The sequence below is a fragment of the Phoca vitulina genome, unplaced genomic scaffold, assembly GCF_004348235.1.
Source record: "Phoca vitulina isolate PV1807 unplaced genomic scaffold, GSC_HSeal_1.0 scaffold41, whole genome shotgun sequence".
Classification (NCBI taxonomy): domain Eukaryota; kingdom Metazoa; phylum Chordata; class Mammalia; order Carnivora; family Phocidae; genus Phoca; species Phoca vitulina.
The window spans coordinates 12665615-12788051 of record NW_022589744.1 but is presented as its reverse complement, the minus strand read 5'-3'; the positions used below and the strand labels follow the sequence as shown (position 1 = coordinate 12788051).

At 50.3% G+C, this 122437-nt stretch overlaps 1 protein-coding gene, 1 long non-coding RNA gene and 1 other non-coding gene across 5 annotated transcripts; all 3 read right to left on the bottom strand.

Moving 5' to 3' along the window:
• Window positions 1–22608: 22608 nt before the first annotated feature.
• On the bottom strand, window positions 22609–79737 carry SEC14L1 (SEC14 like lipid binding 1). 3 transcript variants are annotated; one of them, XM_032429395.1, is made up of 18 exons: window positions 79554–79737; window positions 78358–78462; window positions 77472–77564; window positions 45452–45601; window positions 45202–45333; window positions 43083–43211; window positions 41780–42014; window positions 40421–40530; window positions 38592–38781; window positions 36793–36881; window positions 36063–36133; window positions 34941–35112; window positions 34489–34623; window positions 32728–32862; window positions 29842–30093; window positions 28547–28725; window positions 28174–28275; window positions 22609–22732 (listed from the first exon to the last, which is right to left on the bottom strand). In XM_032429395.1, exons 3-18 carry the CDS (start codon window positions 77532–77534, stop codon window positions 22624–22626), a joined length of 2253 nt encoding a protein of 750 aa, XP_032285286.1. In that variant the 5' UTR covers window positions 77535–77564; window positions 78358–78462; window positions 79554–79737; the 3' UTR covers window positions 22609–22623. The 3 variants fall into 3 exon arrangements, with proteins under 3 accessions (XP_032285286.1, XP_032285285.1, XP_032285288.1); XM_032429394.1 differs by lacking the exon at window positions 78358–78462; XM_032429397.1 differs by lacking the exons at window positions 22609–22732; window positions 78358–78462 and adding an exon at window positions 25749–26277 and having other exon boundaries at window positions 79554–79736.
• A 31770-nt stretch (window positions 79738–111507) lies between these two features.
• Window positions 111508–114109, bottom strand: LOC116647982. The gene is made up of 3 exons (XR_004302425.1): window positions 113892–114109; window positions 113649–113768; window positions 111508–111722 (listed from the first exon to the last, which is right to left on the bottom strand). It is a non-coding gene; the product is annotated as an uncharacterized LOC116647982 (long non-coding RNA).
• On the bottom strand, window positions 113426–113612 carry LOC116648170. Its single transcript, XR_004302455.1, has one exon.
• Window positions 114110–122437: the final 8328 nt, after the last annotated feature.

Genomic DNA, 122437 nt, shown 5'->3' with positions numbered 1-122437 from the left:
GCGACACGGCACCCGTGCTTTCGGCTCAGGGGCAGTGGGAATCCCCAGCAACGTGGAGAGGAAAGCCCGAGGCAAGCCCCCATTTGGAGCTCAGCCCTCTATTGGCCCAGGAGCACATCCCACCTCTGCGCCTCTGCTCGTGCCCCCCCTGGGCCCCTAGCACACCCTCTGGCCCTGGAGCCCCTCTGCCGCCGTGGGGCTATTCCCCCCGCCGGGAGGAGGTGCAGGGAGAAGCCAGATTCGTCTCTGTCCACTGGCCTCTCCCAGGGAGCTTTCAGAGCTCCCCACCAGGCCCGTTCCATCAGGAGGTCTGGCAGTGGAGCTTTCCAAAATGCTCCCTGGGCTCAAAGCACTGGTCTGCTGGAGGGAAACCTGAGGCCTGGGTGGACAGCCCAGGGCCGCTAGGCATCAGCCCGATGAGCTTCTGCACAATCCTAAATCTCTGTGCCTCAGTTTCCTCACCTGTCCCGTGGGGATAACAACGCCTGCCCTGGACTATTGTGGGGTTGGGGTAGAACAGTGGCGCTCCCCCATCCCCAGGTGGACGGTGAGTGAGTGAGGGCAGGAGTGGCCTTCCCTCCCTCAGGGCCGTGTGCAGGGGCGCTCCGTAAGCATCCGACAGCCGAGTGCTGGAACCAGAGCCCCACGCGGGACGCGCCGGGCTGGGAAAAGCCAAGTGTCTCCTCTTCTCATAAGAGCCATCGTGTTACAGTTCTCCAGAGTAAGTGAATCTTAATTTGCTTTCATTAAAAGCATAAATAAATATAGGGCCTGCCAGGGGCTGCGGCTGCAGGTGCCACGGGTCACAGAGTGGGGGTGGGGCGGGCACACTCCGGTGCTCTTGGCACACTCGGCTCAGCCCTCATGCTCTGCAGGTGTCCCTCGGCGAAGTTGCAGGACCAAACACAGAATGTCCAGTGAGATTTGAACTTCCAGGTGAGCAGCAAATAATTTTTGTAGTATGACTATGTCCCATGTAGTATTTAAGACATAAAGGTATACTTTTAAAAAATTATTGTTTATCTGAAATTAGCATGTAACGGAGCATCCTATATTTTTACTTGCTAAATCTGGAGACTCTGGCCTCAGCCCCCGGACCTAGGCTGGCAGTCCTGGAGAAGAGCTTTAACCATCCCCCAGTCGGGGTTTCCAGACACCAGGCTGGGGGCTGGGGCCGTGCCCCCAACACGTGTTCCAGTCAGAAGCAAAATGAGACCAGTGAGAACAATGCAAAGAGGTGGGTTTCTTGTTTTTGTTTTTGTTCACCCTTTTCTCTTTTGTGAAAGCCTAAGATATTCAAAGGACTGGTCTTTCTTCTGAAATTTTCCTTTCCTGTGTAAATGCTCCCCACCCCCATCCCCGCTCTCAGAGCTGTTCCCCGAATGTGGGGCCATGAGGCCTGGCTGTGCCCTCCCTGTTATGTCTCTTCCTAGCTGGGAACCTTGGAAAAAGCACTTAACCTCTCTGCTCTTTCACTTCCTTACGCATGGAATGGAGATCATGACCTCTCCAAGGCCACAGGCTTGCTCAGGATTGGACAGAGCCCACCCTGGTACATCCACATGCAGACGCTCGTCACGTGGCTCATTTAGGATGTGTGCACTTTGCCGTGTCATGCTGTAATTCAACAAAATAGTTTCTAAAAAAAATTCAGTTAGCAAAGAGGCTTCCAATAGAGAGAAGCTTACCCCATTTATCTTGCAAGGAGATATTATTACCTCCAACTTTGCAATGGGAACATGAATTTATTACCCATTGTCTGCACGCAGCTGCAGAGCCCGCCATTTTGGAGGGAAAAAGATGTGTAGCTGAGCTCACATTTGGGTCAGCTTGATGAGGTTGCATTTTTAAAAGTTAACCTTCAAACCCATTACATTCCGGGAAACTGAGAATTTACACTGGTTTTCTATTTTTAATGGATTTACAATAAAAGGAAATATTTAAAGCTTAAAAAAGTAGATGGCACTTTAAGTTCATTTTCCAAGTCATCTCATTTAGCAAAGGCAGATAAACTATAAAAAGAGAAATTTAAAAAACAGCCGGAAGAAAACCTAAGATCCATGGGGCGCCTGCGTGGCTCAGTCGGTCAAGTGTCTGCCTTCAGCTCAGGTCATGATCCCAGGGTCCTGGGATCAAATCCCGCATCGGGCTCCTTGCTAAGCAGGGAGCTTGCTTCTACCTCTCCCTCTCCCTCTGCTGCTCCCCCTGCTTGTGCTCTCTCTCTCCCAATCTGACAAATAAATAAAAATCTTAAAAAAAACTATTAAAAAAAAAACCTAAGATCCCCATCTCCATGTAACAGATACTGAAAGGAGACGGCGGAGTGTGTGGGGGGGGGGTGTTCTGGCTGGGGCTACGCCGTGGGGGGGGTTGGGGCAGGGCTCCCAGCCGTGTGCCTGGACAAGTGGAAAGGAGCAACTATAGTTTCTGAGCCATGACACCCAGGGACTCAGCAGCTGGGTCCCCAGCATCCCCCCCACAAGATGGGCACTCCGAGCCAACAACAAATGGCTTCATTGTTCTGCACTGGGGCCCCCAGCAGGCCAGGTGGAGGCAGCTAGATGATGGGGGATGGACGGAGAGGGGAAGAGATTGGAGAGACAGAAACATCGACTCAAGATGAACCTACAAACCTGATCCCCAAAACGGGCAAAGCTAATGCTGATAAAGACAATCCAGAAGATCAACCATGCAGATACAAAATCACTCCTGGTGAAGTGGAAATAATAGAGGAATCTGAAAATGATTTTCATACTATTTACTGATTGATTGAGAGAGAGTGAGCGCACGTGAGCAGCGCAGCAGGGCACAGGGAGAGGGAGAGAGAGAGTCCCAAGCAGGCTCCATGCTGAGACCCTGAGATCCTGACCTGAGCCGAAATCAAGAGTCAGATGCTTAACCGACTGAGCCACCCAGACGCCCCTGCAAATGGTTTTCAAATAAAAGTGTTTAGGAACATCAAAGAAAATAAAAAGTTATGAAAGCAAAACCAACTTAAATGAAACAGAACCGCACGGTCATGATAAAGAATCAACAGGCAATCCCAGAAATGAGAAGTTTCAAAGTTAAAGCTCGACAGACAGAATATATGTTATTGGACACACTGAGGAATGAGGTAGCTGGCAGATATTGCCGAGAATGTGGCCCAGAAATAAACAAATGAAGCAGATAAGAACAAGAAGTTACAGGTAAGAAATGCAGAGAGCGGATCAAGAAGTTCCAGAATATATCTCACAGGGGCTTCAGAAGAAGAAAATAGAAGAAATGATATAAAAAATAATGTTCTGAAACATAATTGCTGAAAGCTCTCAAAAACTAAAAAAGAAACGTGCTGTGCCAGATCAATAAACACCCATCCGTGATTAGAGACTTCATGGCGAACCTGCGGTACACATCCAAGGACACAGAAAAGTCGGAAATGCTACCAGAGACAATAAGATCATCCGTGGAGAAATGAGAATCCAGTAGGTTTCTTGTAGTCTGGGGCGATCCGTCCAATGGCCGAAGGAACCCAGCTGCCATTCTAGAATTCTAGAGCCAGCTAAGCTCTTCCTCAGCAGTGAGAACCAAGCACATTTCCAACATGCAAAGTCTAAGAAAGAGTTCCCTAACCACAAACCATCCCTGAAAATTTACCAAGGGTGAACTTTGGTAAGAAGAAAAGTCAAGTCAGGAGGGAAGAGAAGGCTGCAAGAAACGAGGGTGAACACAGGGGTGCCTGGGTGGCTCAGTCAGTTAAACGTCTGCCTTCGGCTCAGGTCATGATCCCAGGGTCCTGGGATCGAGTCCTGCTTTAGGCTCCCTGCTCAGCAGGGCATCTGCTTCTCCCTCTGCCTCTCCCTGCCACTCCCCCTGCTTGTGCTCTCTCTCTCTCTGTCAAATGAATAAATAAAATCTTTTTTAAAAAAGAAAATCTTAAAAAAAAAGAGAGAGTGCGGAAACCCTTCTCAGTTCCACAGAAGAGAGGAAGAGGACACAGAGACGTGATAAATAAAACCATAAAATCGAATGACAGAGGAAAGTCCAAATCAGCCAGTTATGTAGAATGATGTGAACAGGAAGGTTAACACACACAATTCTAGATGTTGCTTACAGATATTTATACAAGTAAAAAAAAAAGTATAAAATTATAAATGCAAAGACATTAGGACAGCAGTTAGCTCTGGGGAAGGAGGAAGAATGGGGCCTCAGTGGGGACAGAGGGGCCTTCAGTTCTGTGTATAAGCGTGTGTTGTTAACATCTACTGGGAGAGACGGAAGGAGGGTCTGAATCACATGTGGCGGGATGCTCTCCTTTCCTAGCACTAGGCAGCGTGAACAGGTGTTTGTTTTATGGCTCTCCATTTTTCTGATGCTTGAAATATTTCATTATTTTTTTAAGATTTATTTATTTATTTTAGAGAGAGAGAGAGAAAGTGAATGGGGCAAGGGGCAGAGGGAGAGGGAGAAAAATCCTCAAGCAGACTCCCTGCTGAGTGCAGGGCCCCATGAAGGGCTCGATCCCAGGACCCTGTGATCATGACCTGAGCAGAAATCAAGAGTCAGACGCTTAACCAACTGAGCCACCCGGGCGCCCCGGTATTTCATCTTTTCTGTGTACATTCAGGGGCCCCGAAATATACCCTCTTCCCTGAGTCCTACCTGTGCAATTCAGTGTCCCTTCCAGGCTCCAGTCTGGGGCCCGCGGGCCAATGTCCTTCCTGTCATGGCTCTTGGGAAGGGTATCCAGCAGGTGAGTGAAAAGTCGGGAAGATAGAATTGGGAACCACACACAGGAAGCCCACCTTTAAAAGGACCACAAAGACAGACCCCGCAGGGCGCCCCTTCTCCGCGGTCCCTAGACAGTCGGATGCCTTGAGAGAGTGGGGTGGTGGGGGCCGGGGCTGGGGGGTTAGTGTTTCATGGGGACAGAGTTCCAGCTGTGCAAGATGGAAGAGTTCTGGAGACAGATGGTGGTGAGGGCTACACAACAGCGTGAATGGACCTAACGCCCCAGAACAGGATGCTGAGAAGGGGGTGAGGCGGTAAATTTTGTGTTATGGTATTTTACCACAATAAAAAAAAAAAAAAGGGACTCCGATTCACCGTCCATCGCTGTGAGCACTCGGAGGTGGCAAGCACCATCCTCATCCCACACCAGCTTCCGTGGGTCCCAGGACGTCCTGCAAACTCTCCGACGGTGGGTCAGGACCCGCGCAGGGGGATGGATGCTCCTTCTGGATAGACAGAGATGGTCGTGGTGGCTGTCCTCAGTGGTGGTTTGTTTTCATAAATGCCCATTTAATGTTAAATGAGCTGAGATCTGCTTTCCCCCCACTCCCGAGTTTACCCCCTGTTTCCCCTTCCCGCCCCTGGGCGGCCCCTTCCAGCACCCGGGCAAACATGGGAATGCATCAGAGGCTGAAGGGCCCCAGAGGGACCAACCCGGGCAATCCTGTAACTGGACTAAATCCCCTTACCACCGTCCCCCAAGGCGGAACATTCCAACAGCCGCCAGAGAGCACCAGGGCTGCTGAAGAGCCCCTGCGTGGGGAGGATTTTCTGAGACCTTAATTTACACACCTTTTCCCTGTATTTCCCCAAACCTCGATTCTAAGGGGTCAGGGATTTGGGGCAGGGCGTGAAGCAGACACTGACACTGATGGAAGACAGCGTCCCCTCTTGCCTTTCAAGAAGAGTTCTGCTGGCTCCGTGTGTGTGTGTGTGTGTGTGTGTGTGTGTGTGTGTGTGTGGTGGGGGTGGGGGGCAGGTTGTGCAGGACGGAGGGGTGCCTTGAGAGAGAGCGGGAGAGAAACAGGAGACCCCGTGTGCGGCCAAGAGGATGGAGGTCGGTGGGAGGTCAGCAGGGGCTAGCCCGACACACCTGGAGGGAACCGCTGTAGGGTACCCTGGGAAGGTGGCCTGGGGTACTTGGGGATCCCTGTGCCCAGATGCAGAGCCAAGAGTCAGAAAGGACCCCGAGGTTGCCATGGTGGGCATCTCGGCGGGACCAAGGCAGAGCAGTGACCAGGGGCCCACCTGGGAGGCCTGGGACCTCGGCCCACCCCATGGTGGCAGTGACAGCGGGGGGGAGGGGGGCGGGAAGAGCAGGAATCCCGAATGACAGACAATTTCCTGTGAAAGCAAGCTGGGGGCTTGGGGTCAGCTCTGAAGACACTGAGGCAATGGGCTTGCTCTGGGCCTCCTGTGTTTGCGGGCTGAGGTTCAGCCCGCTCCCATGAGGCTCAGATGCAATCCCCAAACCCGGGATGGCCGCCTTCTTGCTGGGGCTCAGCTGCCGGCTTGGGGGGCTGCCGATCACTCGGCGCACTGTGGTTGCTCGGTGGGGGGGGCGGAGGCCGAGTGCGCAGGGGACCCGTGAGCTCGGAGGGGCTGCTGGACCTCTCTGCGTCTGTTCCTCATCTGTCCAGTGGGATGGCAAGTCCTGCCTGGCAAGGTGGCTTCAAGAGCTGAGAAAGGACCCAGCACTGAGCCTGGCCCCCCGGGGAAAAGGTGCGCCTTCTGGGGGACACCTTCCCGCCCAGTAGTTCAGCTAGGTGCTCGTCAACGGCACACCCCCACCTTGGGTCAGGAGCTCCCAGCGGGGCAAAGAGGAGCTGAGGGCCCTTTTCCGGGATGTTGGGTGTGGCAGGGGCAGGCTCTGGGGCTGCTCTGACTTTCCCAGTTAGGAGATGGTTTGGACGGGTGCCTTTCGGGGAGGAGCATGGCAAGGTCAGGAAACAGCTGGGGGCGGTGAACGGGGGCTGTTCCAGGCAATGACACTGGGCAGCAGTGGTACAGGACGTGGACTCAGAGACAGAGGAGGGGACGGGGATGGCGGGGATGGGGACGGGGAGGTGGGAGAGGTAGGGTAACGGCGGGAAGGCAGCTGACGGCCGCCTCCTCTGTAGCTGGAGTTCATGTCGTGGTGAGTGTAACCAGCTTCCTGCAGGGGCCGAGCTCAGCAGATCATTTTTCTCCCCACTCTGGTGCCCCCACCACCCTTGTTAACCACTCAGGCGCTTCACAGACTTCATTCATTGTCAGCACTAAGAACCACCTAATCTTTGCTCATCTAGACTCACTGTCACGTATTAAAATAACCAGACTGGCCTAAACCAAAACTTCAGTGTCACACCCCATTCAAAGCTCCTGTCTACACTCCTCCCCGCTCCCCACCTCTGGTCCTAAACCTTGCCCCCGGTGAACCCCACCTCCAGATTCTAGCATCCTCTCCAGCCTGCCCCGCATGCTTTCCCCTGCACTGATTCACTGAAGCCCCATCACATTCCCATCCACAGATGAGGAACGTAAGCACAGAGAGGTGAAGTGACCTGTTGAAGGTCACACAGCCACTCAGTGGATGAGCGTCAACTCCATCCCAGGCAGCACCCCTCTCCCTGGCTCTCCAATAACCCTCTGCTGGACTGTTCTGCATGGATATGTCCAGCACCCTCTCCGAAATATGCAGCCTTCATCCAAAACCCCAGAGCATCAGGGAGAGCACGCTGGACGTGCTGGAACCCAGTCTGAGGGAGCCAGGCGGCTCCTGACATGGGTGGGGTGAGGGAATAAAGGCTCGGTTATTCTCCGCCTTGATCTTTGCTTTTTAAGACTTATTCACAGGCCAGGCTTCCTGGAAATCGGTCCCTGGGCACCTCACCTCAGGGCACAGGCCCCAGTAGCTCACTTCTGTGCCCCGGGCCGGGCAGCATGCTGACCCGTCTAGCCAGCCAGCAGTGACTCAGCCCTTGGAAATTACAGGCTTCCGCGGAATGGTGGGTGCCTGTCGGGGAAGGCCGCCCATGGTGGAGGAGGGGGAGGCCGGGCAGAGCCGGCAACAATGTCAGAGGCCTGGGGGTGGGACCAGGGCCCCTGCCTGGGGAGCCACAGACAGGGCCCAGCAGGAAAGACGCGGGAGGGGGCAGCCGACAGGCCTGGGGGTGGGACCAGCCCTCCTGGCCCAGCCAGGTGCCCACGGAGAGAAAGAGACTGGCCCTGTGCAAAGACCTGGGCGTCTGAAACCTTCCAGCACTCTGCATCGCTGCGCCTGGGGCCGGACTGGATGCTGGGCTCATGTTGTCCTGGCCCCGCCGAGCTCTTCCCAGGGCTGAGCCAGGTCCGACTCACCTGTGCGTCCCGTCCCACTCCCACCTTCCTCAGAGCACAGAGCTGGGTGCCGAAAGGCACTTTCTATGGAAAGAAATGGAAAAGGAAGGAAAAGAATTGGCCTCTTGCGGTGCCCCTTTCTTCTTGTCCTCACCCCCCACAGCGGCCCTGCGAGCCTCCCCCGCTGTCCCCACTGTGGTGGGGCAAGAAGGCGCGGGGGGCCTGACAGGTCCTGAAAGATAGCAGCCCCCTGCTCTGGAACAGAGACGCACACCGAGCTCCGAATTTCCTGGGCCTCCAGCGTGCGGCCGGAAGACAGCGGCCCAGGGCACCCGCAGAGCCCTCTAGAGGTGTGCGGCCCCCGCCCCCGTTTGCTGCCAAGTCACCAGGCTCGGCCCCGGGGCAGCAGGGAATGGCTGTCGGGGCGGGGAGGAAGGAGCTTCTGTCTCGGGAGGCCACCCCGAAAGGCTGGCACATCCATCCCTACAAACCCCTCCAATCGCAGGGGTGACCGGCAGCGGGGGGTGGCCGCGGCCCCGCCGTGGGGTCTGTTTTCCAGGCGTCTCTGCTGGGGCTTCTCCCCTCTCTCCGACTCTCGGCATCCCGTAGCTGGGCAGCAGTTGGCTGTCACCCCGCCCCCCCCGGCCAATGCCCTGCAGTGGGGCCGCCGTGGGGGCCGCCGCTCCTGACCGCCCTGGCCGTGGGGCTGTGACAGGAGCTGGCTGGCCCCGTAGTCCAGCCCGGACCTCACGGCTCCGGCGTGAGGCACTTACCCTGCTTTTCACAGGGGCCTGTGTTCACCGCTTTCTTTCAAACAGTCACTCAATCACATAATGAGGGACTTCGAGTCTGGAAAAGATGGTGTCAACACGTCTCTTCCCGCCCCTCTGTGCTAAGAACAGCTACAAGCCCTGGGGATGACGCAAGAGGCAACCCAAAGGGGATCCTGAAGAGCAGAGGGAGAAGGTGAGGTGGTTGGGACCCCAAGACCGAGTCAGGAACAATTAGCCGCAAGGCATCGTAGGACCCCCCTGCAGCCCCCGCACCCCCAGACCGAGGAACGCACTTCCCAAGCCCCGACCCAGCAACGGAAGGCTGCCAAGTAGGCTCATTCTCTCCTGGACCGAGCGAGAGGCTCACAAAACACCAGGCCTGCCAGGCAGAACCAGTCAGGGGAAGGACTGGGGGGGCCCGGCAATAAGTGGCCAGGCAAGGGCTTCCCTTACTCACGGAGAGACACCCAGGGCCAAGGGAAGGCCCCCCCCCCCACCAGAAGCACAGGCCCAGGGGTGCTCTCTGCCCCCGCGAGCTGGAGGTCCCTTCCCACGGAGCGGCACCAGGCGGCCGGGCCTTCTGCCCCGCAGCAGCACCTGGCCTGACGCCTGGCTCTGAGTCAGCCCGGGACTGGGAGCGCGGCCCACAAAGGTGCTGAAGGAAACAGAGCTCTGAACTGTGAGCCTTAAATCTGGCAGAAGTACCCTTCGGGAACGACGGGGAAATAAAGACATCCTCTGATGGAAGAAAATGAAAGGAATTTTTGTGAGCAGACATATCCTTAAAGAATGGCTTAGAGGAAGTTCTTCATCCAGAAGGGAAATAATAAAAGAAGGAATCTTGAGCATCAGGAAGGAATCAGGAATAATGGAAAGAGCAGAAATGCGCTATGTACAACAGACTTTCCTCCCCTCGAGTTTTCTGAATTGGGTGTGGTGGGACAAAAGTTATAGGGCCGTCTGATACTCCAGACATTTAAAAGAGGGGAGGGTAACGGGACCCCCATGGATGGAGTTGCGTAAGTTTCCACGTGAAATGCTAGAGCACCGGTGTCAGCATTTGGTGATACGTTCTGTGTGTGGCCGTACCCAAGTTTGTACGGAAACATACACAAAACTCTCAGAAACACCATAAAACCTCAACACGGGGTCCTAAAATATTGCCACAGGTGGGCAAGGAAAGAGAAACAGAGGAAGGAGAAGCTGATACACAGAAAACATACCCCAAAACCCTCACATACTAAAACGGCGGCCTTACGTGGTCTCGATCCGCTCATGAAAGGCAGAGACTGTCAGAGTGGAAAAAACGGGACCCAACCAGATGCTGCTTACAACACTCACTTCAAACCCAATGACACTGGTGGACTGAAAATAAGAAGAATGGAAAAAAGACATGCCATGCCAATGATTTCTTTTTTAAAGCGTGAGTGGCTATATTCATATGAAATAAAGTCTGCTTCAGAGCAGAGAAAATTACCAGAGACAAAGAGGGACGTTACATGGTGATAAAAAGATTCATTCACCAGAGACTTGGTAATCCCAAATCCGTGTGCACACCAAGCAGCAGAGCCTCAAGATGCACGAAGCAGAAAACTAGCCGAGCTGAAAGGAGAAATGGACCCACAGGTACATCTGGGGACTTCAACACCTCCCCGCACCCCACACCCCGGCTCCACCAGCAACTGATGGAATAACCGGACCAAAAATAGGCAAGGACATGAGTGAGGATCTGATGGCCCAATTCACCCCGGGATCCCGCCCACAGATCCAGAAGATGCCACCTGACAGGAGAAGACACATTTTTATTTTTAAGATTTTATTTATTTATTTGAGAGAGAGAGAGAGCACAAGCAGGGGGAGCAGCAGAGGGAGAGGGCGAAGCAGGCTCCCCGCTGAGCACAGAGCCCGACGCAGGGCTCGATCCCAGGACCCCGGGATCATGACCTGAGCCGAAGGCAGACGCTTAACTGACTGAGCCACCCAGGTGCCCCAGGGAACCCACTTTTATCAAGTGCCCAGGGAACATTCACCAAGATCCACCTGTCCTGAGCCACCAAATAAACCTCAACACGTTCTTTGCCACTGAAATCACACAGAACGCGTTCTCCGACCATAATACCATCAAACTGAAAATCAACGACAGAGAGACAAGGGGAAAATCTCTAAACACTTGCAAGTTAAACAACACACTTCTAGATAATCCAGGGTCAAAGAGGAAGTCTTGAAGGAAATGTAAGCACGGAGCTGAGGGAAAATAAATCTGCGGCGTGCAGAAGCGTGCGGGGGGGCAGCTGGGCAGGCGTCCAGGGGGCACTGCACACGCACGAGGAGGAGGCCTCCCGTCAAGTAGAGACGCGGGCGCACGTGGTGCGGGGCGCAGAGGGGAGCATGGTGACGGCCTCCCTGCCCCAGCGGCTTCCAGCCCGGATGGACACAGAAGCAGGGACACAAAGACCACACGCGCAGTGCGGTCGGGGGCTTCCGCCGGGGGTGGTCATGGGGTGCCCGGAGAGCACACTCGGCATCGAATCCAGGCTGGGGGAACCAAGGAAGGCTTCCCGGAGGAGGCACTAGTGAGCTGAGTCCTGGCAGCTGAGGGGAGAGCCTCACCTGGGGAGAGGGCACTGTGCTCAGGGAGGGACCCCCCCCCAGTGTGCCGAGGGGAAGGAGAAGGTGGCCATGAGGGCACAGTCGGCGGGGGGCCAGGGCGGGAGGGGCCTCCCGAGACCCGTGAAGGGGGCTTGACCCTGAGGCAGCTGCGTTTGCAAATCCTTCCTCCCCTCGCACAGGCTGCTTTCACTCGGTCAGATGCTTCCTTCGCTCTGGAGCCCCAGATGGGAGAGGGCTCTGTGCTTGGTGTGGCCCACCCTGATAATCTCCCTATTTCAAGGTGAGCTGCCTGGGGAACCCAAGGACACCTGCTAGCCTGGCAGAGCCGTGTCTACACTGACACTTGGCTGCACAACTGGGAGCAGGTGACGGGACAGCAGGGCTGGGAGTCGGGACACCTTGGGATTCTGTCCCCACGCACTGAGTGGAGGAGGCCCATGTCGTTCAGCCGAGGGCATCGGCTAAGCCATCTGCGATAATAAAGCTGTTTATCAGGATGGTAGGATCTGGGCCAAAGGAGCACAGCGAGCCCGTCCCAAAGCCCTGGGGAGGGTGCTGGAGACTGAGTCGGGTGGGGAGCACTGGCCTCTGGGGGCGGGAGGGCAGGATCGAGCCCGGGCGTGCGGCCTGTCCCTGGGATTCAGCACCCGAGGCATCAGTGGGGGCCACCTCGGAGGGCCGCGGTGCAGGTGGTCCCACCCGGTTTAGGAAGAGGGTAGGGGAGGACGGGGGACAGGAAGCCCCAGGTGACAAGTCAGTGCCCTCGTGAGAAGCGTCCACAAGATGGCCCTGCTGCATGGGAGCCGTGACCAGCTTCCGGGGCTGTCCCTGGGCTGACAGACAAGGGTCCTGGCAGCCGTCTGTGAGCACGGCAGACGTGGGTCCTGCCACCATGCTGCTCAGAGCCCGGCTCAGCATCTTCCTGGGAGGAGCACTTGTTGAGGAGTCCAGGCAAACACAGTAAGAGATGGGCTTTTGGTACACCCTCTGACCTCGCCCCTTCTTCATAGCTCTCTGACCCTCATAATTAACTCAAAATTGTGCAGTTCAAGGTTTGGGTCATTACACAGGGCAGGTGAACAAGACACAAGTGACCTCTTCGGGAGCTCACAGACTGTGGGGCGGTGGGGGGGAAGGTAAACCTGGGCCAGGTAAGCAACCTGGCGAGAACTAAAACGGCGAATATGGGTTGCTAGCTGAGCACAGAGCAGGAGCACCCACCCTAACGTGGAGGGGTCAGAGAAGGCTTCCTGGCGGAGGTGGCATTTAAGTGAAGGTCCTCCGGTTAGGCAAAGCAGAGAGAGCCATAGGGGACTGGAGCCAACCAGCCTGGGCCAGAATCCCAGGCCCTCTACCTACTGGTTGCAACTTCTCTGGGCCTCAGTTTCCCATCTTTAAGCCGGAGAAGGAACAGCCCTGGCTGCCTGTGTGAGGGCTGCAGGGCAATGACCCTCCACCTGATAGAATGAGGCTCAGTAAAGACCAGTCCTGGCGGGAGCGTCCACTGAACATCCCAAGCCCAGCTCTGGGAGTTGGACCCCTACCCATGCTGCCCAGGTCTCCCGGCCTCCATCCTTCCTTCAGGAATTCCCAGGATGTCACAAGCCCAGGGGGAGGACTAGGTGTTGCCTCTCGCCCTCCCTCAGGCCGGGTCTGGACGGCCGGCCGCCTGTGTTCCAGCAGGTGGCGCTGTGGCCCATGGGAACTTGGCCAGGCAGCTCCCGGAGGGCGGAGCTGGGACCTTCAGAGGAGGCGGGACAAAGGGGTGGGGACACACGTGCACACACGTGCGCAGACACACATGCACACGTGTGCACACATACAGACGCACACTATACATGCACATACAGACGTGTGCACATGCACACACATGCAGACATGCGCACACGTACAGACCCCCCACACACCCCCAGACCGAAGGCTGGTGGTGGCGGCGGGGAAGGCCGGGAGGGGAAGCGGGGTCCCTGGGTGTGCAGGTGCACTGTGGCTGGCTCGAGAGCCACGCACTCGGGGAGCCGCGTGCCGTACGTCTGCAAGCAGCTGTCTAAGACCAGGGGTCCCCGACCACCGAGCAAGGGCCGCTGGGGGGGGGAACCAGGGAGAGTCAGATGCCCTGGGAGGTCCTGTCCACCCTGGTTCTGCTTGGGGGCTGCAGTCTTGCCCTCTGCTGACAGGGAGCAATAGGTGAGCCGCCCCTGCCACCCTCCGGTCCTGCCTGGGCCACGGGCCATCCCTGCGCCCTGCCGACCAGAGCCTCGCTGGAGGTCGGGAGGCTCTCAGCCCTGCACAGCCCGGGCAGTGGGGTCTGGGCCCTGGACCACAGGTGCCCTCACCACCACCTCCCCGGGCTTCTCGGCTTTGACGAGGACACCTACGGGGCAGCTTTGCCTGCAGGATCTCACTGGACCCTGAGAGGCTCTCATTCGTTAGCCGCCCCAAATGCAGTGGGTGCCAAGGGTGCGCTGGGCAGGAGGAGGACCAGCCCCGGGGGGCCCGCCAGGCTGGCTGCTCAGACCCGGGCTCCAGCAGCGCTAGCGGCCCGCAGCCTACACTTCATGGCTCGAACGGGCCCAGAGAAGCTGCGGCTCCTGGCAGCTCCACGCGTGTCCCTTCCATTCACACCGTCTCGCGCCATCTGGGGGACAGGGCATGCAGGGCTCAGCTGGAAGCCCTCCCATTCACAGGAGCTGGCCTTTCAGGAGGCACTACCCAAGTGCACCATTTCTGGGCTTTTCATTTCTACGTCCTGCAGCGACTCACCACGTGAGTCACCTCCCAGCCCCTCCTGACCGGCCGTTGCCCCCTGCCCCCAGTGTCCTCTCCGCCCTGCCGATCTGTCCCCCGAGTGTCTTCCAGCTGGTGGAGACTGTACACTTCGGTCCAACTTGCTGAGAGCTGGCAGCAGAAGCGCGGGCTGGGGGTCCCCGGGGCCCAGTTCCGGCCCAAGCAGCCAGCTGACTGGGGTTTTCTCCAAGCCTCTTCTCCTTGTGGCCTGCACGGCCGTCTGTCAGGGGTCCCAGCGACAGAAGCAGATCTGCGCCCCTGCTCATTGCGGGAGCTGACCTGATCGGTCATTATCCGGGAGCCGCGGCAGGTAGGGCAGGGGACACAGAGGCCGCCATGCCTTGCCCTCTGCGTGCGCCCCTGCGGCTGAAGTGTCTTCCGGGCTTCCCCTTCAGAGCGAGCCTCCCTGCACCGCAGGCTCACTTGGGGCCCCCGGCCGGGCGGCGGGCTGGGACTCTGACCTCACCCACCTAAGCCAGCGCTCTGGACCACACGGTCTGCAGCCCCAAGACCCCTGAGGGCCTGGAGACCCAGCCCCCTGCCCCCACAGCCTTCTCGTGCACCTAAGGACCTCGATCATCTACCTTCAGCCATCCCCCCATTCAGCCACTCCCACCTGTTGGACGTTCTTCTGGACTCTGGAGCCATAGCAATGAACACAGCATATGAGGTCCCTGTTCTCATGGGGTGTGAGTCTGGTGGGGACAGACACTTGGGGCACTTAGGAGGAGAGTGCCAAAGTGCCTGGATGGGTGGTGCCATTTAGATCAGGTAGTCAGAGAAGGGACTGCCATGCCAACACCTGGGAGAGAATACCACAGATGGGGAGGTGGCAGGTGCAAAGGCCCTGGGGCAGAGACTAACCTGACTTGCTCTGGCAGTGAGCCCATCCGGGACCGCAGCTGCAGGGCCAGCTGCAGGCTGTCGCTGGGTGCCCAGGCAGGCCGAGGTTTGCTCTTCCACCTCTCTGTCTTCCCCTGGCACCAAAACCATCTCCATTGGCTGTGAAAGGATGCTGGAGGACAGCACAGAACAGCAGAGAGCCTGTGACCCCACCCGGCTGGGCTGGGGCTGGACGAGGGCAGCGGCTCCAGGGTCCCAGCCGCAGCCCAGAGCCCTGGAGGTTCCGGGCCACTTGTGATCACCTCTGAGTGTGCGACTGCAAGGCCTCGAGTCAGCCTGGCATCACTGTCATTATCTGCCTTCTTACTGCGGCTGATTGTTCCAGAACTCTTCCCATGGACAGGCCAGGCCCGATGCACGCGAGCTCATTTCATCCGGAGAACAACCCTCCTGAGATTTAGATTTAGGTCTGAGAGACTCCCCAGAGCTGAGGACTGGGGCTCCCTGGGTTTCCCTGGCTCCTGGCAGGAAATTGAGCCACACCGGGGCCGTGTGCATCTCGGCCAGCAGACGCGCAGCCCGGCGTGCAGCAAGGCTGCAGTCGAGAGGCAGGTCCAACACCGCATCCCAAGGGAGGCAGGAAACTGGGCTGAAAACAGAGCCAGCGTTTGCTCCTTCGAGTGTACCATCCCCCCAGCCGCTAACTCTAGGACTGGAGAATCCACTGCAGGAAAGAATCTACGTATCCTGTTCTAATACAGACAAACTCAGTCCTTAGGCTGTGTCTGACCCCCCTACGCACACACACCCCCCCACTTCTATCCCACCTCCAAATAAATGTGTTGGTGCTTTAGGAAAATTCCACACCGTGCTGAATTTCATTTATTAAACCCCAAATCAGGAAGTAATCACCAGAGGAATCTGGCATCACGGAAGGATTCTTCCTGGGGGTTCCTTTCAACAGCCTTTCCCAGAACACATCTGAGCACACGGTCTGGTGTCCCGGGAAGGTGTTTATTGAGCAGACTGTGGGCCACTATCTCACGAGAGGGGCACGTCATGCACTTGGAGTTTGCGGTATTTATCGGTGACGATGATGAAGGCACCACCGTGAAGCTTAAGCAAAACCACCAGTCTGGAGGGGACTTCTTCACTGTCGTCCAAATGTCCAGGCTCCCCAGCTAGAAGGCTGTCTCTGTGCAGGATCGGTGGGGAGAGAGTCCGTGCTGGGGCCTGGCATTCAAACGCTCTCGGCTCTCTGCAGCACCAAGGAGGTTAATTTTCTGCCCTGCCTGCGCATTCACGATCTCCGTGATTTCCAGGGGACAACTAGACCCTGGATAAAGTCCAGTTACACCTTTTGTTAAAATCATGCTCATTGCATCTGCTGTTGTGTTCGCAATGGACCGAGCACCAACCTGGGAGGCCAGGGCAAGAGGTCAAGCCCCAGCTCCACCACCATGGACTTGCTGTGTTACTTTGAGCAAATGTCTCAACCTCTCTGGGCCTCAGTTTCTTCCTCCCAGTCCTAAGAGTGTTGGATTAGAACCGTGATTCTCACCAGGGATGGTTTTACCCACCCAGAGGACAGTGAGGAATGTCTGGAGACATGGTTGGTTGTCACAACTAGGGGATGCCAGTGGCACCGAGAGGGGAGAGGCCAGGGACACCACGGCACATCCCACAGTGCACTAGACAGCTCGCACAGCAAGGGATTATCCCGCCCAGAATGCCAACAGTGCCGAGGTCAAGAGACCTTGGGGTAGACAAACCCCCGCCCACTCCAAGTCCAGACCAGGCTGTGGGGACAACGGGACAGGACATGGCCTTACTGCAGGACGCCAACTGGGCAAGTGGAGAAGGTTCACTGCCCTTTCTCCACGGTCTTGAGGCCTTCCAGGGAGTCTTGGTGACGTCTCTCAGGAGCTCCCTCCGCTCTGGGAAGAGCAGAGAACAGTGAGGGCCGACGGCCGAGGCCAGAGCGTCCCATGTGGGGATCCTCAGAGTGTCGGCGACCGAGGCCTCTATCTGTGCCCCTAAAACTGATCCATGTTCACTTCGCGCTTCCAGACGCAGAGAGACCTTCGTCTCTTCGTCTTCTACTGACGGCCCGTGCGCCCCTTCCAGATGTGCGCTGGGAGCCAGAGCCGGCGCAGGGGGCGCACCTCGGCCAGAGGCCCCGACGCCCGGCCCCCACGAGCAGGCTGGCGTCCAGGCAGGTGCAGAGAAGCGCTCCCGGCTCGCAGCCGGCATCTTCTCTTGTGATTTTCCAAACCAAACAGCCTCTTGGGAGGCACGCTGAAGTGCTTAAAAATGAGGCAAATAAAATAAATCACTGGTTCTCGGAAGACAGCCTGTGGGTTATTAGGCTGCGTGTTTCTGCTGAGTAAACGCTGCCCCAGGATGCTGACGGCCGGGCCCGCGGTCGCCGTCCACGCGAGGGCGCTCTCGGCCATCAGGAAGGCATGCGGGGCGGACGCCCGGGCTCGCAGGCTTCAGGGCTGCCATTTATTCCTGCAATATTTCAACACTTACAACTGCCTCGTTGTCCGCCGGCGCTGCCCAGCTGGCCCTGGATCTCCCGGCTACCTGCGGCCGTCCACCCCGGCCTCCCTGCCCCAACCAGCCACAGTCCCTAAGCTTGTCTCAAGAGGGTTTTTGTGGGTTTTTTAAGATTTTATTTTTAAGTCATCTCCACACCCAACAAGGGGCTCGAACTCACAACCCTGAGATCAAGAGTCTCACGTCCCACCGCCTGAGCCGGCCGGGCGCCCCCAAGAGGGTTCTGAAGAGCTGGAAGTGAGTTTTGTCCTATAGTCACCAAACCTGGAGAACCATTTAGGACTAACCAGGTCATTACGTCACTCTTGACACAAAACCCGACATCAGAGGCATCAGACATTTACGTGTAAATGTAAAAAAATAAAACCACGGAAGTACCTGAAGAAAATGTAGGAGAGTTTCACGTGGGGAAGTCCTGAGTAAGATGTAAAACCCAGACGCTCTTCAAGAGAGGAAAAGAAATTTGATGTCATAAGGATTAAAATTTTCTACTCAAAACCAAAGAGCCCAAGCCACGTGACAAACAAGACCGCTGCTCCCGTCTCATTCAGAGTTGGAGCCGCAAGCTGGTGGCCTCGCAGGACCCACGAGGCCTTTTGGGACCTGGCCGCCCCGCCCCCCCCCACCGGCCTCACGCCTGTTTGTCAGGATAAGCTCAGTTCCGCAGGGGTGAGGGCAAACCCTGATGTCACGGACGCGTTTACTTCCCCCTTGCACGAGGCCCCTGAGGGTCAGGCAGCTCCCCGAGGCTGCAGCCACACCCCACGGCGACACCGACCCAGACCGTCCTGGGCAAGTGCTCCCCCCACCCCCAGAGGTGACATCGCCCGTTGGCCGGAGCCGTCCCAGCGAGGTCTGCGTGGTTGCGGTGCCTGGTGAACTGAGGTCTCTCCGCCTCAGCCCTCCTGCTGAACATACGCCTGTCCCGTGGCCTCTGCGTTAGCGCCTCCCTCGTTCTAGAACATTCTCCCGGAAATCTGCTAGGCTGGCTCCCTCACGTCCTTCGAGTGAGGCCTTTCCTGCTCACCCGGTTGAAGACTGCGACCTCCCATCCCACCCCATCATCCTGTCCCTTGCCACACTTACCTTCCTCCCGGCACACGTCACCATGTGGGACAACAGTCAGGAGAACGGAGATCATCTTTGCTGTTTTAAACAAAAGGATATAATTTAGGAAGCAGGCTCCTCGGGTTTAGAAGGGGAAAGGGACACATTGGGACTCCCATCTGTAGGAAGCAGCCACTTACCCAGCAGCGGCGGGGCTTCTGGAAGCTGGGGCTGCAGGGTGGGACACGCGAGCAGCTGCGGGGCCTGGGGGGGGGCGCAGTCTGGGGGTCACACCACCAAGCCAGCCCCTACCCCGACCCCATGAAGAACCTTCCAGTCTAGAACGGGGCAACAAGCCAGTTCCACAAAGTTCTTGGGGTTGCAGAGTCCGTGCAGGGTTCATAGGAACACGAAGAGCTTTCTGAGGTCTCCTTCCCAGGGACAGGGGCAGGGGGTCAGGGTTCCAGGTGCTGGGAACAGCAGGGACAAAGGCCTGGGGGCCAGGCAAGTGTGGGGCCCGGGAAGGAGAATGGAGCAGGGCAGGGGGCCCAGAAGGCCCAAGTCCACTGCTAGTCCAGGCTCAGCTCAGCTCCGTTGACAAACAACAGTGCCTCTAGGAAAAGGGATTCACACGGATTCCGCTGGGGAGCTTTAGACATGACTTTCAGAGTCGAGAAAGAATAAATTAATTTATCCATCTGCTCCTTCGGAGAACATTCACACTGGGGCCCAGTCGGAGGCCACGAGTAAAGGGGGCAGTGAGGGTCTGGCCCACAGGTCTGCCCTCTGCACTCCCAGGACCAGGTGGCGAGGAGCACCTGCCGCCATCATGAGCCTGCTCTCCCTGGGCTGGCCCTGTCTCTCTGCCCAGCCTCTACGGGCTCCCTCCAAGCCCTCCTCAGGCGGGGGGCCACAGGGAGGGCTGAAGCCAGAGATTCTGTGGCATATGGTGAGTGTTACTTAGGCAGAAAAGTAAATATAAGGAGAGATGCACTGGAGGTAGAAGAGTATGGAGAAGAAGACCCCCCAGAGGGCAATGGGGCAGCTCAGAAACAGTATGGCCTGAGCACAGTCCCTGGGCACCTCCCTAGCACCAGCATAGGGACCCCTCTCCCAGATGCTTCTCCAGGGCAGAGGGTGTGGGCCCGCCAAGCAGAGGTTGTCACAATGCCTGACGCCCCCCAGCTCCTCAGCTCTGCAAGCTAAGCCAAGGTAGGCACATCGAAGGGCTGGGAACAGACTCTGACTCACTAACTCGCTGGCGCCTCCCACTGGGAGCAATCAGACCGTGAGCGGGGCCCAAGGGGCGAGCGCCCCGCAGACTGGCCAGAGCCCCCAGGCCCAAGGAAGCAGCAGCTCCCCAGGACCTGAGTGCACCGACAGCCACATCCCTTCCACACCCCTCGGAAGGGTGCTGAGTTCTACACCCATCCCGGTGCGCAGACCGACCCGGCTCACCCCCAGCCGACGCCAACACCAGGCGCACAAGCAAGCGGCATCCCCGCGGGAAGAGCTTTCGGGGACGGCTCCCAGGGCAGCCCCAGCAGGGCTCAAGGATTAGCACAGTGGGGAGGGTCCCTTCCCCTGCCCCCTTCCAGGCTGGGGCAGGCCAGGTCCGCAGAGGCTTTCCAGCCTCTGGGAGCAGGGCCCAGGGTCCACGATTCTTTTAGGGGTCCACAAAAATGCTTTAACTTTAATTTCTTTTAAAGTAAGAAGAGAAAAAGCAACCCATTCAGGACTCCTCTCACTCTAGAGGGTTTTCTGTTCTCACCTTCACTTAATAAACTAGCACTCCACCCTCTCGTGTCCCCGAGATTCATTCTTTGACTCTGCGGGATGAGAACCCTGAAAACCAGCCCCCCCCAACTCGAGGGTGACACGTGGGGAAGAGAGAAAGTGACAGAAGGGCTGGGTACAACTCTGCAGGGCACACTGGCCCCCTCCACAGCCCCGGGCTCCAACAGGTGTTCGGTCCAACAAGCTGTCTGTCCTTCCATTCCACGGGTGCTAGAGCAGAGGGGCAGTCGGGTGACACATTCCCCCCACGGCCCCCTGCCACCCTGTGGCCATCTCATTCCCTCTCGGGAAGAGGGAGGAGAGCGTGCCGTTAAGCTTTCTTATTTGCTCCTAACTTCAAGCTGTTCTTTCTGGCCTCCCCTTTAGTGGCGTGTCTTCCATCTGATGTCCAGTGTATTGTCTTCCCAGAGGAGCAGCCACTGATATGTCCCCGGCTCGGGCCCAGTACCCTGCTCCCATGCCCTAGGCAAGAACAGAACTATACAGAACACCTCATGTTTGCAGAGCACTTGGAAGTGAACAACACGGTCTCATCATCATTTGCTTCTTGTGTCTTGACAACGACCCCAGTGAGACGGACCTGCCTCTTCCCATTCCATGGTCAGTGATGGCAACAAGATGGAAGGGACTGTGGAGGCCTCCGGACTTGGCCTTCACAGTGAGAAGCGGGGCTTGGGGAGGCTAAGTGGCTTGCCCCACGTCCCCCAGCCTGCCGGACTCGCAGCCACCTGCTCAGGTACAGCCCCTCCCCCCTCCAGGCTTGACCATCCTCAAGCTGCAAAAGCTGCAACTAGACCCTTTTAGACTTTCCCAACTCAACTTTAACAGTCTGTAATTTTATTCTACATTCAAAAAAATAAGCCTATTGATGGAAAAAAAACCCTAAACCAAAACACACACACACAAACCAGAGAAAGATGATTCCAGATTAACCAGGTTTTTTGTAAAAGTCAAAGGCTTTGCAATTCCAGGATCTCGGAGCACACTGCCTGTATTAGTCGGGGTTCTCCAGAGTCGGAATCAAGAGAACGCACGTATAGAAGGAGTTCTGACGTAGGGAATAGGCTTGCACGATTATGGAGGCCGACAGTCCCAAGATCTGCAGTCGGCAAGCTGGAAACTCTGGAGGGCTTGATGCTATTATTCTGGTCCAAAGGCCAGCAGGTTTGAGACCCAGAAGGAGACAACTTTTTAGTCCGAAGGCAAGAAAAAGCTGATATCCCAGTTTGAAGACCACTAGGCAGGAGGAATCCTCTCTTCCTTTGAGGAGGGCAGCCTTTTGTTCTATTCAGGACTTCAACTGATTGGACAAGACCCACCTGCATTAGGAAAAGCGATCTGCTTCACTCAGTCTACCCATGTAACTGTTAATCTCATCCAAAAAAGCACCTCCACACAAACACCCAGGATAATGTTTGACCAAATATCTGGGTACCGCATGGCCCAGCCAAACTGACACATTAACTACGGCGCCCCTCCTGAGAGATTTCCGGAGACAGGGGGAGCTAGACAATGTCCTCCCACGGCTCTGACCTGCAAGAGCTGGAGAAAGGACGTCACCACCACCCCAGCTGGGAAAGCAGGGTGTGTGTCTCCCATGCGGCCACAAGGTGGCATCCGGGAGGGCCTTCCGGGGCCAGAGCCGGGACTACCTTGAGCTTCAGCGGCCTGGGGGGCTGAGCTTGGGTTTCACTCTGGCTGTACCACCAGGACTGTGAGATCATGGGTGTAGACTGGGTTCAACTCCACGGAGACCCACACTGCTCTACGGATGGAGCTGGGAGCGTCCTCCTCCCTGCAGCCAGGCCTCTTGCCCCTCGCTGGTTCCCAGAAATAGCCCAGAGAGCAGGCCGCAGATTGTTCTCTCCTTCATGGGTCACAGGACACAGAGCGGTTGGGCTGATGCACGGAGGCTCAGTGATTTGCATATCCGAGGGCTCGTGACTGTTTCCCAGTGGGTGTCAACACGGGTCCTGGAGACCGAGTTCTTAAACCCAAAGGCAAGGTCAGAGCGGGAGAGGTCTAGCCACTTCTGTTGGGGAAGCAAGGGCAAGGGGCTCAACTCTCACGGGACCGGCCTCTCAGACGTCCTCCGGGAGAACAGCGCTGAGCTTCGCAGTCACCTGCCGCCAGCGAGTGGGCTCGGCTTTGCTGTCCCGCGCACACAACAAGCCCGGGATGGGACAGAAGCTGCAGGCCTCAGCAGCCCCAACCGGTGCTTTGGTGATCTGGACAAAGGAAAGAAAGCCTGAGTCCCAGCAAGACAGCCGGTGTTATTCTCCCTCGAGGCAAATTACCTGTCTAAAACCCTAACTAAAAACACCACCACCCACAAACCTGTTTTATAAAATAAAACAGGGATCTAGAAAAGCGCATGGATCCAACAAATGACTCAACCCCCTGGAGCTGCCGGACTCCCCCACGCCCACGGGGCTTCCCGTGACGAAACCACCACGGGGGGCTGGGGCTTCTCATCGCGGTTGGGCTGGTCCCACACAGACGCATCCATATGACTGACCAAGACTCTCAGATGAACCACGAGAATGCCGCCACTAATATGATTATGAAAAACAGAAACTTTTGCGTACGCTGTCCCTGTTTCCTGCCCCATTTTTGAAAATACGGCGGTAGCCAACACGTACCACCCTCTCCCCGTCTACAGCCTCGCTGGCCCTAAGGCCCCCCAGTCCTCAGTCTCCCCCTGCACCTTGGCGCCCTCTCCGGACTCGGCAGGAGGGCGCGCGGCCACCTGACCCCAACATGCTGTGTTGCTGGCTAGAAATTCTGAGGCTTCCTCTTTCTTTCCTCGAAAATCCCAGTTATTCTATTTCTTCCCCCACAAAGCTCAGCCTTTGGAAAGCCTGAGTTCCCCCCGGATGCCTCAGTCTCACCGAAGTATCTCTCGGTACCGGGCTTCCTGCTTCGCTCACCTTCAAGCTGTGTCCCCTTCGACATCTCTTCACCTCTGTCCTTCCTGATTTGTATGATTTTCCCCTTTGGTGCTTTTCTCTTAGAGCCTTATCTGTGGCGTTTTCCACTTTGTGTCCTCCTAATTCCATCTGAATTTCTGAAGTGGTTTCATTCATTTCTAATTCTTGTGACTTTGTTTCTGAACTTTTCTTTTTTTTTTTAAAGAATTAAGGTGTTTTTTTTTTTTTTTTTTTAAGATTTTATTTATTTATTTGAGACAGAGAGAATGAGAGAGCACATGAGAGGGGGTAGGGTCAGAGGGAGAAGCAGGCTCCCTGCCGAGCAGGGAGCCCAATGCGGGACTCGATCCAGGGACTCCAGGATCATGACCTGAGCCGAAGGCAGTCGCTTAACCAACTGAGCCACCCAGGCGCCCTGTTTCTGAACTTTTCTAATACATTCTTTCCTGTCATGTTTACTCTCTTGATGTCTTTGGGTTCCTTAAAAAAAACCCAAAACACAGCCTCTCACACCCAGAGGACTGGTGGTCGCCAGAGGGGCCGGGGATGACAAAGCACAAACTTCCAGGCATGAAGTCAGTCAGTCACGGAGACCAGAGGGATCCCGGCACGGGGATGTCAACGACACCGTGACGATGTTGCGACAGGCGGTGACCACACTGGTCGTGGAGAACACGGAGCCACGCACAGAACCGAATCCGTAGCTGTACCCCCGAAACTGATACAACATGTGTGTTCACTATACTTCAGTTGAGAAAAAGAAATCATTTATACATTTGCCGGTTTTGTAGGTGCATCTTTCTGGCCTTTCCTTGTCTGTAGGATGCTCTTCTCATTCTCAGCTTCGTATGGACTGGACTTGGATCCTTTTCTGATGCTTATTTTTATGTGAAAGTATGTCATAAACTTTCAGAATGAAAGGGGCTTCAAGAAAGCATTTCTAATTCTACAGAGTGCCCTCTTCTGTCGTTTTTGGGAAGTTTAAAAAAATGTGTCCCTTTGCTTCCAGAGCTTTCCCGGCTCCTGCCCTGCTTCAGCCTTCTCACCCTCGTGTAGGCCCCGTCCTGCTTAGTTTTCATTCCATCCTGGTGGGTTTCCCTCAGTGTGGGACCCTTCCTGGCAGGGAGCCCCGTCAGGCCGTGCTGGAAGCTCCAAGGGGCCGACCGTCCCACCCCACAGGCCCCTCGCCCGCGGCCCCGGCATCCACCATCAGAAGGAGGGCTTGCTCCAGGTCCTGCTCCCGTCCATCACACTGAACGCTGTTGGACACTGGGGCTTATGACTGTTGCTGGTTTGTGCCTCTGTTTGGGGTTTGTGCAGATACCTTATTACCTAGACTGTGAATGCTGTCCACAGCGGTTTTTCATCGCGGTAGAAAATAAGTAACAAACGTTGCCATTTTAACCCCTTTTAAGCCCACAATTCAGATGGCTGCAGGTGTGAGGCTTTGCGGTCTAGCTGCTGTTTGTACACGGGATGCCACTCCCCTGTTCCCAGAACCCCTGCTTTCCAAAGCCCTTTCAAACAAAACTGATTCACTGGGGGGGGGGGGGGCCTGGGTGGCTCAGTCAGGTGAGGGTCTGCCTTCGGCTCAGGTCACGATCCCGGGGTTCTGGGATCTCTGGGATGGAGCCCCACGTCAGGCTCCCTGCTCAGCTGGGGGTCTGCTTCTCCCTCTCCGTCTCCCTCTGCCGCTGTCCCTGCTTGTGCTCTCTCACTCTAATAAATAAAATCTTAAAAAAAACAAAAACTGATTCATTGGTCTGTCATGACAACATTTTACTGAGAACACCTCTGCCTTGATGGGAGAACTGAGAGGCGCCCTACGGTTGTGCTCAGGTATGAAATGGGGACGTGTTTAAGGAGAAACACGTATTCAAGGTTTGGCGGCCCAACAGAACACCAGGACCGTTGTTCAGGACATCCCACTTTGTCACTACGTTCTGAGACGGCCGAGACAGCAGCAGGTAACACATGTTTTCTCATGCCGCCACCGTGAGAATCTGACGCTAACCCAACAGCTTGGTAAGAGCAGGCCTGACGTGAGGGCAGGCAGAGAACTCAGAGCCCGAAAGGACCTGGGGTGAACCCTGCCCTTCCTCCGGCAACACGCTAAGGCGTCAGTAAGGCACGCAGGTGCTGCTGAGGCGGGAATGACGCATGTCACCTCTCTCGCTTGCTGACAAACTCAAAACTCAGACTGAGCTACGGATGTGCGGACATCCACGCATCTGCTCGCCACCCCACATGTGCTCAGTCCACACTCCAAGGGAGGCTGATGCTTCACGTTTCACAGGAAGAAAGAGACATTCTCTTCTTTAAACAGTTCATGTTTATTATTGATAACAGTAAAAAAATCTTTTAAAGACTATCAGTATTGTATTACCAAGAGTGAGGTAATATGTTTACAAAACATTTACAGAATTTGATATGCAAATAATGAATTTAGGAAGAAAACTGAGTTAAGACACTAGTAATAGAGGGGAAATCAAAAGAACCCTTAGTGCAGGAGAAAGGCGGAGTGTGAGAGTGCAGGGCACTGGAAGAAGGGGCAGAGTCCGAGTCCGGGCGCCCGCGGCCCCCTCCAAGGAGAAGCAGGTGCCGTGTCACTCATGAGGAACCCTGCAGGCGTCTGCGCAGTGATGTGCTTTGAACTCTGAGAGACGCGTTCAACTCTCTGGGGACAAGACAGTGCCACTTCTGAGCCAACTTAAAACGAACACGTCTTCGGACTGGGGGAGGGGGGGGAATGGCTGCAACTCAAACAGTTCTACAAACATCCCTGGGCTGAGGTGGACTGTGGAGGGAAGCGTTTTCTTGGCAGCTGTCAGCAAAATCGCCATCTGAGACACAGAGAGAGAGAAAGAAAGAGAAGGAAGGGACCATCTTCAGGTCCTTATAATTTAGAAGCAGGAAGCACTGATCGGAAGCAGCACAGGTGCACTAACCAACCCTACTGTGCTTTCTGGAAACAAGGCTTTAGGTGCCAATGCGAGCGTATCTTTTCAAAGGCCACACACTCCGGGAAGGCCGGCAACCACGGAGAAGCCCAGTCTTCGGTTGTGCGGGCCGCCTTGGGGGCCTCCCTGACCCGGTTCCTCACGAGCCCCCTGAGGCTCGCCCGCGGGGCCCACACTTGTCCACCCTGCAGCCACCCACCTGGGGCCTCGAGAGCGGATGGCAAGCAACGCGGCCCAGGCTTCCGTGCCGCTCACACCCGCCGCTAACGGCCATGTTTTGGCACATATCTTTAAAAACACAGCCTCTTCCAACACACGACACCACACGTCACATCCTTATCACAAACGCTGACCCTACACAACATCCAGACAGATTCGCAAATGACCTGCTTTTCCCATAAAAAGCTGAAAAAAACATGGGCCAACACAAGAATACCACACTTTGTAACTGGGAATCAAAAACAAAACACAAAAGGCAAACCAAGCTCATATTCTGATTTGTTTCGAAGAAGAATCCCTTGTAACTTGATCTCACTTTCTACTCTCCCGTTTCTCACCAACACCACACTGACGCCCACCCCCCACCCCCACGCACTGCCACACTCATGTGCCCCCCACTGCCACACGTGCCACACACATGGCCACGCTCACCCACGTGTGCCCCCACGCACTGCCACCCACCCCGAACACCCCCCCGTGCACTGCCTCACTCACACGCGCACCCCCCACTGCCACACACCCCCCACATGCCTGCGCACGCACACACCCCCCACACGTCTGCAGTGTCCCTCTATGAAGCAGCAGGGCTCCTGTAAGCGGCCACACGGCAAGAACACTCATCAGCGCAGAGGAACACTGGACGATTTCAAAACGGCAAACGTGACCGAGTCTTCACAACAGCCTTCTAGGGACTAGAAAGACCACATGGGCTCTGACGCTATCCAGCTAAGAGGAGGCAGAGGGAACCTAAGTCTAGAGTGAGGTCAGAACTAGCATTTGCAGGTAAGAACATACCAGAAGGAAAAGGGAAAGAATCCCTTCCGCGGGAGTTCACATACAGAAAAATCCTGCTCTGAAAGTACCAAAAAGATGTGGAAAGGAGGACAGGGAAGCTGTTTAATGGTGGCGGTGCTCTCCTGGCGCTGTGGGGGGTCCCCGAGTGCCCCCGGGCCCACCCCCACCCACTGCAGGACAGCGGGTCACCCGCCCGCGGGGCCCAAGCGAGGTGCTCCTGCAGCCCGCCCCCAAGTGCTCCCCACGGAAGGCGCGCTGCTCGGAGGACAGGTGCCTAGTGGGCGGCCCCTCAATCCGTGGGCCGCGCCGGCCAACAGCAGAGGGTGACGCTGCGACGTGGTGTGGGGACGAGCTGGTGGTTCCTGCCCCGTGTAGGAAGGTGGGTCACCTCTGAGGATGGTGTAGGAATTCATCCGCTAATGGACAGGGTGTGGAGGTTGCTGGAAACATTTTTTGCATCAACATTTGAGACGAAGTCAACCTCTTAATTGTATATAAACTACTTTTCTTTCAAGAGAGCCCTTGTGCTCTGGTTTGATTTGTGCACACCGTATACAAAATCTATGGCTACGGAGTTAGAGTTCCAACTACCTGTCGAGATAGTCTGGGATCAAGCACTACACGTGCCATCTGGAGAGCTATGTGCTACCTAGAGGGTGAGAGGTCTGCACAGTGTGGCCGCCGGGCGGGTGGCGGGACGCGGCAGGCTGTCCGAGGAGGCGCGCTGTCCCCTCCGCGCCCTGGGCATGGGCGCTGCGGCACTACCTGGAAATCATGGAGCTGGACTGAGACTGGCTGGAGGAGGTGGTGGCGGCGCTCAGCTGGGAGAACCCGCTGTGGCTGGACTCCAGGCTGGTCATAGAGCCTCTGCAAACAGCACCGGGAGGGGCGAGGAGTGAGGACCCCACTGCGGGCCGCCCTCGCTCCCCGCGGCCCACTCGGCCCCCACAGCACTCACAAAGCAGGCTCTCCCAGCACCGTGGCTCCCTGCTGGCCCGGCCCACAGATGACGTCATCAACCGGCCACAACAAATGGCCCAAAGGCCGCTCCCAGCCGCCCCCGAGCCCCACCGTCCTTGCGGAGCCCCCTGCCCACACCCGTGGTGCTGCGGGGGCCCTGGGGGCGGGGAGCCCGTACCGGAAATCCTCGGAGCCGATCACTTCGGTGTAGTACATCACTTTGCACTTGTGGGACGACACCTGCAGGGAGGCCAGCACGTCGTCCACCCGGGGCAGGTTGGTGGCGGCGCACGCGGGCATGCTGTGGAATCTCCACTGCAGGATGTAGAAGCCCGGCCATCTTGTCACGTGTGAGCCCTGGAACGAGTCGGGGAGCACCGGCTGAGAACTGACTCCCAAGCGCCTACCTGCCACGGGCCCTGGCGGACACCACCTGTAGCCTTCCCCGGGCCCACTCGGCTTCAGCAGCGACGGCCGGCCATCTCCGTGGCTGGAGGACCGACTCCTCGCTCAGGGGCCAGTCCCACGCGGCCTCCGGCCCTGCAGCGAGGCCCCTCCCAAGAGCTGCGCAGGCCTCGGGGAGGGACTCTCCGTGTCTGCCCACCCCAAGGACTTGCAGCCTTGGGGGGAGGGGTAAGGCCACAACAGAAGCAGGCGCCTGGAGAGGTGGGATGAGAGAGCTCAGGGGGCCCTTCATTCAGCCTTAAGGGGGTCAAGAAAGATCATCTGACCAGGCAGTGCTCTCCTGGACCTGCTTCCAATGATCTTACCAGAGCATTCTGGTTAAAAGGATGACAATCTAAAGTACAATGTCAACCTATGAAAATTACTTTCTTCATTTAATTCTGAAGCTTAAACCATCCATTACTTTTAAAACTAAATAAAATACTCTCTTTTATTCTACTTCTCAAACCACGAAACACTGACAGGCTCATCCCTGAAAACTGTAAAGGCAGCAAAATTATGCATCTATTATGCAGGCCAGAAGCACCCAAGAACCACCGTTCTCAGTACAAGCACTCAAAATAACTGGCCAAAATGTAAAAAATGAACTGACAGAGCATTTTTAAATGAATGAGAATGCTCAGTAACGACAGCTAACAGCTCCCTCAGCACTTGCTTGTCTCCCTGCTATTTGGGGTGACTGTCCTCTCGGTGGAAGTCTGGGTCCCAGCTGTCCACGTGCACTGAATGCCTCTCCCTTCCTTCCACGTCGCTCTTGTGAAACTAACTTCTGAAGAAAACTCATGCACTTGAGATAAAAGTTATGGATTCATTCCAAAACCCCTGCTCAGGGCTGAGTTCCTTTCTTCCTGGGGCTTCCTGGGCCACTCTGACCGTAACTGACGCCGCACACCCCTGCGGGCTTCCCGCAGACAGACAGTGCCAGCCGCGCAGGACAGCGATGAAGCAAAAGACCCTTCTTTTTGAAGACAAAATACCGAAGCTGCAGAGAGTCCCAGATGGCTGTACCTGCACGCTTTCCCCTTCTTTGCAGATCAGAGGTGACTCCACCATGCTGTAGTCACGGCCCAGCTGCCAGACTCTGTCTATCAGCTGCACGTTGTTCCCTCCTGGGGAAGTAATGCTGTGTGCCCCCAGGGAGTCCTTTTTGGGAGGCTGGGGCGACCTCTTGGAGTGGTAGATGTTGAAGACAATGTCCCCTTTGCACACGTCAAAATCCCACGTGATCACTGAAGAGGCGTCCACAATCTGAATGAGGATCTGGAAAAAGAGAGTGCATTAAGCAACCAAGGTAAGCACGAGCCCCCCTATCCCGAGCCCCCCAGTCCCGAGCCGACACTGTGGTGCTTCATCCCTGGGGGAGCTTCTGGGCCCAGCCGTGTGTGTTGTGGGAGGGAGGGAGACATGTCCCGTCAGCTGTGTCCTCACCCGCACCCACCGTTCTGCCACCCAGCTTTTCCTGCTCTCCCTCCTCCCAACCTTCCTGCTCCATGTCACGTGCCAAGCTCCATGCTCTCCCTTAGCTACACCTGCAGTGCAGAACGCCCACTGCACGATCCCCAGCACTCCGACCTCCCACTGCACGATCCCCGGCACTCCGACCTCCCACTGCACGATCACAGGCACTCCGACCTCCCACTGCACGATCACAGGCACTCCGACCTCCCACTGCACGATCCCTAGCACTCCGACCTCCCACTGCACGATCCCTGGCACTCCGACCTCCCACTGCACGATCACAGGCACTCCGACCTCCCACTGCACGATCCCAGGCACTCCGACCTCCCACTGCACAATCCCTGGCACTCAGACCTCCCACTGCACGATCCCTGGCACTCCGACCTCCCACTGCACGATCCCTGGCACTCCGACCTCCCACTGCACAACCCTAGCACTCCGACTTCCCACTGCACGATCCCAGGCACTCCAATCTCCCACTGCACGATCCCTGGCACTCCGATCTCCCACTGCACGATCCCTGGCACTCCGATCTCCCACTGCACGATCCTCGGCACTCCGACCTCCCACTGCACGATCCCAGGCACTCCAACCTCCCACTGCACGATCCCTAGCACTCCGACCTCCCACTGCACGATCCCAGGCACTCCGACACACTGGCTCCTGGCTGTAAAAATGCCTTAACAACACAGAGCAGAAGTGACTCAAGATGATACGGAAGTGGTTCCATGGATTGTTCTAGGCTGGTGAGCACAAGGATGGTCCCAGAGAAGGTGGGAGCTAAATAAAGGGCACATGGAGGAACAGAAGGAAGTGTTCCGGGCAGGGGGAGGGGACAGACTCCCAAGGAGCAGTGGCAGCTTGGGGAGAAAAGAGCCACGTGGCCCGGGGCAGGGGAGGGGCCTCGGCCCCAGGGACTGAGTGCCAACCCAAAACCCAAACTTCCTAATGGCGCCCCTGGAAGAGTTTGCAGCAGGGAATGGTCAAAGTCAGAGAGTTTCAAACATTACTGTGGGAGGGATGTGAGAAGTGAACCCAGCCGTGAGACCTCAGCGGAGGCCGTGCCCCCGGCCCCCGGTGAGACCCATCTTGGCTGCTTGTCTGGCTGCTTGCTCTTCGGCTCTCGGCCACCTGTCGTCAGTCAGGCAGACTCCTCGATTCCACCACTGCTGCTTCTCACCACACAGACCCCACCTCGGAATCTCCCTGAAGAGCAGACTCCCCAGAGCACAAGAGTGCTGTCCCCAGGGGCCGAGATCTCCCGGGACACAGCCCCCTCTGCTGACAGGCACCCTCCTTCCTGCACTCACCGTGGGGCCACTGAATTCAGCCTTTATTTCAGGGCTCTTGTGTCCTTGATTTGTGTTTTACTTCACCCCCAAAGCAGCGTTTAGCATTCTGATGTAGAAAACCTTCACATCTCACAGATACCCTGTGACGCATGAGAAACGTCCTATGCCACGGAGTTCCCTCCCACAGACAAGAGCGAGTTACCTAAGAGAAATAAGAACTCCACCTCCTCAAGCCTGTTCTCCAAATAAGGAATGAATATAAATAATCCTCAAGACAGTCATGAAAATCTGAGATTTCCCCTACAGAATCTACGAACGAGGCGGACCAAACCTGCCTCTGCTAGTTCAAACACGGCAACAGCACCCATGTGCCCCACAAGCGAGGGGCCGGCCAGGCGAGGACCCAGGCCAGCAAGGACGAATGCAGATGGCAGTAAGGGGTCAGCTCCCGGCTACCACCAACAGCCTGAGCCCACGGCCCCGCGCACTGAACGCTGGCTCGGTGCCCAGCGCCCCCGTCCTCAGCAACAACCCCTGAGGCACGAACAAATCTGCCCAGAGCTCAGGAAAGGTGACTTGGTTGTGAGCCCTCACAGCTCAGACCACTCACGATGTCACAGGACACACAGCGTCTGCAAAACACAGGAACACTCTTGCTTCCACACCCAATGTGACAGCAAGAAGGGAAAACAGAGATGTGCTACTTTCTCCTCACTCCATATGACTTAAAAAAATGTGCAAATCCCTTAACAAATGTAAATAACCAAAGCCCGGTCACGAAAAAAACAGAAAATGAAACCAGCCCTACATAACCGTTAGATAAACTAGATTTGAGAGTCAACAATCTTCCACAGGAAAGCATTCCACACGCAACTCATCCCTGTGCTCAGGGGTCTCTGGTAACGCAGAGGCCAGGAGGCCTAACCTCCTTCCGGGCGCAGATCCCTTGAGAGATGGCTGTACGTCAGTGCAGACTTTTACCTCAACTAAAGATCTGAAAAAACAACAACAAAAATCTAAAGACAAAGCCCAGAAAAACCATTTGATTCTTCTAAAGTAAATCCTACTGGGAAGACCCGCCGAAGAAGGTGTCTGCTGGGAGAAGGGGCCCCGCCACCCGGGGCCCTGGGTGCGGGCGGCGCACCTCATGCGGGGCTCCTTTGAAGACGCTTGCAGACTGGTAGATGGTCTCGGTCCAGAGCCTGAGGTCTTCGTTCTCCAGCTCCTCCGCAGTCCTGTACAGAGACTTGGGGACCAGTCCGCCCTCGGGCACTTCACACTGGAAACACAAACACAGCAGTAAAAGCTGTGCGCACAGAAGGGACCCCTGAAAACCAACCCTCCGTCAAGGCCCACACGCCCCCAGCCGCTTAGGGAATGGAACACACTGGCAATGTCCAACAGCTTCTGCATGATTTAGCAATGGAAATTTTTAAAACCTCTTAAATCTACCTGTCTTACTTTAAATGAGAACATGTTGAAGCTAATTTACCACAGAATTTACACTACTAAGTGTGAGGTACTGGACTCCATTAGGAACTCTAGTTCATGGAAGAATTACAAGCAGTTACACTGTACTGTAAAGAGAAAACACGGTATGAAGAAAAGTTTTATTCTCAGCAACTACAGGCTGGGTTGAATTAAAATCTATATACTTCATACATTTCCTAGTTGGCCTTGACCTAGTGACTCAATACTGAAGTTCACAGAATCCCAGCACCTCCTGCACTACCGGCCCTGGGAGGCCGTGACCCAGAGACAGTCTCCAGTGGAAGACCTCAGACGGACCTGGAGCAGGGAAGCAGGGAGCACAGGAGAGCCGAGAAGAGCCTGGACCCACGGATGAATGAGGAGGACTCTCACAGTGGGGAGCACATCATGGTCGGTCCAATGTGCTGTGAGTCAGGTCTCCCTCTGCTCCAGCTCACCGTCAGAAGGACCAACCACTTGGGACCGTTCGTAATGGGAGTCATCTGTGGGTCGCTACACAGCTGACCTCCCAGTTTAATCTCATAGCCCTCGGTAAGGGAGGGTCCGGTGACTCCCCGGCCCCTCGTACCACGCCGCGCTGATGCCTGCAATTCTTGACAGCAGGACCGAGGCCCTGAAAGCTGAATCCGGATGCTGTTCAAACTCCTCTAACCAACCCGAGAGACTCCCCTGAAAACCGGGTTCGTTAGGTAAATACGTGCATCAAATCCAGTGTGTACACATCTCAGAAAGACAACTTTATTTTCTATGAGGATGACAGAGATCCTTTCCCTAAGGAGAACCACACTCCCCTCTGGCTTCTGCTGTCACTTCAGGAAGCCACCTGGGCCTCTGCAGTCTTTGGTCTCCCTTGCCCTCGTGTCAGCTGGGCACGCCCCGCGGGCTGTAAGGTCCTCAAGGACCCCTCATCACAGTTCAGGGCATAGAAGTGGACATGGCTGCCTGATACCCTAGCAACACCATGCATCAAAAACCCCAGATTACGGAAGTATTTCCCTTAATGTGTCCCCTTCAAAATGTTATCCTTATTTATTGTCAAGGAGGAGATCTTGCAGAATCACTTTGAGTTTTTAAAAGTGTTTCTATAAAATGCATAGCTCCTCAAAATAGTTATAAGAAATCTGATCCACACAAAGCTGAGTGAATAAAGCAAGCTGCAATTATATTAGGTTCTAAAACAAATTCTCATTAGCACGTAACAATGAAGAAATGTGCATTTGTCAACCATCACCTAAACCGTTCTATGTAGTTTAACCCTGGGTCAGAGAAACGTCAGCAAAATAAAGAAAAACAAAACAAAACAAAAAACAATAATCCAAACTAAAAGTTCTGAAAATCATTTGTACCAACCGACACCCACCTCTCCTACCCCTGTGAAGCAGCCAAACGTAGAGCTGCTTGCCTCAATACCTACCATGCACTCCCCGCTCAGGAAATCTGGAATGATCTCTTTATCGATGTAGTCCAGCAGGCCTCCAGGACCCTGGTAGTCGTTTCCTGCATAAATCAGGAATTTCCTTCTGGTGTTGTCATCAATGAATGGACTAACCTGTAAGTAATGAAAAAGGCCCACGTAGTCATTTTGCTTTGCTGTCTGATTTCCAAAGATTCAAATCACCGTGTGACAGTACGAGTGGGTGGGTGGGGGTAGGGACAGGGAGTGTGACACACTTTTTCTGTAAACTCTATTTGCGTGACAAAAGGACTCCCAGGAATTCTTTCTTCCCTTAAACTATTTGAGAAAGTGTGTATCTTCCCACATTTGTTATTTCCTGACTAGTTCAGGCGAACAGACACAGGGGTATGAACGCACACCTCTCCACCTCTGCACGGCTAATCGTTTCCCCCAACCAGCACCACACGCACCAGCGTCCAGAGCACAGGGAACACACGGGGAGCGCGGAGGATGAGGAGGCGGCCGAGCGTCTCGGGGTAGTTGGCCTCCACCACCTCGATGATGCGCAGCAAGGCCTTGACGCCTGGCCTCCACAGGTGCCGCATGTTCAGTCCCTCCAGGTCCACCAGGCAGGTCCACGAGCTGCAGGGGTGCAGACGGGGGAGCTACTCGCTACAAGGCACGCGTGCAAACCACGTCCTAAGCTAGCTTCTTCTGGATATCACAAAACCGTCATTTATATCCATTTCCAAAAACATACCAGTTTCTAAAAATTAAAGTGTTACGAACCGCATTTCTATCTACTTGTATGAAGCACACGGGATCAGCGTGGTAGGACCAATCCCTGGGACAGCAAAACCTCAATGGCTAATTGACAATTAATAACCACCTCATTCGGACCTGCTCGTAACCCAGCAAACAAGGTGACATGCTGGGCTGGACATGCTGGGCCGGACATGCTGGGCCACCTCTACGGACCCAACAGGGCACGAATCTGGCTTTTCAACGCACCTTTGTGAACTTCAAGAAGCTCTTCTTCCACAAATACCCACTAACCCAGCAGTGTCTCAGGAGCCGACAATACAGCAGGGAACAGAAAACCCTCAAAACCCCTTCCTGTCGTGGTGGAACTTCCCCTCCAGTAAACCCGCTATGCCTTCTAGTGTCCACCTCTGAACCACTGCACATTTTCCAAATAGTTTACCATAACTACGAGTAAAGTTTAGAAATACAGAATAATCTCCTTGTGCCCCTGCAACGAAAACAAACGAACAAAACCAACTGCGACCCTGGGCTCCCAAGGACCATGCACACTAACCAGGCAGGCCGACCCACTCAGACTGAGGTGACAGCAATGTCTCACTTGGGGTCAGAAACACCAAAATCCAGCACCTATCCCTCCTAACTGACCGAATTACATGTTAATTATCTTCTACCTTCTGGAACACTGCAAAAAATGGGAAGCTATTTAGATTTGGCTCTAGAAATCTAAAAGCCTAAAAATCACACCAGATTTTGGTCCTAAAAGTCAACTAGTTTTATTTACCTCACATTCTCAATAAGCTGGAAGGAAAAACAAAATCAACATCTACCTGATAGGTCGACCAAAGACTTTTGTATTTTCTTCACACCGTCTCAGCCCTTCTTCGTTTATGGAGAGAACCTGTGTGTAAAATGGCCATAAAAAGCCCATAAATAGCCCACTGTGTCAAGCTATGAAACACAGAGACAATAATACAGCCCACTGAGTGGGGAAGGGAGTCTGACGCAGGGCTCGACCCCAGCACCCTGGGATCATGACCTGAGTCGAAGGCAGACGCTTAACCGACTGAGCCACCCAGGTGCCCCTGTTTGTTTGGTTTTTAATTTAAGCACATTCTTCTCTTCATAACTGCCCATGCTATGGAGGCCGAAGTGGAAGGGGAGCTGGGAGTTCAGGGGGCAGGAAGGAAGCATTTATAATCGTCCAGATAAGAGATGTGAAGACCTGCAAGTAAGGGAGTGCAGGGCAAAGAATACTATGAAGCGGTCTGATCCGAGAGACAGCTCAAAAGGAGAGTGGGGGGGGGGGGGGACCATGGCAATGAAACAAGAAGACCCCAAATCGGTCCCCACAAAGTCATCCTGAGTGGCTATACAGATTTTTTGTTGACACTTCCCTGTGAAAAACATTTTTATAATTTCCGTGCCCTCTTTTGAAATTTTAAAAATGTATTAATAGATTGGCCTAATTACAAAAGCACTCCATGCTTGCTCTGATAGCTGTAAGATCACCATCCTGCTGGCAAAGAAGGGGGCGGGACCTGCCCAGGAAGCACTTACGTATCGCAGCAGAGCCTCCTCCCCGAGGGCTCTCACCAAGCCCTTGGTGTCCATCTGCCCCAGCCTGAGAACGTACAGTGGCCGCCCGTCTGCAGGAGGGGAAGCAAAGGTATGATCAGCACCATTCCTGATGAGGAGCTGACAATGCAACTCCAGGAACCTTAACAAGGAGCGTGCTTTCCCACTTAGAAGCAGCAGCTGGCTGTGCGTGCAGGAGATCGCCCCCAACCACTGCCCCTGTGCCCAGGATGAGAGGCACCAGGTGCAACTCAACCTCTCCTCTGGCTCCAACCACCGGTACCGACCAGGGCCATTGCCAGGCTCAGCCTCCTCACTTAAACAACCAGGGGGTTGAGCAGAGCTGACTTTCAAGCCGGGGGGACCTCAGAAGATCCAGAGACACATTTTCTGTGAATATGGAGTATTTTAAATTTTTATATCTTAGAGAAAACAATTTTTTTTCATTTCATGAGTTATCAGTAAGTTAATGTCTAGATTTTTTTTTAAAAAGCCAGCTTCCCTTGATTCCCATCCAAAGGATCAGGATAAATGAGTCCTTTCAGGAAATTTTTAAATCCATACCAACCAGCATATCTTGGCTCTACATGTTTATACCCCGAAGGTCTAATGGATGGAACGTGAGAGGAATCTCATTCACTATACAAATGCCCTGTCATCACAGGCCAGCTACATAAAGGGGAAAAGATCGCGGTGGCCACAGTGTCCCTTGAGTCAGCAGATTCTCTAGAATCTGGACTTCTGACACTTGGTGCCCCAGGGGAGCAGCAGAAAGGACAGGAACGGAATCTGCTGCTGACAAGCAATTAAGACTTGTCTTCTGTTAATGGAGGGTCAGTCCTGTCATCCTGACAAAGAAATTTTCCTTGTATTTATCACCGGTCTGAACTAGATCTGTTCTACTTAAAACAAGAAGGTCTTTGTGCTCCCAAATCTTGTTGAAAAGAAGATTTATAAAAAGTGTCTCCCAACATTTATAAGACACATTTGTTAATGTTTCACTACCAAACTTTAATCTTTGAAGGGTGGGAAAGTAGAATAAATATGTTGCTAGCAAAAACGAATAGAGCTACAATTAGTCTGGAAAAGTACAAAAGATGCAGTCCAGAAAACACACAAATCCGAGCTGTCCCATTCTGGAAGAATCTGCCTGGAGGGGGAGGGAGCCCACGGCCATCCCTGTGCCTGCTCCACATCCCCGGTTCTGTTCTGTCCACTGTCCAAATCCGAACCAGGAAATACCGAGCAGACTCTGGCAATGCCCGCTTTCCTGCAGGGCGTGCCTTGGATGCAATCCGAGAGAACCCTGCTCACTTAACTTACCCTTCGTTTTAAGCTATCACTTCCTTGGCTTATGTTTTGCTTCCTCCCCAAAACAGAGCTGAAGTTCTTCACTGTTTCGATGTAGAAAACCTGGCTACATACTGTTACAGATCTTGTAGGGATTTAAGTTATTAAAAGTTCCTTTACTAGCACTGTGCTCCTGAAAACACTGCCCTCAAACTTGCGGGTTTTTTAAATAAGTCGAAACAAAGTCTTTGTGACTAAGAAAGGAGGTGAAGAAACTTGGCGGCCAAGGGGCCATGAGCCGAGGGAAGGAGCAGACAGCCCGCACCTGCTGCTCTATGGGGGACCTCAGGGGGCTTCCAAGTGGGCAGGGTGGTGTGGGGCTGGCCGTGATGAATGGGCGCCACCCTGGGAGAGGGAGGGCCCAGGCATTCACAGGTCCCTTCAACTCTGCACAACGTGGCCTCGAAGCATGTCCGGGATGCCCAGCCCACCTTTGTCATGATGGTGCCAGCCTCCCGCGTAGTAGTCCTGAAGGACCTGGGGAGGGCTCCAGGTCTCGAGAATGTAGTCCACCTGGTGCTGCTTTCGCCAAGTCAAAGACTGACACATGATCTCTCTGGCTTTGTCGATATTGAAGTCCCGGGCGCGTAAGAACCGAAGAATATGCTCATCTTTTGGGATCTAGTAAGAGAAAAAGATGTTTCTAAGCAATGTTAAAAGTTGCTAAGGGAAAAAAAAAACCAAGTTACTAAGGGAATAAAACTCTAAAACTGTCACTTCTCATCCAGAGGGAGCTGCATTTTTGCACTATATAAAATTAGCCGTTACTAAAAAAACCTTCCTCAATGCTTTAGAAAACTGGTATCGTTAATCTGAATAATCTTTATAGTATTCCATTTTAGTTTCAGCCAAGTAGAGCAAAGGCATAAATAATTTGTTGAACATCAGATGCTTCAATTCACTGGACTGATCTATGATTATGATCTGGGCGCACTTTTCTGTATTACACCAGAACAGAAGTTCGAATACAGAAGTGTTGTTGGTTTTGGTGGGGCGGGGGGGCCTTCCTAACACACACCTCCTCTACAGTCTGCTATCGGATACGTCGACTTCTCTGAGTGAGAAAGAAGTCTCATCTGGCCCGGCCGTCTTCCTCTACAGCCGTGCACTCACTGATGCACGCCGCTGGTCCACAGGGGACAGGAGGGCGGCGGGTGAGGAGCCTGCCAACAACCCCACCGCCGGGAGAGCAACTCAAGGCACTGAGAGGGCGTCGCTGCCACTCAGAAAGGATGTGGGTGCCGGAAGCAAAGGGCCTGGCTTCAAACCCTCACCCCAGCACTCACTCGCTGGAAGGCCTCAGGCAAGTGACCTCACTGCTCTGTGCCTCAGTTCCCTCACATGATAAAAACACCACCTCAGAGGGCTGCTGGAGGACCTCATAAAGACCCTAAGAGCGTCTAGTACACGGTGCATGCACAACAAATGACAGCCACCGCTACAATGGTTGTGCTCTCGACAAGTGACACTAAACAGTCCTCAGGGTGTGTCTCTAGTAACCCAGGCTGACAGAATTCGAGAGCGGGCTGGCTCCACGCAGCCCCGGCTTCCCTCTTACTGAGTGGTGTCAGGACCCAGCTGGACACGCCAACCTGCCTGTGCTCACCACTAGCCCCCCATCAGTATGAGCCTTATTATTAGAAAAATGGGATTCCTTAACAAGGCTAAAATTCTACCAAAAACCTCAAAATGAAAGCTCAAACACTTCTGGTCTTGGAATAATCTGTGAACTCCTTCCAAAGCTTCTGATAATTAAAATGTCTGAATACTTGGGGGGCCTGGGGGGCTCAGTCAGTTGAGTGTCTGACTCTTGGTTTCGGCTCAGGTTGTGATCTCAGGGTCGTGAAATTGAGCCCCACATCGAGCTCCTCGCTCAGCGGAGAGTCTGCTGGATATTCTCTCCCTCTTCTTCGCCTTCTACCCCTGCCCCTGCTCTATCTAAAATAAATAAATAAATATTTTTTAAAAAGTCGGAATACTTGGAATATAATATTGCTTTGTAGCTTGACCTGTAATTGTTTTTAAGGGAGACCCTCCTCTGGTAAACCTAGAAAAGCACAGCTGATCGTACATAGAAGGGCATCACGACTCTCCACGAGGGACTCAGATGCCACACCCAGAAATACAGAGCCAGTGATGCTGGGACTGAGAGGGACATCCCCAGCTATGGCAATCGGGAACATTTACTCTGAGTAACTACGAACAGGACCAGGGTCCACAGCTCACAGAGAGCACGCCTGCACATGGGTGCCGTTCTCACTTTGCCCTTGTGGGTCTCCTGGAGCCACTGGCGAAGCCGGATCAGGCAGCTCTCCTGTAGTGGGGTCAGGTCACCCAGGTATCTCTTGATGTAGTCCGCATCTAGCTTGTCTGCAATGTAAGTTACATGACATTTACACAAAGAACGGGGAACATGAAGGCTTCCAAAGTCATCCTGCTCAATAAAGTTAAGTGTGGTCCCCAAGTCACAGAACTCAATGACACCCCAGGGACAGCAGAGCTAAGCTGGCCCCCTCGAGACCCTCGGTGATAGTCTGTAAGAGCTAATCACTGACCAAGCCCCAGGCCAGGCTACTGATTCAGTTATATTCCCTGATCACCCTGTGGTCAACTCTATTTGCAAAGTCTTAATACTAGTCACGACAGAAGAAAATCTGTAACAGATATTGAGAGACTATTTTAATTCAAACTTATATAAAGAGGACCTACATGACATAAGACTGAAATAAAACAAGTATGTGGACTTAAACCTATTCTGAATAGAGCTACTGTACTCAAGAATATAAGAAATCTTCTTCTTCATGACGCGGTACCATAAATACAGCAAACATTCACGAGATGGAAAAATAAAACGTGTCCCCAAACCAATTAAAACACCTGTCACCTGCTGCCTACTGCACGGCAAACAGATGGCGCAGTTTAGCTGCAGAGAAGAAAGCGTGGAGAGAGACAGCAACACTTGAACAAAACTTGTGAGTGGTAGAATTTTCTTGTGTGGTTTTACAACGGGCATCACTCTGAGAAATAAAGAGGTGCGTGTGTGCGCGTGCGCGTGTTTAACACACACGAAAGGCAGCGCAGCACAGCGGCTCGTGCAGACCCTGGCGCCAGCCGCCCAGCTCCGTCCCAGCGCCACCACCTGCCACTGTGACTCCAGGCAACTTACTCAGCTCCTCTGGGCCTCAGTTCACTCATACATGAAATGAGGGTAATAAGCACTTCGTACCAAGAAGGAACCACTGTTAAGTGAGTAAATAAATACTCATTAAGTGCTTACAACAGGGCCTAGCACAGAGTGAGTGTAAAGTGTTTGATGGTGACACAACTGTGTTAAAACGATTACTTGCTACCTTTCATTCACTAAAGACGCCTTCAATTAAAATAAATGAAACACATTTCCTGGTTTCAAGAAAAGAATAACTTGATATAACCCTTCCTGCCCATTAAAAAAAACTAAATGCTTCCTCATTCTAAGAAAAAAATAAAATGTGGAAAAGGGACAGTAACAAAATTATGTCCACATGTCCTCAGGACACAAGAATGGGTGGAGGAAGCAGAGGGGAAAGGACTCCATGGAGGCCCCAGCCTTGCTCGTGGGACGACCCTCTTTCCGACCCACCATCAGGGGTCCCCGCCACGGGCTCGGGTGGCCCACTGGGGCTGCTGAGGGCCTCACTGCCCAGCCCCTCCGCCTGGGCAGCATCTGGAACCACAAGAGCCAAGGATGCTGCCTGTTTCTTGCACAATGAGGAGGTCTCTGAGGACGGAGCAATGGAAGGCGGAGTCCAGCGGGGCACGAACGTTATGCCTTCTTCTTCCAACTGACGAAGATAGTATTCAATTATTTCTTTTCCCTTTAAAACAAAACCAATTTTAAGGTTAGTATATATTCAACATTCAAATTATTCATCTCCCACAGGTCTTTAAAACACTAATAAAAACTGAATTGCTACAGAATACATCTATAAAAAAGTGAAATGCCTTTGTGTTTTTGTTTTTCATAATTATTTTACTTCCTCTTCTCCAATGGTCTAGGAAATAATATCTAAAGAGATGGAATTTTTTTTATGACTAATTAAAAGCACCGATTCATCACACTTGTACTCAATTAATGCTTTGTGTCTCAATCCAAATTTTTTCTAACACCCTGAAAATAAAACAAGCCTTCAAAAAGCACTTAGAATCCAACATGGATACACTTCACAACCATATTCCACACCAACACTGAGCAGCAGTATAAAAATGAGAAGGAAAGTGGGGTGCCTGGGGGGGCACAGTCAGTTAAGCATCTGATTCTTGATTTCAGCTCAGGTCATGATGTCAGGGTTGTGAGATCGAGCCCCACATCAGGCTTCGCACTCAGCAGGGAGTCTGCTTGAGATTCTCCTTCTCCCTCTGCATCTTCCCACTGCGCTCATGCACTCTCTCTCTCCCCCCACCTCCCTCCCTCTCAAATAAATCTTTAAAAAAAAAAAATGAGAAGGAAAGTTTTTCCATGGAAGGTAAACCTAATAATCCAAGGCCTGGGGATCCCCAAGAGATCCCCGGCAAGCACCTCCTCATGCAGCACCTCCTGCCCACAGACCGAGGTGGCAGCTGGGGGCACTGTAAGCCAGCTGCTCCCGCCTCACCCCCCCACCCCCCAACCCCAATCTTCCAGTGATTCTAAGCAGAGGACGTCATGGCCTGTGGCTACATGCTCCTCCTTACCTCCACCAGCCACCAGCATCATCTGAACCCGCATCCAACCCTACACCTCCCTGGAACACAGGCTTGGGGAAAAGCCAAAGTATTTCCTTGTCTTGAAATGGCTGGGCTCCCTGACTAGCCCATTTCCAGCCTCCTGAAAACACTGCCAGCACCTCGGAGCACCTCAGAGGCTCCTGCCTCCCCGTTTCCATAAAATCCCAAGCTGGACTCACTTTTTTAATGTTGCTGGTATATTGTTTCATTGCAATTTTTTCCACTGTACTTTCAAAACCAAAGAAAGATTTAATATCTAAACTTGCAGACTGTTCAAAACAAGTCCAATCTTCATTTTCAGGGTGAACCTGTAGATAAATGAGAAGTCATTCCCATTAACTATGCTGATAACTGGCAAGGTCATTTGCTCATCAAGTGGTAACCAAAAGAAAACATTTTATTTGACTAATAATATTATCATGAAAGCACCAGATGGAAAAATTACACAGAGAGGTTTAAAATCATGAAAAGACCTAAATCATATTTCTAAAATAGTCTAAAAAAAAAATTCTAAAAATGACTGTGAAAAGGAGAGCTTCATTTTCATTCTTGGTTCATTTGTTCATCACATTTATTGAGCAGTGTTCTCCATCATAAACAAAACGAAGATCCCTGCCTCATGAAGCTTACAGTCTGAAGGGGGAGAATGGCAATTAGCCATAAACATAAGAGGTAAGAAATTCTGTTGTTGTTGGAAGACAAGTGCCAAGGGAGAAAGGAACGGTGGAACAGGTTAAAAGGACCAGGGTTGGGGCGGGGGCGTGGCGGGGAGGAAGCAGAATTAAATAGGGTGTTCAAACTGGCTTCATCCAGAAGGGCAGAAATGAGCACAGACTGAAGGAGGTGAGGGCGGGAGTCAAGCAGAGATGCAGGGGCGGGGCGAGGGGGGCGGGCAGAGGGTGCACTTGGAGCAAAGGTCCTTAGGGGAAGCACGCCTACGTGACCAGGAACAGCAAGATGGTGCGTAGGCTTGTGCACAAGGAAGGCAGGACAGCAGATGTGTGATTAAGAGAAAATGCAAGGCCTTGTAAGCCACTGGAAGGCCTCTGGGCTCCTTCTCTGAGTGAAATGCAGTAACACTGTAGAAAGTATGACATGATCTGATATACTTTAAAAGGATCATTTTGGATTCAGCACTGAGGATATGTTGTAGGAAGGTAAGGGAGAAGCAGAGAGACCCTATTAGATTCTTCTAATAATCTGGTAACAGAAGTTATTGAAGATGGTGTGGCAGATAAAAGCACTCAGCCTGATCTTAGAGGTATGCATTACAGGTATGCCCCCTCCCTTCCCAAAGTCTGCATTCCACCACTTTGCTTTTACAAAAGATCTACATTTGTACTGGTTTTGATAACCAAAAGAAATCCAAAGAGGATTTCCGCTTTTAGGAAAAAGGGCAAAAAGCGAAAATAGCATTCACCATTTGTTTTGCAAAAGCTGTTACAGAGGCGGCTCGTACCCCAAGCCCAGCCCTGAGAGTGCCACCAAGCCCCCTGCCAGAGAGCCACACTCAGCATCTCAGCATCAGGACTCCAGAGCCTAGAACTGTGTCTGTGAGCACCTGGGCTTTATCTGCATTTATTTTGTACATCTGTTAGCAAGATGTGTCCTAAGGTCTCAGAAAAGCTTAAAGAGGTTATTTTTTGAGTCTAGGAATGCTAAAAAATTTTCCATATAAATTCATGGTAATTTGCTGTTTCGCTTTGCCCCATTTCGGCTTACGAAAGAGTTCACGGAAACACTCTACTTTCAGAGAGTGGAGGAAAACTGTATCTCGAGTCCGTCCATATATACTTCTAAAGTGTTAGAGTGGCGCCAGAGATGAAGGGGCATATAAAGTAACATTTAAAGACAAATCAAGGGGCGCCTGGGTGGCTCAGTCGTTAAGCAACTGCCTTCAGCTCGGGTCATGGTCCCAGGGTCCTGGGATCGAGCCCCACATCGGGCTCCCTGCTCAGCGGGAAGCCTGCTTCTCCCTCTCCCTCTGCCCCTGCTTGTGTTCCCTCTCACACTGTTTCTCTCTCTCTCAAATAAATAAAATCTTTAAAAAGTAATAATAAATAAATAAAGACAAATCAAGACATCACTAGGCCCCCTGAACTGCTACGACAACGTAACCCATTCTGAGGTAAACCACGCCTGCCACCTCGCGGATCCCAATGAGAAATGAGTGACCGTATATGCTGAAGAGCTGCCCTCTGAGACAAGGCAGTGGACTGTGTAAAGCGGTGGCCGAGCAACTCCCCACAGCACACGGCAGCCCGCACTCGCGTCCTTCCCCAGATGCCGGGTACTCACGGTGTAGCAGCAGTGCTCATTGATGATGACCCGATTAGAAAAGGTTTCATTGTGAGCCTCAATGTGCAAAGTACGTTCTCGAGAATTCAGTGAGTTTTTCTGGACAAAATAAACATAATCAACTCCTGCAATCTTTAGAAAACAAAATAAAGAGAAAAAGGGCTTGTTAATAATACCAAATGCAACAGAAGCTGTGAACATAAGTTCATCTAGTTTGGGGCTGGCCTTTCTAAGGTGTCCCCGCAAATACCTTTTTCAGCAGTCTTGGTGCGTCTATGTCCAGCTTACAGCGCCTTTCTATAACGTGAATAGCCCCGTCTTCACTCTTGAACTCATTCACAGTGTCACTGTCCACAAACATTGGAATCAAAGGACATGTAGGAAACCTCCTTTCATAGGCCTACGAAAAAATTTTTTTAAAAAAGTAATTGAACAAAGATGCAATCTGACAGTTTGTCATTGATAGTCTCCCTGGAAAAAAAGCATCTCTTAACACATGTCAACATGTTACATCAGAGTCATCTTTCTCTTTACATCATAAGCTTTCATTAAAAAAGGAAAAGACATTCTATGTTCATGGATTGGAAGACTCAACGCAGTAAGATGTCAACTCTTCCCATACGGATATAGAGGCTTAACATAATTCCTACAAAATCCCAGCAAGGCTTATTTTTTTTATGCTACAGGCAAGATTATTTTAAAATTGATATGGAAAGGCAGAAGAACAGAAATAGCTACAACAATTTTGAAAAAGAAGACTAAACTGGGAGGAATCACTCTACATGGTATGGTATTATCACGGACTACACACCTACAGTAATCCAGGCTATTGGTACTGACAGAGGGACAAAGAGATCAATGGACAGATTAGAGAGCCATAAATTGACCCACACAAATATGCCCAACTGATTTTTGACAAAGATGCGATAGCAATTCAATGGAAGAAGTATAGCCTTTTTTTCCAACAAATATTACTGGAGAAATTGCACACCGACAGGCAAAAAAAAAATGGACCTCGACCTGAACCACACACCTTATATAAAAATTAACTCAAAATGGATCAAGGACTTAACCATTTTTTTTTTTTTATTTGAGAGAGAGAGAATGAGAAAGAGAGCACATGAGAGGGGGGGAGGGTCTGAGGGAGAAGCAGACTCCCTGCCGAGCAGGGAGCCCGATGCGGGACTCGATCCCGGGACTCCAGGATCATGACCTGAGCCGAAGGCAGTCGCTTAACCAACTGAGCCACCCAGGCGCCCAAGGACTTAACCATTTTTGTAACCTTCTTGAAATGACACCACTATAGGGGCACCTGGGGGGCTCAGTCAGTTGAGCGTCCAGCTCTTGGTTTCAGTTCAGGTCATGATCTCAGGGTCATGGGGTTGAGCCCTGTGTTGGGTTCCACACTCAGCACAGAGTCTGCTTGAGATTCTCTCTCTCTCTCTCTCAATCTCTCTCTCCCCTGCCCCTACCCCCCAAAATAAATGAATAAACTCTTAAAAAAAAAAAAGAAATGACACCACTATAGAAATGCAGAACAGATTCGTGGTTGCTGTGCGGTAAGGGCAGGGGGTGTGGGTGTGACTGAACAGGGTAACAAAGAAGGATACTTGGAAAATGTTCTGTATCTTCACTGCGTCAACATCAATATCCTGGTTCCGACGATGTTACCACAGTTTCCCAAAATGCTACCTATTGGGGGAAAATGGTTAAAGAGCACATGGCCTCTCTCCATATTATTCCTTATGAATAAAGTATTATTAATAAATCATGAATCTTCAATAATCTCAAAATAAAAAACTAAATTAAAAATAGAAAGTTTCACTTGCTATATATAATTCATCCAAACTTTTATTTTATTTTATTTTATTTTTTTAAAGATTTTATTTATTTATTTGAGAGAGAGAGAATGAGAGACAGAGAGCATGAGAGGGGTTAGGGTCAGAGGGAGAAGCAGACCCCCTGCCGAGCAGGGAGCCCGATGTGGGACTCGATCCAGGGACTCCAGGATCATGACCTGAGCCGAAGGCAGTCGCTCAACCAACTGAGCCACCCAGGCACCCTCATCCAAACTTTTAGAACATGCACTCAGGCACCTGAGTTTGCTGTGTGGTGTGTGGTGGTCCTTGAAGACAACTTTGCTGAAGACCTTGCTACATTCACACTAAAACCTAAGCTACCTAGCAGCTCACAGGGGTGCATGAGCAGGAAACCACAGGACTCGGGATGACAAGTCCTGGGTTGTAAGAAGGAGCATAAAAAAGAAGCCCAGAGCTGGGCTCACCACTTCACTGAAGTGATGCTCCTAATAAAGTGACAGACATCACTCCTCCGTCAGGTTGTCCTAAAATGGTGGGGGGGGGGGCTGACTTCCCACCTTAATCACAACCAAGCACAGATTTAAGAAGAAATGTATGGTGTTAAAAAGATGAATGAAAATCTGAAAGCAACATAGACTGCTCTGATTTTACCTCTAACAAGAGCGAGTGGTTTTGGGGCACCACCATACTAAAAACACCACCTTTCACGGAGAAGTTTCCTGACGTTCCCCATGAACAGGCGTGAAGTCTGCACAGAAGTAATACTCCGATCACAAGAGCTGCACTGAAAACCCACTACAGCACCAGAGCCACCTATTAATCCCTCCACCTGGTTTTCACCAATCCCGCTCCAAGTGATGCTCAATTCTCTGTTACATATCTCATCTCCTCTCCATAACATCGTAGGGTTACACCAATCTGAACACTTTGGGCTGTGCTCCTGCCATCTACATGTTTACAGGATCCCACGCTAGGGAATGCTGGAGGGAGGGGAAATGAAGCAGACAGTTCAGGAAAGGGAGTCAGGGTGATATGAAAGCATACTAAGAATACGTAAGGTATAAAGGCTTGAGGAGAAAGAGAACACCCTCAGCTTTGGAGAGTTGGTGGTTTGGGAAGTCTTCATGGAAGAGGAAGCACTGACATGGCCTCAAAGTGTGGGAAGGTCTGTCTGTCGTCAGCAAGGAGGGGAGAGATTTCCAGGAAAGAGAACCCAAGAACGCGGCCTAAGGGAACAGGCACCCGAAGCTGGCAGAGGGGAGGGAACGGGACTGTGATAAGGCGGGTCTCCACTGAGCACCAACCACATGGCCACGCCCTGTGGGCACAGTGCTGGCCGCCCTGGAGCTGACCTCCTCCACAGCGGATGGAGAAGGAGGGAACTCTACCATGTGACCAGAGTCGCCTTTTCAGAAAATTAATGACAGTCTTGCACAGGGCATCTGGAAAGGAGGCAAAATTTACATGGCCACCAGTTATATCTGCTTTTTAAAATGTTTTTACTTTGGGGGACGCCTGGGTGGCTCAGTCGGTTAAGCGTCTGCCTTCGGCTCAGGTCATGATCCCAGGGTCCTGGGATCGAGTCCCGCATCGGGCTCCCTGCTCCGCGGGGAGCCTGCTTCTCCCTCTGCCTCTGTCTCTCCCTCTCTCTGTCTCTCATGAATAAATAAATAAAATCTTTAAAAAAAATAAAAATAAAAAAAAAATAAAAATAATAAAATGTTTTTACTTTGGGAGTCAAAAACATATTCTTCATATTTATCTACTCCCCTCCTCCACTCAAATATATTCTGAATCCCATTACTGCTACAATCTTGATAAATCACACAATATTTGTCTCTTAATGCATTTTAAATAAATAACATTTAAGAAGTTTATCCAATTGCTCAGACAATACCACAGATAAGTCTCAAGGAGGCCCTAAAATTTGTATTAAGCACTACACACATGAACAATTCTAGAAAAAAATTTGCTATCATTTGTTCTACAGATACTGAAAACCATCTAAACTGACTTCTAAATTGTAACACATTAAAAAAAAAAAAAAGAAAACCAAAAAACCCAAACCTGGCTTTGTACATTCCAGCACTATGACATACCAAAAAACTGAGAACACTAGGGCTTCAAACAAAACAATTCTTTTTAGGTTACATAAAGGGTAAAGCAAGTACTCACCAAGAAAAAACGTAAGCTAGGGTCTCTCCTATTGAAGGACCTATTAGATCATTTTCAACATACCCACAACATCTTTTAAACCCTTGAAATAGAGTGGTCAGCACAGGGCATTTCCCACACAGCCCAGCCTTTAATTCAAAACACAGTACAAACTTTCCGTCCCCTGTAAAGTCATCCAGCCAGGTAGTCACCTGTGCACACTCACTTGTACCTCGGCCAGGTGGCATTTCAAGTACCCAGGCTAGGAAGCATCTACCTTCCTCCCTCCACGGGCTGGTCTGCATCCGTCACCCTGCCCCAGACGCGTTACTTAGCCACAGCGCAGACACCAAGTCCCATTTTTCTTCACATTGCCTAAAACAATGTCACTGTTCAATAAACATTCTTTGAATTATGGAATAAAACCTTACTAAATAAACCAGTGAATCCAGCTTTTTGTTTCCTGTGCTCATTTACCTGGGCCAATCTTTCAGAGATATATAAGGTTAATGAATTCTACATTCTGTTAGCACAGAAAATCCTAAATTTCTAGAGGGTTGTGGAAAAGGAAGACTGCAGAAAGCTTTAGTCTCTGAAACTGCTTACAGATACCAGACCCCAGGTAGAGCCACAGGAAGAGCCTAGAAGCAATGACATATCAGCAGTCACGAGAAACTTGGCGTCTAGAACCTGGTTTCTAAATACCACTCCCTACCACAAAGGAATGCGTGCACTGTGAAGAAGTGGCTGATTACAGGTCTGAAGGAAGCAAAGGTCAAGGTGAATCTAAAGTACTATCAGAAATCGAGGATGTGCTCAGTGACTGATGGGGACATGTCAAAAGGACACAGAGACCGGCCTGAAGGGGTTCCCCTCCCCAACTTTGGGGTCATTTGAGTACCAGAAAGAGAAAAGATAGTAAAGCTTTATAAGCCATAGAGTGATACTCAAGAAAAATGGGCAGGGGAGGAAATCTTACAGGAAAATGTCACCTAATAACCACAAGAGCGAACGACACAATTAGAGAATCCCAGTAGTGCAAGCACTAATCCTCAGTCACGGGTTCAGACAAGGACCACAGGGCTCTGCTGAGGGGGGCTGCGGGATGAGGTATCACAGTCTCACACTGTCATCCTGCAGCTTACCATCACAAGGGGACAGAGGTGCCTTTACGTTGGAAAGATCTAGTAGATATCACCTGGACCGAACAATTCAACTCAGGACCAACAACGGGACAGCCTGACAAGCTGATGGGACACAATGGAAGCACACACAGCTCACGCAGTTCTCACGACAAAATGGTGAGCCTGGAGCTCATCATGAGGAAACAATCAGATAGGTCCAAGTTACAGAACATTGTACAAAACCACCAGCCTGGACTCTTAAAAATAAGTGAAAAATGCTAGTGTCTTGAAAGATGAACAGAAAAAGCAGAGACCAATCAGAATAAAGGCAATTAAAGAGACAGGACCATCAAATACACTGGCTCTTTGATTAGAAGAATAATAGCTATACAGAATATTTAAGGAAATGTGACCATGCATCACACATTAAATAATACCATTCTGTCAGTGTTAAATTTCTCGGGTGTGATAATGATGACCGTTAAGTAGAATTTCTCTTCTTAGGCAATACATGCGTTAGTATTTAGGGCAAAAGTGTTAAGATATACACAGCTTACTTTCAAATGGTTCTGCAAAATATATACCGTGTGTACGTGTGTGTGAGTGTATATGTAAGAAAGAAAGCAAATGTGCTAATTTATCTAAGTGGAAATGTATACAGGTATTCACTATACTTCCTCATTTTTTTATTATTTTTAAAATATTTTATTTATTTATTTGAGAGAGAGAGAGAGAGCAAGTGAGCACAAGCAGGGGGGAAGAGGGAAAAGCAAGCTCCCCACCAAGCAGGAAGGCCGATGTGGGGCTCGATCCCAGGACCCTGAGATCGTGACCTGAGCCGAAGGCAGACGCTCAACCGACTGAGCCACCCAGGCACCCCACTTCCTCAATTTTTTTTAAAAATTGAAATTTCTCAAAAGAAAAAGTTGGGGAAAATATTAATAGGAGAAGGTAACTTTGGGGGGGAGGGCCATACGGAAACTAGCAGCGCTTTTGCACATAACCGACTGAATATGACGCTGTCCTATTTCATACCTGAAAATGTACAAACCTGAGGTTTGCCCCGGCCTCAGCCCAAGGTGAAAGGCCGGGTGTGCAGTCCACCAGGGACTTGTGCCTCTGTACAGGGGCCCCCTACCCAGTCCTGCCACCATAGCTCTGAGGACATGCAGGTCCAGAGAGCTCCAGCTTCTGGTTGTTCAAGAGAAAACAGCAATCTGAATTTCTATGTGAAGCTTCCCTATTTTTAAAACCTCGTTTGGGACAATGAGCCCACATAAGCAGACCTGCGAGTCTTCTCTCTGCACAAAGAAGTCTCTCCAGGAGAACTGAGCAAGAACCCAGGCTAAAGCTCACATCAGGTTCAAATCACCGCCTCAGGAGAGCTGCAGGAACTTCCAAATGTCTTCTTTTTTGTGACTATCTGCAGTATTATCAAGTCACTTCCCAATCACACTCAGAATTTATCAAACACAAAAATCAAGAAAGGCTGAACAAAATTAACTCTTCCAGAAGGAACTTCTCCAGAGAGAGAGAAATGTTCTTCAATGTCTCTTAAAAGGAAAAGTTGCTCTCGCAAGAGAAATAACTATTATAATCATTTGTTCACTCTTTTTGTTTAACAGAGCAATTGTTTCAATAATAAAAACAAAACCAGGGCCTGATCCATTTGCCCCGGGAGGAAAGCTGCCTTCTGGGTAACTTAGCTTCCTCCTACCTTCCTACACCCACTCTTCCTCTTTCAAACGGGATTTCTGAGACTGTAATTTGGGAGCCTGGCAACAGTACTTTCAGTTTTTAACCAATCTTGGAATGCAATTTTGAGACGTTAGAAGCTTGTACTGTGCTAAAGAAAACCATACTTTAGTGAAGACATTTCAACTTGAGAATTAATGAGCTTACCAGTGCATTCTGCCAGGAAAACCCATTTAAAAGAAATTCCATTTAAACAATCTACCTTTAAATTGAACTATGTTCATACACAATTTAGCCAATGAACTAAGCCAGCTGCTTTCTGTGTAACAACTTGGATATTCTATGGCACTGGACATGACATCAAACTCAGACATAGATCTGGTTTTACCACAGAAAGAATCCTAAGTGAAAAAACCAAACATGGCTTAAGTGTGTCTCAGAAGTCGCCGGTGTTCAAGGAAGCAAACATAAAACCTATCAAGACAATACAGCAACCTGACCAAAGTCCCTCAGAGTTAGGATTCCATAATTCATAGACTATCAAAGCGACAGGGACTTACAGAGGGCCTACCATCTAAGGCATTATGTTAAGATCCCAAAGAACACAACAGTGGAGGACACAGGGATGGGGCTTTTTTAGAGGCAAGACATGAAAACATACACTGTGTACAACAATAGAAAAGAAGACAGGGAGGAGGTGACAAGCATCAGGGAACTCTATTTATTGGGGCTAAAACTGCTTGAGAGAGTCAGAGGGAAAGGGCTTCAGGTTGGGTGGTGAAAGGCTTTACCCAGAAGTGCATCTGCAGAAGGGAACATTCCTGGTGGGAGGAACCAGAGCGAAACCAAAAGGGAGCAAAGCACAGATGAACCCTAGGGCAGCCTTTCAGACCTGTTTACACAACGGCAGTTTCTCAAAGCTGGCGCAAGCACAGGAGGTTGCTCCATGAAGAGCTTCAAACACCTGGTCTGCTGCTGAAACTCGAAAGTATGTAAACAGCTCAGCCAACTGTAGATATGAAAAGTGTCAAACCACCCAGGGAACCTCGGGGCCCTGACACTGCATTTACTCACAAGTCAGTCCTTTGTGGGCTCCTGAATTCCACCTCCAATATTACTTCTATTTAGTCCGCTACTAAAGGGGTTCCAAGTTACAGGCTACCTGTAAATGCATGTGTCATACTTATCAAGATATTTATAAACTTAAATTTTTGAAAATGTGAGCCCTTTTAAAGAAAAGCTATAATCCTGTTAGTTATGTTATACTTCATTCATCCAAATACTTAATGACAACCCTATGAGATGAGCGATTTTCAAAGGAGCGCCAGAGCACGAGCACGAGCAAACGCACAAGGGTAGCACGGTGCGCACAACCATGGCAGGGAAGCGCTGCATTTACAGCCCAGTCCTTGTCCTCATCACCGTCTTCAGAGAGACCCACGTGTCAAGCCACGGCAGACTGGAACACCCACCGGGAAGCTCAAACAGGAACATCCAACGGCTCTACTAAAGCTAAAAAGAGATCTGTAAAAATCTCATCGATCCCAAGCCGTATCCCTCTGAGATTAAACACATTTGAAGTTTAAATTATGAATTTCATCTCAGAAAACCTCAAATCCCATGGTTCTGATCACACATTCTTTCCAGGTACTATTTAGTATGGAGAAGGCGTGACTTCAGCCTCCGGTGCTGTGAGCGCTAAGGACAAGGAGGGCAGGGTGATGGATGCCGCAGTGATCCGGTGGAAGAGCTTGGATTCTCTCCTGGGGCCTCCCCGTTAGAGTACGAGTGCGCTGCGGAGGACACCGCTACGGTGGAAGAACAGACGGCAGACGCGCCGACGTGCTCCCAACTGCAAACACTGGAGACCGTCTTCACCAGGAGCACCTTCTTTTCGCCATGCCTCTCTCCAACACCCACCCTCACGGCCACCACGCCGTGACGGAAACCGGCCTCGCTTACCGTGATGACGCAGGCGCCACTCGGCGCTCCAGAGAGGGAGGGTGCGCACATGAGCGTCACCGCTGCCCGCACTCACACGTCCACTCCTGGGCTCCGAGTTCCCAACAGGAAATAGTTTAGTGAAAGGACAGAAAATCCTCAGAATTTCTTCTAAAATCCACATATTTTCAGTTAGAAAACAGCACACACACGCAGGCCATGGCGCCGCTGGGCATGCCGGGCCGCCACTGTGGAGGGGTCACTGCACACAGTGGCCATCTGTGTCCCCTGCCCTCAGCCCACTTTCACTGGCCTTCAGACGACTGCCGGCACAATTCTACACAGCCTGCTAAGAATTACCCACAACATTACAAGACTTCACATGTCAGAAGTTTTCATTCCAGAGAAATCGTTAATCTTATTCACCCATACCATGATAATTTTAAATAGTATCCAAAAAACCCCACGTAATAGTAGGATATTTTCTGACCTCTTAAAATAACTGGGGCCAGTGAGACCCAAACTGTGCTTAACTCTACTCCACAAGGCAGTGTTCTTTCTCACAGACCTGAATGAAAGGTGGGATGGGAGGGCCCAGGCAAAGGTCTCTCCTGAAGAGGAACATAAATTAGCACTACATGAAGTTCTACCCATTTTAAGATTTTCTACCACAAATTTTCCTAACGCTCTGGGTCCTAGAAATAAATGGTGGTACGTGACCAAAAAAAAAAAAAAAAAAATAGTGAGCAAAGGAGCAAGGAGCAGGAACAAGGAGCAGCAGGTAAACCCCAGGAAAAGAGCCGGGCACCCCCACAAAATGCCCCTGCCCTGCACCCTCCCCCCAAAGGCCAGGAAGCCTGACGCTAGATTTTATCCTGCACATACGGAAGTATGGGTCCCGCTACCAAACTGTTCCTGGTTCACAGCAGAGAAGTGACTAGAAGTCACTATTACATGACAGGCAGCAGAGTCCCGGGACTTCTCAGGATCTGAACCACTGCTAACAACAAAGCAAGCCAAAGAACTGTCCTTAGAAGAAAAATAATCCTCTAAATCTATTAAAAACTTAGCATGTTTGGGGCACCTGGCTGGCTCAGTTGGTAGAGCATGGGACTCTTGATCTCAGGGTCATGAGTTCAAGCTCCACATTCAATGTAGAATTTATTTAATTAAAAAAAAAAAATTAAAGGGGCGCCTGGGTGGCTCAGTCGTTAAGCGTCTGCCTTCGGCTCAGGTCATGATCCCAGGGTCCTGGGATCGAGCCCCAAGTCGGACTCCCTGCTCAGTGAGGAGTCTGCTTCTCCCTCTGCCCCTCCCCCAGCTTGTGCGCGTGTTCTCTCTCCCTGAGAGAAATAAAATCTTTAAAAAAAAATAGCATGTTTACATTTGGCTAAAGCAAAGCTACCAACTCGCAACAGCAGGACAGTTTGTTGTTCCTGGTTAAAGACAAACACCAAACCACTCCTTCTCTCCTTGAGGTGTGCAGCCAACTGCAGCTAAAGCTCTAATTTAGGAAGGTCTTCTAGAATACTCTTACAGTACCGGGAGTGTATTCCTTTAAGAATTTCCGGGCAAGACTACCTGGAAACTTTTGTTAACACAATTTAATAGACTGACACAGAGCTTTTGAGCTTTCAAATAAAATTCCAAGCACGATCTAGTGTGCTTGATTAAACTGCATCTTCTGCTTTTTAGCCAAGATTAGAAAGCTAGGGCCTGCACTGGTTCAACTGTGTCGGATTTCTGAAAAGAGCTCAAGACTGACATCTCACACAACAGCCTGGGGGTGATTTCAGTTTGTTTACTGTCTTAAAGATAATCACTGACGACATTTCGGACTATTCATCCTTAGGCATGGTCACAGGGAGCTCTACGTCAGAGGTTTTTCCAAATTTCCCTTCACAGCACCCTTGATATCTCAGTAACTTTTCCACGGTGCCCCAAAGCCAAAAGAAATACCATTTATTATTAGGTCCAAACAACTTAAAAAACATTTGTGTCCTAATAACTTAGTAACCATCTTAAATAATACACATTTAAATTGAGGGAAAACATGTTTTTGTTTCCTTCCTAAATACCCAGGATTACTTGTAAGCATATGTACTTGGGTACTAGGGAGGCTTGGAATCACAGTGGACCCTCCTACTCTGGTTTCCTGTTGCTCACTGATTCTCATGTGGCAACGGCTTTTTTTAGCATACCAACCAGCGAAAACCCGGCTCCACAAAGATGCGACACCCTTAAAAGAAATGCCAGGGCACCTGGGTGGCTCAGTCAGTTGGGCAGCTGCCTTTGGCTCAGGTCGTGATCCCAGGGATCGAGCCCTGCATCGGGCTCCCTGCTCAGCAGGGAGTCTGCTTCTCCCTCTCCTTCTTGCCCTCCCCTAATTGTGCCTGTGCGCACTCTCTGATAAATTAAATCTTAAAAAAAAAAAAAAAGAAACGCAGTGTGATCTAATCTTAAAATGTGAGCTGATGACTATCACTGTGTTTCCTCAAAAATTAAAAATATCCTACAGCCCTGTGGTGTTCTAGGGGGCCTCAGAACAGCGAGGGAACTGTGGCTCCAAGTGCTTTAAATTGTATTCATTTGTTCACAAGTTCTTCTGCCTATATAAAGAGTAAGTATTCAAAATCTAAAGAAACGAGCTCCAATCCAATTGATCATCCTCTACCATCAAACTTTCTATCAAAAACAAAGGGTCCAGTGTTCTAGCAAGTTTCCAATGTCTGCATAGAGACCTTTAAAAATCGACGAGAGGGGCAAGCAAACTTGTCCTGTAAGTAGAGGGCCAGATATCAAATATTTTAAGCTTTACGGACCAGACAGGTTCTGTTGCAGATACTCAGCACTGCCGCCGCCCACACGTGAGCAAACGAGCACAGCTGTGCCCCGATGAGACTCAACTTAGAGACACCGGGAAATGAATTTCATATGCTTTTCACATGTCGGAAAATGTTATTCTTTGGGATTTTCCCTACCCATTAAAAAATGTAAAAACTAGGGCGCCTGGGTGGCTCAGTCATTAAGCAACTGCCTTTGGCTCAGTCATGACCCCAGGGTCCTGGGATCGAGCCACCGCATCGGGCTCCCTGCTCAGTGGGGAGTCTGCTTCTCCCTCTCCCTCCGTCCCTCCCGCCTGCACATGCTCTCTCTCTAAAAAAAAAAAAAATCAGTTCCTCAGTCTCACGAGCCACATTTCAAGTTCAAGAAGTTGCTCTGATATTCTTGCCTGACTTACAATGAATAACTGAACCTGTAACACACGTTTTGACCTGACAACTCCACACCTTTGTCCTAGTTAGTGTCCTCAGAATCTCTGCAGGGCTGTGCCGGCAGATGCCCCCAATCATAAGCCTTATGGTAAATTTCTTCTCTCCCAAAACCCAGAGTCATTCATACTTAGGTTAATTATATTAGTCTGAGTTTCAAATCTGTTTTATTAATTAGGCTTTGTTATTTAAAGCCTTTTGTCCAGACGCAGAATAGAAGGCTGTATCCCCTATTTTAAAACTTCTGGCATCAGAGGGAATTTTTTAGAAAACATGCAACCTCCGAACTCGTAACACCGATCACAAAGCTAACTTAAGGGTAAACATCAGTTAATTCCTTCAAAGACAGCTCACTGAGGCAGCTCAAAGCTCTCTTCAGCCCCTCTGAGGCTGCTCTCCTACCCCTCGGTGCGCCCCTTCCTGCTCCACCCTCCCCCAACCTGATCCCTGGTATTCCTTCCCTCTCTAGGTCCCAAGAGTCTCAGATCTAGTTTTGTTTTCTGCCTAGAATGTAACTTTAGTAACTGTTTTTCTTTTTTCTTTTTGCTGACAGCCTGGAAAGTATCCCTTCTGTTTTCTAGTTTACAAATACTAACCCAGAGTTTTAAAATAAATTATAGGAAAAATAAAAAATAAATAAATTACAGGTTTTACTCTTGATTCTAAGAGATCCAAATATCTTAGAAAAGCCCTAAAGAATCAAAAAGTGTTCTTTTTTAGTGCCAATGTTTTCTGTGGCAATATATATATAAACAAATAAATTGTGGTATACCCACCCAATGAAACACTCTTCAGCAATACAATGTAATAAACTACTTATGCACACATGAATGAATCCAAAATAATTATGATGAATCAAAGAAAACACCAAAAAAGTACGTGTGATTCTATTTTTGTAAAATTGCAGGAAATGCAAACCAATTTATACTAACAGAAAGCAAATCAGTGGTTACCTGGTGGTAGGAAAAAAGAGAAATTACGATGGGGCATAAAGAACTTCTGGGGTGATGGATATGTTCATTATCTTTATTACAGTGATGGTTTCAAAGGTATATACACATGATAAAACTTATCCAACTATACATCTTTAAAATGCACAGTTTATTATTCAACATTTATACCTCAGTAAAGCTAAAAAATAAAAATAAAAACACAAGTACACATAGGTTTAACTGACAAGCCAACTTAGGGAAGCATTTCTAGCAGTGCTCAGGATTTCCTGACACAGGAACCCGATTCACGATCATCCAGCACGGAGCAGGCACACGTCAAGGGCATTTGTTTTGTTTTGTTTTGTTTTGTTTTAAGATTTTATTTATTTGACAGAGAGAGACCCAGCGAGAGAGGGAACACAAGCAGGGGGAGTGGGGGGGGAGAAGCAGGCTTCCCGCAGAGCAGGGAGCCCGATGCGGGGCTCGATCCCAGGACCCTGGGACCATGACCTGAGCCGAAGGCAGACGCTTAACGACTGAGCCACACAGGCGCCCCTTGTTTTGTTTTTTTTAAGATTTTACCCATTTATTTGAGAGAGAGAGTGAGAGAGAGCATGAGAGGGGAGAGGGTCAGAGGGAGAAGCAGACTCCCACCGAGCGGGGAGCCCGATGTGGGACTCGATCCTGGGACTCCAGGATCACGACCTGAGCTGAAGGCAGTCACTTAACCAACTGAGCCACCCAGGCATCCTGGTCAAGGGCATCTGAAAAGGAACGCAGCATGGCAGGCTTTATTCCTAATCATCAAACACTGGAAGCAGCTGAGATGTCCCACAAAAGATGGATAAACAGACTGGGGCACATCCATACAAGGGAGTATTATTATTTTTTTTATTTATTTATTTTTTTAAAAGATTTTTATTTATTTATTTGAGAGAGAGAGAGCATGAGAGGGGGGAGGGTCAGAGGGAGAAGCAGACTCCCCGCTGAGCAGGGAGCCCGATGCGGGACTCGATCCCAGGACTCCAGGATCATGACCTGAGCCGAAGGCAGTTGCTTAACCAACTGAGCCACCCAGGCGCCCTACAAGGGAGTATTATTCAGCAATAAAGAAAAATCAGCTGTCAACCCACAAAAATACATGGAAGAAACTTCAATGACTATTGTTTAATGCAAGGAGCCTGTGTGAAAAGGCCGTGTCCCATATGATTCCAACCACGTGACACTCTGGTAAAGGACAACTATGGACACAGCCGGAAGCTCAGTGGCTCCCAGGTACTGGGGAAGAGAAGGGAGGGAGGAGTAGGTGGAGCACAGAGGGTTTTTTGGGCAGTGAAACTATTCCATAGGATACCGTACTGTGGACACATGCCATTCTACACGCATCCACACCCACAGAATGTGCAACACAAAGAGTGAATCCTAATGTAAATTATGGACTTCAGTTAATAATGATGTATTAATACTGGTTCATCAATCGAAACGAACACACCACACAGGATGTCAATAACAGGGGAAGGGGCACCTAAGTGGCTTAGTGGGTTAAGCGTCAGACTCTTGATTTCAGCTCAGGTCCTGATCTCAGGGTCGTGAGATCAAGCCCAGCGTCGGGCTCCATGCTCATTGTGGAGTCTGCCTGGGATTCTGTCTCTCCCTCTGTTCTTCCCTCTGCTCACCCAAGTGTTGTGCGCCCACTCTCCATCTCAAATAAATAAGTAAATGGGGAAATTGTAAAGGGGTATATAGAAACTCTCTGTACTATCTGCTCAATTTTCTGTAAACCTAAAATTATTCTAAAAAAAAAATTATACCTATTAAATATGAAGAAAAGGGGCAAAAACCTATTAACTGGGCGCCTGGGTGGCTCAGTTGGTTAAGCGACTGCCTTCGGCTCAGGTCATGATCCTGGAGTCCCTGAATCGAGTCCCGCATCGGGCTCCCTGCTCGGCGGGGAGTCTGCTTCTCCCTCTGACCCTCCCCCCTCTCATGTGCTTTCTCTCTCATTCTCTCTCTCTCAAATAAAGAAATAAAAAAAAAAAAATCTTAAAAAAAAAAAAAAAAAAAAAACCTATTAACTGTGCTGTAAGAAAATAAAAAGACAAACTTCTTTTCAGAAGAACCTAGAGAAATTCAGGATATCACTTACTCAGCAAACACTCTCCCCCTTCCCCATGACAGGCACTGTAGGGCAGGTGCTGAGGGGCACGAACAGAAGGCAAGGACCGTGTGTGAAGAGCACTCACCGCGGGGGAAACAAGCCTGAGAACACACTCCCAAACCTCTGCCTACTTACTGAATCCTACGTACGCACCATAATCGGTTTCACAGAGATTAATGCGTTTACTAGGCAGGATCTTTCTATGAAATGTTTCTCTCTCCTTTGAAATGAGGAAATGGGAGGCTGAGAGGAGCTAATGTCCCAGGATTTGAACCCGGGTCTGCCCCACTCCTGATGCAGATGGCTTTGAATCTCAGAGCACAGACCCGGGGAAAAGAGACCAGCTTCAAATCCCAGCTCTGCCCTCAGCTGGAGGATGGCCTTGGGAAGTTACTAAATTTCCTCATCTTCTTTAATGTACAGAATTGTAGAAGATTAAAAAAGAAAATGTTTAGTAGATCCTGACATAGAATAAGAACGAGAGTCAAAACACGCAGCTACGTGTGTTCACAGGCCCGCTGCACATGAACTTCCCAAAGAGGAAGAGAGTGACGAGCCGTGGGTAAGGACGCGGCCACCCAACAGTCCCAAGGAGCCAACTCGGCAATGCATAAAAAGAGGAAGGACACCTTTCTAATGCAAACAGCTTTAAAAACTAAAAATTTTTTGACATTTACCTTTTCTATTATACTTCAAAAATGCACCCCTCAGAAAATCCATGTGTTCACCAGACTAAAATGATGATTATGTCCCCAATGGCCCTAGAAACACAAGATGCAAAGCTCACGAGGCTTTGGTGGAAACCAACTATGTTAAGCTTATAAACAGCCAACTAAAAAAAAAAAAACTTGGTGTAAATACTATCATATTGGTCTCCCTCTTTCTATAAGGAAAAGAACAGGCAAACAGAAGATAAAGATAGAAAAATTCTTTATTTCAATTTTGGCATTGTGGATAAAATATTCCCTCTGTAATATGAAATAAATACAAGAAATAAACGGATTTAGCTAGTTAAATGATTAATTAGCTAAATATAAAATACTCAGTTACTGGAAGCAGAAAATATGGCTCTGAAGACAAACATAACCAGAGCGGGGAAGAGAACTTTCATAAAACGCATGAGGGCTGGCAGGAGGGTGCCAGGTAACAAGACGTTCTCTGAAAAGGTTGCGGTTACAGGCAGCCTTGAATCAGGCCTGATGTTAATGGTATTAATGTTTTCCACAGAACGAGGAAATACAATATACCTGGAAGGGAAAGAACTCACGTCAGGAAACTAATCGCTCAGGTCCCACAGTGGCCTGAATAAATGTAAACATTAACCTGCTGTCCCCACAGTCTCGGAAGTGCCATCCACCGTTCCCCAGACAAAGCCCTCCCCGGGTGGTCTCGCACAACTGCTGACCAACGACATGATGCTGCACCAGCACTTACAGCCTCAGATGGACGGTTTTATTTTATTTTATTTTTATTTTTCAAATGGACTATTTTAAACTCAGAGTGCTAGCAACTTTCAATCCTCCCTGCACCCCGACCCTGCCAATTACCAGGTATTTGACTCAACTACCCCACAGTGTCCCTTCCCTCCACTCCTGCAGCACCAAGACACAAACCAGGGAGGCACACCACAGCCAATGCAGAGCTTTGGACCTTGATTTGAAGGCCAGTAGTACCCACCGATGAGCAAGAGGCTTCTGTTAAAGAGAAAAGACGGGGAGATAGGGCACTGGGGGGAAAAGTTTTATTGCCCAGCAGGGAACCGGGTCAGACACAGATCAGAGGGAGAACGAGGAGGAGAAAGGGAGAGGAATTTTAAAGCAAAGTCCAAAAACCAGCCCTGTCCAGAATCAGGAGAGGCAAGGGTCGAGGGTCAGCGGCCGGCTGGTGAGATCGGGGTTTGTCTGGAGGTGAGCCAGCTGCAGGCAGCCCACCCCTACATGCCGGCAGCCTGCGCCACGGTCACTGGGCGAGGCAGCCAGGTCAAGGGCCACCCCCTGGACGAGCCAATTCAACCTCAGTTCTCTCCCTTGTACAGCGGAATAAGAGAAGACCTACTCCAAAAAGGACACACTTCCAGTTGTAAGTCAGTCAGTCGGTGGAGCGTGAGATTGCAGACTTCAGAGCTGTGAGTTAAAGTCCCACGCTGGATATAGAGCTTACTTAAAAAGAAAGGGGCGGGGGGGCACCTGGGTGGCTCAGTCAGTCAGTCGGTTAAGCGTCCAGGTCAGGATCTCAGGGTCATGAGATCAAGCCCTGAGTTGGGCTCCTCGCTCAGTGGGGAGTCTGCTTGGGGATTCTCTCTCTCTCTCTCCCTCTACCCCACACCCCTGCTCACGGGCACACTCTCTCTCTCTCTCAAATAAATAAATAAATCTTAAAAAGGAAAAAAAACCGGTAAGTCCTGGGGATGTAATGCACAGCACAGTGATTATAATTAAATACTGTACTGCATATTTGAAAGCTACTAAGAGTACATCTTAAAAGTTATCACAAGAAAAAAATGTGTAACTATGTGAGGTAATGGAAGTTAAATAAACTTATTGTGATGATCATTTCACAAATATGTGCATATATCAAAGCATTGTTATTCATCTTAAACTAATACAATGTTAAATGTCAATTATATCCAAATAAAGCTGGTGGGGGCCCTACCACCAGGTTAAGTGTAAGCAATAAATGAGATACTGGCAGCATCCTCAACTTCTTCTGGGTCTAACTTAGATCTGTGGAAATTAGCACAGTGTAGACATTATTTTTTAAGATTTTATTTTTAATTAATCTCTATACCCACCATGGGGCTTGAACTTACAACCCCGAGATCAAGAGTCATATGCCCTTCCAACCGAGCCAGTCAGATGCCCCAAAAGTTTTAAACTTTGAAAGTTAAAAATATGATACAGTTATATTTGAGGACGATTTACAAAACACTCAAAAATTCCTTTCGTGAAAAAAAAAAAAAACATGACTTTAAGAATCATAAACATAAAAGGACCCCCCCCACACACCTTTCCACTGTAAGGTGACAGAGTCAAAACGTGTACACTGTGTGAATTTCCACAGCTCTAAGTCAGATCCAGAAGTTTGGGGACACTACCATCCCTCTTTTCCATTCTCGGTCTCACCAATCAAAACTTAGAGGACAGTCAAACTACTACCATGGGTTCATTGTATAGAAGGGTTATTTAAAACAGCTGGACCAACAAGTCATCAAGTGAAGCACCCCCCGCCCCGCACAACCTCTGGTTGTTTTCAACCTCAGGTTGCGTTTTCAACAAAACCCAACTTAAGGACCTGGCTGATATGGATTCATGCAAGTATAGCAAAATCTCACTCCAAGTAACTGGGTACCAAGCTTGAATAATGTTCAAACCTCTTTTAAGAGAGAAAAGTTTCTTTGGACCTTTGGTGTTGACCAGTTATTTTTATTATTATGTTACTTAAATACGTACAAACTAGGAAAAAGCTCATACAATTATGAAACCCATGACATACGTTTACTAGGAAGGGTGACAACTTGTTGGAGTCGATTGCTCCTTCAGCGTAGAGACAAACTGGTGGCCAGGGCACAGTGCTTTCAGACCTGGGAGAGGCTGCAGGTGACCCACCGTGCCCACTGCTTTCTTTAGTTAACCCTTTACTTGTACAGCTCCCTGTCTGCGAGGTACCTTGGCCTATACTTGGCTCAAACACATCTTCTACATATTAATTCCACCTCAATTCTTTTTGTATTTGCTTTCCACCATAAAAATAGTCTTATTTGGCACCCCCAAATAAACATAACGGCAAACCATGTTCTGTCCCATAGCACTTAGCTATGTCAGGCATCCAGATGATCTCAATGTGTTCATACTTTTTTCTGACTGTCAAAATAAAAAGCACAACATTAACCAATCCCTATTAGAAATTAAAGGACACTACAGTTGACCCTTGAACAACAAGTTTGAACTGTGCAGATCCACATATACACAGATTTTTTTCGATAAATACAGTACAGTATGGTAAATGTATTTTTCTTAGGCCTTTAACATTTTTTTCTTTACCTTATTTGATTGTAGGAATATGGTATATGACACATACACAAAATCTGTATTAATCAACTGCTTATGTGATCAGTAAGGCTTCGGTCAACAGTGGGCTATTAGTAGTTAAGTTTTTGGACAATCAAAAGTTATATGCAGATTTTTAACTGCACTGGGGGAGGGGGGGAGGTCCGTGCCCCTAACCTCTGTGTTCAAGGGTCAATTGTGGTTAGAAAAAAGAGGTAGACACATCTTTTAAGTTGATCTTTATACTTAAGATACCACTGTCAATAAATCTTGAAGGTCAAATGTTTCACAGGCCACAATTACTTAAGCCCCAGGCAAACAAGAGTGTCCAGAGTGCTATGAAAGGTTTCTCCTCTCTCAGGTTTTCGTGTGCAATCACATGACTGATCCGTGCGCGGTCCAATGGCATCCAAAACACACCATGATTTACCAAAACCATTCCTAATCCATAAATTGTTTTGTCTAATAAATAGCAAACACAGTATAGGTGGCAACAAAAATAGCAGTTTTGCCTATTCCTGTTGAAATCAAGTTGGATTTGGCAGAGTACTGTTTTACTTTCCAGAGTGTAAAAAATAAATCCATGGACTTCAGAAAAGCATCTGGTGTTCCAGCGTATTGCAGCTGTCAGCTTTGAAAGATGCCATGTGTTTGCCCACATAAAAGAATGTAATGAGCTATGGAAATATTATCCGGTTTCATGAACCAGAATAAAAACTCCATCATCAGTAGGCTGAAAGTAGGAGCTGTTTTAATCCGTCAGGAACGTATCTGTCGTGCACTATTTATTAGAGGCCTGTTACACAAGTCACACCTCCCAGACCTTCCAGCGCCCACTTCCCTATTCTCTCTGCTGCTTCTCTCCCCCTATGGCAGGAGCCCACCATCGTACTTCAGTGGCTCTACACCTACTGTTTGATGCTGTTCTTTCTTCAGAAACCGGGCGCCTGGTGGCTCAGTTGGTTGGGCGTCTGCCTTCGGCTCAGGTCATGATCCCAGAGTCCTAGCATCGAGTCCCGCATCGGGCTCCCTGCTCAGCGGGGAAGTCTGCTTCTCCCTCTCCCTCTGCCCTTCCCCCTCCTCTCTCTCTCTCTCTGAAATAAATAAAATCTTTTAAAAAAAAAAAAAAAAAGAGGGGCGCCTGGATGGCTCAGATGGTTAAGGGTCTGCCTTCGGCTCAGGTCATGACCCCAGGGTCCTGGGATCAAGCCCCACGTCTGGCTCTTGGCTCAGCAGGGAGCCTGCTTCCCCCTCTGCCTCTACCCCGATCATACTCTCTCTCTCTCTGTGTATCTCTGTGTCTCGAATGAATAAATAAAATTTTTAAAAATAAAATAAAATTTAAAAATTAAAAAAAAAAGAAACCAACAGCAACAGCAACCATGAGATGTAAATTACAGATATACTTTGAATAGACGGGACCAAATTCAGTGGTAGAATTCTTCAAGGAAGCTGTCTTTTGGATCTAGAATCTACTAATACAAAGGACAAAAAAAAAAAAACACCTAGAGAAATATGCATTTTTTTGGTTGATATTATAGTCAAAAACTAGATCTTAAAAGTGTACAGTAAACACGATAGCCAAAAAGTGGAAGCAACCCAAGTGTCCACTGATGAATGAATACATAAACAAAACGTGGTATATACATCAAATAGATTATTCAGCCTTAAAAAGGAAAGAAATTCTGACACCTGCTACAACATGGATGACCCATGAAGACATGATACTGAGTAAAGTAAGCAAATCACAAAAGGACAAATGTTGTAGGATTCCACTCATATAAGGAACATAGTTCTATTCAGAAACAGAAAGTAAAAAAGGGGCAGGGTGTTTGCCAGGGGATGGGGGATGGGGGATGGGGAGCTGGTGTTCAATGGGTACAAAGCTTCTGTGTGGGAAGGTAAAGCAGTTCTGGGGATGGCTGCACAACAGGGTGAACATGTTAGCACACGGAATTGTACACTTGGAAATGGTTCAAATGACAAATTTTATATTATTGTATATTTACCACAATACAGTATAGTACAAATACAGGTCCTCTACCTGAAAATTAGCAAAGTCATACAAATAACTAAATTAAGACAAGTTCAAAGAAACACATGCTTGTAACTTTGGTATCACTAAATAAACTCAAGAACAACAGTCTGAGAAGCATATAAAGCAGATAAATAGTCTCCTTCTTGGCACGTTAAATCCTTCAAAATAAAACATAATGTAGTAAGAATCTCCTGACACAGCCTGTTAAAGAATCTAGTCTTTTCAAAAAATTTAACAGTTATAACTGAAACCAACTTCCCTTGCTCCTATTCCATCTGCTATAAATTCTAGTTAAGGAGAGCTATACCAGTGGTTCTCAAACCCGAGCAGTACCAGAATCACCTGGAGAGCTGTGACACCACGCTGTGGAGCCCACTCTCAGAAAATCCCAATTCAATAGAGAATCAGGACTTAGAACTGCTAGAATTTGCATTCTAAACCAACTTTGTGTTAAAAGCAAAATGAAGATAACAGGTGTTTGGGCAAGAGTCCCAATATTAATAGCATAAATCCTGCAATACAACCAATGATCTCTTAAATAAATTTACTTCTTAAAATTTGTACCTTACAGCTTTTAGGTCTGGACTTGGTTTTTAAGACATACACAGGCATTAAGCTAGGAAAAAGAAGAGAAACACACACATTTATGAAGACTACCTAATGTTACAGAATAACTTATTCATTAAGGGAAAAAAGTCATGTAATAATCAACCTTTCAGGTTTAAACCTGACGACATCTCAAAAAAAAAAAAAAAAAAAAACTAGAATACCATATTACCAGAGTCAACAATTTTTTTTTTTTTTAAGATTTTATTTATTTGACAGAGAGAGACACAGCGAGAGAGGGAACACAAGCAGGGGGAGAGGGAGAGGGAGAAGCAGGCTTCCCCCGGAGCAGGGAGCCCGATGTGGGGCTTGATCCCAGGACCCTGGGATCATGACCTGAGCCGAAGGCAGACGCTTAACAACTGAGCCACCTGACAATTTTTAAATGAATTTCATGTTCTATAGGAGAACCACAGAAATGAAATTCTTTTATACTTGGTATTCATCACTATGTGAGAAAAGCCACCCGAAACACCAAATGATACATAAACCAGTACACATTTTTTAGTCAACTATAGTGATTATATACTTCAGTTCACTGAATATGGATTCTGTTTTACCCACAAAACATGATTTGAGTCAGATTCCTTCAAAACATGACTCAAGGACAAGTAAAAGAGCATGATCCAACGTGACCTTCTGTCAGAATTTTCATTCCCAGAAGCAGAAGTTCCGTAGGAACACACGCATATATTCCAAGACTGACTGACTCCTTAGACAAATCTATTTCTGAGAGCTTACTATATGCTCAAGTTACAAGCTGAAGGTGGAGAGACCAGTGAGGTGACAGGGCCATGAGAACACAGAGAGGGAATCTCACCTAGGAGAAGTGAGTCCAACCAGTTAGAGCCAGCCAGGTGGGAAAGAGGGAGGGAGGAATCCCAAGCAGTCTGCAGAAAGGCGCAGAGGCCGTGGGGAATAACGGCATGCTGTCGAAACTCCCACTGGTCCAATATAACTGGATGTGCAGCAAACGTGGGGGGCTCATGCGGGGAGATGAGGCTGGGGAGAGAGGCAGGAGGAGATGGGGAAGGGCCCCGGGTACCAGGCCGGGTACCAATGTGAGCCTCACCTTGAAGGTGTGGGGCAGACACTTAAGAACTCCAATACGGAGCATGTTCAGGTTTACAATCAGAGCCCCTGGCAGCAGCCCAGAGAAAGAGTAAGTGGGTGAGATGGGGTCAGCAGTCCGAGTCCAGAAGCCCTGAACAGATTGCCAGGAACTGTCATCCTGTCATCGGAGAGGAGCCAACACGATCGGAGACAGGCAGATTCAGAAACACTTCGGGTGGGCCACCTGGCTGGCTCGGTCAGAGGAGCATGTATGTGACTCCTGACCTCGGGGTTGTGAGTTCAAGCCCCACATGGGGTGTAGAGATGACTTAAATAAATGAAACTTAAAAAAAAGAAGAAAGAGAGAGAAAGAGAAAGAAAGAAAGAAAGGAAGGAAGGGTGAGTTCATTCGTTCGTTAGACATTCTGGACAGGGGAGCGTCTGGTCATCCCTGAGCCCGAGGGGCGAGCAGGGAAGGCAGCCAGGGATGCCGAGGTCTCTGGTCTGAGGGCAGGGCAGGCCACATGGCCGCGGCACTCATCAGAAGCAGCAGATCACAGGAAAAGGCATAGCTTCGGAGAGACATTTTATTGGGGGTTTTGGTGTATTTGTTTTCTGTTAGGCTGTGTTCTTTGCGCAGGCAGGAGGGAGTGGATTCTGTTTCAGAGACACTGAATTTGTATATAGTCAAATGGAGATGTCCTAGCAGGCAGCTGGCTAGGAATCTGGAAGCTCCTGAGTGGGAGTCTAGGCTGAAGATAAACTTTGAGATCTTCTGTTTATAAAGTAACAGTTGAAGCCATGAGTTAAATGAGGCTGCCCAGGAAGAGATGTCAGGTGAGAGAAAACTGGATAGTTCTAAAATAGCATTAACTACCAATTATAACACCATGATGTTTATGAGGGCCAGAAAACACAAAATATATAACTGGTGGTCCCAAAATAGCAAGACAAGTATCATTAGAGGGGGAGTCCATCTGCCCCCAGAAAGGCACGGAAGTGGGGAGTGAGAGGCAAGATCAGTCGGAGGGGCAGGCTGGAGAGTTCCACATGCAGCCTCTAATCAAATATGCAAGACACTTACACACTGGATGCTTATCAATAACTCAAAGTATGCTCTGAATACTCTAGTGCAGAAACAAGCAGGAGAGCCATGAAACAGATGGTAAGATTTCTGAATGGAAAAAGGATCCAGTACATATCAAGACACATAAAGCAGTTACCTTATATAGAGTGATGATATATACATAAACTTTTCATTAAAAAACAAAAAAAGGCTAGTTCTCCTAACATCAAATTGTACCTTGCAAAAGAATTTGAATGCAGTGTATGCTCTCTGTTTCAACATGTAAAATCACTCCCCTAGAAATACACAAAACTGCTTCCCCCTGTACAGGTTAAAATCAAGAAAGAAGAATCAGTTATGGCACCAGCAAGCCAAGTCCTCTCTTCAGTCAACTTCTCTGTGGACGCTTCTCCAACCAGCCTGATATCCCTACCCAGGGCTCAGATGGAAGAACCGCCGATAGCCAGACCCCGCAGACCACTGCCCCCCCACCTCACCAGCCCCCAGCCAGGCCTCCACCAGCACCCGCTGCTCTGCTCGTGCTACACACAAACCCTCTCAATCAGACCTGCCAACAGATGAACTCCTTTCAACTGCTTTCTGTGTGAAACATTAGGACCAATGAAGTGGGTTAAAAAGTAACTATAAATAAACCCAGGAGTATTTTGCATCTTACTTGCAATTCAGCATTCTTGAAGAGGGTCACTGGGACCAAAGAGGAGCAGCAGGATTTTGCCACGAAATAAATAAAGCCAATCTCCACCATCAAGCATTTCAACGGGGCTGCTAGAGTCGCTGAACTGACCCGAGGCTGCATGGGCTCCTATCTGCTACCGTGAACCATTAGTAAGCCAAAGGTTAAGAGGACGGGACTGGGCGATGACCCAGCTTCTCTAACAAAGTGAGGGCGTGAAAGGAAACAAAGGGAAAGGAGAATGTGGGAGAAGTGTGAAGACTGAAGACACAAAAACCAAGAGCGATGGCTGATCCGGAGCGGAAACCAAACAATGTCTGAAAAGACATCGTTCTAGACAGTCGAGAAAAGTCTGAACACGGTGTTTTCATTAAATGTGATGATGACATGGCAATGGAGTTTACAAAAGAAAAAGGTCCTTACTGGTTAGAGATACATGCTGAAGGAGTTATGGATGAGTTCACAAGATGCCTGAAATCTGCTCTAAATACACCAGGAAAAGAAAAAAGGGGAGGGGGGATAGATGACACAATAGTTGGTGGCAAAGCGCTGTTCCTGCGGGAGTGGAGTGATGGGCCCGTGGCATTAACTGGACATTTCATCCTCTCTACTCATATATGCTTGAAAATGTCCATAATACAAGGTTTCGGGGTTTTTGTGTTTTCACAAAAACAGATAAATCAAAGAGGCAAGGAGCTGAGTCAGATCCTGCTTTATATCTCCTTTGGATATTTCCTACTGAGCCACAACTGTCTTCACCCTAGCACATTAAAAATAATTCGGAATGCATAATGTGCTGGCAAGTGGGTGTAAGAGAAGGGAAAATGCCTAGTTCTATACAAAGTAGCATGTGATGAAAGTGTACTATAATTGTCCATTTCCAAAACTAAGTAAGCCTGACTAATTAGACCCCAGCTTGTATTAAATGCAATAGGACTCACACTGTAGCACTCGAACACCCTATAAATGAGAAGAGCACGGCGTCCCCCCACTGAAAACTGACCTTAATACACCATCAGAGAAATTGGATCACTTCCCTCCATTCCTAGACTTGAATAAATTGTTCAAAGTCAGCTACCCAAAATACACGAACACTGCTTATTCACCTCTGAGTAAAAACAAATCCTACCGCCTATCAGGCTGCCCGAAGATCTAATACCACCTCGGTCAACGAGAGGATGTATTTCAGTATCACCATGAGAAACTGGGAAACCAGAGTCAGGGATGCCAAAGGCCCAGGGATGAAATCCAGGATGAGAGGAAGAAGAGTGCTTCGAGAAGAACAATGAGAGACGGGATGACAACACTTCAAACTAAATGCTGCTCTAAACCCAACGTGCATGCAACTCAGGTCAGAGGGAAAAACAGTGAAAAGCGGGACAGGTGGCTCAAAATTTCTTCAGAACGGACAGGGCTTCCAAAGGCAGCCAGCTGCCAGAAAGAGTGAGCAAGGACAAAGCAAGTCTGGGTTCCAGCGGGACTTGTGCTCCTCCACCCCAACCAACCCGAGGAACAATCTGAAAGTGGGGTGGCTTGCGTGCCAGGCCGCCTCCTCAGGAAGCACTCTATTTCTCGGATTTCTGCACACCTCGCTCTCACCCCAAGAAGACCAGACTCGGTTCAGCTCAACGTGAGGCTCTTCTCACACACAGTCACACATACAAGTCTACCTGGGGTCCCCACAGGTGTCCCCTGCTGTTTTGATACCGGAAATAAAGCCTAAATGTAAGTACAAATGCCCGTTTAATCTAAAAGAAATCTTAAAAATAAAAGAAATACACACATTCAGAGAAGTCATTTACTTACTGATTCATTTCACCTCGTATTTGGAAGTAGGCAAAAGGCTGGAGGTAAAGAAGGAAGAGGGGAGGGCACAGGTATCACTAGCCCTGTCCTCCCTACTTTCCTATCTGCGGGCTAATTCCTCCACACCACAGCCTTACACTAGGTAACTGGCCTAGTCACTGGGTCACCCAGCTAGTTTGTGGCAGGGATTAGATGTGCATCCAACTCAGCAAATCTCTCCTTCCTGCCTTCATCATCTGGTCTTAGTGGGAAGCCAGGAGACACCTGGGGAAAGGGAAAAGGGGCTAAAAACACAAAGAATGAAACAAAAATAAGAGAGAAGAGCAAAAGCAAATTTAGTGGTCGTGGGCCATTTAATCAACAACTATACACTGGCAAATAGCTTTTCTGTTTGCTCAACCTATAAAAGTACACTGCTTAAACTACTAGTAAGGTGCCTGTCAACAGAGCTTCGTATAATTTATAAAGATGTAAAAAAAAAAAAAGTCAAATTCATCACAAAAAGGCTCTGTTCCTAAGGAAAGTATTGGTTAATTGAAGGATCATAGTGTGTTACTTTTGTTCCACAGAGAAAACATAAATCTCTTATCTGAAAACAGACCACAGAGTTACATTGTAGATCTGAGTTTCCATCAGACCCACTTCCCAAGTCCTCACATGCAAAGTTCCTGCGCACAGACATCAGCTGAGCAAGTGCAATCCGAGAGCCTACTACGTGTTTAGGGCCAACACTTGAGGGAACAGGGGAAATAATCTGCAAAGTCACTGCCCCTGAGGAACATACACAATAGTTGTATGGAACCCTGAGAATAAAAGAAACTCTAGTTAGCAGGGGAAGTAGCTAACCCTGACGACCCTGATAAAAAAGGAGTCGAGGAAAGGGAGAGAGACACGAGCGGTCCCTCAGAGGCCCGGGGAAGGGGCTAGGTCAGCAGGACCGAGATTCAAAGAAACAGACGGGGAAAAGCAAGCAGCTAAGGCGAGGAAGGAAGTGTCAAAAGGGTGTAAGGGCCGGAAAAACACTGTGTGGCAACCAGAAGAGCACAGAATAGATTTAAAAATGCATGTTTGTGAAGTAAGGTTACTTACTTCAAGGAAGGTCCTCGAGGAAGAGCACGGGAGTTTAGAGTGGGTGAGACAGTAAGAGGTCACCCAAATGGGACTGCCACGCGGACACAGTGTCTGGCAGCAGAACGCGGGGTGACCTGAAGGCGTACAAGACGGAACAAGAAAACAACTCACTCGGGCAGTGCCAGGAGAGAAAGGGACAGAAATGGGGGACCCAAGGGCACAATCAGAGGCTGTGTCTGCTGGGCCACAGATGGCGGGGGGCGGGGTGGGGGGAGGCTAGAAGAAGGCCGGTGCTCCTGAGAGCGGGCCTGGGCGCACCGTGCCGGTGCGGGGGGGCGGGGGGGGGACAGCGGGGCATGCGGCGGGGCCTCTCCCAGCATGCGCTCCACCGGGTCAAAACGACAGCTGTCCACGGCAGGAAAGGGGGGAGAGGCCAGTCCTCGCCCTACTTGTGCGTTCTGGCGCAGAGCTCCCTGGGCCGCAGAGGACAGCGGCAGGCTTCTCCTCTCCCCGCACCCGCACCCAGAGGTACCGGGCCCCCTCCCGGTCGCCCTCCCGCTCCCTAGCTCCTTCACCCCTCCTCGGGTTGGTAGTAAGAGGCCTGTGACGTCAGGAGGGGGAAAGCTGTGCCTGAAAATGTTTCGTTTTAAAACTGTTTTCCCCGAGAAATGTCAACGTGAAACACCCTCCCGCAAGCGCATCAGAGTCCTCCCTGCCATGCCAAGCTCCTGCTCTGTGGGATCCCCTCGCTCTGCCTGGGCAAGACCCGAAATCTTTTAAGTGTCCTTCAGGGATTCAACATGCCTCCCAACAGCCCGGGCAGAGACTGGACAAGTCAGAGGCATCCTGGGGAACAAGAACCTTTGGAAGCCCCTGCAGGGTGCAAGGAACGACGGACTTGGGAAGCAGATCTCTGCCACTAAGTGCGCCTCGGGCTCCTCACCCTCCGAGGTGAGACAGGGGCTTTCAGGCCATTTCTCCGCTCACTGAAGCTCTAACATGCTGTTTCTGGGCAAACGTCTCACAAAAGCAAGCCCTTAAAATGCTCCTAGGGCCCGCTGGAAAACTCCACCTCCATCTTGCTTGTTTGCCATTTACAAATCAACGGGAACATCAACAAGATTTCTTCGTGCTACGGGTATACTGATCCCAAAACAAATGATAAATTTTCATTAACTCAGTCAAATGCAATTAACAAATCTGACGTCCACCACGTCGCTATTTACAGGAGGCAATTCCCACCTGAACCGTTTTTTGGCAATACTCCCTCAGTCACAGCCCTGCTCGACAGACAAGGCCATGTGCTCACTGAGTGGTATCTTCCCCAACAGTCTCCTCCCCCCAGGGACCCCCCATGAAGCAAGATTTGGAGCCTCCAATCAACCACCCGCAGCGCCGCAGCGCCCCGGCACTTCCACCACCACCCTGCACTCGCTGTGGCGCTCTCTCAAAACCCTTTCCCTCGAGGGGCACCTGGCTGGCTCAGTCGGTAGGGCATGGGACTCTTGGGCTCTGGGTTGCGGGTTCGAGCCCCACACGAGGTGTGGAGCTTACTTAAAAAGGGCAACCTGAGGATCTTTGTGGGGATGGAAATGCTGTGTATCTTGACTGTATGAATATCAGTATCTTGGTTGTGATACAGTATTATAGTTTTGCAAGATGTTCCCATTGGACAAAAATGGGTAAGGGTACATGGGATCTTTCTGTATTATTTCTTATGACTGCATGTATATCTGAAAGTATCTTGAAATTAAAAGTTTAATTAAAAAAATAAAAAAGTAGGGGCGCCTGGATGGCTCAGTCGTTAAGCATCTGCCTTCGGCTCAGGTCATGATCCCAGGGTCCTGGGATCGAGCCCTACATCGGGCTCCCTGCTCCGCGGGAAGCCTGCTTCTCCCTCTCCCACTCCCCCTGCTTGTGTTCCCTCTCTCGCTGTGTCTCTCTCTGTCAAATAAATAAATAAATAAATAAATAAAAATAAAAAAGTAAATCCCTTGATGCTATAGTTCTGTTCTTGCTTTAATTGTGTCTCTCCTCACCCTGAAGAACTGCAAAGAATATTTCCGGACTTATTCTATTATACTACTGTTTCTTCTCAATGCAAAAAAAAATAATAAAGCAAGGTAAATAAAGAGAATTTTATGACGTACAATTTCAGTCCGAAAAGTGGCCAATGACACCACACAAAAATCACTAAGGACTTAAAACACTCTAGCTTCTATCTAATTCTGGAAGAACTTATTTCATTTTCAGATTAAAAAATACTTTCCACAACCCAAAAGAAAATGACTACCTCATTTTTTGCCTCAAAACAAAAGCAATTTAAAAATGAGTTAATTTTAAAAGCCTGGGGGGATGGTTCAGAACTTGAATTTCAAATTCTCCTGTAAATCCATGTATAAAATGGGCAGGACAAACTTCACCATTTTGAAAATAGTCAAGTAAGGAAAATAGGGAAGATGATCATTAGTCAAAACTCCTCTTTATTAATCTAGTGTCTGCAGAAGAGACCAAAAAACCTTTGCCTCAATCAATCAGGGTAGCACTGAGCTTTTCAGATCGTAGTTAATGTTTTAGAGAACAGAACGCACCACCCCTGACTCCTGGCTCCTGTGTTCCCCTGCCGATCTGGCCTGGCCAGCCCCTGGGGCAGTTCTCGGCCTCACAGGGGGCCACTGGGCTCCACTGCTCCCCACACCTCTCCCCCAACTCCACCAGCCTCTGCCAACTGAAAAGGGTTAGGCCACCAACCCTGGGCAAATAATCCACAGCCTGGCCAATAACCTACATCCTCGCACCAGGGGAAAGATGCCCAGATCGAGTCTCTCTAGAATCTGAAACATGACAAGACTCGGTCACTTAGAAACTGAAAGAAAGCAACAAGAAATGCCACAAAGTTGAACTAGGGCTTGGAAGGGCTTTGAACAGCTAAAACAGCACCAGAGCTGAAGCCACAGGGGAGGGAAAACCAGGAGTGAGCAAAGCAGCCGACTGGCAGGAGACTGGCAGGAGATGGGGAAGAGAGGCTCCCCCCTATGGAGCAAGGCCGAGTCCCACGGGGTGAAGTTCCAGCGACAACTGCAGCCAACGTTCCCCAGAGCTGCCGGGAACCACCTTCCAACGCCCAGTTCTTGGAGCTCAGCCCAGCCAGCTCGCATTCCTGCATTTCTGTGCAATTCACATCACCACATCACACCACATGTGTTCCCTCGAACAATACCCCTTCTCAAGCTCTCTGGAGTGGGTCTTTGCTGCATACAACCAAAAGCCAAAGCAGTACACATAACATGCAAACAGGAAACAAGCCTCTCTGATAAACCATTAACATAAAATACTGAACAGTCCTGGTATTTAAGGGAAACACGGTGGCGCCGGGCTGGCTCCATCAGTCAAACACGCGACTCTTGATCTTGGGTTTGGGAGTTCGAGCCCCACACAGGGTGTAGAGATTACGTAAAAGTAAAATCTTAAAAAAAAAAAAAAAAATAGGGAAATACAGAACTAAAAACACCACCCCCGTGCCAAAAGAAAAACCCCCAAAACCTCACACTGACCGAGAAGAGGTACAAGGGAACTTTCTAAGGTACTGGATGGAAAGGTTCTGCATCCTGACAGAGGTGTGGGTCACTCTTTCCTCAAAACTGATCAAACTGTACACCTAATGTTAACGTGACCATCTCACTGTATGTAAATTATGTCTCAATTTTAAAAAATTCCCTAAATCTAAATTGTTTCCTTGAGAGGACTTGCGTTTTGGGGGTTATTTTTCAAAACCATATTGCTCCGGATAAATCTCACAAACAAGGTTGCGCAGAAGCAGCCAGATGCAAAAACACCACCTGAGTTTCTAGTTAAATATAGAACAGAAACAGCGAACACTCATCAATGGTGTTCGAAGTCAGAGCAGCGAAGTCAGAGCAGTGGCTGACTTTGAGGTGGGAGGGAAGGGGCAAGTGGGATTTCTTGCTGGGCTGGTATGTTCTGGATCTTAATCTTGGTCCAGTTTGGCATTTTCATCGTTACGTTCGTGACAAAAGCATTTCCTGTACGCAGGTTACATTACACCTTAACAGCAACACAGAAAAGAAAGGAGAAGAAGGAGTACCCAAAAATATTCTAAAAGTGATTGGGAAAGATTTGTTTTGCATCTGGTGAAATGTTTATTTTCAGCCAAACTCTAAATAACTTTGTTTTGCATCTGATGAAATGCTTATTTTCAGCCAAACTCTTCAGATAAATAACAAAGAAAATTAAGACTTGAGTGACCCCGTTTATGGAATTCTACTATGCCTCATGAACTTGATGTCAAGGGGAAAAACTCACTCAGCAGAGTCGTTAGAATAATCTAAATTAAACTCCATCCCATAGTGCTCATTGCTATGTAAGTGAATTCCCTGACAACCAGAGCGCGCTTCTGAATGAGCAGCAGAGGGAAAAAACCACTCTCCACATCCCTTTTCTACTTCAACAAACAAACAAACAAAAAGACCAAAATCCAGAAGAAGTATTTTCAGAATCCCACTTCTGTGTTTTCAAAGAGAGAATTAACTCAAATTCACATATTAACCAGAGATGCATTTGTAAAAAACAAACATGCAGGTTTTCATTTTTAGAGATTTACGGTTTAAAAACATTTCATGAACTCTAGATCCGGATCATAAGCATAAAAACAGAATAAGTAAAAGCGGAGCAATGGAAACAAATTATAACATTAACATCCGTTTACAGATCATCAAATTTGAATACTTAAAAAAAAAAAAAGCCAAAGACTAAATTAAAATGTAAAGTACTTACAGCCATAATTAATTCGAAGGGGTGTTTATACACCCTCACTGGTGACTGGTATTTCTGCACCATGATTATAACACAACAGCAATCCTCTCACACCTGCAAAACACAAATATATATGATTTTAAAAAAACCATGATTAAGTCTGGAAAAAATTAAGTCTGCATTTACTCATCATACCACAGTCTAACTGTAGAAAGGGACCTCAATAGGTCACATAATTCTCTACACACAAAAACCCAAAGATGACACTTGGACTATACAAGGAAAGAGAAGGTAATGAGACAGTAAGAAAAGGTGAAGGAAGTCCAAGTGTCATGAGGGAAACAGTCCTGCTCTGCCTCCTGAGGCCTCTCCAGGGGCTGGGCTGGGTACAGGATCCCAGTTCTTTCCAGCACTGAAATGTTATATGGTCCGATTATTAGTTCTTGAATCATTTACTCTTCCACAACTTCTACAAGAAGCCAAATAAAAATGATGGCACTTCAAGATATTAAGTCTGAAGACACACAAAAATAAAAATGGAAAAAAATACTATTGTATTTCAAATTATGGAATACTCCTCAAAAGCTAGCTTCAAAGTAAACTTGGCAATCCCTGTTTTCTAACTGCATAGACTACAATTTCAGAGACCTGTCTTCCAATGGCAGCAACACCAAGCACTCCAGCTGGGTGGAACCTCCAGCCTCCAACAGCTGGGATACCTGTCATTAATCCACTAAACGCTGGAGCCTACTTCCCAGAGGAAGGAATCCTCCTGCAAGGTACCTATTCCCACTCCGGGGCCAGCCTACATGCATTTTTCTGAAAAACACACTTTTTTTGGAGTCCTTTGCATGACTTTGATTCCCTATTTAAAAGTGAGGAAGAAAAATAAATCCAAAGAGCCTACCTGTCCTGCTGAGAATAATCATTAAGAATGTTACTTCATGCTGAACATGGTCAGAGGATATTCAAATATACAAAATGGAATATCCTCAAGGAGCCCAAAGTCTAGCTGTAATTTAAAAAAAAAAATTATGGAGATATATTTTATTTCAGAAGATTCTTATCTATATTATTACATTTAACCAGGTCTGGAACTCTCTCTGGCATGTTTGCTTAGCGTATCTCTCCGCAAGAACAGGTCATGGTGGACAACAGTACTGGCATGTTACAGAATTACTCCCGGTGACCTCAAACCAGTCATCTGACTTCCATCCGACTCAGTTTCACCTCTGTAAAAGGAGGTTTGAGGTGAGATAATCTCGAAGGACTTCCAACTCTGAAATCTTGACACTCAGAGCCAAACTCCGGAGTCCTCCACGTCACTCCACTGGAAGCCGGCATTAATATCGATTCTGGGACTGGCAGGTCCCGATGCGCGGGGACCACGTTCTATTTCGTTTTGCAAACCTAACAATGCCGGTGTACAATTTTAAAATTGGGAAAATTAACTTCAGAGCATCGCCCAGAGACGGGGAGGCTGGTCACAGGGTATAAAAAGGGATGCGGGGGTTGGAGGAGACTTAAAAAGCAGAATGCTCGGTGAAGATACTCTAACACCCATTCAGGATTCCACTGCCCGGAAGAACCCAGAGTGACTACGCTGGGGAACCTGCTAATTCACGAGCTTCTGAACTCCTGCCAGTGCCCAGCTTCGGATGCTCAGGTCCAGAGAAACGTCCTACGTGGGAATCCGGAGTTACAACGGCCAAGCGGCATCCTGGACCAGGGCAGCCTCTATTGCATGACAATTGGTGCTTAAAAATTAGCCAATGGCCAGACCCAGGGAGTCCACCGCGCGCAGGCGGAGGGGCGGCCGGGCCCTCGGGCCGGTCCAGGGAGTCCAGCCCGGCGGGCCCCGCGCCCCTAGCCCCGGCCAGCCCGGGGGTGGGGAGCCGAGGGCGGGCTTGGACCCCAAACTCGGCTTCCCGCAGGGAGGGCTCCCGGAGTGCGAAGGCGGGGGCTACGCGGGGCTACCGGGGAAGCGGGGGCGGTGGGCCCCCTCCCTCCCGGGCCGAGGAAGCCGAGGGGCCGCGAAGAGCCCCGCGGCGCTGGGAGGGGCCGGGGGCGCGCTCGGAGCCCGCCGCGGCGACGCGCGCCTACCTCTTGTCAGAAAGGCCGAGCCCGGGACGCGGGGCGGCGGGGGGCGCTCATGCCGGCGGCTCCGTGATGCCGTCGCCGTTCCACTGCCGGCGGCCGCAGCTCCGCGGCGGGTTCCGGGGAGTGGACCGGGGTACGGGAGCGGGAGGGGCGCGGCGAGGCTCGAGTGGTTGTTACGGGTGACGGGGAGGGCGGGGCCGGGCGGCCGGAAGGAGCGCGCGTGCGCGAGCGCGGCCGAAGGACGGAGGCGGGCGCGAGGACCGTTGCTAGGGGAGGGGGAGGGGGGCACAACCCGGGCCGAGCCGAGCTGCGCAGGCGCCACTCGGGGGGCCCGGCGGGCGTGGGAGGAGCTCGGAGCTGGCGCAGGCCCTGACGCACCGGCTGGTCTCACTAGAGGCCGCTGGCTCCGCCCTGATTGCGTCACGGGGCGGGGCTAGGACGAGGGGCGGAGCGAGACGCCAAAGTGGGTAGCGAGCTGGGCGGGGAGTTCCGCTGAGTTGGAGCAGGCCGGTCCCCGCCCCGGCCTTCTGGTTTTGCGGCTGCCGGGGGCTGCGGCAGGGGCGCTGCCCGGAGGCCTGACCGGCGCCGGAGGTCCGGTGCCTCCTCATTTTTTGTGCACTGCTCAGGAGCGGCAGGCCTCCCCCTGCAGTGCCCTGACCACATTCTCGCCGAGTAATGCAGCTGAGGCGAGTGTCAGGGCTTGGGAGGGGTTGGGTGGAACCGAGCATCATCTTGTCAACACGTCCAGGCCCCGCAATGGAACTGACGTGAGACCAGGTCAGCCCCTCGAGACCAGGAGGGCTGCGTTCCAGCGGGACAGCGCAGTTCCAGCGCCAGCTTTAAAGCCCGAGTGTGATGCACGCTGAGACGCGGGTCCTTAAGAGGGGCGAAGGACTGGAGAGGGCCACCGCGCACGGCCACCCACACGTGATTTCTCCGGCGGTGTCACTGCTGTGCCCTTTGCATTAGTCACCCTGGGTGGCTGCACATTGGATGCTCTGCCATCGCACAGCCCATTCCCGGAACGGCTTTGGAATTTCCTTCAGGGCCAGTTTAGCAGCCACACAAGAACGTCATTGATAACTTGATCACACCTTGTTTTTCGCAAACCATCATTTTCCAACTTGAGCACCCACACTGCTCACTACACTCAGCTCCGACTGGCTTTTGCCTGTTAGTAAAAATCACATCCACCTTCAAAAGATGATTTCAAAAAGAGACATCCCAGGAATGATGAGCCTCCCGGTAGGAGTAAACAGCAGCACCTATGAAATTGGTCTTGCCGAAAACTGACCTGATTTGGTAAGTCTGTAGGTGTAACCACCAATTTACAGGGAACAGAGAACAGAGGAACATGCCAAATGATACCATGGGGAAGCAATTGCCCAACCATCAGCTGTGGGAAACCCTGCATGACAAACACATTCTTTATCAGATAAATTCCAAAGGAAAAAACTGGGGGGGGGGGGGCTAAAAGAGATTGGGAGATCACTGAGCCATATACTTAGGACTCCTGCACTTTTGTCTGTATATAGTACACTTCAATTAAAACTTTTCAAGAAAAACAGACCTGAGACTTCGACCAATTGCAGTATATGAACTTGATTTCCATCCTGATTTTCACAAATAAAGTTTTATGAAACCAGGGAGCTTAAACACTTTGAACATACAATGATACTAAAATATTACTAATTTTTTAGGTGGGATATGATATTATGGCTAAAATTTTTCAAAGAAGCCCTGTCTCTTAGGGTCATGCTGAAATATTTTGGAGTGAAATGATGTGATGTCTAGGATTACCTTCAAAATAAGCCAGGTGTGGAGAAGGGGGAGTAAAGGCTTAGATGAAATAAGACTGGTCTTAAGTTGATAATTGTTCATTGTATGATTGTGTCCACTGTTGTATATGTTTGTAATTAACAATAATAAAACATTTCTCACACACAAAAAAAAAGATGGTCTGTCACCACTGAGGCTGGCAAATCAAGACATAATTACAAAAGAGGTATTTGAAAATGTCTCAAGCAATAGTAGTATCGTTGGGATACAAGAACAGACTCCCAAGGAATCTAATTTGAAGGAAACCACACTTGTTTAGATGTATAAATTATGGTATGTTTGTTTTTAAATCAGTTTTGTTGCGCAAGTGTCCAAAACCTACAAGAAACTCTACTGAGGGACATACTACAGAGTTAAATGAAAAGAAGCAGTCTCTGTCTGGTTAGCACATGTATGCAGAGCTCTTACTATATGGCAGACCTGTGTGAGGCATAAAGATGAGTACAGTGTAGAGGGGAAAGCAGAGAAGTCAGGGGATCAGCTTTGGCGGCCAGTGACCAGAACCCCAAAGTAAAAGTGTCATGACAAAATAGCAGTGTATGTCCCTCACCTGTGAATGAGGTCCAGCGCTGGTATGGTGCCTCCATCACCAATATCAATTGCCAGCTCCCCCAAAGGACCATCAGAATAACGTGCTGATGAACCAAACCAAGGCCAAGGTGACTGAAGCAACGACAGCAGGAGAGAGCTCCACCTGGACCAGAGTCAGTCTGGAGACACTCTTGGTGTGTCAGCTGGGGGAGGTCAGGGGGAACATTTCAGGGTGTATGGGTCTCAGCTTAAGTGTTCAAGGCAGGTCTCTCAAAGCTGAGGCCTCAGAAGAACCAGGCCAATGTGTAATGTAGTTGTGGAGGCCTGGTGGACACAACAAGCCAAAGGTCTCGAAGATTCTAGTCTTGTTAAGTAAACAGTTATCTGATAAACAAGCTGTTTGCCCAAGTGAGCAATCTATCCTCCTGAGAGGGGAGTTGTTTGCCAAGATGAGCCACCTTTTGTTAGAAGACATTATTTGTCATGAGTATCCTGAAGCAAACAGTGAAGCTATTTATTGGTTTACAGTCTTATCTTCCCCAGGCAAGAATTCTAGATGAAGACTCTTCTAGATGAAGAGTCAGTCATGTTGACACAGGAGTCCTGACAGTTAAGCTGTGTGGATTCAGGTGGTCTCATTTCTCATCATCAGGACCATGGGTTCCTTCTGTCTCGCTGCCTTGCCCTTATCTCAGTATCACCTTAGCCCCCAGCCAGCAGGTAGGAGGAGAGAGCAAAGAGGATGAAACACCCTTCCTCGAACAACACTTTGTCGATGCAGGGTATGTGTGCACACAGAGCAAAGGGCAGGACTGGTGGGACCGTGAAACTCTAGCCGAGATGATGTGGCCTCCCTCGTCTGCAACAGCACCCCTGCTCTCTTCTTCAGACTCTCTTGAAAGTCGTACTAGGAGAGTATTCTAAGACACCCTGAGTGAAGCCCCAGCTCGATGAGCATTTTTATTAGTAAACTCGTCACCTGTCTGTTGTCACCTCTCATTTGGTGGATGGAAGCCTTGATGGGTGTCCTGGGAGGGAGACCGAAGATTCCCAAGTTCTGGCATCCACAGAGAGACCCTCTGGCTCCTTTGGGTCGCTCAGCTGAGTTACCACTAGGAGCTGGGAGCTGAAGCTGCCGTTCCATGGGGCCACCTCTGGCTGATGTGGTCAGGATGTGGTATCAATGGCCTGCTCACACCTGCCTGGGCACCGACGCTGTGGCTGTTACATCTTTCCCAACAGGATTAACCGGAGCTGGGGACACCGTCCCTGGTCCCTACAGCCACATCTTCTCCGTTGCTCTTAGTGCTCTCAGGAGTCATCCCAAGGAAAGCATGGGAAGTTGGTGACACTGAAAGGATTGAGGATATGGATTAAGGAGGGTCATTGCAGGAAAGACACTGGGAGGCAGGTGACAGTCTTAGCTCAAATTTCAGCCTACAGAGCCCCAATCTCTTCCCCACCACAGCCAAAGAAACAGGAAATAAGGTCTGAATGATCCCTTTGAATGTAACTAAGAGTCAGGGTCAATTAAACATCTAGGCTGTGTGAGAGGCCCAGTGGCACTTAATTTTATTCTCCGGGGGCTCAACCCACCCTGGCATTTGCCCCTTGAAGGTCAGTCAGTCCCAGGGACATGTCCACTCTCCTCCATGTCTGGAAGAGATTACCTTCTCACTTGATGGTAAAAGACAGCCTTGCAAAACATGACAGATTCTCCTGACATGGGCCATCTGGCAAAGTTTCCAGCCTGGAAAAGTATGGAAAATGTAGCTTACCCCACAGGCACAATTTCCTAATGGAGCTCTGGCAGTCATCCAGTGGCCTTGCGCTAATACCATTGCATCATTCCCAACCTGGGAAAACTTCAGGCCAAGAAGCCAGATCTGCAAAATTATCATCTGACCTGACACATTTCTAAAATACCTCATTTCAATCTGGAGAGGCAAAGCTCCCCTTTCCTTAATTGGTTTCGCTGCTAAAAAGCCTTCCTTCTTCCAGGGCCCTCTTAATGCTGCTGGCAGAATTCTCTTTCAAAACAACACAAACACAAACTTACACCTTGGCTCAAAACCTACATGGATCACAGAAATAAATTTAAGCATCCAAGCCTGTCATCTGAGATCTTCTATAAATCTTGTCCCCAGCTTTCCTTTGTCCAGAATGACTTTCTTTCCACCTCCACTCTGTCTGTTCATTTATTCATCCCTTTGTTAACTCGGCAAACGTTTATTCAGCTCCTTAATTTATTCAGACACCACATTAAGCACAGGAGTGTGGGAAGATACACTATATAAAAGCAGATTTGCCTTCCAGGTGCTCAGCCTACTGCATAGGGCAGACATGGAAATGGGATAAGACTTCCTACATGGAAGCTGTAGCTGGTACGTTCTGTAGCCCTCCCTAAAGCCTTTCCTGTCACCGGTTCTTTTTCTATATGCCTATGAACTTGGCACTTCCACTTAAGGCATACTGCCTTCAATGAGATTGGAAGAGAATCGGGTCTGTGTCCCATCAGATTGTAAGTTGCTTGGGTCCTAGGACCATATCCATTCATTTTCTTCTCCTTGTCATGGCACCTGCCATTTTCTAGAACCCTATTAAATATTGGATGGGTTGAAGTCATGAGCCTTACATTGGATTGGATCTTTATTCTGAGTGCATTAAACACATCTCTCCGTCCCATGGACTGAGCGGAGGCATCTTTGGGGGTGGTGCTCTCCTCACCCTGTTCTGTCCTCTGTGTCACCAAGCTAGGACACCGAGCCTAGGGAAGCAGCCCAGCGTAAGACACTTGCTACCCTGTGCCCTGGGAAGCAGGGCGCTCATCCGATGAGATTTAGGACAACAAAGGAGATGACCTGAGGCCTTTCAGCTTCCAGCTCAGAGACATACAAATAGCCAACCCAATCATACTTCTTTTTGGTTTGTTTGTTTACAAAACAGAGTCCTCGCTTCTGGGACCCTGATGCAGCTACGGTAAGCTAGATTGGGACTTAGCAAGTTAGCAATCGCTCCCCAGGCTGCTCCTCTGCTGGTCACACAAGATGGAGGTGGGGTTGGCCTAGCAGGGGCAACCGAGTGTCAACAAGGGACACACCAAAGGTCACACAAGATGACACCGAGTGAGGGATCAGAAGCAGAGCACCCTAAATGGGATCAGTGATGCACTTTTCCCAAGGCTACAGAGGGAAGAGAAAGGCCTGCTCCACTTTCAGTCCTGTGGGCAGAGAGTGGACCTCACAGAGAAGAGACAGAGAGGGCCCAGATCTCCCCCACTTTCTCTTTAATGTGGATGAAAGAGAGGGCCACCTCAGACCGTGAAATCTCCTGTAACCCCAAAGGCTTTTGGCCATGGTGCGGGGGTGGAGGGGTGTTTCTGTTCAATTCCTTATTTGGAGTGCAACCCACAGCCAGGCATCCCGCAGCTCTGCTTCCAGAATGTTCTGTGACCTCCCGCTGAGAACCACACATCTGCTCATTTCACACCTCGCCGAAAATCCCATCTCTCAGCCCTTCCCACCTTGGCACTGCCCAACTGAACCATCTCTGTAGCCCAGAGCAGCTTTTAAGATCTTTCTCTTCCAAAGGAAAAAAAAAAATGTTTTAAATTGGATGTTGATGGGATTTGGTGTCAGAAAATGTATCTCACAGGGTTGTAAAGCTTAGATAAGAAAATGTTCGTGAAGGGCGCCTGGGTGGCTCAGTCGTTAAGCGTCTGCCTTCGGCTCAGGTCATGATCCCGGGTCCTGGGATCGAGTCCCACATCGGGCTCCCTGCTCGGCGGGGAGTCCAGTTCTCCCTCTCCCTCTGCCCCTGCTTGTATCCCCTCTCTCACTTTGTCTCTCTCTGTCGGATAAATAAATAAAATCTTAAAAAAAAAAAAAATGTTTGTGAAAACAGTTTGTAAATGGTTAGGCTCTGTGTAAACGCTTCCCATGGCCAGGCGTCCCACAGCTCTGCCTCCGGAACATTCTATAACCATAGATTATTATTACCCTGCCTACCCCTTTGGTTGGTTAGTAGTATCATCCTCTATTTAGATAAGTCCTTCCCCATCTGAAAGTTCCCCCAGACGGAAAAATAATACAAAGGGTGCTGATCAAAAGACCCGTCCTCATGTGAACGGCTGTAAGCACAGACCTTACCTCTTTCTTAGTAAACCACCTCCTATAATTACAAGCTACATAGGACTTGAAGGTGTCAGGGAACACAGGCAGAGACAGTTGTCTTACTTAGCTGGGCACGAGAGCCCCTGCCACCCTCCAAGTTCAGAGAACCCACTCCACTCTAAAATGCTAACGTGTGAATGCATAACCGCCCCTAAAAGGGACCACGCCTCCCAGCCCTGCCTCGCATGGTGGCCTCTGTCAGGGCACCATTGCTCTTGCCAAGGCATGACCTGTAGCTGCCTCCAGGATATTGGGGGCGGGGGTGGGTGTTCTACTGCTCCCCAGAAACCACGCTGACGCAAAACCAAGAGCCCGTGCAACATTCCTCCATACCCCAGGGACACAAGGTACGCCCTTGAACTTTACACAGCAGGAGACTTTTTAACCACCAGGCTCAGGAAGCCCCCGCAGCCTGAGGACAAAGACATCACTGTCCTTGTGACCAAGGCTGGCCTCTGTGTCCGGACTGGCCTTATTCAAAGGTTTGGCACGTGCACCTGTCACGGGCAGGCACGCAAAGGACCTCTCTGGGGACCAGCCTCTTGGCAGCTCAGGAGAGTCTTCCAGGAATCCCTGTGATGCTGGCAACCTGAGTTTATTCCATACTCAGGGAAACTGAGGCACAAGGCGGCCAGGTGGTTTAATCCCTACAGAGTATCCAGAACTTTGGAGCCAGGCGACTGTGCCTCTCCCCGCCCACGACATCTAAATATGGTGCCCTATTTAATTTAGTTAAATGAAGAGATCCAGCTGAAAACAAAAACAACTCCTCTGCTGCCGACCAACTATACTGGGCTGGTGCTAGGCGCTTTCCACGCCTCATCACCGATCCTCAGAGGACCCCATTTTACAGATGGGGCACCGAGGTACACCCAGAGTAAGTAACTTCCAGGGCAGAGAATCTGAACCCAACACTGACTCCAATGCTCACGGGGGTATTTCCATTGCATTAACTTCTCTCTGCTTCACTCAGTTTCTTTGCACTTTGGTCTTTCTTCCAGTTTCCCAGCTTCGAGCTGTGTATGCCCGGGTGTCATGGTGAAAAGCCCATCAGACACAAGCACATAAAGCGTGGGGATGCCAGTTGCGCAAACACCTGATGGATGTGGGTGCCCGGACGTCCTCAGACATTCTGCCAAGCAGGCGAACCAAGAACATCTCTGGCCTTCAAGACTTTCCATATGGGCCCTGAGTAGCAGTTCAAACTGTCTTGACTTATAAATTCTTTAAATAACAAGTGGCAAGATCCTGTATGACTTTTTAATGTTCCATTTATTCTCCCAACCGTCTGTTGTTCTGAGATTTGTAATCGTGGGGCTCCTTGGGTGCCTAGCACATGACATGATGGAGGCAAGAAAAGCTCCACAGCTTTGCAAGCGAGGGATTATGCTGAGTTTTAGAATGCTGAGTGAAGTTAAAGGTACCCATAACTTGGTGAAAATAATAGGGAAGTTTCTTTCTTTTCCTTTCATCCCCCTCCTTTTTTTTATAGTAATCTCTACCCAGCATGGGGCTCAAACTCACAACCCCGAGATCAAAAGTCGCATGCTCTCCCGATTAAGTCAACCGGGCACCCCAAGAATAAGTGAATTTAAAGAAAAAGAAAAGTGGGGCGCCCGGCTGGCTCAGTCAGGAGAGCATGCGACTCTTGATCTCGGGGTTGTGAGTTCGAGGCCCATACTGGGTGTAGAGATTACTTTTAAAAATGTTTTTTTTAACTTATAGAAAAATAAAAAAATAAGTCCACTTATTCTTATGTCCTAGAAGCAAAGACTTGGAGGACAATCGAATCTCAATGCGGAGTAAAGCTTCTTGTCTGATGGAAGACGTTGAACCCACTGGCTTAACTTCTGCAACTCTCGCTTTAAACAGTTGAGCAACTCTGCAAGTTGAAAGGAAACAATGATTTCCCGGCAGTTGGTTCAGACTCAGTTGAAAACAAAAACAAAAACAAAAAAACAACCCTGAGGAAGTTTATGGACTCAGGAAAACCCGAGGGGCCTCCAAGTGGCTTCTGCTACCTCGACCCTCACCCTCAGATTTGCAACACTGGGACCTGGAGCACTTCCAAGACCCCTTCACTCATCTTGACCAAGCCTTTAACGTTGAAGAAGGCTGCATCAGATAATGTTTTGTGAAAGCTTAGCAGTCTTCATGGCCAAGGACAAAACTTCATGTTGAGCCTTGACACCCTGAGTCAGGAACCTTCTTAGCCGAGCCTGGCAGCCCCCATCAGTGGTCTGGCTCACATGACCCAAGTGACAGATGCACCTACAGAATTTCGGACCCCACGACTGCCAGGTGGGTCCTGTTCAGTTTCCGATGTTCCCAGAGATAAAACAATATCCTGGAGCAGAAACAGCACGGGGTTTTTGTTGCTGCTGAGGCCATGATTATCTTCCATTAGGAGCAGCCAGGTTTCATAAACAGAGTAGACCCGGCAACACGGTTCCCACCAAAGCCCACAACAGCAGGTCCAACCACACAAGGGTAATTTTTTTTTTTTTTTTAAAGATTTTATTTATTTATTTGACAGAGAGAGACACAGCGAGAGAGGGAATACAAGTAGGGGGAGTGGGAGAGGGAGAAGCAGGCTTCCCGCCGAGCAGGGAGCCCGATGCGGGGCTCGATCCCAGGACCTGGAACCATGACCTGAGCCGAAGGCAGACGCTTAACGACTGAGCCACCCATGCGCCCCCACAAGGGTAATTTTAAATTTTTAAAAATTAATGTAATGTTTTAAATAATCAAATAAATATCTGCCCTAGGAGACTCTCCACATGGCACCCACATCCCCATGTCTTCACTCCTAAAGGCCGCCTTTGTTCAGGCATTTGCCCTTGTCCATATTCCGGGGCTCCCGGGGAAGCTGGGTGCTGCCCCAGCTCCAGCAGGTGCACCAGGTGTGGCTAAGGCCTCCCTCCTGCCGGGGACTGATTTAGGAGTGAGCGTGTCACCCAGTTCTGACCAGTGACGCCTGCAGGGGAGTCTGCCAGGAGGTTCTGGAAGGGTTCCAGCACTCTGACAGAGGAGACACCTGAACAGAAATCCCCTATTTCTGTGTGCGGACACCATTGTGCCAGCTCTCTCCTGGGACAGCTCCAGGGTACTGTGTGCACGAGGGGAGCCAGCGTTCGCTGGGGAGGATGCTGGGGCCACAGAGAAGAGAGGAGGAAGAAGCAGATGGAGTCTTTGGTGACATGCCCTGGTCACGCGTCTGCAAGACATCGAGGCCTGGGAACCCATCAGCGTCCTCATTGGGCAATCCAGTTTGACGAAGGGTTTTTTCTGTTCCTTGTGGCTAAAAGCAACCTGAGCACATCCTCATTTTAGAAATATGGTTAAATGCAGAAACACATAAAGAAGAAAATAAAAATCACCTATAATCCACCATGCCATAATAACCACAATTTATGTCTTGGTGCTTTTCCATCACTCTTCGGCAGTGCTAATTTTGATGTCTACATTACATAAGTAATACACTTGCTTCCTGTAAAAAAAATTCCAACAGTGCAATTGTCTTATGCAGAAAGGAAAAAGCTGCTGGGGAACCCTCCCCACCCCACCGTCACCTCAGTGGTGGACCCTTTGCGGTGTTTTCTGAGGTATGCTCTGCTCCTGACTGATGAATGCCCGTACATACATAAACTGTAGAGTGCCTCAGATGGGGGTGGGAGAAGGGGAAGTCAAGAAGAGGAAACAGAACGGGACAGGAGCTTCCACTCCCTTCTGCACGCAGGGCTGTCCTGGGCAGAGTAACAGAGTGGAGAGATCCTGGGCTTTGAGCAAAAGGATCTGGGTTCAAATTCCTGAGTCACAGTCGAAGGCTGTGTGGCCTTGGGCAGGTCCCTTAACCATTCTGAGACTATGTGCTCATCTGTAAAACAGGAATAATAATGCCTAACAGAGTTGTTGTAAAGGTTGGAGATAATGTGCAGGGTATGACCATTATTCAAAATACTTGTCAATTTCCTATATCTCTTTCTTGACTCTTCTACCACATCCTGAACATCCTTTTCCCTGCCCTCTGCTGTCTTGCTCCCTCTGCATCAGCCGGGGATTCTTAGTTGCAGACAACAGGATCTGCTATGGCTGATTCAAGCCTAAGGGATTTCTGAAGGGGCAGAAAGCTCACAGAACTGTTGAGACGGCCGGAGATGCAGGCACTGGGTGGGCTTCCAGGAACAACCAACGCCCCGAGTCACACCGAAGAACCAGCTCCCGGCTGCACCTCCCCGGGATTAGGAAACTGCCAAGTCAGGATGTTGCTGCCTTGGCTCCCGCCTCCAGAACCCGGCTGGCTCTGCCAACAATCCATGCCAACAGAACGATGCCCTGTCCCCTGCCTCCACACAAGCCAGTTCCGAATCAAAGTCTCCTGCCGGAGCGCGCAATTAGTTGAATCTAAATCACACCTCTGAGCCCCAGTGGGGTTTACGTGTCTACCTTGGAAAGGGGATACCTATAATCTGGAAATCTGAGTACAGTCAGAGTGTGGAGAGAAGGTTCAAAACCCTTGGGGCAGCCTCAGAGTATGGCGGGGAGTAGATCAAGGATACACGCTTGGAAGTCTTGCACCTGTATCCTGGTCCATTGGAGATGGTATCGGGACGTGATCCAGTTCGACCCTAGCTGAGCTCGGATGCGAGAGGCAAAACAAGGAGATCGATCAGGCTATTCCTAGGGGCACAGGTTTTGATGGGTCCTTCACCTTTCACACTTTTTTTTTTTTTTTTTTATTCATTTGAGACACAGAAATAGAGAGAGAGCATGAGCAGGGGGAGAGGCAGAGGCAGAGGCAGAGGGAGAAGCAGGCTCCCTGCTTAGCCAGGAGCCTGATGTGGGGCTCGATCCCAGGACCTGGGATCATTCATGACCCGAGCCGAAGGCAGACTCTTAACCATCTGAGCCACCCAGGCGCCCCCACCTTTCACACTTTTAAGAACATGCTCGGGATGGGGTTCAGGACATACTACCCCCAAATATGGCACCTTGGCACATTAAATAGTGCACACTGAAGGGAGTTGAGAAAACAGCAGAAGCAGAAAGTCCACTCCCACCTTCCCTGGCTTCTCCTGATACAGGTCATAAAATTCTGCCATGAGAGGTGCCCTCCCTACACCCGGGGCAAAAGAGCATCCTTACCTCCAGTGACAGGGGGATGCCAGGAGGAATCCCAACCAACAGACCTTGCTGAGCTTACCCCAGTTTACCACCTCTTACCTCAGATTCTTCGACCTATCACATTCCTCCACGACCGTCCACTCAGCATCGAACCCCATACAAAAATGTTCAGGTTTGCGGCGCCCGGCTGGCTCGATTGGTGGAGCGTGCAACTCTTGACCTCAGCGTCGTGAGTTCAAGCCCCACATTGGGGATGGAGATTATTTAAAAATCAAATCTTAAAAAAACAACAACTCAGATTTAACTGTTTCTTCAACTCTTCACTTCCTTATGACAGCTCCCATGTCCCAGAAAACGTCTATTAAATAATCGTGTATGTTTTTCTCCTGTGACTGTCTTTGTCAGTTTCATTTTCAGACCTAGCCAGGGACCCTAAGGGAGTCCAGGGAGACTTCCCCCTCCCTGTGCTTGTCCATTCTAATCTCCAGTTGATGAACTCTCAGGCAGTGTAACAAATGAGCTGAAATTGTTTTTGGTGCAATAAAAGAAAATATTGTCAGTAAGGGGCAAATGTAGCCCGAGGGTCAGTGAGGCCTGGGAAAAGTCCCCACAGTCACATTCCTGAAACTGTTCCTGTTTTTTCTAAGCTGTGGCCTCTTCTCTGGCATGGGATCAGAACGAGTCTGTGCAGCCTCGAATTTGTCTAATAATCCTGCCTTTGCACCGGAGCAAGGGGGCCCAGCAGGTGTGAGCGCAGTTGGCTGATGTCATCCAGGGATCACACACATAGCAGAAGGACGAACCACTACCATGGAAGGGCCCCTCAGGACAAGCCAGACTGGCCCTCTTCTTACGGATGATGTCGTTAATTACCTGCACTTGTAGATGATATTTTGCACTCACTCAGCATGAATGATTTCATCAAATACTCCTTCATTCTGCAGGTGGATAAAAGAAGGGCTGCTTCCTGTCCTGCCAGGGAGCTGGCATCCCTGACAACAGCCCAGTCTGCTCTCCCACAGGGTACGGGCTCTGTTGCGAGCTTTTCCTCCTGCTAATGCACTGACGTGAGCCTCATCGTTTCACCTCCTGAAAGAAGCAGCTGTTTGGGGCGCCTAAGTGGCTCAGTCGGTTGAGCATCTTGACTCTTGATTTCAGCTTAGGTCATGATCTTCAGGTTGTGAGATCGGGCTCCGCACTCGGCATAGAGTCTGCTTAAGATTCTCTCTCCCTCTGCCCCTCCCCCACTCTTGCACACACACACACACACACACACACACACACACACACTCTCTCTCTCTCTCTCTCTCTCTCTCTCTCTCTCTCGATAAACAAATAATCTTAAAAAAACAACAACAACAAAAAGGAAGCTGTTTATTCCAGGGTAGGACAGAAGCCTGCAATTCACTCATAACCCCCAAGGAGAGGTGGCCAAGTGATCTTCTAGACTCTCTTTTCCTTCCCCCAACGCTGCAAGCAGAGGCAGGCTCATTTTCCTGCATGTTCATCTAGCTCTTGGGACTCTGCGTGGGAAGACGGCACCACCAGCACTGCCTTCCTCTTATTGAAGGGGATGGGACTGTTACTGGAAGGTACTAGTTATTTCTTTCCTGTTCTAAACCCCCTGGGATTACCTTGCCCGTCAAAGCCTGTGTTCCCTGCGTGCTGTGACAGAGGCAATGATGATGGCAGGAAGCAGGGACCGCAGCATCTAGACGCGCCGCCCCGACGTGTGCCTGCACACACGTTAGAACAGTCAGGTTCCCGAGGCTGCACAATTATAACCTTGACTTAGGAAAGATGACCTGCTCTGGCTGGGGCCAGGGCTCTCCTTAGGTTAAATGCCCTTTCTGGAACAGCAGCTGGAAATACCCTGTCTTTTGTTACCTTTGGACCTAGTGGCGCCTGGGATTGTCTTCCGTAACAGAAAAGTGTCCATTGTCACGTGGGATGTGTGGGGCTCAAAGGACAGCCCGACATGGGTGGAGACGAATGGGCCTCATTCACATTCCTTCCCTTCTTCTTCCCTTCTAATTAGGGTGACGGACGACCCTGTTGGAGACAATGTCCGTGTATGCCTGTTGACTCAAGGTAGTTATTCATAATGCCCCCTTGTCACTCTCAGAAGTGACCTGGTTGGACGGTAAATTTTAAAATCATTGATTTGTAATTGTCGTTGACAAAGAGGGAGACAAGACCTCTCTGTAGGGATGGACCCCCCTTGAGAGCCTGCCTGGGTCAGAGGCATTAGGTTGAAGAAAGGAGCAGCTTTTCCAAACCCTTCCAAAGAGCTGTCTGATGCATCCACCCATTATGGCTCTAAGCAGCCACACACCCCAGCTCCCAAGGCACTGGGGAGCCCTACCTAAGCCAGGTGCCCTGTTGGCCTTCTCTGTATGCCCAGATTGGAAACATCGCATTACCCCTGCCATCCAGTTGACCCTGCAGCTGACCAAGATGAAATGCTGGTCTTGCTCTTTGGCCTCCAAGCCTCAGGCCTTCTGGTCGTAGGTTCCAGAGAACGTCAGTGCCAGGCTGGTGCAGTGACTGGTCTTCTGGTCCTATCAAGGCCAATTCCACCATTCTATGTATATTCTCACCTAGGGAGATAGGAATAAGAGGGAGGGGCTGGGCAGGGGTCTTCAGGGAGTCTCAAAGATCTGACACCCCCAAACTTAACCCTTTGCCTCCAGCTCCATGGTAATGAAGGCCTGTCTAACCCCTCAGCCCTACAATGTTTCTTCCCACAGGAGATGGCCTGGGCCAAACCCAGGGGATGGGTTTTCCTGAGCAATCACTGGGGACAGGCGAGCTCTATGGAGAACATTCTCATCTAGGGTTTGATCTGTGAAGTTACTCTATAATTCAGCAGCTCTGTCTAAAAGCTGTAGAACACATCGATCACCATTAGGCTGTCAAAACATTCATTCAGCTGATGAGAAGAGCTTATTAGGGCTTTTAAAAATACCAATCTTTTGCAAAGATGTTGCTGGTTTCTGCATGCCCCCGAAAAGTGTCTTTGCGCACAGATTAGTTCACTAGCATTTACTGCAAAGAGAGAGAAGCTGGAAACAGAGGGGTAGGTGGTGCTCAACAGACCCAGAGATCGCCAATTATGGCATGAAAAGGATGCTGAACATTTAATTTTGTAAAGATGGGGTGTCAACCTGAAATCACGGTCCCAAAACTCCCCCTACCCACAGCCTCACCCCCATTCCCACCCACACTGTCCATGAAGAGGGGTGAATTCCTCAGTCGAAGACTGAGTATCCTGCCTGGTACCTCCTCAGAGGAACAAGAGGGGAGGTCTTGGAAAAGTCTGTGACATTCCACAGTTATTCGAACATGCAGTCGCTGATAAAAATGTCTCTTTGAATTTCAAACAAAAAAAACCCTAACCTTGTAGCAAATTTATGTTCATGTTAGATCTCAGACTTGTAAAGCACAATACAGAAACAGCGATAAAAATACCAGATTTCGGTTTACCTCTGCCCCAAGTGCCGAGGCCATCATGCTGCTTGCTGCTTGAGGACGCACCGCCCTGTGCCTCCCTCCCTGTTGCCCCCTCTGGAAATTTGAACCTCTCCCGCCTGGTAGGGCTTTTGTCCCCGGATCTGCTCTACGAAATCCCGCCCCGTCCCCCATGACTCAGTTCCCCCACGAAACACCCAGACGCAAAGGTCAGAATTCATTCCCCCTTCCTCCAGATTCTGGGTTGGGTTTTGCTCATACTATTATTCAAGTTCTCAGGAGATTCTGCCTTGGGGGGCAATCCCTCAAGCCCACCAATCCCCTCCAGCAGCACGCCCCCCCAAAATGGGCTCTTTTGCATCTTTACAGCTCTGTGAATTTTTGTAGGGTTTATAAAGACTTAAGAGTCAAACTCTTTCATTTCTTCCTTTCAGTTTCCTTTCCAGCACAATGAACTGACTTCAAAACAGGCCCTGATGGAGAGGATTTTACATATAAGTGCTCCTGCTTTATTCTGCCAAGTACTCTCAGATACTTGGAAAACATCTCCCACGACCTCTCCCAGTGCTAATTTTGCTCCTTTTCATTTAGGAAACAGTGACTTGTTTTCTGGGTTTTGAAAAGCAAGAGAACACGCTGCTTTGGTGGCAACAACTCAGAGGGTAGTCAGAATTCACAACGTCCCTCTTTTGGGGAGGTAGGCAGCATCCCAGAAGGGCCGTAGCCACCAAGCGAAGACCCCAGGAGCCGTTCCCACTCATACACCGTACACAGAGCAGAGAACAAGGGTCTGGTTCCCAAAAGGGTCTGAAACAGGTGGGGTCCTGGAAGAAACCTCCCCTGCCCAAACTTAGCTGCCAAAGGTGAACCCAGAGGGCTTGGGGCTTTAGGCAGATAATACAACCACAGAAATGCTCTGCCCGACATTCCCCACGTGAAAAACCCACAATTGCATTTAGCAGTTTATTGGTAGCTGGTGGACATCAGACCCAGGAAAGAGCCAGAAGGGGATAGTTTTATGGAGTGAACACTTACAGACAAAACAAGAAAACAGCTCTGAAGTTAGGAACTGGGAAGAGCTTTGTTGCCGCGGTTTATGGCCGTGGGGCTCCAGAAGATGCGAGCCCACTGGGACTTACTTAATGGTTTGAATTTGTGCCTGACTCCTGAATCCGGAGGTGGGGTGGAGGGGAGCAGCTCCCAGGACCTCTACGATAATGTCATTTATCACAGACATCCAGGTGGGCCACACGGTTTTGTAAAAAAGGTCCCACTTGGGACGCCTGGGCGGGTCAGTCCACTGGGCGTCTGCCTTCGGCTCAGATCATGGTCCCAGGGTCCTGGGATCGAGCCCCGCATCGGGCTCCCTGCTCAGTGGAGAGCCTGCTTCTCCCTCTCCCTCTGCCTGCCACTCCCCCTGCTTGTGCGCTCTCTGTCAAACACATAAATAAAATCTCAAAAAAAAAAAAAAAAAAAGGTTCCACTTAAGGCAGGGATGGAACACAGACACTGGCCCCTTCCTCCCACCTGGGGAGTATTCCGGGCCTGTGCGTTAGGATAAGAGGTTGTGTTCACGCGCAGTCAGGGGCAGCTAAGGCATCAGGTGGGGACGGTAAGAACCACTGACTCGTGTTGAACTGCATCGCACTCACGGGAAGCACGGAGGCCTTCAGGATCTTCACTTCGGAACTGTGGTTTGTCCCCAAGACAGTGATACCCTCAGCCTGGCAGGATTTCAGGGGCAGGTGAGCAGACAGACAGACTCCCCCTGGCTGGTATCTGCTCCTAACTACTTCTTTATCCTGTCTGTTGCTGCAGGTGCGTTTTGGGTGCGTTCAGCCTGTGACCCAGGAGGTACCCAAGAGCAGGTGTGTGGCAGGGAAGGCAGGGGGTTGGGGCGGAAGAAACCCGTGGCTGCTGTGAGGAGGGGCAGCGCTGCCCCATCTCGGACACGCGGGAGAAGGAACATCTAGGGATTGTAATTTGTTTGTTTCACCTATTTAAAAAAAATCCATTGTGAAGCATCCTTTTATTTCAACATTTGAACTTTAAAGTTGGATCAAGGGGCGCCTGGGTGGTTCAGTCGTTGGGCGTCTGCCTCTGGCTCAGGTCATGGTCCCAGGGTCCGGGGATCGAGCCCCGCATCGGGCTCCCTGCTCAGGGAGGAGCCTGCTTCTCCCTCTCCCACTCCGCCTGCTTGTGTTCTCTCTCTCACTCTCTCTCTCTCTGTGTCAAATAAATAAAATCTTCTGAAAAAAATAAAGTTGGATCAAAATTTTAAGCAGAAAAATCTGTTTTTCTGGATAAGAAGAAGATTGTTCTACAGGCCTGGAAAGAGCATGGGAGTTTCCAAGGGGAGTGACAACAGGTGGCGGTCCGCTCAAGGCTTAAGTGGTTTTTATTTTTGTTTTTTTTAAGATTTATTTATTTATTTGAGAGAAAGAGAGTGAGAGAGAGAGAGCATGAGCAGGGGGAGGGGCAGACGGAAAAGCAGACTCCCCACTAAGCAGGGAGCCTGACCTGGGGTTCATTCCCAGGACCCTTAGATCATGACCCGAGCCCAAGGAAAACACCCAACCGACTGAGCCGCCCAGATGCCCCTTAAGTGCTTTTAATTATTCTTTTTGAACATACACCATCAGGAGCTCAACACAGGGCTCAATCCCACAACCCTGAGATCATGACCTGAGCCAAAACCAAGAGTCTGAAGCTTAACCAACTAAGGTACCCAGGGGCCCCTGCACATATGTTTTCAATGGAGAAAACAGGACCATACTGTACATCATATTTTTAAGTAATCTTTTATTGAAGTATAGCGTTCAAGCAAAATGACAGATCCTCAGCAAACGGGTGGATATCTCGAAGAGATGCACCTGAGTGACCACAGCCCCAGCCAAGAGCTCTCCCATGACCACCCCCCAGAGGCCCCTCACCCTCTTCCCAGTCACCCACATCCCAGAGGGAACCTCTTCTTCTACACCACAGCCTAGGGTTCCTGTCCATGACCTTCACAGATGAAATCACACCATTTGCACACAGTATGCTTCCTTTTCTACGGAGCGATCCTTCACACACAGCCAAGAGCCCAAACTCGAGGCGTGTTTTCACGTTTGCACACACTGATGAACTGTCCTGAGAAGGTAAAGATAAGGATCGGGTCCCGCAAGCGCCCTCCCTCCCCAGAATAACCGGTTTTCTGACCTCTTGTCACCGCAGAGTGACTTTTGTCTGATTTGGGACTTCGTGTCAATGGAATCCCACAGTTCTCGGAAACCTTTTTCCTCACTCACCACAATACCAGGAGCTCCTTTCCAACCGTAGAGCCCTCCCACAATCTGTTTACTGGATCGCCCCTTTCTGTCTCTGGTTGCTTCCAATTTCTGATTAATTTTGAGATCAAAGTATCTGAGACACATCAGGCTTCTCTGAGTCACAGAGGCGGGCCTGCCAGTGGTCAAAATCGACATACTCACAGGCCGGGTCCTCGCGCTGGGTTATCACGCCCCCCGCCCCCCCCCCCACCCCCGCCCCCGCCCGGGCCAGGGCAAGCGGCAGGTCCAGCCACTTCCCCTTCTGGAACTGATAGGAAGGAGACTGTCCCCCGCCGAAACAATTGTTCTCTCAGGCTATTGCCTGTCCCTGCAGCCGGGCAACCGAGGGGGCCTTTCCTCCCAGAGCTCGGTCAGCCAATCTAATTACTCCAGGGGGTAAATCACCGTGCAAAGCTTCGTGTTCCAAGACAGGAACTTTTCTCATGGGTGCTCTGGAAGACAAAGAATGTTCCTGAATGCAAACCAAGTAAACAAGTCCACACCTCTCTTCTGGGTAAACTGGACAGAAGTTAAAACCAAAGCAGTTTGCCTGCCGTCGGTTCCAACTATTGTGTTTGCCCGGAAAGTACGGAATTAGGAAGCACGGGAGCCCGGCATATTCCAAGGAAAATGTTTGCAAGCTGACAAATCATGATGAAGTATGACGCCACTTTAAGAAAATGTGCACACTGGGAGATGAGCATTTCATGCCTTCAGTGAACGTAGCGGGTAACGGCCGGCTACTGGGTGGTGAGACTGAGCGCGGGAAGCGGGTAGCTGCCGAGGACTTGCCGGTGATTTGGTTCCTTGTACAGTATGTGAAGCGGTACCCACTTCTAGTGCGGGACATAGAGCGTAAACGCCACAGCAAGTAAATGGAAAGTATGGCTTTGAATAGTGAGTTTTAGTTCTTTCTCCTTCAGAGGGAAGCTGTTAAAAACTCTGCTCAAACAGCCTTTGTGACAGTGTCACAGAATTTTCTTGGGATGACCACAGTTCTACCAGAACTGGGATGACAACTCATTTGGGATAGGAGATGCCACGGTGCACACGATAATCTATAAAACCGGGGTCCCCTCCCTCTGGCCCCCGTCATGTCCCGGGGGGAAGAGCGAGAGCCGCCTGGCACCAGGCCGCCCTCCCTGCCTGTGTCCAAGATGCACAGGTGACCCGGCTGCAGGCCTCGGGCTGTGCTGACACCTCGACTGGGCAGTCGGGGACTCGGGCTGAGGGTGCAGGGACAGCTGGGCCATGCAGGCTGCGTCACCACCAGATCCCACTGCATGCTGAGCCAACAGGCTGGAGAAAACTGCAGAAGTGGGAGGACATGTGGAAGGGTGTGGGGCGAGGGGGCTGAAAACAATGACATAAATCTCAACCCCAAATTGAGGGAGAGGGAGAAGCAGACTCCCCGCTGAGCAGGGAGCCCGATGTGGGGCTCGATCCCAGGACCCCGAGATCACGACCTGAGCCGAAGGCAGACGCCCAACCGACTGGGCCACTCAGGCACCCTAAAAAGGACTCCTAGGACCTTCTATAAGAGAAGTCTGTGTGCCATTGTTGCCAGAAGGTCAGGAAGAGCCCCTCTCACGGCGCTCAGTGCTGACGGGCCCCCCGGGCTGGGCAGCCCGCTGTGTGCGTCGCGACAGGGACTTCTGGGCTGCCCTGCAGGCTGCCCGTGTTGTCGCCCTCTCTCCCCTCCCATGTCCTCATTAACGGAGTCTAACCGAGAATGGAAGTACATAATAGATATTTTGTATTTCTCATACTTGTAATTATTTCTATTTCATTAGCTTAAAAGCAGCCGAGTGAGACTCTTCACTGCCTGGCACTGTGGGGGTCAGGCGTGGCCCAGCTGTGGGCCTCTGGCAGTGGCCGTCCCTCTGCCCCCGTCCCCCTATCTAGAAGGTACAGAAAAGAACCATTCGGCCTCAGAAACCTGTTGTTCGAAGGTGTAGTAAATGAGATGAAGGTGAAGCGCCAGGCCCGGCCCCTTGGGGGGTAAGGGGTCCTGAGGTGGAAGCTACTTTCTGCTTGTTCTGTCCCCTGGGGGTCTACGGGGTGCTGGGCCGAACGAAGACTCCTCACCACTGCCCCAGAATCTGAAGGCATGGAAGCTCCACCATGGGCAGCTGGTTTTCTCCAGGACAGAAGGGACTCCTTCCTGGTAAATCACAGCCCAGGGGGCATTAATGAGCGCCCGTAGGTGACAGGCGGACGCCTGCTCCCGGAGCGCCGTGGACAGGACGGGCGGGCACAGGTGCTCACAGGAAGTTAGCTGCGGGGTGAGGCGAGGGCACAGCAGGGGGAAGCTCCGGGGACTGGAGGCCGGGGGGCTTCTTGTCTGACTCTAGAGCAGACCTGAGTAATTTCAACTTCCCCTCACTTGGGAGGAGGGAAGTGGAGAATTCCCTTGACTCCCAACAAAATTAGATAAGAAGAAAGCCAGTGAATGGGCCCAGAATAAGAGGGTTTTTTTTTTTTGTTTTTTTGGTGGGTTTTTTTGGGTACTGTTTGATTTTCTGAACTCCCTTATCTGCCTAAACGCAGAGCCTCCTGAAAGAGTTCAAGTGTCAGGGCGCCTGGGTGGCTCAGAAGGTCAAGCGTCTGCCTTCGGCTCAGGTCATGATCTCAGGGTCCTGGGATGGAGCCCCACGTTGTGCTTCCTGCTCAGCGGGGAATCTGTTTCTCCCTCTCTCAAAGAAATAAATAGAATCTTTAAAAAAAGAATTCAAGTGTCATAAATGCCCTTCCCAGGCTGGAATCGCAAGCCGAGAAGATGGACTCCTATCAGCAGAGGAGAGCAGTCTACATCCAGACGAGAAATCAGCCTTGTCACAGAACTATCACATCTACCACCTATTCTAAAGGCTCACTCACCTTTCCTAAAAGTCTTGCTTTCCTGCACATGTCCTTCTCCTCTCCCCTCCCCTTCTTAAGATGGTAGATGAGCCCTCAATTCTAAGCCTCCTCTAGGCACATGTTTCTGTGAACTCCACTACAAATCTCCCTTTTTCTTGCTAAACTGTCTTTGTCAGTTTAATTTGCAGGCCTCCAAACAAAGCACCTAAGAGGGTAGAGGAGTTCATACCTCTCTCCTACTAGTAAAGAAAAAAACATGCAAGGACACTTGTTAAGGATGGTGAGGCAGCTCCATCCAGGACCCTCACGATGGGCTGATGGGCGTAGGGACCGTGTGCTGGGATTTACAGTCGGGGAGAGAGATTGGGCTCGACTCCGAGTGCAGCGGGGACAGGCAGGAATTTATAGCCAGGGAGCACAGGAGTGGAGCAGCGAATGGAAAATCACTAAGAGGAAACGTAGAGGGTAAGGGGGCTTCTGGCTAAACTGATCTAGCGGGATTCTCGCTGAAGGCCAGCCAGGGTGTCAGGCATCACCCGGGGGCCAGTGGAGGATGAGGAACCCGGTCAGACATCCGGGAAGCAGAGGGGGCTTCTGGTGAAGCTGACTTAGCAGGGTTCTTGCTAAAACTGGATTTTATAAGGAAGTGCATGGACGGGCCTAGGAGATGGTCTAGGAGCCTGACTGAAGTTTGGTCAACAGCCCTGGATAACAAAGCTCTCCACAAAGGTAGAAGAAAGCAATGTTAAGCATTCAACCACAACGTGAGGAGCACCCCACGAAACCCACTGAAGGAACCAAAACACAGAAAACACGATCTGTGATAGAGCTAAGCAGCTGCCGTAAGACAATGGGTCCTCGTGTAGGTTTGCAATTAGTCAGGTGACAGTGGAGTGGGGCTGTCCCCTCCCAGGACACTGACAGCATTATCCTCCTCACATTTCAAAGAGGAGGCTCTCTGGTCCTAGGGAAGACATTCCTGAGTTGTGAGATGGGCCAGAGACTAATTTAGCCACGAAACAGATTAGCATACTTGTGAGAAGGGCAGAGAAAGAAAGGCGGAGAGCAAAGGGAGAGAGGGCGGGGGAGGCTCTTCCGTTGTTTCTATACTTTTAAACAATGGCTTATTTTTACAGGGTCTCAGATCCTTTTTTTTTTAATTGAGATATAATTGGCATATAACATTATATGACTTTCAGGTGTCCAGCACCATGATTCAATATTTGTATATATTGCAAAATGATCACCACATCCGTCACTCTTCCCTGGTTTTCAACAGGGAGAACGAGACCTCCAACTTTTTGTTTGTATTTGTCCTTTCACGCAGTACAGGATGACTGAAGCCAGACTCCGGAATACCAGGAATGTCCTGGAATTCTTCTTTTTCCAGCTGCTTTTAATCACCTGTGTTCTCTGAGACCAAGGAACGAGGACCACCGACAGCAGCTGGGTGTACGGCTGCCCCTCCTCGCCTGAGATTCCCAGACCTCGCTGGTGTGCCTGGCCCGCCGGAAGTGACAGAACCACCCATACGGCTGGCACACGGGGCTCACGCTTTTCCCGTGGGAAGTCGAGTTCCCAAATGTGACACTTCTGGCATCAGCTCTGGATTAGACATATCTAATCATATCCTGTAAGGAAGAAGGACAATTCACTGATGACGCACCTGGCTCCTTAGCTGGGAAGAGTAGGGGGACATCACGAGGCATTACGGCACTGTTTGATCGCTGCCAGGAGGCGGCTGTGGACAAGGCCCATCTATCAATGTCAAATTTTTTGCAAATTGTGATGGACTATGCCAACTTATATATGAAGGTCAAATCTTGGTTTTTGCTCCAGAATCAGGTGCGAGACCTTGAACAAGTTGCTGAATCTGAGCATCCGCTGCTGGGCTTCCCATCTATCTCCTGCCGTTACTGATTGCTAAATAAAACCAAACATGGATGACGCTCACCAAAAGGCATGGGGCGCTCGTGAAAGCACTCGGCTGTGTTCACTCCTTGAGCAACTTGAAGCACTTCCACTGGAAGGAAGCGCCAGTCCACAGGCACGTGTCTGCCTCACGTGGCCTGTGGGCCCAGCCTCTGCTCAGAGAACGTGGACACGAGTCAAAATGGCTATGAAGGGGAGAACAGACCCCCAAATGTGTCTCTTTGGCATATTATCTTAAACTGGTTATTTTTAAGAAACTGCAGTCACAGGAGGAGCTCTTACCCTTTAGTAAGAGACATTTCGTTCTGAGGGAAGTCTCCATGTGTGGGGGTGTCTCCTGAGGTCTCTGGAAACTCATCAGTGGAGGTGTGAACTTAAACCCTAACAACACCCTCACCTTGTTCTTGGCGCTTTTCCCAATCACCTCCACAACTGACCCCCCCCACCCCAACATCTCCTATGTCTTTAGCTGGAGGTGGTATTTAAGGTGATGGCTTTGGCCATTTGGGGGAGTAACTGTTTTTCCTGCCATGTATATAGGAGGTATGCATGTTATTAAACTTCCATTTTTCTCCCATTAATGTCTCATGTCAATTTAATTATCAGCCCAGCCGAAGAACCGCAAAGGGCAGAAGGAAACCTCTTCCACCCCCGCAGCCTCACAGGGTGACCTCAGCTAACACCTCTGGCCAACTCCTCAAGCAGCCACCCTTCCGCCCCCTCCCCCACACCACTCCTCCCACGAAGGAAGTTTCCTTTTTGCCAAACTCTTCCAGGGCAGATCCCTGGTCAGAGCATCCTCCCTGGTGGGGTGGCCCCCCACCCCCACAATCATCCTTAACAAGATGGTCTGTTTCCTAAGTCTGGATCTGTTTCTTTATTTGACACTGGGCAGCAAAATGGCAGAGGCCTCAGTGGGGAGACCACTGACTTTGGAGTCAGGCAGCACCAGGTTCAGGTCCCTGGCCCACTGCTAGTTGACTCCTGCCGTGTGGCCTTTGCACTTGCTGTTCCTGCCACCTGGAATGCCCTTCCCTCTTCATTCCTGGCCCACTGCTTCTTGTGATTCAGCTTTCAGGGCAGACACCACCAGTGAGGCCTTCCCTCTCCTCCAAGCCAAAGTAGGAGCCCCAACAGCACTCAAAGCAGGGACCTTCCCCAAAGGCCTCTTCTTTGTGTGTTCTATGTGATGGTTTGTTTTGTTTTTTTGGGAGGGGTTGTTCCTCAACTAGAAAGCCTGCTCCAGGGCTGTGGTGATGGCCTTGCTCCCCCTGTATCCCCAGGGCCTAGCATGGTATCCAAGTGTGTGACCCACATTTGTGAATGAGAAAGTGGACACTAGCCTGTGACCCTAGGCAGTCACTGGCCCTCAATGAGCCCACTCCCCCCACATAAGAGATTCAGGGAGATCAGATTTGCAAATTTTTGGCACCTACTGGACCTGTGATAAATTTTGCTTACTATTCTCTCTCAATTATACAACATTCCTTTCCTCTCAAAGTTTAGAGAACATTCAAACTAACCTCAAAAGGACTAATCAAGGTTAGATTAGGACAAAGATTCTATGTTAGATTCCTGGACCATCTCCTAGGCCTGTCTGTGCACTTCCTTATAAAATCTAGTTTTAGCAAGAACCCAGCTAAGTCAGTTTCATCAGAACCCGCCCCCCCTCCCCTTGCCTTCCTGGATGTCTGATCAGGTTCCTCATCCTTCACTGGCCCTGGGGTGATACCGGACACCCTGGCTGGCCTTCAGCCAGAATCCGCTAGGTCAGTTTAGCCAGAAGCCCCCTTACCCTCGACATTTCCTCTTAGTGATTTTCCATTCACTGCCCCGCTCCTGCTCCCTGTCCCTGCTCCATTTGGAACTGAACCCCATTCTATACTGAGGTCTCTTTTCCTTTATTGCAATAGTTCTGAATAAAATCTGTTTTTACCACTTTAATCCAGCTCTGATTTTTGACAGCTGGGAGGTTTTTAAATTATCTTTCATGTGACTTTAGTTTTATTAGACCAAGAGTAGAGATGTTCATCATTGCCTCTTGCTGTACCTATCTATGGAACAGGCCTCACTGAATCCAGCTTACATATGAGAGAGGCCTTGGTGCACAGACTGTAAGAAATCATGACCACTACATGCTGTGTCAGGAAATTCTTCCTTAATATAGGAAACTGGCTCATAAATATGTATAGATAGCGCTAGTAATCACAACTGGGCATGTGTCAGACAAATTAAACCTACATCCAAGTCTACCATCAATGGGAGATGCACCAAGCAACCAAAAATGCCCTCCCTTACTCCTCAAAGTGTGGTCCCCGGACCAGCAGCACCAGGGAACTGGTGAGAAATGCAGAGTCCCAGGCCCCACCTCAGTCCCACTGCACCAGAATCTGCATTTGACAAATCAGGGGATTTGTGCGCAGGTTGTTTGGGAAGCGCTGAACTAGACAACACTTCCCTTTATGTTCTTAGAACCAAAATGCAACAAGATGCATTCTTAAGCAAGTCAGATATGATGTCTAGGTCAAAGAGAGGGTATAAAACACTGATCTAGGGGCACCTGGCTGGCTCAGTTGGTGGAGTGTGCGACTCTTGACATTGGGGTTCTGAGTTTGAGCCCTACGTTGGGTGTAGAGATTACTTCAAAATCAAATTTAAAAAAAAAAAAAATTGGTCTAAACCTAGCTTGGGACAGAGCCTTTTTCTGCCTGATTAAAATCATAGCCTCCTTCTGGGAAGATTGGCATCCCCTTGACATAATGTGTAAGGAACTTCCTGGGAAACCAGTTACCTACCCACCCAATTGTCAGGTCTTCAGCCAGGATTCTTTTTGTATTTGCCCTGACAATAATCCAACCTTTATATTTTCCTGTAAAATATAGAATTCCTAACGAAAACTGAACTTCTGAATTGGCCTAGCAGGGCCTCTCCCTTGCACGTGATTGTAACAAAACCATAACAACATCCTCCTAACTGCATTGTCTGAAAGCCTTCTTTCACACATCTAAGAAACAAGCGGAATGGATACATGACGTCATGTGGTTGACCCTGTGCAAAGTTAGAGGTAATGTGGTTGACCTTGTGTAAAGTTGGGCCGCGAAGCTATGGGCCATGTGGGAACAAGAATTAGCGACCAAAGAAAGCTCCACCAAAGAAAGAGCAAGACAACTAGGGGAGAACAAGAAGGAAATGAAAAGGGTCTTGCAAGGCGAGGCCGGGGGGCAGCTAAGCACTGTTACCTGCAGGACAACACGGAATGCTGATCCGAACAGAATTCACACAGGATGATTGTACTGGAGGATGCGGAAGGGGAAGCGGAGGGGGGTCTGTGAGTGCTTGGCCTGAATCCACCACAAAGGAAGTCGACAAGCAAGGCTTAAAATGAAGAGTCAAAAGGAAAAGCACAGGGGCGCCTGGGTGGCTCAGTCGTTAAGTGTCTGCCTTCGGCTCAGGTCATGATCCCAGGGTCCTGGGATCAAGCCCCGCATCGGGCTGCCTGCTCAGCGGGAGGCCTGCTTCTCCCTCTCCCACTCCCCCTGCTTGTCTGCTTGTGTTCCTGCTCTCGCTATCTTTCTGTCCAATAAATAAATAAAATCTTAAAAAAAAAAAAAAAGGAACAGCACATACACGATAGTTGGAAGTGGGGAGATGAGCGCACTTGGAAGACAGAGCAATGTGAAATGGTTGTCGAGGGCAGGCCCCCGGCAAGCGGGGTGCAGGGAGCTGCTGTTCGGTACCAGCCTTTTAATCCTCTGAGCTCTAAAACTTGTGCATTGTTGGGGCACCTGGGTGGGGCAGTCGGTTAAGCATCCAACTCTTGGTTTCGGCTCAGGTCATGACCTCAGGGTTGTGAGATCGAGCCCCGCACTGGGTTCCACGCTGGGCACGGACCCTGCTTAGGATTCTCTCTGCCCCTTCCCCACCTCTCTAAAAACAAACACAAACTTGTGCATTGTTACTTTAGGAAAGAAATTAAAAATGAAAGCAAACACTAAGCAGTGCTTACACATATGTAAAAAGCAACTGGAGAAAGTAACCCCTTTATTTCGTTTAGACTTCTTAATATTTCCTATCTCCTCCGTTAACTTTCAAAGGGGTGCGGTGATTGGGAACAGAGATGGCATAGGAGTGAAGGGGGTTTATGGGAGCTTTGCCCATACGTCTCCGGGATGGATGACAACCGAGTCAAAGTTTCAAACGGGCACGAAAGTCGGGAGTTTGACTTTAGAAAATGTGTTCCACGGGGACAGCCGCAGGGATGGAATATGGCTTACGGAGCCTCTAGTGGAAGTCAGTATTAAAAGCCCAAGTCTGGTTTTAACAAAGAATGTGTTGTTCAAGGAAAGTAAGAGCCTTATTTTAATTCCATACGATAATCTGAAGGTTTTGCTGCTGGTGGCCGAAGGTCGAAAGCAGCGTTGCGTAACCGGGACAGAACCGCACAGCTGCCAGGCCCCAGACACGTGACCTCCCCCGGGCTCACTCGGCTCCGTTTTTAATTACACTTGCAAGAAAAGAACTAGTTTTCTGCTGCAGTTGCATAATTGATCTGAAAAAAATATCGGCACGAAGAGTCGTTTTAAACACAGTCATTATGTGTGACCACGTAAAACCAAAACAGGCCTCGACCCTGTGAAGCTCAGAGGAGAATGTCCTTTTTGTTGTCTTCTTGGTAGTAATTTAAATGACACAGATCTACTCTTTGTTGCAAAAAACAAGAAGTGCACGGTTCCTACGAGGTGGCAACAGGCTAGAAAACAGACGACGGGTGAGTTCCACGACAGAGGCACGCCTGCGTGCCCGGGGCTCAGGGTCCTTGCCACGCTGACAACGGGTCGTCTGCGCGGTCTCTGGCTTCATCTACAAGGTGAAAGGCACCGGGCTGTCCCAGGAACTTATATCCAAATGTCTGTTCCCAGGTCGGTTCCCTGGGGAACACCAGGGTTACGGTTCAACAGAGCCGAGAGGGAGCCTCCCACAGTCGCACAGTCCCTCTGCATAGATCAGGGATCCCCTCAACGGGCAAATTTGTTAGCGCAAGAACAGGAAATACTTCTAATGCCAATACTCTGTTAGCAGGGGGACACGGTCCTTAAAAGAGGAGAGAAAAATATGAGCTACTGACTCCTACTTGGGAGTAAAAGTCAGACTTTCCCACAAGGCTCTGCAAGACCAGGCGCCCAGGCGCCTCCAACTGTCCTCAGAAAGCCGCCTTGTTCATCACCTCCGCCGCTCCCCCTGCCTTGGATGCGCTTCCAGACTTTCGCGTGACTTCCTCTCTTCCCTTAGGATGTGGGCCCTTTCCTGACCACCCTACCTGAAACTCGCACCCCGCTCCAACCCAGCCCTGTTTTCCTTTCCTCCAGAGCACAGCGCACACTTCTCCCCTTGTCTCGTGACTTCTGGAATGGGAGCTCTCCGAGGGCGGGGGCTTGCCCGTGCCTGGCTCCCCTGCCCAGTCTAACATGGCCCGCGGTCAGCGCTTAACTCAGCATGGTTTTTTTTTGTTTTCTTTTTAAGATTTTATCTATTTGACAGGGAGAGACACAGCGAGAGAGGGAACACAAGCAGGGGGAGTGGGAGAGGGAGAAGCAGGCTTCCTGCTGAGCAGGGAGCCTGATGCGGGGCTGGATCCCAGGACCCTGGGATCATGACCTGAGCCGAAGGCAGATGCTTAACAACTGAGCCACCCAGGCGCCCCTCAATTCAGCATGTTTAATTCATCAGAGAGCGGTCAACGAGGTTCCCTTAGTACTCTACCTAAAACGACACTTTGAGATCATAACTCTCTTTCCGATTCAACAGCACCTTTAGAATGGATGACAATCGGCAGTCTAAACCACACCAGCTCTGTACAGATCTTGTTCCGTGTTGGTGTGTACCTTTCAACAGCAAGTATGAGTGACGTTCTCCCGAGAGATGCTTCTAAACCCTTAACACACTGTCTGGGACCTCAAGTACTGGTATGTGTTGCACGGAAGTCCTTACCGAAGAAAATCTCTCATGCCGACTAGAACTTATCCGGGGAGTGTGGATGGCAAGTTGCATTAGAACATGCTCTTCTCTTCAAGTACAGTGTCCTCTGCCTGGGTGGGGTTCAGCTCGTCCACAACACGATGAACACTTCCCAGGAACTGTGTGCAACGGGGACCTCCTGACAGAGTCCTAACAAGGAGCCCAACCCTTCAGATTAACCTTCTGCATTACTTTCTGGTGAAATAAAGGCTTGGCTAAATTAAAAAACTAAAACTGGACCAAGTTACAAACAAGAACAGGGTGGCTCATCAGGATTGCGTCCTCTAGTGGACAAAGAGAGAAGTTCAAAACCGTGCCGTGCTGTAACTGTTTTAGTTCGAATTTCATTCTGTTTTCAGCAACTGGCCTTTTAACATTAAAAAAATTACTTCTTACAGACTGTGCATTTCACTATCCACTGCTATTATTAAAAGGCCCAGCTCTTTGAAAACACTGGGCTCCTGCCTACCTCAACCCTCTCTTACATAATCCAGAGGAACAAAACCCACAAATGCTGAAGCCCATCCACGTCATATCGCAGCCTATTTTAGATACGTGTTCTTTCGGGGCAGCAAGCACACCATCGCCGCACCCAGGCCAGCTGGAACCGAATGACTGAGGAGACAGCTGGGGAATATTCTCAGGTATGGCCTCAGCCAAATGCAATCCCGAGCCCTTCCTGTGGGTTCTGGGCTTCCCTCCCGTCACCGACAGCACCCAGCACACTGCATCAGGGTGCAGGATGGATGGAGGCTATTGTCTTGGGGTGTGGCCCCAGAGGAAAGGGGCAGAGGTTCAAGGTTAAGCACCCACATTGGAGCAGCATCTGGAGGGGGCAGGGGCTGCCAGGGAAGACTGCAGGATCTCAGCCCACGCCCCCCTCGGCATCAGAGCAGTCTCTCCTCATCCATCCTTCCCATTCTCGGCAGGCTCTCCCGCCCTGAGAGGTCTCAGACCGAGCCGTGTGGATGCACCGGGGACACCCAGGCACCCTCCTCCATTGACGCCGATGCCAAATGAGAACGAGAAAGAGGTACTGCACATCACAAACGACTCTATCAGTATGAAGCACTCCCATGTCATCATGTTCCGTGCTAGAAACACCATGTTCCTGCTCAGGGGGGCCCAGGAGCTAATGCTTCTGGTTAATCTATCGAACCAAAGGCTGAAGCAACTCACTGAGCCAAGTCTGCAGACACAGAGCCCCACCGCGGCTCCTCGACACACACCAAGGCCAGACAAGGCCCTGCCCACAGCCGCTGTGCCCAGATGGACGTTTACACTCAAGAGAAACACCGCAGAGAACAAAGCACTGAGCGGGCTCCAACCTGTTTCTTCCAGAAATACCAATATGTACAATTTCCCCCAGTATATGTATCCGGACACAACATGTTAATTTGGGCAATTATTACACTTTCTCTAAAGACAAGCACGTAGAGGGCAGGGCCCACGCTGAGACTTACGTGCTCTCATGAGAGGCCCAAACATGAACACGGACAGGGTGAAAAAGCCAAGAGCCTGTAGCAAACCCACCTCAGCTCCCGGTAGCAGGCAGGACCCTCCTGTGGCCGACAGCACCTTGTACCCCAGGACCCACCGCACGGCAGCGTTCTGGAAACTCGCAGCCAGAGACACCACGAAGTGCCCTAAAAATCCAAGAATGGGCAGCAGCCAGCTCACAGGTCTGAAGTGCTCCAGAGCATGTCACATGATTTGCTGACTCCTCACAAGCGCCCACCTTTGGGAGTCACCGTCATCATGGTCCCCGTTTTCCTAAGAAATAGGGAAGTGGCCTGCCTGAGGTCACCCAGCAGGCCAGGGGTGGAGCTGGGATGTGAAAGCCCCACGCTAACCCCTCGGGTGCAGACAGTGTGGGTACGTCTGCCCTTCGGTGCTGACACACGAGCCGCCGTCTCCCGGGGTGGCCATGCCCGCCCTCCACAGCGGCGGTCTCTCGGACTGTGGGTCTGTTACAAAGCCCACCAACGGCCTCCCTGGCAAGGTTTGAAGTTACATTCTTGGCTCTGCAGGCACTCGAGGGCCAGACCCTCCTGGGAGTTGAGCTGGACAAGAGGAGGGTTGGGCCAGAGGATGTTAAGTCAAGAGATTCACTAAGTACGTGAAAAACACAGACACAAGCAAGGAGGTCAGGCAGGAACCCTGGGTGTGGCACGACTAGGTCTGAAGGTCCGGATAACCTTTCTAGGCCATGTAAAAACATACGTGTCATACCCTGTCACATGAAGACAGCATGAAATAGAGGAACCACCACTGATGTGGTTTTTCCTTTTCTCACATCAATACGCGGCGAACATTCAAAAGATAGGAAGGCCTGGGAGAACTCTCTGGACGGCCCCCACACGGGGCTAGAGACCCAGGTGAGGAAGCAGAGGTGGGCAGTGCCCGGCAGCTACTGGGAACCAGTTCTGAGGCCAGCAGCCACTTTCCGGGAAATTCTATTCAAAGGGAAGTCTGCACGAGGTGAACACCACCCTGAACGACACCAGCCACCCTCTTCCTCTTAGATCACAGAGACAATGGTCATCTCCCTCCACGTGCCCCCACTGCTCACACTCCCTACAGAGAAGCGCCAGCGGCTCAGTCTCGTCAGCTGGGAACCGTGCTGCCAACCGCACATCTCAGCAGCAGAGGTGACTCACCGCACACAGGTCCCCGGGACGGAAACCACGAAGCGCATGAAAAAGTCTCCTTGGGGACGGACCCCTTTTATTTATATCCATACAAAACAGGGTCTTAAGCAGGTCAGCATTCAGAAGTTACATGGTTGAGTAAATGAAACCAAAGAAACCCGGAAAGTTCCAAGCCCCCAACAATTACACTTCGGGTACACGGAACCAGGCAGAAAAGAAACCAGCACGCATTCATCCCGCACGCAGATCTTCCCGTGAACTCACCTGCAAAGAAAGTACACTTTTATGTTTTCACTCTACCTTAGCAAGTCTGTTAGCAGCATAAAATACCTTCCAAGATCTAGTAACTACCACCCAGAATACAACATGGAAGGTGCCCTGCAGTGACCCCACCTCTATGAGCCCCTCCTCCTTCCAGGTCCGCAGACTCCATGAAGGACTGGCCACCTTCTCCGTGGAGGCAACCACAGTGATCTCCTACCTACCCCCTCCCTCTCCGGGCTGTAATCCACACACCGCCTGGGGCCTTCCTCACAAACCTGCCTGCACGGAAGCCACAATGAAGCCAGCCCTGAAACCCCACACCAGCCTGTGTATTCCTACATCTTCTTCCCTGCTTCCAGCCACATGGTTCTCCAGTTCGGCCCCAACTCACGAGCTGCCCACATCCTCAGGCATTTCCACCCCTCCTGCCCTTTGCCACGTGTCACCAGCTGGAAACAGCCTTTACGTCCTCAGGGGGGTCACATTCCATTAGGTCCTACTGAGTATGTCCCTTCCTGTGGCTCCACAGCACTTACGATGCCCACCTCTCTAGATTCTAGGCACCCCTCCTCCCGCCTTAACACCAGCGACTGCTTTTCCTTCCCCTCCGTCCCCCTCCCCAGCACAGAGAGCATGCTCTGACCACGGCCGGCGCTCTTCCATCTTCCATCCGTGTGCTGATGACGGGAGGGAGCCACTTCACCAGGAGCAGGCTGCCCTCCAGCCAACAACATAAAGGCACTGCTATGTGTGAACTCCTCAGAAAATGGGAGGGTTCTCAAAAAGCAGACTTCCTCTCAGCCTTTACCTGGGAGGGGATGAGGTGCAGGAGATGTAAGAGTCTCTGGGTGGCGTGATTCCAATAAAGGTGCTCCTGGGCCTCCAATACACGCTAGGCCTGCGCTCTCCAACACGGTGGCCACTGGCCACACGTGGTTATTTACATTTAAAGTAAAATGAAAAATCCAGTTCCTCCGTAGCACCAGCCACACTGCCAAGTGCTCAACAGCCACGTGTGGATTGTGGAACTCTAACAAACAGTGCAGATATAGACCATTTCCAACACTGCTGGGAGTTCCACTGGAAGGCACTGTTCTGTACATACTGCTGTCTTGAAATTACAGATTTCAGCACATCATCCTCTTGTTTAAAACCCAGAATGACCCCTGCATTCTTAGGGAAGACCAAAATGCTTGCGTGAGCCACAGGTCCTGTGCCGTCTGGCCCTTCTCCACCTTTTCAACTTCACCCCACACCACTTGCTTTTTGGGTTACAATGGTCTTCTTCCAGGTCCTCCACTGGCCACACTTGCTAGGTCGCTGGACCTTTAGCACAAGCCACCCCCCTGGCCTTCCACAGAACTCCCACTCATCCTTCAGAGTCCAGCTCAAGGATCCCATCCTCAGGAAAGCCTCCATCACGCTCCCCGTAATGTTGCTAACAGGAATGTGCTTTCCTTCAGAGTTTCAGCCTCAGCTTGAATTACACCCTCTTTAGTGCAATCATTTGACCTCATCTCCCAAGGGGCTTTAGCTCCCTGAGAACAAGGGCCTGGGCTGTCTTGTTCATCTCTGCACCCACTAACATTCAGCACGGTGCACGGCCCAAGTATCAATCGATATTTATGAGGTCAACTGTTTGCAGATTTTCGGAAGCCACTGCTCCCCGGTACTAACTCTAAGGGTTTTCTTTTCAGCGCGGGTCCTGTTTGCAGTATCATACATGATCATCAAACTGCTGCTAGAATGTTCACACCTGTTACTGCAAATTCAAACCCCAGGAAAAACTGCTCCCGGGAATTTACTCTAGGTCAGGGTCGGGCTGCCTGGTACAAGGCTGCACCCACACCCGGGCAGGTTCAGCAACACAGGAGCCTTTCCCCAGACCATCGGCCTTAAGACTCTTCGTCTCGGTGCCTGACGTACCTGGATCCCCCAAACTGAGCGCGCTCTGAGTGCTCTCACCGACCAGGAGGAAATGGCCAACCGCTGCCTGCCCGCTTCTAGTCGCCGAGGGCTGGAAAGTTGTCGTTTTCTGAGGAAACCCTGGGGAAAGAGTCACACAACGTGCTCTAGGAAGAGGAGTCTCATCCGCTATCTACGCGCTCCCCAGACCCCCGCGCTGGCCCCGGCCGCCCGGTCTGGGCGCTCGTCGGGCAGGAGCCGCACCTGCCGCAGCCCCGACCCGGCGTCGGGCCTGAGTTCGGCCCAAGCCCCCTCCGCCTCCCCCGTCCGGGGCCCTGCTGCTCAGGCTGGAGCCGGTGACGGCGCACACCCCCGCGTCACCCCGCGGGCCGGGGTCGACCACCAGCCCGAAGCGAGGAGTCCCCCTCTCTTAGACACGAGGAACCACGCGCCTCTACTCGCTCCCCGCCCCCTGCGCCGAAACCGCTCCGCACACGCACTTCCGGCCGGAAGTGACGACGCACCATAGAGGCGGCAGCCAGAGGGTCGCCCTGGGCTTTGAAACTGGGTCCTCCAAGGTCGTCTTAAAGGGGCCGGAGCCGGCGGGTGCTCGTCCGCGGCGATGGGGCACCTCTTTTCGACGCTAATCCAAGTTTTGGCATGTATCGGTGCTTCATTTCTGTTTGTGACTGAATAACATCCCACGCTAGCAGACAGGGCCTTTAAGGTTATGTTCCAATCAAGAGGACTGCGGAAGTGCCACATGCCCCACTGGGGGCAGATGGTGATTGCTCGAGCTGCCCTGCCTGCCTTCTGCTTTCTTTCCGGCCTCCCCAGCAGAGATGGCCTGAGCAGCCAGGGCGGGGGCTGCATGTCTCCCGAATCTCCTAGGTAGAGCTGGGGCCTGGCCTCCCCAGGCTCCTCGGTCCTCAGTGCCCAGTGCCGGCCTTCCGAGAGCGGAGACCCCTCTGACCGCAGCCCCGGGGCTGCGGGGGGCTGCGGGGGGCTCGCCCGGAGCCACCTCACGGAGAGGGTGCAGCCCCAGCCTCTGGCACCTGGCCTCCCCTTCCAGGACCCTCAAGGAACATCCTGAAAGAGTGTGGGGTCTTGCAGGTAAAGGTGACAGAAACCCAACCCGACTTATATTAAAAAAGTGGACTTATTCGTTCATGTACCTGATGTGTCCAGGGATGGAGCAGCTGCAGGGGCTCAGGAACCCCACACGGATGGGGTCAGGCCTCTGGAACTCCAGCTCCCCTCCGTCCTCTCCTCTCTAGCTGGTGTAGGGAGGGTGGGGTGAGGAGCGGCACAGAGTGGACAGTTCCCAAAGGAAGTCATCTGCATGGGTGAGGCCAGAGGGACAGTGGTATAGTGGGTCTGGGATGAAAAGCACAATTGCTCCCATTGCTGTGCATGCCCTAGTCCCTGGACCCTGTGAATGTGTCACCTCACAGGGCAGAAGAGACTTTGCAGATGAGATGAAGCTAGGAACCCTGGGATGGGGAGATTGTCCTGGACTGTCCAGGTGGGCCCAATGTCATCACAAGGGTCCTTGTAAGACGGAAGCAGGAGAGTGAGAGACAGAGAGGAGACTTGACCCTGGAAGCTGCTGAACTTGAAGGTGGGGAAAGGGGGCCATGAGCCAAGGAATGCAGTGCCCTCTAGAAGCTGGAAAGAGCAAGGAAAGTCTTCTCCCTGTAGCCTCCAGCAAGAGTCAGCCCTGCAGACACCTTGATTTGTCACATTGGCTACAAGGGAGTTTGCAAAGTACAGCCTTTTAACTAGGTGCTCCTGTTGCCGGAGGGACAGGGGCGGGGACTCTGGTCTCTGCCTCCCGTGCTGTGCATGGTGTTTGGAGGCTCAAGGATGAAAGGGCCAGGTGACAGCTGGTGCTCAGGAAGCAATCCTTGGGGAAATGGCAGATGCACTTCTCTGTGTCTTTCTTTTCAAAATGTCCCCTCCGAATGCCGGGCACATTTATACCTGTAACAGGAACTCTGCAGATTGGCAGGGATTCACTGATTTGCGAGACCCGCTGTCACTATGATGTGTAACAAACAACCTCTTCGCCCGTAGTGGCACATCTTACAAGAGTCCGATGGAGGGGTAGAAACAATGCCTGGGCTTGGAGTGCTGCCTAGTGGTTCGCGGAGTGCCTCCCGCTCATCTTAATGAGGACTCTATTGCTCTTCAGTCTAGTGGCTCAGAGAGGCCAAGGAGGACCTGGCTAAGCCCTGTCACCACTCTGAGTGGCTCTCGGTGTCCTTGCTCAGAGGCCAAGGGACTGGAGCAAGCCCGGGGTTCAGCAGACAAGAGCTGTCTTCTGTACCCACCTTAGGAAGACTTCCCTTTGGGGCCCAGGGAGTCATGGGTATTGTTTGCCTTTGAACCTGACACCCCCCTCCCCCGCACACCCCCTTTCTGAGGAGGCGGGCATCCTGCCCTGGCTTTGCAGCTCTTCTCAGGCTGAAAACATGTTCTGGAGGCTGAGAGCAGATTTGCTCTGTGAAAGGAGCCAGTGGGAGGTGGGGCCCCCCTGTGTGCCCAGATTTATGCCCTTGCCTAGCAGACGAGGGCAGCCCCACAGCCCACCCATCTTGGGGTTACATGTTTTCCTGCAGCAGCTGGTGCATTAGTTTTAAACCTTTTTATTTAGCCGGGCACTCCAAGGGCTTCTGATGACTGTCGCTCTGCGGGGCCGCCGGAACCAATTTCCTGAGGGTGATAGATTTCTTCTCATTTGCTGCTCTCAAGCTGTGGGTTCCTTCTGGGTGTTGGAGGAAAACATTTTCAAAAGATACCATCTTCCTGGACCATCCCCCAGGGTGGGGATGGAAGGGGGTTGTCCTGGGCTGCCCCCACTTGGTGTTTTCTGCACAAAAGTAGGCAAGTTTCAGGACACCCCCCGCCCCCCCCAGAGGCACCATGGAAACCAGGCTGGGCCTGGGAGGGAGAGGAGAGGAGAGGAGAGGAGGGATGGGGAAGAGCTGGGGAGGAGGGAGGGAAGGAGAGGAGCGGGAGGGGTAAGTGGAGAGTGGGAGGGGAGGAGAGTGGAGCCGGCCAACTGCTCTTGCTTGGATGTCTTCAGAGTAGCAGTTCTTAACTTTGGAAGCACATCAGAATCACCTAGGAGCTTTAAAGAGCCTGACACCAGGGACTTCCCCTGCATCCCCCCCCCCCCGAAATACTGATTTTATGGGTCTGGGGTGTGGCCTGGGAATCAAGATGTTTAAAAGCTCCCCTTTCACGGGGTTGCCTGGGTGGCTCAGTTGTTAAGCATCTGCCTTCGGCTCAAGTCATGATCACAGGGTCCTGGGATAGAGCCCCGCATCGGGCTCCCTGCTCCTCCCTCTCCCTCTGCCTGCCACTCCCCCTGCTTGTGCTCAAACTCTCTCTCTCTGTCAAATAAATAAGTAAAATCTTAAAAAAATAAAAAGTAAAAGCTCCTGGGTCATTCTACTGTGCTAGATTGAGGTGCTCTAAGGTGGTCTTGCAGGTGTGAACGGACCGACGTAGTCCCCTGCGCAGAGGGATTGTCCCCTTGAAAATGGGCAGAAGGATATGAGCACACTTTCAATAGGGTGTGGGCATAGCCCCCTCCCCAGGGCTCGCCTGGCTCTGGAGGAGGGTGTACACGAGGCTACTTTACAGCTCCGAATGGGGGGGGTGGTGTTAAGTTGTAGAAAACCGAAATAATTTTTGTCCATAACAATGCAAATGGATTTTGTCCCCCAAAGATACAACTGGTGTCTGTCCTCAGGAGAAAATGATGTCAAACATTCTGTGTTAATGCCCCGTAGGACACTCAGCAGTGTGGCATCGATTAGCAAACCCATTCTAGCATCCCTGATTGCCTACATACGTGGCTGATTTTCCCATTCTCTTTTCAGCTGGTCTTAACGTCTTCTTGGTTTCCTCATTAATTAGCAAGTTGGAAAAATTACTTCTACATAGTCATTTTATATGTGATACTCATGTTTTTAACTTTTTTTTGAAATTATAACTTAGCCCCCCTCAGAGAGAGTGGGGTACCCCTCCTTCCTCTCCCTCAGCACCTTACCCGCCACCCCACTATGGCTCCATCCTATTACATGGTCTGTTTCTACCTGCTTGTCTCCCCGACTGCATCGGGCCCACGAGGTCCTGCATTTTGCCCTGCTGGTCAGATCCTATGATATTTGTATACCCTGCACCTGGCACAGTGTCGAGTGAAAGGTGGGCACTATGTGCACTCAGTATGTTCAGTACAAGGTTGAACAGGAGTGGGGCCATCTTTGTCTTCCCGAGGGCTTTTTTTTTTTTTTAAGATTTTTTTAAAAGTAATCTCTACACCCAACATGGGGCTCAAGCTCACAACCCCGAGATGAACAGTGCATGCTCCACCAAAGAGCGAGCCAGGTGCCCCTTCCCTAGGGCTTTATTACAATTCTTCGCAAAATGTCACTATTAAATATATTAATGGTAGGCTTTTGATGAATCCTGTTTATCAGATAGGAAGGTTACTTTTTTTTTAGATTTTATTTATTTGAGAGAGAGAGAGCATAAAAGGGGGAGGGGCAGAGGGAGAGGAAGAAGCAGACCCACCCCGCCCCGTAAGCAGGGAGCCCACCTACCGCAGGGTTCAATCCCAGGACCTTGGGATCATCACCTGATCCCAAGTCAGATGCTCAACCGACTAAATCACCCTGGTGCCCTGGAAAGTTATTCTTTTTCTTAAATTTTTTTAAAGATTTTATTTATTTATTTGACAGAAAGAGACACAGTGAGAGAGGGAACACAAGCAGGGGGAGTGGGAGAGGGAGAAGCAGGCTTCCTGCAGAGCAGGGAGCCTGATGCGGAGTTCGATGCAGGGCTCGATGCGGGGCTCCATCCCAGGACCCTGGGATCATGACCTGAGCCAAAGGCAGACGCTTAATGACTGAGCCACCCAGGTGCCCCGGAAAGTTACTTTTTAATTCTAGTTTGTTAAGAGTGTTTTAAACTCAAGAGTGACTATGATTTGTATTGGGTGTTTTTTCTCAGACCATTAAGATGGTCACATAGTTGTTCTCTTTTAACCTGAATGGCACTAAGAGAGTTTGTGATCTTATTGTTTTTACATGCCTGGAATAAAACACAACCAATTTTGTTTGATGTCCACAAAGTTAAATTTGCCATTATTTAATTTCCGTATCTTGCACATGCCTTCAGAAGGGAGCTGGGTCTTTACTTTTCCTTCTCCTGATGGCCTTTGTCTGGTTTTGGCTTTAGATTGGGTGGTGCTGCTTCTGTTCCCTCCCCCTTTTTCTTCTGAAACAAGTACTATGTGTTCATTTTTTTTTAAAGTAAACTCTATGCCCAACGTGGGTCTTGAACCCCAAACTCAGAGTCGCATGCTCCACCAACAGAGCCAGCCAGGTGCCCCTGAAACAAGTATTTTTTTCCTTGGTGTTTGAGGAGTGGGAAGCAGAGAGACTGTGAATACAGATTCAATTTCTTTAATGTTAATTGTTTATTCAAGTTTTCCTTAAGTCAATTTTGGTAATTTACATTTCTTTAGAAAATTCTCCATTTCATCTACATTTTCAAATGTGTTGACATAGAGTTGTTCATAGTATTCATGTATTATTTTAAAAATCTACTAAGTCTGGAGTTAGGTCCCGCTTTCTATTCCCGATACTGTTTGTCTTTTTTCTTGCTTCAGTTGGCTACAGTTTTCTTTTTTTTTTTTAAGATTTTATTTATTTATTGAGAGAGGGAGAGAGCGCATGGGGGCACGCACAAGCAGGGGAGCGGCAGAGGGACAGGGAGGGGGAGAAGCAGGCTCCCCGCTGAGTAAGGAACCCTAAGTGGGACTTGATCCCAGGACCCTGGGATCATGACCTGAGCCGAAGGCAGGCGCTTAACCGACTGAGCCACCCAGGCGCTCCTGAGATACCGGTTTTGAAGCAAAAAGAAAGTTTTGTCATCAGAAGGGCAGCTGGACAAAGAGAAGGCAGGGGATCATTCCCAAAGCTGCCTTGCCTGCTGAGTCTAGGGCAGCTTATATACATGAGAGGTGGGTAAGGGGGCTCTTGAAACCTTGAGGGAGGGGGTTCTAGAAACAATCTTCTGGACAATGAGGCACCATTTGGGACCTGGTATGATCAAATACGTCAAGACAAATGTCACCTTCTGGCCCCCATTAGGTTTCTACAACCAGTGGGTAAACAGGGAGTAGGGGTAAAAAGGCAAAGTTAATAATTGATCATGCATGAGGTTAAGAGGTTCATAAAATATAATTAAGTAGAGAACGTGGAGCTAAGTTAATAATGCAACTAATACCACTATAGTTCTGCTTATGTTTTCAAAACAGGTCCAGGAGCGAAGCGTCTGGCCTGAGGGATAGATATGAACAGACAAGGCAAGAGCAGTTAAGTGGTAAAGGTCGAATCTAGATGGTAGATCTGTGCATGTTCACTGTCAATGTTTTCAGCTCTGCTGTATATTTGAAAATGTTCATAACAGAATGTAGGGGGGAAAGGGTAGGAAATAGCTAGGGGGAAAGCCCCCTGGGTGTGGATCCCAAAGCCTCACTCTTACCCAATGAGGCTCATTGTAGTAATAAATGGAGCGGGACAACCTGGGGGGTTGATTTGGCTGCTGCTGACATGTAGTGAGTGAGTCAGAGCTGCTGGGAGCTCATCATTGGGAGGACAGCCTTTTAATTTTGCAAAAACAATTTTGCAGCAGCATAAATTGCCTCAATCTTGTCCACTTGGAGGTAAAGTGTTTTAACCTAATGTTTTGGGAGGCTGTGTCATAAATGGAAAACACTGGTCTGGACTCCGGCAAATCCAATTTTCAACCTTGGGCTCTATTACCCATGAGCAGGGCTGCCTCAGGCCAGTCACTGAGCCTTTCTGTTTCTGTCTGTTCCCTCGGGTGTCGTGTGGGCATAGTTAGGTCTCCCTCACAATGTAGAGTTAATGGGAACCCTGATCGTAAACCTGCTGTGCTTGGCACAGATGAGTTCCCAGTAAGTGGTAGTTTTTATTCCTCTACGTATGGAAGTAAAGACCTTGCCCCAGAGTATTTTATTTTATCGGGACCACGATTCGGAAGGACAGCATATGTAGGGATTTGAGCCCTGAAGACATGTCATCAAGCCCAGTATTTCTGACATGTGGTTATTCGCAGATCCTCTCCGTCCGCCGCTTCCTGGCATCTTCGATTTTCAGTGGAGCTTGACAAGAAAATCAGCTCTGTCTCCCAGGGTTCCACAACATGTCAGCGTCGCTCTATTATTTGCTACATTTCTTTTCTCCCGGTGTCTTTCTTTCAAAACAGCAGCTACAAGAGTGAGTAGCATGTACATGTTTTATAAATTCTTTCTGCCTCCTGTCGATCGCTTGGCAAGCGTCCGATTCCACGATGACACAGAGAACAAGCCGCGGGCCGCGGGGGTGCTCACCACGCGGGTGTAATGCCCGGGTGCCCGTTCATCATCCTCTCCCACGCTGCTCCCAGCCCCGCCGCTCAGCGCATCCAACACTTCATGGCTCCCGACTTCCACCCGGCCTCATCTGTCACAACCAGCAGGCTCGGGACTGGGTCTGCTCCTTCCTGCTTTAGTGAAAAATGGGCAGGGGGACGGGGGGGGGGGGGGGGTGGTAGAGTTCCCTTCTCCTTTTTTTCCCCTCTCCTGTGTAAGGGCTTCTAGACACACATGACTTATTTATATTCTGACTCTGAAAGCAGTTTGTTCTGGAGGATGCCTGCTGGGGAAGTGAAATGAATGGGTCTTTGGAATTTTTCGACCTCCCGTGGGCATGGCTATTCAGTTACCCACAATGGCATTCCTGAAGAATCGAGTGCTCTTGCCAGCTCAGGCCCCAGCCTTTCCAGCGGCCCCAGAAGCCGTTCTGCTCCTCTCCGTCTCCAGGCGCTGGCCGGTTGTGTGGCTCCTTGAGACGGTGCCTAGTGGTGCTCAGGAATAACCCTTGCGGTGGAGAGCGATGGGAAAATCGTCCTGCATTCTTTTCCCCACTCTTTTTCTCTTTATTGCACCTATGACGGATTGCCCAGGATAAGAGTCAGTGAGGCAGGACGAACAAACACATGCTTTTGAGGCAGAGGGTCCTGAGTTCAAATCCTAGGTCCCCACCTGTGGTTGATGAATGAGATCTTGGCTCCCAACTCTCCGCTCACTCCCTGTATCAGATTTAGGCCCTGCTGCCCTTTGGCGTGTGAGTCTGGACTACCTCCTGCTGGAATGGGCACGGCCTGTGGCTGTGGGGGAAGGGACCACGTGGCCCCAGGCAGGGCCTTCAGCGAGTCCTGTGTTTCTGATGTGGGAGACAAAGGTAGAAGGAAATGTAGATAAAATGAGATGTCCTTACAACCTGCAGCCCATTGACAAATACTTGAGACCGGCAGAGTATAATGTTCCTCCAGGAAGCTCCCAACTGTTTTATTTTTTTAAAAGATTTTATTTATTTATTTGACAGAGATAGAGAGAGAGCACAAGCTGGGGGAGCGGCAGGCAGAGGGAGAAGGAGAAGCAGACTCCCTGCTCAGCAGGGAGCCCAATGCGGGGGCTCAATCCCAGGACCCTGAGCCAAGGCAGAAGCTTAACTGACTGAGCCACCTGGGCGCCCCCCCCCCCAAGTGTTTTAATATTAATGCCTTGCTAGAGGGAAAAACAACCTTAGCTTGACAGTAGCCAGACCTCCAGGATCCTGTGAGTCTTCTTTAGCAGATAAAAGTCCTTTTGAAACTTCCCTTTGTCTTGATTTCCCCCCAACCCCAAAGTATATATTCAGTGGCCCGTCACAATCCCGGGGCAGCAC

Bases quoted from the DNA above. Each gene is read 5' to 3' on its own strand.
- SEC14L1 (XM_032429395.1), bottom strand. From the start codon at position 77,534: ATGGTGCAGAAATACCAGTCACCAGTGAGGGTGTATAAACACCCCTTC. The intron at 38,782-40,420 runs GTGAGAACGGCA...TTCTCTTACTAG, and splicing joins AGGAGACCCACAAGGGCAAA to ATCCCAAAAGATGAGCATAT. The intron at 36,134-36,792 runs GTAAGTGCTTCC...TTTTACACACAG, and splicing joins AGGAGGCTCTGCTGCGATAC to GTTCTCTCCATAAACGAAGA.